The sequence below is a fragment of the Phocoena phocoena genome, chromosome 17, assembly GCF_963924675.1.
Source record: "Phocoena phocoena chromosome 17, mPhoPho1.1, whole genome shotgun sequence".
Lineage (NCBI taxonomy): Eukaryota > Metazoa > Chordata > Mammalia > Artiodactyla > Phocoenidae > Phocoena > Phocoena phocoena.
In genome coordinates, this window is record NC_089235.1 from 75,632,835 (window position 1) to 75,777,013 (window position 144,179).

Sequence of the window (144,179 nt, forward strand, 5' to 3'; positions counted from 1 at the left end):
GTGGTTTTTGTTCCACAGGCTGCAGGATTGTAGTTCTTGCTTCTGCTGTCTGCCCTCTGGTGGATCAGGCTATCTAAGAGGTTTGTGCAAGTTTCCTGATGGGAGGGACTGGTGGTGGGTACAGCTCTGATCACTCAGTTTTGAAGATAAGGGAACTTAGGCCGAGGTAGGTTAAACAATCTGCCAAATTGCATATAGGTAATTAATAGTGGAGGAATTGTTTTCCAGAATCTATATTTGTAAAACTATGCCATACTGAATTGCTAGATATTATTTTTTATGATGCAAATGGCTCAAACTACTAGGTACTAAAGTGATTTTCATATTTAAAAACTCCTCCTATACCTAATATTCCCCCAGACTACTCCATACCCTCAAAAACAAAGCAGCCCTATTTTTATTACAAATTAAATCTCTTGGAATGTTATCTGGGACACTTCATTTAACAGCAATTACATTTTTCATAGGTTTGCATTAAATAATGTATTTATGAACAGTGTTATAAATGTTCTGTCATTATGTTCTGCAATTCAAATGTCCCCTAGAGGCTTGTGCTACTGATAATAACTAAATTACTGACACCTTTAGAATCACCGTGGCTTTCAAATACTGGGCCTGTTAAGGAAATTCAGTATGGTCAATATTAACTTCAGCTGTCACAAGATCAAAATTCCTCATGAATAAGCACTGTTCAACTCATTTCAAAATATATTCCAAACATCTGTTTCCAAATTAAAATAGAAATCTATTTTCAAAGGCAGCAGTAAAATGTGCAAGCATATTACTACATGGTAAACTTTATTTTCATCAGTTGATCTGCACCTGTAGCATTTATTACATTGGATTAGGACTGTAAAAACACAGTGGCCACTTTGGAATCTCTAATAAATTTGTTAATTACTGCCCTAAAATACCCCCTTGATATTGCTAACATGTCATTAAGATACATATATCTTTAACAATAATAGTAATATCTAAAATTTGTATAGTACTTTTCACCTTTGAAATCGCTTTCATATAAACTCTCAAATACATTTTAATATAGATTAACTTAATATCATTTTAGAAATTGAGAAATAGAGACTGAGAAATAATAAACTCAGAAGGCATTGTAGAGGTGATACACAGAAAGTTCTTTTGACTCTAAGTGCTGCATTCTTGTCATTGCATGATAGAGGAAGGTACCTGCCAAAGACTTTCAAGGGCGGAATTACTCAGAGTCAAAGTTACATGGAGAAGGGAAGCATCCCAAAGAATGCCAGATGAGATCTGTGTGGCCTTTTAAGACCTTTACCACTATCAATACAGAGAAACCTCCACTGACCCAAATGCACATAAAACCTGCAAGTGGAAATATTTAAGCTAATTTTGGGATGGACTCTCTATTGGAGATGGAACCTGGATCCTGAAAGAGGAGATGTGGATTATTGATCAAGAGAGGGGAGTGGCATATAAAATGGTGTCGGGGATGCTCTAGTTACCTGCTATGCAACAAACCACCACATAACACAGTGGTTAAAGTCACAGCAGTCTTTTATTTAGATCATCCATCAGCAGTTAGGACAGATGGCTCCTTTCTGCTCCATGAGGTGTCATATGAGTGTCTGGAAGGTTGGGCTCAGAATCCTCTGAAGAACTCTGGCTGCCTGCTTGGTCCCTATCTAGGACCCTCAACAAGAACACATCTCCTCACAGCATGATAGCTGGGTTTTGAGAAGCAACCATCCCAAGGAATAGTGGTGAAAGCTGTGTGACCTTCTAAGACCTTGTAAGACTGTTAAGATCCAGCCTCAGAAGTGATGCAGTGTCACTTCCGCCATCTTCTATTTTTAGCCTCTGTGTGTTGAGTCTCTAAGCCTTGCCCATATTTCTGTGGAGAGTAATTAGACTCACTTTTGATCACAGGAGTAAATACATTGACAGATGTACTTTAAAACCATCACAAGCTTTTATATTTTTTAATTTTTAAAAAGCTTTTATTGGAGTATAGTTGATTTACAATGTTGTGTTCGTTTCAGGTGTACAGCAAAGTGAATCAGTTATACATATACATGTATCTACTCTTTTGTAGATTCTTTTCCCATATAGGCCATTACAGAGTATTGAGTGGAGTTCCCTGTGCTATACAACAGGTCCTTATTAGTTATCTATTTTATGTATAGTAGTGTGTCTGTGTCAATCTCAATATCCCAATTTATCCCTCCCCTCTTCTCCCCCTGGTAACTATAAGTTTGTTTTCTACATCTGTGACTCTATTTCTATTTTGTAAATAAGTCCATTTGTACCATTTTTTTAGATTCCACATATAAGTGATATCATATTATATTTGTTTTTCTCTGTCTGACTTACTTCACTCAGTATGGCAATCTCCATGTCCATCCATGTTGCTGCAAATGGCATTATTTTGTTCTTTTTATGGCTTAGTAATATTTCATTAAATATATGTATCTTCTTTATCCATTCCTCTGTCGTAAAGCCATTACAAGCTTTTTTTTTTTTTTTTTTTTTTTTTGCGGTGCGCGGGCCTCTCACTGTTGTGGCCTCTCCCATTGTGGAGCACAGGCTCCGGACGCGCAGGCTCAGCGGCCATGGCTCACGGGCCCAGCCGCTCCGCGGCATGTGGGATCCTCCCGGACCAGGGCACGAACCCATGTCCCCTGCATCGGCAGGCGGACTCTCAACCACTGCGCCACCAGGGAAGCCCCTATTACAAGCTTTTAAAGGACTAATTTGAAAATATCACAACATGAAATAGTGTAATAAAATCACGTACAGAAACTGTGTGCTTAATTTTCTCCCATTTATATGAAAGTGAGAGAAAATAATATATATGTATATTTACTTATTTCCCCAAACACATTACTTGGAGCTTAGTAAATATTTGTTTAATGAATGAATACTGAATGTGTCCAAATTAGACTCATCTCTGTCATTTATCCTTGCTGCTCTATCAAGGAGGAATAGGGAGTTAACAGCAAACAGTCTTTTATTCATGGAATCTCAGTGAGATGGACGTTGAGAGACAGGCCTTTTGAAGAGGGGACGGACATTTTTGAAGAGGTGTTTGGGGGAGGGTGTAGGATATATACACGTGTGGATGTCTTTATTCCCTCAGGTTTTGTAGTGGCGTCAGGTTCTAAGGGAAGGAAAAAGAAAAGTTGAGACATGAGTGAGTAAAAGGAGAGAGAAAAGTTGTAAAGGGTGTTGGGTGGGAGGGATTGATCACTGCCTGGTCTGTGATATAGAAGAGAGGAAAGCCATATGGCTGTTTTCTAAGAAGTAAAAGTAGTCAGATAAGTCAATTCAAGAGAAGTTCTTTCAGGCCCCACTGTGGCATGGTTTACATTTATTTTAGCATAAGATCAAGCCTGGCAACAAGCAGGGCCAGACTTGGTAAGATCAATGCCTGAAGCCGAGAGAGGTAAAGATCAATGCCTGAAGTGCTTTGAACATCAACCCTTCCCAGTGACTTGGGCAATAGTGCCCCAACTTAAGGTCATGCTGTTATCATGGGCTTGTGGAGCTTAAGGCTTCTTTTTATTTAACAAACACTTACATACAGTCATGTGTCAGACACAGTTCTGATGTCATTTAACAAACATCCATTCATTTAAACCTCATGACATTATGAGGAAGGTACCATTATTTTCACTCCCATTTTACAGATAAGGAAACTGAGGCACAGGGATCCTAGAGGCAGCACGAGGCAGAGCAGCGATTCAGTGCCAGAGTCCTCCCTCCCTTTGCAGACGACCTTGTTCATATAGGTTAGGTCCGAGTACTCTGAAGCCACCATTTGACCCCTATGCAATGCTCACTGTCATGCACTGAACTCACTCAAGGCTTCATTGAAATTATTATGAACCCTAAATTTCAGGAAGAATAATGAAAGGGGACCCCAGTAGTAATAACATCAGCACCTTCTGATACATCTCCTCTTCAAGAGAGAAGTCAAGAGGCTCTACATGACCATCTCGTTGATTAAAGGCAGATACCAGGCTAGAAGCCAATTTATTTATTAGGGTCCCTATTTTATTAAAGTTCCAACCATATTGACTTTATTTTCCCTTTCAACTGCCTATCTTTGTGAGAAAAGGATATAACAAGAAATCTGACTGTTCCCAATTTTGAACATTCCTCCGAACACTGGGGGAATTGAAATCTGGAATCAAGTCTGTCTCATTCCAGCTAGTAAGTTTATCACACCCTAGCATGGGAAGTGATTGTTAATTTGTCTCTCTTTTTGCCTTTATTGTAAGGAAGATACTTTTTTTCTTTCAGAGCGATTCACAGGGCTTGTAATTAGGAATGCTGATTAGGATATCTCTAACAGCATACAGAAGATTGCCTTCTGAACAAGAGATGAATGAAGGTGGCATCCCGCGGTTTCTTCTAGGAAGATGCAGAGGCAGAAACCCCCCACGGGGCTTTTTTAGGAAACGCCTCTCCTTGGAAATGGACCCCTACTCTCCTTTGAATTGGGTCCTTCCTCAAGCCAGAACAGACCCACCTAGTCACACAGCGTGACAGTTACTAGATATAAGGAAGAAAACAGCAGGAGTTGCAAGAATCCATTCCAAGATAAATAATTCTAACATGCTGGCGACTTACAATAAAGACTAACTGTTCTACCACTCACCTAAGGAAATATCTACCTGTTGGGAAGCCGTTCCTTTCCAATATATTAAGGATTAATTGCTTGCTTTGTGGTTGTTATTAGCCAGGATAAATATTCCACTTACAATACAGAGGTCCCCAGACACACTGAAAATACGGAATGGAATGCGGCAGAATGGACTGATAACAAATAAGGTATTTTTTCACTTGCTACTTTTTAAGATTCTAGGTGAAACACTCTCCTTGTAATTTTCCATGGTTCTTGCCCCTCTCCTTTGTGTCTTCCTATGCGTTGAGTCCTTCTGGCTCTTCGCTTCTACTCCACCCTTGTATGCTGTGTGATACGTGTATAATGCTAATATTTAGATATAGAGATATATAAAATAAGTCTCTTTTTGTTTTAATCTCTGGATCTTTGGCTCTCCCACTCCCATGATTCTAGCCCCATCTTATACAATCATTACTTCTAAATTTCTGTCTCCCGTATAAATCCTTCATCAGACATCATAGCTGCATGTGAGGTCACATCCATCTACCAGCATCCCAGGTAACAAAAACAATATAAGCCATATTCTCATAGTGTTATCATGCCGTTGCTTCTAAATTAGGCTTTTAAAGATCAAGTAACTTGGTAGCAAATAAATGACTAAGCGTGAACTTGAATCCAGATTCATCCGACACAAAGTCTTTGCATTGAACCACTCAACAAAACTACTTGTAACCCTGGATTATTGACTATCAGAACGAGTCTCTTTATCCACTTTGAGACCCTTGAGTATTTTCTATTCAATTATACTGTTATCATCTTGTAAGTCTCTCAGGCTATTGAGAGACTAAGTTTATATCTTAATAGACAAGCTATCTCCCGCTCCAGACTAAGCAGTATCCCTTTTGTGGGCTCATGCACAGCAAAAACACTAATCCTAGCCATCTGCTTCTTAAACCGAAGAGTTTGTTATTTTTTAAAACAAAGTGCTAATCACTATGACAGGACATCCACACACTCATGGAAATGGAGCCCCAGTTTGCCATTGTGGCACAAGTGTTAGTTGTCCAACATGTGTCATCTAAAATACAGCCAAGACAGTGAATTCAAAGGCTAACGTCCCAGTGGTAAAATTACGTACATATTTACGGCACCTGACCCCAGAAAATTTGATAGTATTTTGAGGTTTGTTTTGTGGTTTCTGCAGGACTTATGAGCTGTCATGCAAATGACACCTGCTCACTTACATGTCAGAATGGCCGAATAGGGTGTACAGATTCTCCATCCATACTAGCAAGGGTGGATTATTAGAGTCAGCTGTTGATAAGACTTCAGGCAATAAGGGATATCCAAACTTGTCCATTTCAACTACACTCGGACCTATGAGGTGAGATCTTAAATCTTAACTGTATCTTCCAAACAATTTATAAATATAGGAGGAATCCCTTTTCTTTCTCTTTTGTTGAGACATCTCAGCAATGGCTGGTTCCTTGTTAGAAAGGGTCATATTTACCAGCACTTAGTACAGAGTCTTCAAGACATACTGTCTAAAGCATCAAGTATGGCATATGCCAAGATTTTGGATGTGCTTGCAGGTAAGCAGTGAGCATCTGAAGTAGGCCTTAATCACTAAGAAAGTTATCTTTCTGTTACACCTCCATTTAACCTTGAACATGTTTTCCTTTGTACTAATCTCATTTTGCTGTTGGGTGTTTATGTGTCTAATTTATGAGACTATCTTATTGGGAAGGAAGAATTAGTATTATTCAACTTTGCAATCCCATAATAGGATAGAATGTTTCTGTAACTGCTAATATATTTACTCAAAAATTAAAGGCTTAAAACAATGCCAATATGTATTATACTCAGAGGTCTGCAAGTCAGGTAAGGCTTGGGGAGAACAGATCATCTCTGCGTATTTCAGCACCATCTAAGGTGACTCACATTCTGGAGTCCTGTGAAGGCTCACTCACTCACTCACATGTCTGCCAGGTGATGCTATTAGTTGAGACCTGAGATGGAACTGCATCTACTCTTGGCCTCTCCATGTGGTTTGGGCTTCCTCACAGTATGGTGTCTGAGTTTTAAGGGCTGTTGCCCTGAGAGAGAATGGGTCAGGCACAAGCTATATTAACTTTTATGACCTAATCTCAGAAGTGACACAGAGTCACTCCCATCACATAATATTCACGAGAACCTAGATGGAATGTTGTTCCATGCCCAAATTCGAGGGGAGGCGATACAGACCTCATCATTTAATGGAGGAGTGTCAACATCACTTTGTTGGAAGAACATTTGGGATGAAATCTATTGTCTAGGTCATCTTTGGATATTGCAGTCTGCCACACACAGTATCTGGTATATAGGAATGTTTTCTAAATGTCTGTTAGAAAGAATGAAAGAAGAAAGAAAAGGAGGGATGTGGAAAGAATAATCTACAGTTTATATCTGGCATTCACCTCCCACTCTCTTAATTTCCATACCAAATAACTAAGTCCTGTACATCCTTGTAACTCCTAAATATTTACCACAGCTATGCCCCAAACATGGACATCATCTTGATTATTAAATCTTTTCTGGACTATCCCAGCAGTACTCTCTTTTGTATTCCTTGCCTCCAGCTTTCACCCCTACTTTCCTCCTAAGCATAATCTATAATACCACTAGAAGATTTTTCTAAAATATAAAGTTGCTTATGGCAAATATTTAAATTTTCTTCAGTCTTGCACTGCTGTTCATGCAATAAACCCAAACATATATAGACTGTGATAAACTGATTTATGCTAAGTTTACTGCACCCTTTCCTTCCCTTGTAGGATGTTTTTGACATTGCAGTTATGCCACATTTACTTCAATTAAATTCAGGGATCTGGTGAAAGGGGGTTAGCATTGCTTACGTCCATCCTTTCCTGTAGTTGAAAGACCATCCTTAGAACATGACCTTGTACCCAAGCACCTCCATATTGCTTTGCTTTCCCTTTCTTCTTTTTCTTTCGATCTCACCAGTTCCTTCAGATGAAGGCACTAATTACCTGAAAAAGACTATTGCCGTGGCTCTGTCTCTTTAGGAAACAAGACATCAGTAAAGAAGGCAGGTGCATCCCAAGAATGGAGCGAAGGGCTTTGCTGGGAAGAGTCACTTACTAGCCTCTCCACGTGGCAAATCTAGTCATTGAAACAGGGTTCAGATGTGCTTCTTTGACTTTTTCTTCACATAAGATCACACCTTCCAGCATTTAGACAACGCTTGGCCCGCTTGCCCAGCCTTGGCTGGGGGAAGGCAGTGCCTGCTGACGAAACATTCATCGGCTCTGCGGGGGGCCACTGCCTGCACACTCGGAGCAGTTTCTGTGGAGCTGCATCTCCTCCCCATGCTGTGTGCTTCTTCATTCTGCTGTTGCCAGAAGTAACAAAAGCATTTATGAGATTGAAAATATCCAAGAAATTGTTTTTTGAGGAAAAGCTCTCTTCTCTCTCTCTCTTTTCGTATCAAAGTGCCCTGAGAGAAGAACAAAACCAACGCTCAATATGAGTTTGCAGAATCACTTTCCTGGAAATATTTGTTTTCAACATAATGTTTCCTATGAGTATTTGGCCTAAAGCCAAATCCTGTTGACAAATAAAAGTGCTTAGACACTGTGTGTTTTTTAGAAACACTCAGTATGAATTCAAACAGAGGGGCTTCACACTCATCTCAGAATCCTTGAAGATCAGAGGTGGAAGATACCTGAGTTTATCTATATGATGCCACAGCCCATTCTAAAAACTGAAGTAGGGACGCCCCATATAGGACAGTATGGGCGTGCGATGATCTCAGACCTGAAATCCAGACTTTTTTCAGTCCTCTGGTACTGCATTTGTCATGCATTCATTTGTTCATTCATTTATCCATTCAGCGTTCACTGACTGCCTGCTCTTTGCTGAGCGTTTTGAGATGACGTGATAGCTGTCTCCTACTGATTTGCTTGCCATGAGCCACGCTTATTTCTAAGTGTGTAAAGTTCACTCAGTCTCTACAACAGCCTTATAAGCTCAATGCAAATATCTGCCTCCCTTTTGCAGATCAAGGAAATGGAGTTCAGATAGCTTCAGTAACTTGCCGAAGACCACATGGTGGGTGAATTGTGTATCTAGAAGCAGTCCCAGACGTGTGACTCCATGGCTAAAACACAGGACATGACTGCCCTGTCAAAATTGCTCACGTTTTGGTAGAGAAAACATACAAACAATACAACAAGAAGTCATATGAGGGCGGGAATATCATGGAGAATGACAAATACAATTTATTTTTCCTCATTTTAAGAGTGAGCGATTTAAAAGTTAAAAGAGTGAGCCAATATAGCTGCTTTCAACCTACCAATTTAATGTTGAAAGTGTGCACAGAACTTCTTATTTATTCTGAGGCATGGTCTAGTTATGTTTTCCCTGTGTATATACATTTCTGCAATCATTTTAGTACCTTTTTTATAACTAAAATATATGTTATAAATGTTCAAAAAACCTTATCCAAACCAATCTTCTCTCAGGAAACATAAGTATGTACTAAGTTAGACACAGAGAGAGTTATAGCGGTAAGACGTTACTTGTAGATTGTGTACACAGACCTAGTATAAGCTTAGCAGCTCTGCACTGAGCAGTGACCGTGCATTAGGCTCTTCATCTATGTTCTCTGCTTTGGCATGACATTATAAGACAGGTGATTTGACCTCCTTTTAACTAAAAGAGATCAGAGATTCAGAAATATTGTTCAACGAGCCTAATGGATGTAGAAACTCCAGAATTTCAATCCAGTTTCCTGGCCCCTAATCCAGCTTTTTTTTCCAACTATGCCCTGCTGCCTCATTTAAAAAAAACAAAAAAAGTCTGAGGCATTTGTTATCTGTTCAAATCGTGTTGCCTCCCATGCCTTTATCCACCTACTTCAGAATAGCCTCATACAGAGTAAATAACGAAATCCGCTTTAGGATCCCAACACATTTAAATGAGATAAGTCCTCATATAATCAGATCAAGGCATATGTATACAAAGTTCACATTTTTAAATCATATTTTGTCTTTAAAAGTCATAGTGATAATTTAATTGGCTTATGTTCTCTGAGCTGTCAGAATGCTTTAAGTATCTTCATCTTCCTGAATAGCACAGATCTGTGGTAGAGAACTGACTTTATTGCAGTCCTAAAATTCATCAAGCACTCCGCTTGACACTAACTTGAAGTGTGTCATCACATGTTTTAAATGTATGGATTTTCATCCTAATTTTAGAGATGGGAGAGCTGAGACACACAAGAAAACAAGGTCACATCCCAGGGCCACGTGATGATGAAGCACAGATCCATCTGACCCCAGGATTTTTTTGTTTTGAAGTATAGTTGGTTTACAATATTGTGTTAGTTTCGGGTATACAGCAAAGTGATTCAGTTCTACATGTATATTTTTTTCTGATTCTTTTCCAGTATAGGTTATATATTGAATATAGTTCCCTGTGCTATACAGTAAATCCTTCTTGCTCATCTATTTTATATACAGTGGTGTGTATCTGTTAATCCCGTACTCCTAATTTATCCCTCCACCCATCAGACCCCACAGTTGTGGATGCTACTAATAGTTGTGTGATTCTCTTCTAAAAGAAATCCTAAATTCCCATGTGTTTGCATCTGTGTGCACACGTATGTGTGTATGATGGGGTGGGTGGCTGGGTGTTTAAGCTATTGAACGGTTTTAGGGGACACAGAAGGATAAAGGGTGAACAACAGTCCCTCTATGAAGTGTTTGCTATTTTTTAAACTTTTATTTATTTGCTTAAAGCTTTTACTGTGGCAAATGTAGGGAGCATTTAAATAACTGTGGCTACAACGTGAACTATATGCTACAGTCACAGCCATAAGCTTCAGAAAACTTGATGAGGGCAGCTGAGAAGGTGTGAGCATCCCACTAATGTTAGCTGATATTTCTACTTCGGCTTTTGACAGACACCCCCTAGATTCAGTGTACAAATTCGTTATTTAGTGAACATTCACTCATTTTCAGCATCCCGTAAAGTGAGGGCACCCTTCTTTCCATCACACCAAGTCTTCAGTAGAGTTCTAACGCTGCTCTTCTACTTGTTTTCTAGGCCCAGGAAAGAAAAACAAAAGTTTAAGGAACTGGAGAGGAACCCCAGCACTTGCTTAGCATCAAAGCCATGGCCAACACAGCAGCGAAGAAAAGTCCGTGCTTGTACCCGTCTATTCACCCTGGCTGATGACAGCGTTGGAGCTGGGAAGGAGGTAAGAGGAAACATGTGGGTAGCTGGAAGGGGAGCCTGAGACTCGAGAGAAGAGTGATGTCTCATCAGGGTACATAGTCAGGGCCTGACAGGTCTGTGCAGTGAAAAAGTGTTTACCGAGCATTTGCGCCAGGTAGCAGCTCATGGTGCATTTGCTGCGTGTGCATTTTGGCTATTTGAGGGATGTCCGTTTTTCCACCACACTTCAGGCTCCTTGAGGGTAGAGATCAATTGCTTTTTTTTGCTCATATTATATCATCAGTGACTATCACATAGCCTGGTGCATAATGAGTGCCCAGTATGTTTGCAATAACTAAATGCATGAATGGATGAATAGATGGATGGATGGACAGATAAATGGATGCGTGGACTACAGGTTGCTTTCCCTGATGAAGGAGTCTGGGTAGTCACTTGCTACAGTTTTTGTGGACAGGATTTTCTACTTATGGTGACTTTGACTTTGAGGTAGGGATGGTCTCTGTGTCTCAGTTTACTTATCTGTCAGTGTTGAGTAATAAAATATCTTATGTCCTTTTTATAATTCATTTTGTCAAACGCTAAAATAACTCTGCATTTAATATTACATCGGGAGGCATATGGTAGAGATGATGTTCCTCAGGTGACCTCTATGATATAGATGACAATACAAATATAAATGAAGAGATTGCCACTGAGTGCAAGGCACTCACAGTCTAGTTGGTGGGTAGAGAAACAGGAGTTCAAGTAAATAATGATGTAAAAAAAACAAACTAAGATGTATTCAGGGCTGTATGGTTTGGAGGTGAGATTTGGACATGCTGACATGTAGTTTTAATTGATGCTGTATCTCTGCTCCCTTGCTCTGGGGTGAAGCCACTGTGACTGGCTTTCTTGGTTATATAAACATATGAGGTAATTCATATAAACTGTGGTTCTTAGATAGTAAAATTGGAGGTCAGAGCTCTCCCCCCATCTTGAAAGAGAAATTCGTACTCCCACTAATTTTCATTTTCTTTGGATACCAAGTCTTCTCACTCTGATCCAGTGGGACTGGCCGCATCCCTTTATTTCCATGGCTTCTAGGAGAAGCATGGGAAAGAAAATGAATCTTAGCCGTGGATGTTCAGAGTTGTAAAGCTCTGATTGAAAAACATAGGCTGAGAAAGACCAATGAAAAGCAGAGTGTCAGGAGAGAAAAGAGCACTGGAAGTGCGTTAGAGTCTAGGCACAGAGGGCCACGGTTGGAGGGCCTGAAGGGAGAGGAGATCAGGAGCAGGGAGTGTGGCCAGACATTAACCTACCTGAGCCTAACCCCAGTCCATCTCGTTTAATCCTCTGCATGCCATGGGCTCTATCCCAAAGGACCCTGGGGTGACTTATTTAACATGTTTGGTAAATTGGTAAAATTCTTAATATATGCAGCCCTGCTCTACTACAGCACCTACACCTTGGCCCTTCTCCCACACATCTGCATGAGAGGATGGGAGGAAAACAGAGACACCTGCCTACCGAAGAGGAGATAGGTGTAGGTGGACCCAGGAGGACAGAGCAGACCGTGGTTATGTCACTGAAAGGATTAATTGACTTGCAGGGGCATTGGCATGGGAGTAGGCAGAGGGGAAATTGGTGGGTTGGGCATAGTACGACTATACATGCAGTGTTCTAGTAGAAGTGGCAGCAAGCTGAGTCAGCGGGAGGAGGTTGAACAAGCAGGAAATTGGGAGCAACCGCAGTAGAGCTGCAGCCAGCTGTAACGTTCAAGTTGTATACGAAACAATTTCTCCCATGAACTCAGGGTCCCTGGGTAGGGAACAATTTTAAATTATTCTCATCAGCATCCACAAATTGGTGTTACTGAGGAGGCGTGAGGATCGCATGTCTAATACTGTGCTGTGACAGGTGCTAAAGTGCACGAAGTGGGCACCAAGTGTCCTGCCAGCCCTTCGTGCTGCTCCCAGTAGGGGAGGAGATGACATTTGAGTTGGCCTTGAAGGACACGCGCAGGATGTATCCTCTGATTCCATAGCCTCTGCTCATCCCAGAGACCTCTGAACTCGTCAGCCTCGTACAAAACGTTAATGATGGTTGGCTAGTTTGAGCAAAGCAGTTCTCTGCGCAAATCAAATTGACTCAAGTCGTCCTCATTTTGCTGGGGAGCGTTCAGGCACTGTGGAGTATCGGCTATCCATCTGCATCAAGTGTTGCATTACCAAAGAAAATCATTTCTTCAGCTGGACACAGGAAGTTCAAGGCTGATTGCAGACAGGATCTATCTGTGAATACAGCTTCCCTTTGCTTGCCCTGGTGATTGAATAGTACATGAAACTCCACGATATGTGGAATCCAGGATGCATCTTTCATGCTGAAACCTCAAAAAAAGAAAAATAATGATAATACTGCCTTTGTGTCATATCCCTTTCCATGAGTTTCCCCAGTAATTTGTTTTGGGAAATGGTCTTTTGTTGTGAAATTACCCATACCACCCCACACAGAAATCAGAAATTCATCCAATAGCAATGTCATTCAAATCACTTTCACTACTGTCCTTTGTAGTGCAACCTAGGCAGGGTCACCTAGTCATTAAGCGTGCTCATCTTGGAGCCAGAGACTCTCAGGGTTCAAATTCCAGCTTCTCTGCTTATCAACTGAATGCTCCCTGGTAAATTACTTAACCCCTCTACACCTCAGTTTCCTCCCCAATAAAAAGGGGATCATAGTAGCATCCATCTCATATGATTGTTTTGAGGATTAATTGCAAAATATTTCTAAAGCTCAACAAATGTTAGCTGTAGCAGATTCATTTCTGAGCTACTAGATGCTCTGTAGAATTCCTGGTTGACGCAACCTCAAATCTTTTATCTTCTCTGAAATATTCCCTTACCCTGACCTATTCCTAAATCAGTCATATTAGAAAATGGATCACACTAATACTTCACTATGCCAAAGAATATGTGTATTAAAGCTCTTAAAACCACAATGATTAAGATGATTCTACTAACGACATTACAACAAAAGCGGGCTGGAAATTCTGTATAAAACAGTCACATCTAACTTTCTTGGGTGATTATATGCTCTGTGCTAATTGCTTTACCTACATCATATGTAGTCCTTCCCCAAATTCTATACAATGGGAGTTAATGATTATTCACATTTTATGAAAATAAAAAGTAAGGACCATAGATAGCAGTTAGGTAACTGACTGCACATCTCACCCCCGGTAAGTGCCAGGACCTGAATGTGAATTAGCTTGGTGGACTCTGGTACCTCTGATCTTAATCTAATTACTCCAGACCCTCATCTGTCACCCTGTACTGCACTCATTAATTTGAAATGCTGTGTCTCCCTGTAGATTGTGCATGGAAGCTGCATCGTTTCTCATTTCTCCTGTACCCTTGTGCAAAACCCAGCTCTTTTTAACATTGTTACAATGTTGACAATGTCCTTTACAACTACTTATGGCTAACATTCCTTGACTTGCTCCAAGTTGCCTAGTCGTTGAATTACTAAATGTCATTTGGCGTTTCATTCTACTCTTTGTCTTCATCCTAACCCTTCCCTTTAACTCAAATCTGGTCATATCAAGGCTCTGCTGAAAATTCAATGGCTCCTCATTTTTCTTGAGGTACAGGCCAAATTCTTACCTTGGCTTGCAAGCGGTGCAAGATCCAGCCCTGCTGAGCCTCCGTAGCATGTGACGTGATGTTCTCTATTCTTCACACTTCACCCACCTTGATATTTTTTTTCTTTCTAAAACGAGCCTTGATGTGTCAAATTATAAAGACACTAATGTAAGACTCCTCTGCCTGAGTTTTCCTTCCTTCCCTGTTTACACAGGTTATCCAGGTATTCCTAAAGGTCTAAAGCCTTTCTGGAACTCCATGATTAGATCAACCACTGCTTTGTATATCTTCATGATGCCCTACACCTCACCTTCGTAACACCCGTCACAATTTGTCTGTCCCATCAGGCTTAAAGCACTCTGAGGGCAAGGACCAGCTCTTTTAATATCTAATCACCATAATAGAACATGAAAATGATTCATTTTGACTAAAAATATTAATGTGCATAAAAGGCCTTCAGTTCACTATCATTAAAAATCAACTATATCTTCACTGTAATAGAGAAGATAGGATTTCATGATTTCACACACACACACACCTACTAGGGTATTTCCAAAATAATAGAGATTTTTCTAACTGATTTCTCTTTCTAAGCAGTTTTCAGTCAACCAAATACAAAATTGAAGTCAGGAAGATAATGGGACCCCTTGGGGCATCAGTGTCCTCAGGTATCCTCGGGGGGTGCATCTTTTGTTCTTCACCATCTCCTACTGTATGAGCCCACTGCGTCTACTGAACCTCATCACAGTTGTGCTTTCAACCGTTAGAAAGCAGCCCACCCCGCTCTGCTCTGACATGCTTGGCTCGTGTACTGCTCACCCGCACGCCCAGATCCCGCGCTTACCTGGGCTTTGCTCGTTCCATTCCCCGCCTCATTGTCCGCCCTTCCATCCTAGTTATCCCTTTAAGGGTGCCATTTAAAGAGCACAGATTTAGAGTCAGACAGTGCTCAGATGGGAATGTCACTGCTGGTTCTGGAAGGATGCTGAAGGATTGGAGATGAGAACTGGTTATAACAGGCACTGAGTAAATATTACTCCTCCACCGTACTCCACCATTCAGGAACTAGATAAGACCAGCTTCTCCAGGAGACATTTTTGATCGTACCCATCCAGATGGACTCTCCACTTCCATATTCCACCACTACTGGCTGTCTACCCTGTGCAATCTTAGTCTCATTCCCTAGGATGGTTCTACAACTATTTCACATGTATATGTCTGGTCCTTCAAATCGATTGTTCATACCCAAGGGCAGAAAACTTGTCTCATGTTAACTTCTTTATTCTCATCCACAGAGCCTATTAATATGTTAAGTGAATATTATAGCAGCTTAACTTGTACAGAATGAAACCTATATCATCCGGCATATATCAGCTGCCCAGTATTGTGTGAGGGTATTAAGTATACCATTTCATTAATCTCTGTGATAAAGATATTAGCTTCTGTGGAAAACTGACTTCAGCTTACTAACTGAGCACACAGTGGTTTTGGTAATAAACAACTTTGGCTTAAAGGAAGTATCCGTATGGGGGAAAAGGTTCAGTTAATGTATTCATGTTAATCCTATCATGGCATGATTACATTAACACCCCTAAATCATTTTATTACTGACTTACGCATGCAGGCGTAAACATATTTGACAAAATTTTTAATGATGGGAAAATACCAAGATATAATATTAATTGAAAATAGGAGGATAAAATATGTACTGTGATGTCAGTTCTGTATAATGTGAAATTATAAATTATATACTACGAGGGAAGTCATTAAATATTAACAGAGACTGACTCTAAATGTGATTTTCAATTTTATTTTTAAATATTTTTACATTTATTAGCATCATTTTCAATCCATATAATAAATGCCTATTACTTTTATAATCAGAAGATTTCAGAATTTTTTATTATATAGAAGTGAGACCAAGATGTTATAAACTTATAAGTTCTTACTAAAATACAATAGTCTCTATGTAAATTAGAAATATATTCATTTATTACTTAACTTTTTTTAATTAAAAGTTTTTACTGAGTATTTGTTATGTATTAGTGGTGCATAGTACAGTTTAATAGGTATGGAGAAAATGATGGTAAAAATTCACCATGTATCTGCCCTTAGACTAGTGGCTAAAAAAGACAAGTGTAAGTCTGAAAATATATGAAAATTGAATCAATACAGGCTATTAGTCAGAGGTCTCCAGAGAAAGGGAACCAATAGCATATATCTATAAAGAGATCTATTATAGGGTACTGGCTCACATGATCATGGAGGCTGAGAAGATATACCATCTGCTCTTTGCAAGCTGGAGACCCAGGAAAGTCAGTGGAGTTTGTAGTCTTGAGAGCCAGAGAGATGATGGTGTAGATTCTGAAAGTCTGAGAACCAGGACTGTTTTGGACAAATGAGGATGGATGTCAAGTCAAGTAGAGAAGGAGAGAGTCCTTCCCTCCACCTTTTTGTTCCATTCATACCCTCAGCAGATTGGGTGACGCCCCCCACACTGGGGAGGGCCATCTGTTCTACTCAGTGTCACCCATTCATATGCTTATCTCATCAAAACACCCTCGTTTACACACCCAGACTTAATGTTTAACCAAATATCTGGGCATCCATAGCCCACTCAAGTTGACTCATAAAATTAACTGTTGCATATAGTAAACACAAGTTGATAATGGGAGTCAGAAAATCTTTCCAAGAATATGATGAGTGAAATGAGATGTAAAGGATCATACATGTTATGTGAGTAAAGAAGAAGAGAAAGAGTGTGAGTATGTGTGTGTGCTGGTGTGGCGGGTGGTATACACGTTGGGGGTCTATGTATGTAATGTGTGTTGGTGTGTGCTTGTATTGGCACGTGTGTGGAGGAGGTTGGCAGGGATTCAGCTGTAACTGTAGTCATAGACAGGACAATTCAGGGAGGTAGATCCGGAGGGGAACTGAACTCAGAACTTTGGAAATCAGCTTGCCACTAAGAGTTAAACCACACATTTTTTCACTCTGATCACAGCAGAGATAGTTAAGGTCACCGACATACACACATGCACACATGTGTATGCATATGCATACACATACATGCAATGATTCTGAGATAAGCAAGATTTGACTACTTCCCTTTTTTATTAATTTCTTAAAAATAAAATAGAGGAGTCATGCAAACACCATCCATGGAGAAGGCTTCTCAGACTCAAGGATGTGTCATTTGCTCTGTCAGATTTAACATTGTAACAAAATAACAGTGAAAACTATCATTGTTTTAGTATTATAAATGCACACTTATTGTACTTATTTCTTTATACATACATTATCTCATTTATTTTCACACAAACCTCTGGGGTATATACTATGCTTATCCTGCTTCTAAGTAATGGAATGGAAGCTTAATCTAGAGTTTTGTCACCTTAGCCCTAGACACACGTTAGCCTCCCTTAATTCAGCTTGTCTTGCTCGCACTTCATTGAATATCTTGTTTCATTCTTTGTGCTTTATCATCCCAGCAAGGCTCTAGGAAATATGGTCATTGATCCCCCATACACATAATGTTCTACTGTTGCATGTCTGTTACCAGTCAGGATTCTACTGAGGGAAAAATTATACAATAAAAAGAGTAAAGGGCTTGACTTAAGAAGTCTTTGTTTCAAGGCCCTATTCTATCACCTACTGACTGTGAGCTCTTAAGCAAGTGGCAAAGTTCTCTAAACTTTGCTCCCATCAGACTCAAATGGGTTTGGAAAATAACTTGCATATCAGTGGTAAAACATATTTGAGAATTATTATTAAACAAATATTCCCTCCTTCCACTCCCATCTCCAGGACCCTCTACGTTAGCCTTCCAAGGCTGCCATAGGAAATACCACAGACTGGGTGACTTACACAACATAAATTTATCTTCTCATGCATCTGGAGTCTAGAGGGCCAAGATCAAGGTTCTGGCAGGTTCTCTTCTTGTGAGATCACCCTCCTTGGCTAGCAGATACCTGCCTTCTCCCTATGTCCTCACATGACTTTTTCCTCTGTAAGAGCACACCCCTGGGTTCTCTTCTGCTTTTTATAAGGACATCGATCTTATTGGATTAGGGCTCACCCTTAGGACTTTATTTAGCTTTAGTTACCTCTTTAACGGCCCTGTTTCCAAACACAGTCACACTGGGGAGAAGGGCTTCAACATACAGATTTGAAGAGAACACAGTTCAGCCCATTCAAACCTACCTCCCAACTCAGGTCAGACATGGCACTCACAGTGGCCTCATGGCAGGCAGAACATACTTCCTTATCTCTCGATTTGGGGCTCAGCTATGTGAGCTGCTTTAAATGGCATATTAACAATGTGATGTAAGCAGAGACTTAAGAGTTGCTCATACATTAGACTTGTTCTTCTGAGGTTCTGCCATAGCACGAGAAGGACCTTCCCTGGGTATCTTTCTTGATCCAGCAGAATGAATAACCATAGGACAGAGAAACCTCACCTGGCCCACGGTCCTCAGCCAGGTGTAGGGTACCCTAATTGGCCTGCAGAACTGTGAGTGTGGTGATACGTGCTTTGTGCTGACGTTGACCATGCAGTTGACCATGCGGTGTCCTAACCTGTACGGCATCCACTCCCTTACTCCCTCATTCATTAATTCAGCAACAACCTAAAATGCTGCCATATTCCACTTAGGCCAACAGTGTCAGGTTCAGAAAACTGGCCAAGTTCAGCCAGCTAGTAGATTATGGAAACATATTTGAGAGACTAACCCTTGCTAGAGAAATCACCTCACTGGAGCAGCTGCTCTCAACTCACTGAAAAAGAAAGAGATGTACTGCTGCAGGATCTGTTAAAAATGACAATTTATTCATTGAAAAAACACTTATTAAGTACAAATAATTATTTGGGTAATGTGAAGAGCCTCTGATGGCAACCAGGCATTCTAACCTTTAGATGCAGTGATGTTACTATTCCTGAGGGTCTGTAAAGATCCTGAATTTATTCACTCATGATAAAAATGGGTAGGACAAACAGGGACCACTTTGTATTGAGAATTCTGTGCCCCATGATTTTAAGTCAGTCTCAATATAAAAAAAATGGGGTCAGACACTACATAATGATCAAGGGATCAATCCAAGTAGAAGATAAAACAATTGTAAATATTTATGCATCCAACATGGGAGCACCTCAATACATAAGGCAAATACTAACAGCCATAAAATGGGAAATCGACAGTAACACAGTCATAGTAGGGGACTTTAACACCCCACTTTCACCAATGGCAAGATCAACCAAAATGAAAATAAGTAAGAAAACACAAGCTTTAAATGATACATTAAACAAGATGGACTTAATTGATATTTATAGGACAGTCCATCCAAAAACAACAGAATACACTTTTTTCTCAAGTGCTCATGGAACATTCTCCAGGATAGATCATATCTTGGGTCACAAATCAAGCCTTGATAAATTTAAGAAAATTAAAATCATATCAAGTATCTTTTCTGACCACAATGCTGTGAGACCAGATATCAATTAAAGGAAAAAAAATCTGTAAAAAATACAAACACATGGAGGCTAAACAATACACTACTAAATAAACGAGAGATCACTGAGGAACTCAAAGAAGAAATCAAAAAATACCTAGAAAAAAATGACAATGAAAACACGACGACACAAAACCTATGGGATGCAGTCAAAGCTGTTATAAGAGGGAAGTTTATAGCAAAACAATCCTACCTCAAGAAACAACTCATATAAACAATCTAACCTTACACCTTAAGCAATTAGGGAAAGAAGAACAAAAATACCCCAAAGTTAGCAGAAAGAAAAAAATCATAAAGATCAGATCAGAAATAAATGAAAAAGAAATTAAGGAAACAATAGCAAAGATCAATAAAACTAAAAGATGGTTCTTTGAGGACATAAACAAAATTGATAAACCATTAGCCAGACTCATCAAGAAAAAAAGGGAGAAGACTCAAATCAACAGAATTAGAAATGAAAAAAGAGAAATAACAACCGACACTGTAGAAATACAAAGGATCATGAGAGATTACTACAAGCAACTATATGCCAATAAAATGGACAATCTGGAAGAAATGGACAAATTCTTTGGAAAGCAAAACCTTCTGAGACTGAACCAGGAAGAAATAGAAAATATAAATAGACCAGTCACAAGCACTCAAATTAAGACTGTGAATAAAAACCTTCCAACAAACAAAAGCCCAGGACCAGATGGCTTCACAGGCGAATTCTATGAAACATTTAGAGAAGAGCTAACACCTATCCTTCTCAAACTCTTCCAAAATATAGCAGTTGGAGGAACACTCCCAAACTCATTCTACAAGGCCACCATCACCCTGATACCAAAACCAGACAAAGGTGTCACAAAGAAAGAAAACTACAGACCAATATCATTGATGAACATAGATGCAAAAATCCTCAACAAAATACTAGCAAACAGAATCCAACAGCCATTAAAAAGATCTTATACCATGATCAAGTGGGGTTTATCCCAGGAATGCAAGGATTCTTCAATATACGCAAATCAACCAGTGTGATACTAGTTAATACTAGTATTGAAGGAAAAAAACCGTATGATCATCTCAGTAGATGCAGAAAAAGCTTTTAACAAAATTCAACACCCATTTATGATAAAAACCCTCCAGAAAGTAGGCATAGAGGGAACTTACCTCAACACAATAAGGGCCATATATGACAAACCCACAGCCAACATCATTCTCAGTGGTGAAAAACTGAAATCATTACCTCTAAGATCAGGAACAAGACAAGGCTGCCCACTCTCACCACTATCATTCAACATAGTTTTGGAAGTTTTAGCCACAGCAATCAGAAAAGAAAAAGAAATAAAAGGAATGCAAATTGAAAAGAAGAAGTAAAGTGTCACTGTTTGCAGATGACATGATACTATACATAGAGAATCCTAAAGACGCTACCAGAAAACTACTAGAGCTAATCAATGAATGTGGTAAAGTAGCAGGATACAAAATTAATGCACAGAAATCTCTTGCATTCCTATACACTAATGATGAAAAATCTGAAAGAGAAATTAAGGAAATACTCCCATTTACCATTGCAACAAAAGGAATAAAATACCTAGGAATAAACCTACCTAAAGAGACAAAAGACCTGTATGCAGAAAACTATAAGACACTGATGAATGAAATTAAAGATGATGCAAACAGATGGAGAAATATACCATGTTCTTGGATTGGTAGAATCAACATTGTGAAAATGCCTGTACTACTCAAAGCAATCTACAGATTCAATGCAATCCCCATCAAACTACCAATGGCATTTTTCACAGAACTAGAAAAAAAATTGCACAATTTGTATGGAAACACAAAAGACCCTAATAGCCAAAGCAATCTTGAGAAAGAAAAATGGAGCTCGAGGAATCAGGCTCACAGACTTCAGCCTATACTACAAAGCTACAAAAGTAATAAGACAGTATGGTACTGGCACAGAAACAGAAATATAGATCGATGGAACAGCATAGAAAGCCCAGAGATAAACCCACACACATATGGTCACCTTATTTTTGATAAAGGAGGTAAGAATACACAATGGAGAAAAGAGCCTGTTCAATAAGTGGTGCTGGGAAAGCTGCACAGCTACATGTAAAAGAATGAAATTAGAACATTCCCTAACACCATACACAAAAATAAACTCAAAACGGATTAAAGACCTAAATGGAAGGCCAGACACTATAAAACTCTTAGAGGAAAACATAGGCAGAACACTATGACATAAATCACAGCAAGATCCTTTTGACCCACCTCCTAGAGAAATGGAAATAAAAATAAACAAATGGGACCTAATGAAACTTAAAAGCTTTTGCACAGCAAAGGAAACCATAAACAAGGTGAAGAGACAACCCTCAGAATGGGAGAAAATACTTGCAAACTAAGCAACTGACAAATGTTTAATCTCCAAAATATACAAGCAGCTCATGTAGCTCAATATCAAAAAAACAGACAACCCGTCCAAAAATGGGCAGAAGACCTAAATAGACATTTCTCCAAAGAAGATATACAGGTTGCCAACAAACACATGAAAGAATGCTCAACATCACTAATCATTAGAGAAATGCAAATCAAAACTACAATGAGGTATATCACCTCACACCAGTCAGAATGGCCATCATCAAAAAGTCTACAAACAATAAATGCTGGAGAGAGTGTGGAGAAAAGTGAACCCACTTGCACTGTTGGTGGGAATGTAGATTGATATGGCCACTATGGAAAACATTATGGAGATTCCTTAAAAAACTCAAAACAGAGCTACCATATGACCCAGTAATCCCACTACTGGGCATATACCCTGAGAATACCATAATTCAGAAAGGGTCATGTACCACAATGCTCATTGCAGCTCTATTTACAATGGCCAGGACATGGAAGCAACCTAAGTGTCCACTGACAGATGAATGGATAAAAAAGATGTGGCACATATATACAATGGAGTATTACTCAGCCATAAAAGGAAACAAAATTGAGTTATTTGTAGTGAGGTGGATGGACCTAGAATGTGTCATACAGAGTGAAGTAAGTCAGAAAGAGAAAAACAAATACCATATGCTAACACATATATGTGGAATCTAAAAAAAAAAAAAAAAAAAAAATGTTCTGAAGAATCTAGGGGCAGGACAGGAATAAAGATGCAGACATAAAGAATGGACTTGAGGACACGGGGAGGGGGAAGTGTAAGCTGGGATGAAGTGAGAGAGTGGAATGGACTTATATACACTACCAAATGTAAAATAGATAGCTAGTGGGAAGCAGATGCCTAGCACAGGGAGATCTGCTTTGTGACCACCTAGAGGGGTGGAATAGAGAGTGTGGGAGGGAGACAGAAGAGGAAGGAGATATGGGGATATATGTATATGTACAGCTGATTCACTTTGTTATAAAGCAGAAACTAACACCATTTTAAAGCAATTATACTCCAATAATGATGTTAAATTTAAAAAAACGGGGGTAAGACTAAATGATCTCTAAAGGCTCTTTAGCTCTAAAATTCTAAACTTTGATGGCTATGGCAGGTCTCTATTGCTGAGTTAATCACCCTAGACTGTATCCTTTAGGTATCTGTTATTCATCAACATCTTGATAATCACAGGGAACGAAAGGGGGAAGAAAGGAGTTAATTGAGTGTTTCCATTTATAAATAACTTTGTAATATGCTATGGTGAGAGGGTTAGGTGCATTCTGAAAGTAGGTGACCTCTGTTCTAAAAGCTCGCTAGTAATTGTGATTTTTAAAATGTCTGCCCTTGAGTTCAGACAATAGCTCTCTAGCTTCAAGGTGGGTGGGTGTCTGTGGTTGCCTCCCAGGGTCCCATTCTTCATTCTTCTGCTGCAGATCAGACGTTCCTTAGGGGAGTCTCTCCCAGTTAGTTGCAGCTGCACAGCTGGATGGAGCTCACCTGCATCACCAGCTCTAGTGGCAAGACCACTGTTGTCAGCTATCTGGTGACCACAGTGACGAGTCAACCTTAGGGTAAGGCAAACTCCATGGGAGACAGCAGGAAGAGAAGGAAAGAAATCATAATGCGTTTTTAAATGCGTTTTTTGGTCTGCTAAATTAATCTCAAACCAAGATCAACTCTAATTCTGGACTTTACAGTAAATAGGTCAGTGAATTTAGGAACTAACGTCTACTGTTTAAGCCGGTTGGAGGTGGGCTATGTCTTACACCTGGATTCACTCTACCTAAAATAGAGTGTAACTTGGATACATAAAATTGGGAAACTGGGCTTCGTGGAGTCAAACGCAGAGTCCCATCCGGAGGTCACGTCCCACCGCTCCTGCCACCATCATCTTCCCCAGTCCATATCTCCACGTCAGGACCTGTGTGGGCAATTCGTCTTACCTCACCCGTCCTTCCTCTTCAATTTTTGGTTTGTCTCTGGAACGGATGAGGACCTGCAGCTCTAATTCCTGGGTGTTTGTGGCTTCCACTTCATTCATCCCCATTCCCATCCTCCAGGTTACATTCCAAAACACTGACGTCTATTTTGCCATCCATTTTCTCTTCTTTCTACCCATTACTAGCGCCCCAGGTTCATATTCAATTAACATAATAATATGTTAATAGTTAATTAGAACCCGAATTTCCTTAAAAGGAGAAATGCAAAGTTAACGAGTCTTGAATAAGTGTTTCAACGACTATTATGACTAGTAAGAGAGTCAGATTCTGAAAAGGGCTTCTGACCATCCAATTTCCAACACTGTTTTCTTCTTTGCTCAGTCTTCTGAGAATGTTAAAGAGATTTCTAGGTTTAAGCCTTGCTTTGATTTATTTGTTTTCTGCCCATTAAAATATGTAAATAAATAATAATAAAAAAGCATAACAACTTGCTTGTCTTATAAAGACATCCAATCCTTTCTAACTTAAGCAGGAACACATCTATGCTTTTTGCATTAGTTGTCCTCTTTAAAATTGTTCTCATATTTATTATTCTTTGAATTAAAATGTCTGTTTTTAAAAATCTCATATTTATTCCTCTGGATCTTATCACTGTCTGTTCCTGACTGCCTGATTTTCCATGGTGACTTAACTAATTTATTTCCATCTCCTCACAGCAAATGAAATTTCCTTAACCTTTCTCTGAGACATTACAAAGGATATTACTCACGGTGCTTAATTCCTTCCCACCTTTCTGGCAATTATATGCTCAGTGAGTTCTTGTCAAAGGCTACAGAGAATTCTCCAGGTGATACATAAACCCAACTTCATCCAGGAGAAGTAGAGCCCCCTGTGGTTTGCCTTATTTTCAGAATTATATCTATTGCAATATTTATTTTATCGACTGTATGAGACAAAACCACACTTGTGGTTTTACTCTCTTTTAAATCTTCTCCATTTTGATCTCCATCCCTGACTACTAATAGTAGGGGGTATATGGATATAGACTATTTTAGTCTTTCTTTGAAGCCCATAGAAATATGAACTCCATGTTTATTGAATTTCTATTATCAACTAAGCACCATATTGGTTATTTGGCACAATTATCATTATTTATTAATAAAACTAATTGTGAATTATGTCTCCAGGTTAGACTCTGCTCTGAACTCTAGGTTTATATATCCTGCTGCCTGCTTGGTCTCTCCATTTTGATGGCCAGTGGTATCTCAAAATTATCATGTCCAAATTAAACTTGATCTCTCAGTCCTGCTTTTACCACAGGTTTCCCTGTATTCATTTTTCCCAGTGCATATTAACTCCATCTCCAAGTCTTGTTATATCTTTCATAGAAGTATGTCTAGAATCTCATGCATTCTCACCACTGCCACCCCTTATCGAAGGCACCATGATATCTGTCCTCAACCAAAGCTTTGACCCCCAAACAGAATCCCATCTTTCCCCATGTCTGGAAATCACTGGGTAATGATGAGACTACTTGTTTCACAAGTTTTTAGAACCCCATCTTACCTAAAAGGAGACTGTTTGTGCATTCAACAAATATGTAGATGTTGAGGGTCTCCATCCTTGGTATTAACCACTTTATCAGGCAAGATTCCAGCAGAAAACAGGGTGCCCGCATGTAGTTCAAATGAAATTGTTCACATGGAATCATTCTTAGTACCCTTTGTAGAAGAATGAATTCTGTCTTCCCAATCTGAGTAAACTAGACGTCCCTTTTATTAAAAATATTTTAGAGACTTCACCTGGAAGGTGCTTCATAAAGGAATGCCTACCCTCCTTAAGATTCTCCCTCGACACAGTCTATTTTTTCCTTCAGACCCATAATGAAAGTAAAATTTCAGTATGTCCAAGGAAATTGCAAAGTTTACCCTGGGTGGAGGCAAAATATACATAAAGGAATTAAAAATCTTGTGAACTTTTATCCTCAGGAAATTGGGAAGCATGCAGAGGAATAGATCCTAATTATGAAAAATATCAAAAGGGACAAAATCTAAGATTATACAAGATAAAATTTTTATTTTTATGGGTCTGCTCAACAACAATTTAGGTTCTAATGTGTTAGCTTGAAGGGCAGGAAGTATTTGTAATAAACTGTTTGGTGGATTAATAGGAGCCTACATTAAATGGTAGTCTCTAATCGAAAAGGTTGGCATGCCAGAACTCGGCTGGCATGCTGTAGAGGAAGAACTCATCGGAAGTGAACATTGAAGTGAATGCTGGATGGGATCTAGTCTGTGATAAACTCCGTCACATCCTAAACATAGCCCTGGGAAGACCCACAGGAAATTCACTTCTCTGAGCTATCTAAAAATTTTATTGTGGAGGAAAGCACCAGCATCTTGATAGGGGGAAATTCTACAATGGAATTGGGCTCTTTGATTTCAGTGAGACTAACAGGGTCTTTAAGTAACAGGGTACAGATGCTGGTGGCATTTAACCCCCTGACAGAAGGTCTTCACATTACCATAAAAGACTTCAAGGGTGGAGTAACTGTCAGTGTTTTGACCCTTAGGAATCTGTGTGGTGACTAATTGATCCTGTATCCAAAGGAATAGCATAAATGTCCAGCCCACTAAGAGGCTACTTGAGCCGTATAAATTACGTGACTGATGAGCACAAACCTGATGTGAGAAACTAAAGTGAGAATTTATGGCCTGAAATGTTATTCCCACAGTTAATTGTCACTGGGCCAGGGGCCCTTGAATTAAGAGGATGTTAGATACATTTGAAGATGTATGTTCATAGCAGTTGTATGTAATCCTGCCTTAAATGTGTATGGTGAGTCTTTCTCTGTGCTTTTCCCAAAAGTACCTAAAGCCGTTTAACAAAGTTACTGTATAATGGAGAAAGGGGTACACCCAGATCTTCTGGGGTTCTGAGTTAGCACAAGTCAATCAGAACCGAAAGTGTCTGTATGTTAAGAGTGAGAGCTTATGACGGTCAGGCAATGAATGGAACGCGGCCTGAGTTAGTCACACAGTGGGTCAGAGTACCCAGGAACCCATTCTGTGGTTATATCCTTAGTTCCTCAATGTGCAGTTGGAATGGAAGTCCGTAACCACTAGCAGCATCTCTATCTTGATTCCTTAGCATGTTGTGTTAAAAGCCAAGATTGATACTGAAGGATGATGGTGGGTCATAGTAAACTTTACCAGGTGTTAGCACTAATTGCAGAATGTGTTCCAGATTTGGCCTCTTTATGCAAACAAGTCAAACAGCTCTGGGCTTCCCTGGTGGCACAGTGGTTAAGAATCCGCCTGCTAATGCAGGGGACACGGGTTCGAGCCCTAGTCCGGGAAGATCCCCTATGCCACGGAGCAGCTAAGCCCGTGCACCACGACTACTGAGCCTGCGCTCTAGAGCCCATGAGCCACAACTACTGAGCCCACGTGCCACAACTACTGAAGCCCGTGTGCCTAGATCCCATGCTCCACAGCAAGAGAAGCCACCGCAATGAGAAGCCCACGCACCGCGACGTAGAGTAGCCCCCACTCGCCACAGCTAGAGAAAAGCCTGCGTGCAGCAACGAAGACCCAATGCAGCCAAAAATAAATAAAATTGGAAAAAAAAAACGGCTCTGGCAATATATATGCAGCTACTAATTGATCAAATAATTGGTTTCTCGGTCCCAATTAATATATTCAATTGGGAGCAGTTTCAACTGGCAACGACAGCACTTGCCCTGCACTGTTATTTTAGAATTATGTCAATTTAATGTGCTCTTTTTAGCATAATATGCTAAATTTAACTCATATTAATTTCTCCTAGTACATCATACTGTTACATAACATAAATGACTTTTTTTGTTGGATAGGAGAACCTAGGAAAACCCTAGATGCTTTATTTAATATTTCAGTGATATTTATACATTATGCCAGAAATGTTTCAGTGATATTTATACATTAACGAAGTTTCTAGGGGCCTAATGGTCTGGATCAGGTTTGGATATAGCCGCTAAAGTATATTCCCTGTACCATCCATCATGGGAAAAAATAAATTATAAATCTTTGTTGGGAATATTTGCATTTTAGAGACAACATATAACACATGTATATGCTGCTCTGGTACATTTAGAGAATAACCCTTAAATCTCACAATTTTTTAATGTTAATATATTTTATTTACTTAAAGTTTGTTTTAGAAAAACTGAGAATAAAGTACAGGAAGTTCCCATATACTTCCTTTTCCCTCACACAGTTACCTCTATTATTAACATCTTGCATTATATATGGTACAATTCTTACAAATGATTAATATGATACATTATTTTTACCTAAAATCCATAGTTTACATTAGGATTCATTCTTTGCATTGTAATGTTCTATAAGTTTTGACAAGTGCAGGTATCCACCCTTACATCATTCAGAGCAGTTTCATTGCCCTAAAAATCTCCCATGTTCTACCTACTCATCCCTCTCTCCATCCTTCTAGCCCTTGGCAACCACTAATCATTTAAAAAAATGTAATTTGTGGTAAAATGCACATAAAACTTATCTTCTTAACCATTTTTAAGTGTAGAGTTAAGCGGCATTAAGAACATTTATATTGTGCAATCAGTCTCCAGATTTGTTCTCATCTTGCAAAACTGAAACTATACTCATTAAAAAACAGCTCCACAGTCCTCCCTTCTCCCAGCATCTCACAACCACCATTCTGCTTGCAGTTTCTGTGAATCTGACTCTACTCTAAGTACCTCATGTAAGTGAAATAATACAGTATTTGTCATTTTGTGACCAGCTTATTTCGCAAAGCATAATATCCTCAGGTTCATCCATATTGTAGCATATGTCAAAATGTCCTTCTTTATTAAGACTGAATAATGTTTTATTACATGTATATATCATATTTTTTAACCCATTCATCCGTCAATATGCACTTGGGTTGCTTCCACTTTTTGGCTATTGTAAATAGTGTGACTATGGACATAAGTGTACAAATGTCTCTTTAAGACCCTGCTTTCAATTCTTTTGTGTTTATACCCAGACGTGGATTATCTGGATAAAAGGTAATCCTAGTCTTAATTTTTTGAAGAACCACCATACTGTTTTCCATAGAATTATCCATAAGTCTGACAGTTTAGAGGGCTATGATACAGGTTCATTATTTGATGCAGCTGCCCTGACACATGGGCCTTATAATCCAGTAGATTCGATGGTACTTTTAAGTGATGTATCAGATATGGATGCTCTAGAGTGCCACCATAAGCCTAAAATAGTAATCACAGCCTAGACTCCTATTGTTTGGGAGTAAAGACTATGTTATACGGTACAGACAGTTGTCTCCCATTGAGAAGGAGCTCCTGATGTGCTGCGAGGCTCTGGTGGAGATAGAATGCCTGACCACGGGGCAGCAAGAGATGATGCTTGCTGAGCTTCCCAGCATGAACTGGGTGTTAATCTAATTTAAAAAATCATAACGTTGGGTAAACACAATAGCATTTCATCCATAAATGGAAAGGATTTGTTTGAGGTCAGGCCTGAGCAGATCTAGAAATCATAAAGTAAATTGCATAAGAAGAGGACTCACATTCCCATAGGCCTTCATCTTGCTGTTGCCCTGCTCTCCTTCAGCCCACAGCTGTGAGATCCTCAGGAGTCTTCCTTTAAAGATGGGCATTTAGGGCTTCCCTGGTGGCGCAGTGGTTGAGAGTCCGACTGCCGATGCAGGGGACACAGGTTCGTGCCCCAGTCCGGGAAGATCCCACATCCTGCGGAGTGGCTGGGCCCGTGAGCCATGGCCGCTGAGCCTGCGTGTCTGCAGTCTGTGCTCCGCAACGGGAGAGGCCACAACAGTGAGAGGCCTGCGTGCCGCACACACACACACACACAAAAAGTAAATACTGCAGCACTAATTGAATCTGAACATGTTGAGGAACCATGAAAAAAGAGGGCCTACTTTAAGTTAAACATGGATTAACTCTTGTGTTGTTCAGGGTCAACTGTAATCGGCAAACAAACTCCTGGGACTAATAAGTGATTATCACACGATACAAAGTTAATGTATAAAAGTCAATTGCTCTCCCATATACCAGCAATGAACAAGTGAAATTTGAAATTAAAACCACACTACCATTTATATTAGCACCCCACAAAGTGAAATGCTTGGATATAAATCTAACAAAATATGTACAAGATGTATATGAGGAAAACTATAAAACTCTGATGGACAAAATCGAATAAGAACTAAATTAATGGATGTATATTCCATATTCCTGGGTAGGAAGAGTCAAGATTTCCAAGATTTCATTTCCTTCCAAACTGATCTATTGATTCAGTGTGATGCTCATCAAAATCCCAGGAAGTTATTTTGTGGATATCAGCAAATTGATTCTAAAGTTTATAGCAAAAGACCCAGAATAGCCAACAAAATATTGAAGGGGAAAAACAAAGTTGGAGGCTTGATACTACCAGATCTAAAAATTTACTAAAAATATACAGTAATCAAGACAGTATGGTATTGGTGAAAGAACAGACAAATAGATCCAAGCAATAGAACTGAGAGCCCAGAAGTAGACTCACATAAATATAGTCAACTGATGTTTGATAAAGAACCAAAAAGAATATAATGGTACAAAAATAATATTTTCAACAAATAGTGCTGGAAAACCTAGACATCTACATGCAACTGAATTATCTGTTCTAAATCTCTGAGGATTTCAATTACTATCAAGATAAACTCCCAAAGTCCAAATTCCCAGGAGGGCACCTTATCAGAGGTCCTACACCACCTGCACCTGCTATTGTCTAGTCTATGTCTTTGATCCATATCCAAACGTGAGTGTTCTCCACTTATGCTATGCTCGTGCTGATCCGTCCTTCTTTTAGCATTTCATTCCGTAACATCTCTGCACGGTTTCGTCCTCACTCACCTCTAATAATCAAACCACGTATGGAGTTACGCTGGATTTTCCCAGAAATAAGACTATGTAGCATATTGCATAATAATGGTTCCTAGATGTTTGTTTGTGGCACACATTAAGATTGTACAATTTTAGGTAACACTTTTGAAGTAACTAGAGGAATCAAATTAACATTATTTAAAGTGTAATTACTGAGTTCATATATTAGTTCTAACAGGTTATTTTGTTGAGTCTTTAGGGTTTTCTACATCTATTATCATGTCATCTGTAAACAGAGTAATTTTACTGCTTCCTTTCAGATTTGAATTTTTTTATTTGTTTTTCTTGTATAATTGCTCTGGCTAGAACTTCCAGCGCTATGTCAGAAAACAAAAGTGATGAGAGTGTGCATGCCTGCTTTGAACCAAATCTTAGAATAAATGCTCTCTGTTTGTTTGTTTGTTTTTCTCATTAATTATGGCTTTAGCTGTGGGCTTTCGTATATGACCTCTATTGTATTGAAGTAGGTTTTTTATATACTTATTTTGTTGAGAGTTTTTAACCATGAATGAACGCTGTACTTTCTCACATGAGTTTTCTGCTGCTATTGAGATGGTCAAGTCGTTTTTATCTTTAATCTGAGCAGATTGTGGCGTATCGCATTGACTTATCTGTGTACGTTGAGCCAAAATTGTATCCTTGGATTAAATCTCACTTACTTATGGTGTGTAATCCTTGTCTGTGCTGTTGAATTTGGCTTGCCAGCATTTCATTGGAGACTTTTTCATCTCTGTCCATTATGGATATTGGCATGCAGTTTACTTGTGATAACTTTGCAGGGCTTTGGTATCAGGGTGATGTTGGCCTCATGAAATGACTTTGAACATGTTCCCTCTTCTATTTTATGGAAGGTTTTAAGTTGTATTTAGTATTAAGTCTTCATTGAATACTTGGCAGAATCCACTTGTGAAACCAGCTGGTTCCAGCCTTTCCTTGGTTGGGCAGATTTTGGTAATGATTCATCTCCTTATTTGTGATTGGTCTGCTCAGGCTTTCTATTTCTTCTTGATTCCGTTTTGGTAAGTTGTATGTTTCTAGGAATTTGTGCATTTCTTGTAGGTTATCCAATTTGTTGGCATATAGTTGTCCATGATAGTTCCTTACGATCCTTTTTATTTCTGAGGTAGTTGTTGTAATGTCTCTTTATTTCTCTTTATTTCTGAATTATTTATAATGTCTCTTTATTTCTCTTTATTTCTGAATAATCTCTTTGAATCGTCTCTCTCTTTTTTTCTTAGTCTAGCTAAGGGTTTGTCAATGTTGCTTACCACTTCAAAAAAACAGTTAGTTTTGTGATTTACCTATTGTATTTCTATTCTCTATTTGTTTTATTTCTGCTCTAATCTTTCAGTGGTGTTTCTATACACTAACAATGATTTATCCAAAAAGAAAATTAAGAAAACAATCCCATTTAGAATAGCATCAAAAATAATAAAATACTTAGGAAAAAACTTGAAGAGGCAAAAAGACATATATTGAAAACTGTAAAACTTTGATGAAGGAAATTAAAGAAGACAGATAAATGCAAAGACATCCTGAGTTCATGGGTTGGAAGAATTAATATTATTAAAATATCTATACTACATAAAGTATTCTACAGATTCAATGTTATCTCTATCGAAAGCTCAAAACAGTATGGAGGTTCCTCAAAAATATAAAAACAGAATTACCATATGATCCAGCAATCCCACTTCTGGGTATATATCCAAAGGAAATTAAAATATGCATCTTGAAGAGTTATCTGCACTCCTGTGTTAACCGTGGCATTATTCACAATAGACAAAATATGGAAAAAATTTGAATGTCCATCAACAGATGACTGGATAAAAAACTCATATATATATATATATATATATATATATATATGATATATGTATATTTGACATATATATATGTGTATATATATATATACACACACATATATGTATGTGTGAGATTCATCCTTAAAAAAGGAAGGAAATGCTGTCGTTTACAAAAACATGGATGAAACTGGAGGACATCCATGCTAAGCTAAGTGAAATAGACCAAAGAAAGAAAGACAAATACTGCACGATCTCACTTAGATGTGAAATCTAAAAGTCAAACTCATGGTAGCCAAGAGTAGATTGGCAGTTTCCAGGGATAGTGATGGGAGAGAAGGAACTGAGGAAATGTTGGTCAAAGGGTTCAAAGTTTCACTTATACAAGATGCGTGAGTTCTGGACATCTAATGTACAGCATGATCACAATAGTTAACATCGCTGAGTTGTATCTTTGAAATGTGTTTAAGAGGATCGATCTTAAATTGAATTTGCTAAACACACACACACACACACACACACACCACACAACTGGTAACTATGTAGAGGTGTTGAATATGTTACTGAGCTAGACTCTGGTGCTCTTTTCACAATGTATACATATATCAAAACATGAAGTTGTACACTTCGAATATATAAAACTTTTATATGCCAAAGATATCTCAGTAAAGTTGTTAAAATGTAATTACTACCTAAGTACAAAAATGTCTCCCGGTACCTATCGTTCTCTCATGCACAGAGACGCACACACTGTTGGATGGTTAACTCCTTAGTGTTGGTTTGATCTTTCAGCAGACCTCTTTACTGCCTTGATAGTGCTCCCTTTTATGACACAAATCATTCTCTGGCTTTGGTTACACTAAACCTCTTACCTCTAACAGCACGCTGTCACCATCTCTACCACATAGCACTTTAAAACAAAGTAACCTCCACAAGTCATCTGATTTTGTTTTGCACAGCATTAAAATTGCCTACCTTTAGACACAAAGAAGATTAAGTTACACATTTGTCAAGTTTTGTGATAGAGTTGAGAAAAATTCAAGTTAATGTTTGCCTTAGTACATAGGTAGAAATCACTGCTTTAAGAAATATATTCCACACTTTATTACAGTTATTTTTCTGGGTTTTTTTATTCATAATCTAAACTCCTTGAGGATGTAAATAAGCTTAGAAGCTAGAGTATACCTTTTGCGTAATCAAATCTAATATAACTTAAGTGGCAAATCTGTACCATATAAGTATCCTGGATTACAAGGAGAGACAGCTGGAATCAAGTCCCGCATTAGCTGTTTGATCTCCATGTACTCCATTAACGAGATCAGTCCTATTTCTTTACCTGTAAAATGAGATAAATAGACTGAATTAAATGGATCCTTCCAGCAGATCTAGAGGAAGTTGAGAACGCCATCTAAAGTGTGGCTTAACTAGCTTGGGTCAGGACTAGCTTGGGAGAGAGGTGGGGGGCAAATCACTTCATCGATATGGAAGGCTAGTCACAGGGTGAAGGGTGAAGCCCACAGCATTATGGTTCGACGTGTTAGGAATGGGGAGAGGACAAACATTCAATACTCAGCTATGAACAGTAACCACAACACCATATTTGATTATGGCTGCAGTTGTGTGGCTCTATAAAAGACAAAACTGGGCAGTTTCCACATTTCTATATAAGATTTACAATTCTATTTATAAAATTTCCCTTGAAAGCTGATATACATAGTTGATAAAAATAAAGAACAACCCCAGGTATGAGAACCTTGTTAGTAGTTTGCATGAATCACATCCATCTCATAAAATCATGACACAGTTGTTACGATACTAATGTAGAAATTCTTTAATTTCTGCGCCACTTAATTTGCATATCCAATTGACAGCTCATTAGAAATGATGAAAGCATAATTATGAAAACAAATCTAGAAGAAAGGACAAAGTCTTGACTGCTAAATTATTACTGAATGTATATTTTGTTTCATATTGTGGACTCGTTATTAGAGAAGTTAGTTAGTTTTTTTCCTCCAAGATCCCCACTCTAAGAAATCAGAAAATGAGATGCAAACACATACAAGAAAAACGCTACGCAGTATATTCATGGCCAAGTACAAAGTCAAAGCCTCAATTTCAATTTACCACCATGTTATCAATTCTAGGATATGGTAATGTTCTTATATTTGGCTAGAAAACCAGAATTCCAGTTCAACAATAATAAATTGTGTTGAATTTTATTGTAAAGATTAAAGATGTCTACTAACTCTAAAGGTCTAGTAACTGTCCTGTGAAACTAAGATATCTCTTTTAACTTAAAAATTTATATTATACGTTGGATCAATTTATTTACCCATGCATTCATTCTTTTAATTTATATTTGTTAAATGCCTGTGATTCAAAATCCTGAAACAAGTAAAAAGAAAAAAATAAGTTTGGTAAATTCAGGACTGCCTCACTAATAAATAAATAACTTCTACCACCATATAGAAAAGTGAACAACGTAGGAACAGATAGTTCACAGAAGAATAAATAAATTTCCTGTTGAACATAAAAAACTGTTTTTTTCTAATATTAAGAAAATGCAAATTAAAACCACATTGAGGTACAGGTTTTACATCTGGTAATGGTGAAGTATCTTGTAGTGGTTTAATTATCCTGCAGGTAACTATACACTCTTGAAACAGAAAGTAAGAGCTAATAATAACTAAAATAACAAACAATAACTCACTGGGGAATGACACAAATAAGCAGAAACTATAGGAGGACTTTAACTTGGGAAGGGGGCAGGTATTTTTATAACTTTGGACTGACAGTAGTCTATATTGAGGGCCTGAGAGCTACCTAGAACTTGGAGAGAAATTTAAAGTCTTTGTTTTTTTTTAAACACCAGAGGGCAGGGTTCCAGACAACTACACAGCTAGTATGTGGAAATATGGCAGAAATGAGAGTTAGACGGATAATGCTCTAAATTCCGCACACACAATCTCTGCCCAAATCTTTTGCTGACTCTTGCACTACTCATGAGTTTGACAGACTCCAAGCATCCCAGGTAAAGTTAAAATAAATATTTCAGCCACTGCTCACTGTAGTACTAGAGACATTGGAATTTGAGTTTAGCCTAATTAACTGTATGCTAAAGAAAGAAACAAAACAAAACAAAAATAAAAAGTAGTATCGTTGAGATGAAACTAAGGAAATCTCTAAAATACGTGTGTCATTCACAAAGTCCAGGATAAAATTTAAAATTATCCAAATTATTAGCTATATTTAAAAAACAGACAACAACAAAAACGCACGTGACATGGACATAAGTGACAAGATAAGAAATAAAGATCTTGTCATACAGAGTGAAGTAAGTCAGAAAGAGAAAAACAAATATTGTTTATTAACGCATATATGTGGAATCTAGAAAAATGGTACAGGTGAACCGGTTTGCAAGGCAGAAATAGAGACAGAAATGTAGGGAACAAACGTATGGAAACCAAGTGAGGAAAGTGGCGGGGGGGGTGGTGGGATGAATTGGGAGATTGGGATTGACATATATATATTAATATGTATAAAATAGATAAGTAATAAGAACATGCTGTATAAAAAATAAATAAATAAAATAAAATAAAATTTTAAAACACAAACAATAAAGATCAACTCTGAAGTGACTTGGATGATGGAACTTGCAGATGAAGATTTTAAAACAGCTATTATAACTATGCTCAAGAATAATAAAAAAATATGATGTGAATTAATAAGTAATATTAGCAGAAAAATGAAAACTATAAAGATAACTAACTGGGATTTTTTAAAATAAAAAATGCAATATCTGAAATTTTTTAAAAAATAGAAGAAAACATACATATTTGCATGGGGTTACCAGTAGATTGAAAATGAAAGCAGAAAGAATCAGCAAATTTGAAGATAGATCCACTCTTCAACTGGAGAAACTGAGAACAAATATAACATTTTTAAAAGTCTCAGTTATGCGTAGAACAATATGAAAAGTCTAACAGACATGTAATTGGAGCCCCAGAAAGAAAGGAGGTAAGAATGGGTAAGACAAAATATTTTTGAAGAACTAATGCTCTCAAATTTCCCCAAATTAGTAAAATATATAAAGATTCAAGCAGTTTAGTGAACACTAAGGAAGTTATATTCAAAGCTAGAATATCATAGCCATATTGTTAGAAACCAGAGTTACATTTTAAAAGAATCGAGAGAAAAGTGAATCATCTCATACAGAAGAACACCGATATGAAAGTTTGTCAACTTCTCACCCCAAGAAGATTAGAAGAGACTGAAAGCACAAGTCTAAATGACAAATAAAAAAATTATCTCGGGTTTCCCTGTGGACTCACAGTGGTTGAGAGTCCTCCTGCCGATGCAGGGGACACGGGTTCGTGCCCCAGTCCGGGAAGATCCCACATGCTGCGGAGCGGCTAGGCCCGTGAGCCATGGCCGCTGAGCCTGCGCATCCGGAGCCTGTGCTCCGCAACGGGAGAGGCCACAACAATGAGAGGACCGCGTACCGCAAAAAAAAAAAAAATCTCAATGAAAAAAATGTTGTGTCAGTATTCTTTTATAATAAAGACAAGATAAAGACATCACTGATAAGTGAAAAACAGGGAGTTTGCTACCAGCAAACCTACACTGTTTGAAATACTAAAGAAAGTTTTTCGGGCTGATGAAAGACGATGCCAGAGAGAATCTCAAATCGTCAGAAGGACTCCAGAGTCCTTGAAAGAGTAGATAGGTGGGTAGATATAAAAGTATTTTTTTCTGTCTTTAAAAATACATACAAAGTTGAAAACAAAAGAATAATATTGTCTTGTGAATTCCCATTGTACATCAGTGTAATTTATATACAACTTTAGTGTAAAGGAGAGAGAGGGTGGTAAATCAACCTTTTCACTGCCTGGTTCTTATATCCTGGTTCTTATATTTTATGTGTAGTGTTTAAATACTAGCTCTGATATTGTGTTCCCTTGGAAAACCACTAAAAGTGCAAAGAGTTATAGCCAAAAGGAGAACTAGTAAATTTTTAAAAAATTGTAAAATACTGAAACAACCAAAAACATTTTAAAGGAAAATACAGAAGCCTCCCTCTACCCCCCGAATATTTGGCAATTTAACATGTTTATAAATAAACCATGGATCAAAGAAGAAATAGCAATGGAAAAGTTAAAGTGTTTATAGTAATAATAAAACTAAAACATCAACATTTGTAGAAGTACGTAAATCAGTACTCGGTGGGGAAAGTATGGCTTTTAATGGCCATATGATGTGAAACCATATGATGTGAAACTGTATAAAAGCAGTGACTTAAGATTCCTCTTGAAGAGTCTAGATAAAGATGAGCAAAGTAAACACAAAGTAAGTGGAAGAAAGGAATTAATAATGACAGGATCAGAAAGAAGTGACGTAGAACATCAATAATGAAGAAATTTAAGAATGCTAAATTTTGAAAATTGATTTTTTTATTAAAAACCATCCCACACAAAAACCTCCAGGTCCGTGGTTTCACTAGTGATTACTTTCAAATACTAAGTTTAAAAAATGTACACAAACTTTTAGAAGATAATAGAGAGGAGAACACTTTGCATCTTGTTTTATGAGCAAGTATAAGCCTTTAACCAAAACTCAACAAAGAAATTACACACACACACATAAAATTATAGACCAATATCCTTCATGAATATATATGCAAAAATTCTTAAGATATTTGCAAGTCGAATCTTGCTCTGTATACTTACCATTGAAGATATAAAAGATTCTCCTTATTCAGAAAATTGGCAATTAAAGGGAAAACATTAAATATTTATCCTACTTTCCTTTGATAAATACATTTCAGTGAAATAACTCCAGTTAATGAGGGTTAGTTCTTTATACAACAATTGCAAGTAATAAAAACAGAAGGAAGTATAAACTTAGAAAAATGACCTTATTGCCTTTTTGCCTTCCAGACAACAGATACCAATGGATGAAACCACTAGATGAAATATTCATTTAAAAAAATGTATATCTTCTCAGTGGAGTCATCTGTCATTCACCCTCTGAGATCCTGAGACCACTAATGAATAATAACTAAAAGAGGGATAGCAAAATATTTTGTGATTGCTGTTTTTATATAGCATACAATATGAGGTATTCTTGCCAATAAAGAAAGTTAAACCAGAATCAAATCAACAATTAGTGCAAATTTTATTTTTTACAAGAAAAACAGAGAAGAGAGGGTAAATTAAACATCAGTTTGAAATAGTAAACATACCAATATAGAATATGGTACAGGGCATTAAACAAGATGTAGGTTTTCCTAAAAGCAATTCAGTGATTAAAAATAAATATATGAAAATTTGGGAGAGAAGTTGGTAATAAAAGAGGCCATATATATATTTTTTAATGTAATAAGTAGAACCTGTTTGAATCCTAATTGTATAAAAAACACATTTTAGACTATTGGGAAATTTTGAATATAGCTTGGATATCAGATAATAGAACATAATCAATGTTAATTTCTTAGGCATTATGTGAGAAAATATTCAGAAATCTTAGAGATTGTGATAAAATGCAAATGAGTAAAATCACATGATATCTATTTCTTTCTTTATAATACAACAGCATGTAAAATAAATAAATAAAGATAAGAAATTTCAGAAGCAAATGTACCAAATTCTTGATAATTTCTAGGTCTGTTGAAAGTTATAGTGAGGTGAATTAATACATTCCTCCCCAAATACGTTTGTTTGTAAATGCTTAAAACTATTCCCAATTAAAAAACATATTCTCTCTCACACACACACACACACACACACACACACACACTTGTGTAATTTACAGACTCTTTTATATGCATATCAAGTAAAAATTAATTTGACATTGATTTTCATATATTGGAAAAGTTGTCAGTTTTAATTTTCTCCACCAACAAAAATTAGGCAAAAATTGTTTAAAAGGTTTTAAAAATTTCTCAAGCTATATATTTTTGATTGTTTTTTTCATTAAATTGAGAAAATATTTCTCAAGCAAGTTTTTAGATTTATTTTGAATTGAAAGATGAACAGAATTAGAAAAAAAAGTAAAGGGCTCCTCTAAGTTTTGTTTTGATTCTGACTGTCCATATTAACAAGAGGACTTAGAAAAGTTATCAACTTCCAAGTGTCAGCTTTTCATCTGTCAAATGGGTTTCTAATTCTTTGCTATAATTATGATTAACAAAACATCTAACATGAATCAGAAGAGATGATGTAATTAAAATACTTCCCTAGACCATTCATCAAATCTTACAAGTGATTGTGCCTCCGCCCTCATTTAGATACCCTTCACTCCAGGCTTATGAAATTTATTTGTACCGTCTTCTGTGTCTCAGTGACACTTTTATTTACCCACCCCTCATCACTCACCTTCATGTTCAGAAGACAGCTCACAAATTCTGACTCCACCACATATTCTGCCATCTTTCTATCTTTGCTCAGAGCTATGGGTAAGAGGAAGGAGGAGAAAACAGCAACAACCAAAACATCCCACAGGAGATGCTAAGGCACTGAGGTAGGACAGAGCAGGAACTCATTGCTACTCGCTAGGGCTGAAGGATCAAAGGGAGGGATACTGTTACTGGAGCCCAGTGAGGACTGAGGTCAGGAGGGCCACCTGCCAGACGGACTCTCTGAAGAGAGTTGTCAAAGGACATCGCTGCTGGCAGAGAATGTGTGCCATGCCAGGGGGTACCTGAAATACCCCCAGCCTCCCAGTGACTCAACCCAAACAGAAACCAGAGAATAGAGAGTCCAAATATGGACGGGAAAGCAAACTAGGAATTACTGGAGCGCCTGCTTCCTCATGATTTTGACAGAATGAAACTCAGTCACCCTAAGATGATTGGACCTTCGTGTTCACAATCTCAGAAGAATATAGGCTTTTTTCTCTTTCTCCTTCTCCTTCTCCCTCTCTATCACTGTCTCTATCAATCCTATGGAACCAAACAAAAATTTCATTTACAGTAAATTCCGTACTTTAACTACATATGTCAAGATCACAGGGCGATCTTGCCTTCTTTACCGCTCTCTCCCTAATAATCAAAGGCATGTATGACTGGATTCATAAATATTTGCTGAATGATGAATGAATGGGTTAGATATTTTGCATATAAAACTTAAAGCCATTATTAGAGTGATATAACTAGAAAAATATTTTGAAAGAATTGTTGTCAAACTATTTAAAATGGTTTAAGAATCTTTTAATTAGATTTAGAAAATAAATACCATCACTTGCAAACTACACAATAACAGTATACAAGTAAGATTGTAAGTCGAGAAACCTGATTCTCTTGTCTGCTTTTTAAATAAAGAATGAAAAACAAAATTCTAGCCAATAACCAATTACATTTTTTAAAAAAACTACTTCAAATCAATGTTAATTACAAATAAAAGAGAGAGATGAACAGAGAGTTTAAAATTAACAATTGAATGTGGGTACCTGCGTGTAGACACTTTTGGAAAGGCAACAGAGATAATGTCAAACTCTAAGAAAAAGAGAATAAAAAGCCCAGATAATGAATAAGTCTAGGATTAATTTCCATAATGTTCTTTATTAGCTTTTTTTTTTTTGGTTATTGCCTCTAAACATTTTTAAAGTTTGTTACATCTCGACAGAACCATGGAATCTATTTGTCAAGTAAAAATAATGCTAGCTGCTCTAACAAATAATCCCCCAATATTACTGGCTACTTTTAGCATAACAAAGATTTATTATTACTGAGGCGGAGTCTGATGTAGATATATTTGGTTGGGCATATCTCTTCCATAGCTTTTGTCCAGGGAATAGTGATCAAGGCCCATTCTGACTTGTGGCTTGGACAATTCAGAATCTCCTGCAGCCCGCTGTGTGGACATAGGTGAAGGGGAGAGAAGACAGAAAATCTTGTGCAACAATTTAGGAGTTAGGCATGGAAGCAGCAAACACCTTCCCTTACATTTAATAGATAGAATGGGCCTAACCCATATATAAAAGAGGATTAGAAGTTGTGGTCTTTTTGTGTCTGTAAGTTAGAAAATAAAATAACTTGGTGAACACAGAGCAATGACTCTGCCACTGAAGGTAATATTGTCCAGTGATTCTACTGATCCCCTCTGTTAGGTGTTCTGCAAGTGTACAGCCATTTTGCTGTTTACACATCTCCCTAAAAGAGATGGGTGTTTATCTCTTTCACAAAGTCTCATACCATATTGAAATATATAATTAAAAAAAAAAAAAACCACCGCTTAGCACAGGGATATCAGCTCGGTGCTTTGTGACCGCCTGGAGGGGTGGGATAGGGAGGGTGGGAGGGAGGGAGGCGCAAGAGGGAAGAGATATGGGAACATATGTGTATGTATAACTGATTCACTTTGTTATAAAGCAGAAACTAACACACCATTGTAAAGCAATTATACCCCAATAAAGATGTTAAAAAAAAAAACAAAAACTTGTTCTCTGTCAAATCAACATGGATTTTATTCTAATTGTGCTCAGAGGATAGCTATCTTCTTCCCTGCCCTATTTTGTTAATATTTATACAAGGAGATTCATGTTATACAAGAGAATGTTTGCTAGAACACCCTGTTTATGTATGTTTCCAGATTTTTCTTTAACTTTTATTTTTACCTATCTGCCTAACTCGCTCTATTTTTGCTATTCTGTGTAAGGGTTGGTTTTAGCCTGATACCTGAATCATTCTCCGTAAGAATTTGAGTAAAATCCGATTGGATATTTTGGAGTTGTTTTTCAGTTAAAGATTTAAAAGCAATATGATTGCTTACTGCATACGTATCTCGAAAACTGCTGAACGTCCACTTTTTTTAGAAGTTGAAAACAGTTGAAAAATTGTGTTAAAGCACAGCATTAAATCAAGAGGAAATCTTGATTTACAACTGCATCTAAACTTGAGGGTTTCCACCATCAGTGTTATCATCAAGTTCATTTTAAGTTGGAGTAGCTATTTTTGACTGTCTATGGCTGTTTTCGGGATTATTTACCATCTTGTAGATCATTACATATTAGCAGTGGAATGGACATCAGGGACATACTAGCTTAGCCCTCTCAATACATGGGGAAGGGAGGGGCACCAGAGAAAGTAGACCAAGCCAGGCTTGCAATATACATCTCCACAACTCTGGGTTGGAAATAACCTTGACATTGCTGGAAGTCCAGACACTAAAACCATATTACCAAAGAAGTGGTGGAAACAAAAATGATGAAGATACGTACATCTTCCCACAGGCATTGTCTGCTCTGTTCTACTCATATCGGTTATCTTGAGATTCTCTGAACCTGTGGCGCTCATTTTCATCCCTTTGTTTATTTAGTATATGCTCTCTCTACTCCCTGAGGGCAATCACTATGTATATTCTGAACTTAACTCTCTCCTGAATCCAGCAGTAACCTGCATTGTGTTGTTTCTGCTCCGTACACCTTCAACTATTCTGATGTGTGCTCTCTCTCTCTCTCCCCTACTCTCCACAACCCAAATACACTCAGTGGAACAGTACTATATGTATATTACTATAATATTATATCATATCATAAAGGTCACCCTTTGACATTACAGGATACAGTCTAGTATATTAAGAGCTGAAGATTTTGAATTAGAAAGTCCCAGGTTTGATTTCTGACTCAGTTATTTAATTAACAGTTTACTTATTAGGCAAGTTTTAGAATGTCCTAGGGTTCAGTTTCTTAATATAAAGCAGAACAAATAATACCTAGTTCTCATGGTTATGGAGAGAATTAAATGAGATAATTCACCTAAAGTAGGGTTGCCAGGTTTAGCAAATAAAACTACAGGATGTCCAGTTAAGTTTGAATTTTAGATAAACAGCAATAATTTGTTTTAGTATCTGTATTGTTAGTTTCCTAGGGCTGCCGTAACCAACTACCACAAACTGGTGGCTTAAAACAACAGAAGGGCTTCCCTGGTGGCGCAGTGGTTGAGAGTCCGCCTGCCGATGCAGGGGACACGGGTTCGTGCCCCGGTCTGGGAAGATCCCACATGCCGCGGAGCGGCTGGGCCCGTGAGCCATGGCCGCTGAGCCTGCGCGTCCGGAGCCTGTCCTCCGCAACGGGAGAGGCCACAACAGTGAGAGGCCCGCGTAACGCATAAAAAAACAAAAAAAAAAAAACAAAAAAACAACAACAAAAAAAAAACAACAGAAATCTATTCTCTCACAGTTCATGGGACTAGAACTTTGAAATCGAGGTGTCTGTAGGGTTGGTTTTACAGGAGTCTCTGATGGAGAATCTATCCCATGCCTTCTTCCAGTTTCTGATGGTGGCTGGCAATCCTTGGCTTGTAGATGAATCACCTGATCTCTGCCTTCATGTTCACATCACCCTCTCCTCTATGGCTGTGTCCTCTCCATTTTTTTTTTGTTTGTTTTATACAAATTTGTTTGTATTTTTTTGTTTGTTTAATACATTGGCATTGGATTTAGAGCCCACCTTAAATCCAAGATGATCTCATTTCAAGACCCTTAATTACATCTGCAAAGAACCTTTTTCCCAATAAGGCCACCGTCACAAGTTCTCGGGGTTAGGACTTGACATATCCTTCCTTGGGGCCATTATTTAAGCCACTGCAGGTATGTATCAGATACAGCATATTGCATGAGACCTATGTATACTAAAACTTATTTGCTGCTTATCTGGAATTAAAATTTAACTGAGCTTCCTGTATTTTATCTGGTAACCCAAATGTTCTATAAATTAATACCTGACAAATAGCAATGGCTAAAATGAATGAATAATTAACTGTAGCTTTTACTTTCAATTTTTTTCTAGAGAATTTGTTTCAATAACTTCATAACTACATTGTATTCATATATACTAACTAAAATGAATGTTGTTGATATCACACTTTTCTGGCATTTGCATGTTAATCTTTTAGAAAACACTTAAATAAAATTTAACATTTGAATTAGTCATTGGTCATGCAATAAATATATCGCATTGCAACTTCTAACTGCTAGGTATTAACCCTCCTGCTTTAATATGGATAAGATTCAAAGCCCTTGCCTTTGAATATCTTATACTTTGGTGGGAAAATATGCAAATATCTTTCAAAGTACTTACAGTTCTGTTTAGCTAATTAATCATTCATCCTCACCTCCATGTAACAAATAATTGAAACTAATTAGACAAGTAATTCAGGCAAATAAAATAATTTGGGAATAGGGTAAGACATTATGTGTCTTTACAGAATACTTCCTAAACTGCTAATATTGTTATCTAAAATGAAAGAAAGAGATCACATAAGAGAGTGTGTGCTTTCTTGATGCTCTAAATATTTCCTATGTCTTAAAAAAATATTTCTATCTTCTTTCAGTTTTTCTCTTTGTAATGACCTTTGCTGAACCGTGACCGGGACACACACCTAGAGTAAAAAATATATTTTTTAAAAGAGATAAAAATAATAAACCAATATTGGACAACATGTAATCTTACATGATACACAATTTTTAAAAATAAATATAATTCATTATAAAATGAAAAGTAAAGTCCACAGAACAAATGCTAGACAACAAACAAGATGGTAGATTTAATTCATTCATATTGGTAATTACATTAAATATAGTGGTATAAAAACAACAATTAAAAGAAATGATTCTGGGCTTCCCTGCTGGTGCAGTGGTTGAGAGTCCGCCTGCCGATGCAGGGGACACGGGTTCATGCCCCGGTCCGGGAAGATCCCACATGCCGTGGAGCGGCTGGGCCCGTGAGCCATGGCCGCTGAGCCTGCGCGTCCGGAGCCTGTGCTCCGCATCGGGAAAGGCCACAACAGTGAGAGGCCTGTGTACCGCAAAAAACACAAAAAAGAAATAATTCTTAGACTGAATAAAATTTAAGAACCGAATACATGCTGTCCACAAAAAATCTTCTTCATGTAGAATGATACAGATAGTTTAAGAATGAGCAGAGGAAAAGCATATGGACCATCAAAACACTAGTCAAGAAAACGAAAAGCTGGGGTGAATACATTAATATAAGACAAAGTAGCATCCAGAGCAAGGATTGTTATTGTTAAATAATAACCTCACATAATGATACAAGAATCAAGTCCCCTAAAAGACAGAAATAATCCAACAATTCAAAATACACGAGGCAAAAACTGGTAGAACTGCAAGAAGAAACAGGCAAACCCATAATTATAGTTGGGATTTTGCCCCCCTCGCCACATAGTCTACAGAACAAGTACACAGAAAATCAGTAACGATATAGACTGTCTTAAGAGCTATCAACAAAATTATCCAAGTTGTCATTCATAGGACACTTCACCCAACAATAGAAGAATAAAATGATTTTCAAGTGCACTTGAAACCTTCACCAAGGAAGGACATATTCTGGACAATGAAGCAAACCTCAACTATTTTAATTAATTGGAATCATTCAATGTATGCTCAAAAGTAACAGATTAGTAAAGATAAACAACAGAAAGATTTATGGGAAAACGCCACATCTTTGAAAACCGAAGACCACACTTCTAAATAACCTGATGGGACAAAGGTGGAATTATTCAGGAAATTAGAATATATTTTGAATTTAAAAAGTGAAAGTGCCACATATCAAAATTTGTAGCATGTAGCTAATGTATTGTGTCAAGGAGTTTCAAAACATTAAATTCTTATATTAGGAAAGAAATAAATTCACAAATCAATCATTTAAGCTTCTACCTTAAGAAACAAAATGAAGTGTGAATTAAAAAAGCAAGCAGAAGGGATATAATAAAGATCAGAACAAAAATCCAGAAAATTGAATACAAGAAAAACAATAGAGAAAATCAATGAAATCAATCGATTGGTTTCCAAATCAACTGGTTTTTGGAAAAGATCAAATTGATAAACCATTAGCCAGACTGATCAAGAAAAATAGAAAGAGATAAGACCTATATTACCAATCTCAGGAATGAAAGAACTATAATAAAGAACTCTACAGACATTAACAGTGTAATAGAGAAATATTATGGAAACATTACACACATAATTTGGCAACTTATGAAATGGACAAATTTCTTGCAAGATAGTGCCACATCTCACGGAGAAAAGAACTAAGTAATTTGACTTGTGTTATATCTATTAAAGACACTGAATTTGTAGTTGAAACCTCTCCAACAGTGAAAGGTCCAGATCGTTTTTCTGGCAAATTCTACCATACAGTTAGTGGTTCTCAAACCCTGGAGCTTCCTGGGTGAAATCTGAAACTGGCCCCATAGACTGAAATCAGGGAGAGCCAGAAGAAAGGCAGATCACTTCAGATTGGTAGGTGGCAGGTTGAATAAGCAGGGAGCTTACATACAAGGCTTGTTTTTGTTGGCGAGGCAAATGGATCTCCGTACCCGCCAGCCAGAACCTTAAAAGTTTACAAGGTGACCTTAATGGGGTTTAGTCACATACACCATCCAGATGCTCTCTCACATTTGTGTCCCTGAAAACAGCTTCCACTATGGGAACAGTGGGCAGAGTACAAGTTCCAAGGACACAGGAAGGCGTGAGGAGCCTCCGATTGCCCGGGTCCTACTTTTGGGTCAGCAGACAGTCACGTCCTCTTGATGACTTCCTCCAGCAATATTTAAGGAAGAAATAGTACCATTTCTACGCAAAGTACTCAAAGCAGTACAAAGAGTTAGACATTTTAAAAATGTGGTGATATTTGATAACGAGAGAGAACATGTGTTATCATCGTCAAGTCTTTTTTGTAATTAAGACCACCCGTTTGCAAACATTTTGCAGTACCTTCATTTAAGTTTTGTATTTATAAATATATTTGTAAACTTTGAGAAATTTAACTTTAATTGCACTGGTAGATTCATTGGAGCCTGCTGAATACCATCATGGTTATCCACTATACAAGGAATTATTTGGTTGTGTAACACAGTCAATTTCAAGTATATATCTGCTCTGCTGATTTCTTAATTTAGTAAGAACATTGCTTTTACCACACAATGCGCTCCACCAAAATTGTTTTTGTATTTTCATGCTGGAATATTAAGTTATGTTGGAGTAGCAGAAATGACCCCTAAAGACCCAGCAGTTTGGGGGCATCAGGAGACCATAAGAGACCCTCATGATGGGCAGGGGCATCACGAGGTGTCTCCCAACAGATTTGCAGGCTTGGGATGTGGATGAGTGGGAGTCAGAGCAGGTAAGGGAGAACTGGGCCGTCTGGGATACGCCTAGTGGTTGTCACTGCCGACGAAATGGTTTATTTGACCTCTTGGTGTCTCTCAGAAATACCAAGGGGATTTTTATCTCAGATACCGCTGCTTTTGTGCCAGTGGACCCACACAGATGTCTGTTTCTCTGGAGAGGTTTTCTAGTTCACTCTGGATTTTATTACTTCTTCTGATCTCCTTCTACTTTCAATATAATTATCGTAGCAGGTCTTACAGGTCGTTGTCCTCTTTACTTCATGTCGGTGCCTCCAACCAGACTGAGTGCCTTAAAGCTATGAGCAGGCCTTTATTTACGTCTGTAACTCCAGGGCCTAGGACAATGCTTGACACGGAGTTAAGAACTCCATAAATATATATTGTGCAAAACCAAATTATAGCATAGATATGATTTTGCATTCTGCCTTTGTCACTCACTATTTTATTATAAGCATTTCAGTTTGCTTTATAGCCTTCATAATTATCACTTTAATGGCTGCATAAAAGTCTATCAAATTTGTGTGTCATAATTTGCTGTCTTATTTCCACTTTGTATATTGAAGTTATTGCTACAGTTTTACTATTCATTAAATATTTAATTAGATATTACTTTATCTGGTTTGAATTTTGAAAGCTTGAAGGCATGATTTGGATGACTCATGTCTCTTAAAAAGTCTTTATGATGGAATTTGATTACTTTTCCATAAACACATTTTCTTGTTGATCAAAGTAATATTTAATATTATAAGTCAGGATATGGGTATATGAACAAAGACTATATAATATATACAAATAAATATACAATGATATGTAAATATATAAAATATAAACCGTAGATAGGAATATTTTTTAAATTGAGGTATAATTGATGTGTAAGAAATATTTAACTATATGCATGAAAATAGGAGATGTTTGCCATTTAAATTGGGAAAAAAATATGAGAAAAGAAAGACCTTACACTCAAGTTGAAATAATTTAAAACAAAAAGTTCAGTCTGGCAGACCTCTGCAGAGGAAAACCTAGCATCAGACAGGAAAGATTTGGTGGGCTTTGGAACACAGGTCCCCAGTAATTATAAGCTGAACTCAAGGGGCCAGCTTAGAGAGCTATAATTTTCTAATTCTTTTCTAACCCATTTAATGCAAATATAATTGGTTAAAAATTTGAAATGATTATATATAACATGGATCAAATTTCAAAAATCATTACCAGTAATTTATTTTTAAATAATTTTATAAATATATAATTTATATACAACAAACCACACATGTATTGAAAATGTACAATCAGATAAGTTTTGACATATATATAAATTTTGAAATCATTTTCACGGTCAAGACTGTGAACGATCTCATCACCCCCCAAAATTTCCTCATCTCTTTGTTTTCTCTCCTTCTAACCCCTCCCTGTGTCCTCTCATAACCAGACCACCTGGTAACCAGACAGACCTGCTTACTGTCACTATAGATTAGTTTGCTTTTTCTAGAATTTCATATAAACAGAATCTTACAGTATGTATTCTTTTTGTCTGGTTGCCTGTGTGCCAGCAATTCTGGTAAACATTTTTATATGTGTAACCTATGTCATTGACTTTAAAGTGTCAAATTTTTAGATGACAAATGACAAGAGACAGCTTTGACATTCTGCCTTGAAAGAGAGAGTCTTACCTGAATTCTTGTCCTATTTCATGGCCCTCCTACCCTCAGACTATGGAGATGGTCTCTGAGAACAGGAAAAAGTCTGACCGTCTCCTGTTTGCACAGTAGTTATCCTAAAGCCTTGCATCTGATCCTACAAAGCAGATTTGTGTTGATTGGAGCCAAATTGAAATGAACTGAATTTAGAGGAGCAGACGGAGTGCTATTTAACGACTCCTGAATTCCCAGTTTAAGGAATGTTACACAAAAGAATAACTGCACATTGAGTGGTCGGTTTCCTACAAGGCTGGAAACAGAAACTCAAAAGTTGGTCCCCAAAGTATGTGACAGCACTTACTTATTTAAGTCATCATTCAAGTGATCCAGAATTTGTCCTAATAACATTTTTCTTAATATTTTATTTTTAAAAAACCATTGAAAATTAGAACTTTTGTGACCCTGAGAATATGTTCATATGTCCAGGTTTTGGAAATATTGGTGCAGAGAGGATCATCCTGAACAATGTCAAAATACAAGAGTTCAAGGCCCACTTCTAACATGTCTCTATGTAATCTCACCTGTTTTTTTCTGAATTCCAGTTGCCTCATTTGGTAAATATGGGTAATAGGAACCAATAGGGCTGTCGTGAAGACTGAATAAATGGGAAGTATGCATACTCATCAAGCGAGTGTTCTGTATGTTGTCTTTGACGAGTAAGTGTGAGTATAACCAACTGAGAATTACATGGGTTCTGGGCACTTAAATATGAAATCACTGGTGGGACACGGGGAGCCAGATTGCATTTGAAGCCTGGCTCTTTCGGTCAGTGCTTTTGACCTGTCTTTGGCAAATCTACATCACTGTGGACCTAGAAGCAAGGAGCCTATGTTCAAGTCACTGTTAATCAATGACTAGCTTTTCAGCCTTGGGCAGCCTATTCAGTCTTTCTCAATCTGAATGGACTTATTTGTAAAATGGTACTAATTGTACCTGTTTGTCTTGTCTCACAGAGTTGTTTTGAGGAAAAAGTATATTGCCAGGAAATTTTCAACGCATGGCTGTTTATTGAGCACTGGAGTAGTCATCTGGGTGGCTGGCTTTATTTACGTCCACCCTTTCTGAGCCAGGTACCTTTGGTTCCATTGAGAAGGGTTTCACAGCGTTTGATTGACTGTATCCATTCGTCATAAGGGTCATCCTGATACATCGCTTAACCTGAGGTCAGGCTGGAAACTGACATGAAGGGAAAGACTCTGGTTACTGACTGAGATGCCAGGGCAGCTCCAAGGCTTCCCACCCACCAGAAGGCTGTCATTTCAGACTGACATCCCTCCTGAGCTCCGTCTCCAGTGCTGCCGCTGCCCTGAGCAGAGGACCTTTTGTTCTTACTATGCAGCTGTCGAGGGTGCTGACAGGCAGCATCAGCTGAATGAAACAAACCAATGTCAGAACTTCCCAAAAAGATCTGTAAGTTTGCCGACAGCCATTTCATCTCATTACAAATGCCACAGCCCTCTGAGAGCCTTCTTTCAATGTGTCACACTCTTGAAGTCATTTTGCGATGATCTTCTCTGCCAGGGCCTCTTTCAAAAAAGCAGCATAGTCAGTCCTCACAGGGATGATCAAGCATGAGTCCTGTGCTCTATTCCTAGAACAAATTAATCAAATATGACTGGAAGGAAAGTCCTGCACTGAGTTATCCGGTAACATAGGCAGCAGAAAGCCTAGTACATCAGGATAATTTTACAAATATAAAATGAAGGAAACGAGGGGAACGAGGGGTTGTTTATTAACAAAGAGATATAAGTAAAGTAATACAGAATTTTAGTGATCGAAAGGACTTGATTTATGTTACTATTAAATACATAATTTTTTAAAAAATATTTTCTAATGACTACAAAAGCAAGTGTCTAGCTCTCTGTTTTTTTGAGTGGCGAGCAGAACAGAAAGGGCCCTTGCTCCCTTGACACTGATATCCTAGTAAAGAAGCTACATGTAAGTAAATAACATATGCAAGTAAATGTAGATAATGAGTGAGTAACTTTTCGATGGAGTCATGACCTCCCACCCAAATCACTAAAAAATGCATAAATAAATTCTCCAAACAAGAAAAACAAATCCCTAACTTGAGCTAAATAGTGATTTATGGTCAAATTTAAGAACAGAGTCTAGAGCTATAATTATTTTCTACTTTCTCACTAACCTTCCTATGGAAGAAATCATCCTGTTTTGTCCTAAGAGCCTGAGAAGAGGCACACTGTAGACAAGAGTCCCAGAGTTCTTTTGATTATTGTAAATTCCAAAAGCAACTTTAAAAGGTCAGAGACTATAAGATATGACTAGGCATCCAGTAGGAGAAGGAGGCTGGGCAGGGGTGGGATTTAGAGCTACTGGCGTTTGTGTGTGTGAAAGAGGGTAGGAAGAGTTGGAGGTGATGGGATCAGGCTCCTACAAATCCTTCCGGACTTTTCTTTCTTTCTTTTTTTTATTATCTTTATTGGAGTATAATTGCTTTACAGTGGTGTGTTAGTTTCTGCTTTATAACAAAGTGAATCAGTTATACATATACATATACCCCCATATCTCTTCCCTCTTGCGTCTCCCTCCCTCCCCCCATCCCTATCCCACCCCTCTAGGTGGTCACAAAGCACCGAGCTGATCTCCCTGTGCTATGTGGCTGCTTCCCACTAGCTATCTATTTTACGTTTGGTAGTGTATATATGTCCATGCCACTCTCTCGCTTTGTCACAGCTTACCCTTCCCCCTCCCCATATCCTCAAGTCCGTTCTCTAGTAGGTCTGTGTCTTTGTTCTCGTCTTACCCCTAGGTTCTTCATGACTTTTTTTTTTCTCTTAGATTCCATATATATGTGTTAGCATACGGTATTTGTTTTTCTCTTTCTGACTTACTTCACTCTGTATGACAGACTCTAGGTCCATCCACCTGACTTTTCTTTAAGATATAGCCAGCTACATCAACCTCTAACATGTCCAGCCTCCCCTCCACTATCCACATCACTGATGTGTTTCCTGGATTCCCAGGTAGAATCAGGGTGCAAACTGCAGTGGGACATTAGATTTAGGCATCTCCTGCTGTATTCTTCCAGACAGAAAACAATTGCATCCCAAGGCTGTGGATACTCAGAATGTCTAGGAATAGACAAGTGAGTACAACAGCTCAGGCAAAAACATCAGGATACAACTTGCATCTTTTTCCGTCTCTCGCTATGATTTCTTCTGGGTTCACTTCATGTTAAGGCGAGTCCTTGGGGCAGACTTCAAAGATTAATTTGGTTAAAACATAAAACTAAGTAAAAGAGGAGAAATAGAGAGAAAGAGACATAGAGACACAGAGAGAGGAGATGAGAGACAGAGACAAAGAGACATAGAGACACTCTTGAGTCCAGAACACTAGGCAACCTGTCTGTCGTAAATCAGCCAGTAAATTGATAAATTTAAAGTATGAATAAATCAATACCGTTAATACCATTGCGAGGTGGTTACATGACCAGAATGAAGGCATGCATGGAAAATTCTCTAGTATTGTTAGTGCCAGCATATAACAGATGCTCAGTGAATGTTGGGTAGCTGAATCGAAATTCAATGAATGCCTGTTCAGGAATCAAAATACTTTTATTCATAGTCCAGTACTCTTCTCTATGCTACCGAACGCAAGTGTGTGTGCCTGACTCACAGTCAGGCCAAACAAGACTAAAATATCAGAGCTTGGAGCAGAAAAAGGTTTGTTGAAGTCCCATGCGAGGAGACCAGGTGGCTCATGCCCAGAAAAACCCCGGGCTCCCCTAAGGGTTCCAGCAAAGCATTTTTAAGGGCGAGGGTGAGGAAGGAGCGTGGTAGGTTGTTGGAAACTTCTTGGTGTTGGAATCCTTTGTTCTTGCAGCCTTCTACATAGGTCAGGTCATGATGTTCCTGTAAATCTCCAACAAGACAAATGTTATTCTCTGTTGCAACTTTTTATCTCTATATGAATGGAAAAGTGCCATACCCTTAAAGGTCAGAGCCTTGAGAACCATCCTGTATATTTCAGGCTATAGACAATATTCTTAACTCAAAGCAAAAGCAATAGAATACAAAGGTTAAAGTAAAAGAAACAGATCTGATGTGGAGGCAAATTTGTTCTTCCCTATTACAAGTAGATTTTCAGGATCGAGTAAGGCAGAAAGCTATGTGAACTAAGCCTGTGTAGCTTCTAGCTCCCTGTTGTACTAATACAAATTAGACTCACTCTAGCTCCTTTTTCTATCAATATATGTTTAAATTGTTTTGTGCTGAAAATTTTTAAGTGGAATAGAATAACCATCATCAAATTGAGAATCATATATTCCTAGTGTTAATCCTGGGTCACTTATTTCCTGCCTTTGTGACTTTAAACAAATTACTAACTCTTCTGAGTAGATGTATTTAATCAGTACAATGAGGACAATATTACTTACTTCGCTAGTTCATCGGGAGGACTAATTTTAACAGTACAGCACAGTGACTGGCATATAGCAGTTTCTATATAAAAAGATGTTATATATAAATCTAAATGGCAAGGACGCATAGAGCCCGTCTCTGTAATTTTCTCACTTACTTTGATTCAGTTAATTTGCATGATCTTATGATGCTACATTCCCAAGGCTGATTAAGAAATTTTAAGTCTGGCTTCCCTGGTGGCGCAGTGGTTGAGAGTCCGCCTGCCGATGCAGCGGACACGGGTTCGTGCCCCGGTCCGGGAGGATCCCGCGTGCCGCGGAGCGGCTGGGCCCGTGAGCCATGGCCGCTGAGCCTGCGCGTCCGGAGCCTGTGCTCCGCAACGGGAGAGGCCACGACAGTGAGAGGCCCGCGTACCGCAAAAAAAAAAAAAAAAAAAAAAAAAAAAAAGAAATTTTAAGTCTCTATACCTTCCGTTAACATTTGCCAAACAATTGTTAATGATGTCATTTTAAATGAGCCTGCATTTCATAAATTATGATCCAATTCAGAATGATACAGCATAAGGCTGATAAAAACACTTTCTTTGGTGGGAATTAAATTCTGACTTTAATGAAGAGACACATTAAGGTGAGTTGATTCCTGACCCCCATCCCTGGGCTTATTGTTATATACTTATTTTTAAATTCTAATGAAGTCAGTTTATCACAGATTGGGAGGCCCTTGAGTGTAGTGATCATGAGAAGGGATCCTGAAATTAGCCTTCCCGCATTCACATTCCAGCATCACTACGTAATGTTTCTGTAATCTTGGGCAAGTTAAACAAAATGTTCTTCTAAATAAACTACCCTGGTCCTCCCCTCCCCCAGTTTGTTAGATGCCATACTTGTGTACTCTTCTCCTTCTCTATAAATACTTTTGCAAGTAACATTGTGCTTTGTGTAGGAAACAGGATTTTATTTTTGTTTCTCTAGTAGGCAGGAAGGTCCCAAAAGGGATGACCTACATCTTCTAGTTTGGCACAGAGAAGGTACTTGGTAAATAATTATTGAATGAATGAACTTACCTTACACTTGAAAACAGTAACGATTAACAAAGCAGTGATTGTAGTTATAGTAATATAAATCATAGTGGGAATGATAACTGAAACAATTAACATTTAATTAATGTTAAACACTTGAAATTTGCCAGACACTGTTCTAAGGGCTTCATGTTTATTTAAACATGTCCCCATTACAAAGTTCTATGAGATATTTATATTTTCTTCATTTTATAGATAAGGAATCTGGAACAAAGGAAACTTTATAATCTGCCTGGGATCACACAGCAAGTGAGTGGTGAAGCTGGGATCAAATTCAGATGGTCCCCGACTTAGAATAGTTTGACTTATGATTTTTCGACCTTACGATGGTGTGAAAGCCATACACATTCAGTAGTAACTATACTTCAAATTCTGAATTTTGATCTTTTCCCAGGCTAGTGACATGTGGCCAGACGCTCTTGTGAAGGTGGGCAGCAGGCCCGTCAGTCACCGGTCACCAGGGTAAACAGCCGATACACTGCCAACCATCCTGTAACCAGATGACCATTCTGTTTTTCACTTCCAGCAAAATGTGCGATAAATTACACGAGATATTCAATATTTTATTAGAAAACAGGCTTTGTGTTAGGTGATTTTGCCCAACTGTCAGCTAACGTTAGCATTCTGAGCACATTTAAGGCAAGGTAGGCCAAGCTGTGATGTTCAGTCACTTAGGGGTATTAAATGCATTTTCAGCTTCTACACTATTTTCAACTTACGATGGATTTCTTGAAGCATAACCCTGTCGTAAGTTGAGGAAGACTTACATCCTAACCTCTGTTCTCTGAGGATCCCAATTGCCCAAGGGCATAAGTAGTGCTAGGTGTGTATGTCTGCATTTCTTGGCCTCCGTTTTCTCCATTGAGGGGGTTGGACTCTATCATCTCTAAGAGACAGTCTGACTCCAATTCTATGATTCTGTCCTTTATTCCTTATCTGTGACTCAGTTGCCCTCTGGGCCACCCCACCCCATCCCCTGCCTTCTTTCCCACAGTCGCGTTTGCCATCTTGGTCTCTGGTCGCCTTGGGTTCAGACTCCTGTGCGGTTCAATCTCCTTCTGCACACTGCTTATTCCCCTTCTTGAGGGGAAGTCAACTGTAGTCAAGGTAATAATCAGCCGCTGATTACTGCTGATCTATTAATTGGGAAATGCCATAGGCCCTATTTAGACTGATATGACTGATGAAACCACAGTATCTTTAATCAAGGATTCAGTAGTGCTTCTAGCTGGAGGATTGAAATGGGATGTATTTCCTGGTGAAAATACTCCTCCCTCTCCACCAAGATGTTTGGTGGATGACGCTTCCCATTCAGACTCCTGAGCCCTCAGCCTATGGCAATTTCTTGTAGGTTCGCTTAATGGTTAGTGTTACAAGGTGTAAAATATTCTGTGTATTTTATCTTTGAGTCCCCGGGTTCTACTCCTGTAGACATAGGACATTTTCCATGGACACAACCATAGCAACACTCTTTCTTATTAAGTCTTATTAGGGTGAGGCATCCACATGCTTGTTCTAGAAGTGTCCCCACCTGCTAGAGAGTTCACATCCAAAGTATCATAAAAGCCACAAGCAGTAAGTTCTATAGTCATCAGAATTATAATTCTAGTAGTCAAATAATCTTTTGTCCAGTTGAAAACTGGATAGCAATCCCATTTTGGTGGACGCCTTTGTCTTTTTGATGTTAATAAAATAATCAGGAAAACAGTAAATGTTTTTAATTTATTCTTTCCCCTTTTATTTTTTTCCCTTTAATATACAGTCCTGTAAAAGTTCATCAGATCAAAATGTGACCAGTAATTGACAAAAATAAAATGACTCACCTTATTCTTGGCTCTCCAACTTAACAATCACTCTGTGATGGAGAGGGAGATGTATTAATCTCTAAAATTGCACAATCCCATTGCAGATCTTCTCTGCAATCCTCTTCTCTCCCTGTGTAGCCTGTTCCCTGGCAACAAATCCTCAGGTAAAAGATATTGGAAGAAAAAGCACCTTTTCCCAAAAATGCTAGTCAGATTCAGTGAAAGTAAAATCTTTTGTTACCAAAAGGATATCTTGTAATTTTTAAAATTCATTTGTCGTCCTAAATGGTTATAGGAGATTAACGGATAGCTTTGTCTTTATACTTTCAACGTAGTTGTTCGTTTTTCTCTGATTTTCTCTAGAAAAATTGTCTATTTGTGATTCCCCTAAGATCTGATCTTGTTACCCTGATGTAATAAAACTCTTAGTCTATAGAACCATTGTTCAAATCAAATTGGTTGTCCAGGTTCATGGAAGCAGGATGTGGATGAGGGCAGAGGGTGGCTGATATGGACAGCGGTTGCTTCCCTTTGGCAGGTCAAGAATGGATGCACAGATAGCTTACAGAATTGCCCGCTGTTGCACAGATATTTACTGAAGGAATCAAGCATCGTAAGGCCGTGTTTTAAAGAAGGAGGAAGGGAGAGAGGGAGAGAGAGAGCGAGAGTGAGAACAAGCTGAATTGGGGTGAAAGAACAAGTAGTTTAGTTTAAAAAATGTTTTTCCATGACTATATTCAGACGTTTTGTTTTTTAACATCAGTCCGTTACACCTGGAGGTACAAGATGGGTTTGGGCCAGAGGCGCTGGGGTTTGTTCAGAGTGCTTGGTTAAGCTTATTTACGATCTTGCTTTCAAACTGCTTCTGATATCTTTGCATCACCCTCTTATCAACAGGCCAACAAATAATTGCTTTAAAAATGTTGAAAAAGTATTCCTTTTGGAGAATGCGCTAGAGAATAACTGCTCCTGTGACAGACGTTCTCCTAGCCCAGTGCGGCTGAATATTCGGGCTTCGTGAACTTGCAAGCGGTGTTTTGTTTTCTTCCCTAAATTAATGCCAAAAGCAACAATTCTTTTATTCTCAACTATTGACAGCTGACACATCTGCTTCTCATACCCTCTTTGGCCTCTGGAAAGTTCTATCTGGGTTGAATTTCTTGGAAAACGAAGGTATAGATTCTGCCCTAAAGTTCTTTCTGGATGTAGGACGGAAGCTAGGACGGGGTTGTATTCTGGCAAAATGCCCAGGAGCAGGGTGTGGAGGCCACACTGGGGAGGGGGACCCTGTCCTGGTGAGCAGGCCAGGAGTCTCAGGGCACTGACACTGGGGCTTTATAACATGTGATAATACATATATATTTAATATTCAATGGCTCTGCCTTCCTCATTCTGTTGTATTGCTGTCCAAGTGAATAATCACCCCTTCCCTGAATACCATGAAATTGAAGTGTAATCTCTAACAGAAACTATGGGTTCTTGACAAAGCAATTCCAATGTACCACTCTAGGGGGACGATGGGAGGGACAGGGGAAAACCGTGGAAGGGAGATAATGAAACATTTTCTCAGTCCTAGGAATTTCAGAGTTTGAAAGTGAAAATCAGCAGGCATTTAAAGACTCACTTCATTAAAAAGAAAGCACTGCAGGGACTGGTTCCATTCTTCGTATCTTATAATCTCCTTTTAAGAAAGTGACAGTTGCAAGTTCTCTTTGGCACTAATTCCCTTTCTCTGATCAAGCTCTCCCATCTCTAACCCTGACAGTCTGTCTACGGTCAAGTTTTTATCTGTATCTGTGTTCCACAGGTCTGACAAAAGCTCGTCTGTGTTGAGTGGTTAAGTTTGTCTCTGAGAGGAGTGAATATCTTGCCATAGCATCTGTGTTTTGAATCATTTTTTCTTCAGAAAGGTGGATCCCTAATTGTTGTATATTAGACTGCATTCATGAGAGATTCTATGCTCTCTTTGTAATAGATATGATAATACTTTATGAAAAAAATATAAGACATTGTTATGAAAATAATGAAGGACACTATAGGATATGTGTTGGCATCAAATGAGAATTTGTAAGCAGCCTGGTGAGAATGAGTTTTCACGCTTGCCCCTAATCAGTCAGACAGTCTTGGGTTTGAATCTCAACTTGCTGTTTAATTACGCAAATTAACCTTCTTGTTTTTATAGCACCCTGTTTTTCCTTTCATCTTGCCATGCTGCCTTTTAGTTGTGGGCTGTGTCTGCCTTGCCCACTAGACTATGAGCTTTCCAAGGAGAGGGACGGCGTCCTATTCACTTTGTAACTATCACCCAGCACAAAGCCTGCCTGAGAATATCCACAAGATATATGTTTCGTAAATGAACAAATCTGTCATATCATGTTCCTCCCATTCAGTTTCAAATATATTAGGAAGTTATTGATCCAATTCCTCAATATTACTGAATATGTTCTGCTTCCCTCTCCCCACTCCAGCACCCTCAGGAAATACTGCTTTGCACATTCTTTCATGGGTCTTCCAAAAGAGAAGAATTTCATCTAACTCCCAACAGTATTTATCAAGTAAAGGGTGAAATATGGTTAGACATATGTAGCATTCTCATCTCAATCAGGGGGAAAAAAAAGTAGGTAAGGAAGTTGTTCTGCTCTTGTGAAATTTGAGACAACAGCACAATTTAGAGTTAGTCGTGAACATAGACGTGGGTTTGTCAAGTAGTAGTACTAATGGGGTCGATTTTTCAACACTGTGGTGATTTGGCTCCTGAAATGTACAGCCCTTATTTTTTAATATGGAAGAGAGATGATCTGCTTACCCTTCACAGTGTTTATCATCAACTTCAATTTTTATTTCCGGCAAAGTCTGGGTACTTCATCTTAATTGCTAATGATGAAGCAAATGATAGAAGGGGGCTAGCTTGATTTTTGCATCACCAATTGCCTCTGTCCAAATTTTAAAACTCTCATTTTGGCAATTACGAAATGTTTAATTAGGAGCCACAGAAGAGAGATACATATTTGAAAATATGTAATCTTTCATTTAACTATCAGGAAGAGTATCTATTAAATGTTGGACAGACTGCTACTCTGAAGATTCCAAGATCAAGAAGATACAGCTTCTGATTTAGAGGAGCTTACATGCTAATTGGGAAGTCATATGTTTAAAACAATAATTGCAAAGAAATGTGAATAAAAGCCTTGGTTGCTGACTGTATAAGACCCAGGGATCACACAAAAGCATTGATCAACTGTGCTCAGGGGACAGTAAAGCTTCACAGAGAAGCAGCGGCTGAGACTTTAGAATCAGGAGATGGTTTTTCAAGCTGTACAAGGAGTCTAGGACATTTCAGGAAGAGAAATGAATGTTTGCCACTCCAAGGATAAGAAAATTGTGTGTTTTAGAAGTTTCGACAAGTGGAGTGACTACAGTATAGGGGACATGCAGACAAGGAGATTTCATTGTGGAGGCAGATAGGGTACAGATCGTAAAGGGATTCAGACAACACACAGAAGAGTTATAATTGTATACAGATTAGGAATAGTTGTGCCTGTTTTCTGCTTCCACGTGAAAGAATGAATCTCCTGTCCTTCTAAGTACAACTAATAAAAACATACAAGTTTCTGAATATAGAGTTTCTGGTCAGTGAAGACTTTCATATAAGTGTGGTCAGTTAGCTTTACCAAATCCCTTACCTGACCCGGTTTGAACTTAGCTGACTGGACAACCATAATGTGGCCATGGACAGTGAGAATATATTGAACACATTACTAATCACTGAGAGACCAGAGTCTAGTTTCATGACCTCGGGCTTCACGATGCACTCCGCTACTATTTGAAAGTAAAAACTTGAATAAATCACTCCACACAGAGTTTGCGATATTGCAATAAAGGGATCAACTTTGCATTAGCTGTACAGTGTAAAAAAATCACTTCCCAGCACTTAAAAAATGGGAGATTTAACACGAACAACCTGAGAGTAAGCCTCTCTTGGAAAAAGTCATAGTGAGATGGAAGGAGATGCTCTCAAGGCAGCAGCGGGAAGGGACTGAGATGGTGCAGCCAGTGTAGATGGAGCATGGGTGCTCCAGTTTGCCAGAACTCCCTCCACTTCCTGCTGAAAACTCCATGCTCAAGCCAAGTGTCAAGCATCACTTGTCATCGCTGATGCATTGTTGATTTTCTTAAGTTAGAGTTACACGTCAAGAGAAGTACTTGCTGAATTCAACCCTCCATTAAATGTGGGGAGATGAGGAGAAAGTTCTGGATACGCTTGATATTGAAAAAAAATAGCATCCTGTAAATACATATCTTTGTTAAAGTGAGAAATATTTCTCAGATTTAAGCATATGAACCAAGTGTTCATCTGCCCGTGGAATAAACATGAGATAAAGCCCTGCCCCGGTTCATTCTTTTTCCATCCTCATTTACTATTACAACTGCTCTGATTGATTGAAACTCTCTGGATGTCTTCTTGAACAGACTCCAAGTTCAGGCTCACTTCCCTATTCCCTGTTTTGTCTGTGGAGTGCAGTGGGCACAGTTCTATCCCCACAGAGTTCTAAACCAGAATTCTAACAGAAAGGAGCAAGCAGCTGTCAGGGCTGACCTCCAGCAAGTCGGTAAAACTTTCTTGTCTTTGATTTTTCTGTCTTTAAGATACAAGCAGAAATCCTACTTCATGCATTCCATGAGATAACTTTTAAACACCTAGAATGTTGATAAGCAAGCAGGATTTTTAAAAAGAATTATATATAATGATATATGATATATATCATACATATCTATATATCTATCTGTATCTATATATGGCCTTATACTGTAGTTAAAACAATATATCTCAGTGTCCTTGGGTTTCAGTGATCAAATAATGGCTACTGTTTATTGGAATATTTTATTAACAAGGTCAGAACTGCTAAGTATTCTATATAGACTTTATTGTATTTAATTTATCAAAATAAATTCATGGTTCTATTTTTTTCTTAGTTTTATAGATGAGGAAACTGAGAACCAAAAGTCAATAGGTAACTTAAAATTCTACATCAGTTTTATCGTAAACTCTGTGGTCTTTTATTTACTTCAAAAGTATCCTTGACACAAAGCTAGTAAATAGTGGGTCAGGATTCAGAATCAAGTATCAATCCAAAACTCACAGTGTTAGCCATCAATCCAGAACCTGATTTTATATTTCTTTGGGCCTAGAATTTCCATTAAATACCAGAATCTAATATATGAATAAAGAATGATTTAATGAGTACAGGGATGGACTACATATATAAAACATAAAAATATGCACATACTATGCACAAATACATGTTTGTAAATACACGGATGATAATTTTTGGCAAATATTGTAGACTCTAGCACAGGTAGGGAAACATTTCCATTTTATGTATTATGTCAATGAACTATCTAAATAGCTTATTTGTTCATGTAATTTTGAGTAGAAAATACAATTTCAAAGTCACTTAAGGATTATAACAAAAATAACCTCACATTAACAAACTACAGTAGCCACCATTCGCTTAGACAGCATAGAAATCATCCGTGGCATGGGATAATTTGTATGCCTTGTTTCTGTTCATATTCGCAGTTTTCCTATGAAGTTACCTTATGAAGCAGGTCTGTTCTATTTTATAAAAAGGAAACTGAGGTTCAGAAAACTTGACCCATTTACTCAACTCTCATAGTTTAAAACTTTTAGAATTTTATCTTTAACTCCAAAGACATTCTGCTTCCACTTCAGTGCGCTCGTTGCCCGCATCAGTTCTGCTCGTCTCCTCAGGAATGCGAACGTCCGCTCTGTGATGTAGATTTGTTGTTTGTAATGTCCAAGTGCCACTTGGAGACCAGTCTATTTATAAACGATCTTGATCAAGCTGGTCCCAAGGAAAGATATGACTATAGAAATAGAGATTTTTCTAGCGTGGCTTTAAAATTGTTTTCTGTATGTAATCTATTCTCTCGACCCACTTTCCAGCTCATAAGCTCTCGGATTATCAGAACAGAGGAATGTTGTAATAATAAATCCTGATATATCTGTCTGATCTGGGCTAGAGCAATGAAGCAAGCAGACATTAAATTCCCCTTCTTTCTGCCTTCTATCTTCCCATTCCCCTTCAGCTGAAAATTCCCAGCTCAATTTCACTGAAGGCTGCACTGGGAGACTGAAGGTCAGGGCATGGGTAGCTCAATGCCTGATATGCGTGATGGCAGATCTTTGATGAACTGAACAGATGAAACACTTCACTCTTTGAGGGAGCTCCTCAGAGAGGAGTCCACACTTGCAGAGCAGTTGTAGGAGGGATGGCTTTAGCTCATCCCCGGCCTGCTGAAGCTTCAGCAACTCCGTGTAGTGATGAAAGAGGAAAAGGCTCTGAGATTAGCCAGAGGAGTTTCAGAACCACAGCTATGAGATCAGCGTTGCCTGCTACACAGCTGTGCAGCCTTACACGTGACGTCTCCCAGTCAATGCTTTCCTACGATTCAGCTTCCTCCTCGGCCCAGTGAAGACTGAAGTATCTGCCTCTGAGAATCACTGGGATAAGATGAAAGAATTGTGTTAAAATGTCCAGTTTAATAAACAAAATGTAGTAGATAAAATGATAGTAGATACAAATGGTAAATAACATTTCTGTTATATTAGGGAATCCATATTTGCATTGTATAATGTCCCATGATGGTAGCAACCACAAAGTGCCAATTCAGGTTGATTTAGACAAGACCAGGTACCAAGTCTAAAGTGGTGGGTGATAGTATACCAACAAAGCCGTGCAGCAAGGAAAACAGAGGAGAATCGCGTGGTGGGTGAGCGCTAGGACTCCTGGGTCAGCCAGATCTTTTTTTTTTTTGCCATTTAACAGCTAAACAATTTCAGTCAAGCTATTTAAGTTTTAAGCCTCGGTTTCTCTGTCTTTGAACTGGCCACAATAATAGTTTTTATTTCATAGATTTTACGCAAGGATATACATTTTTAAAATCGGTGTCATTTTTTACAAATGTCTGTGTAAGTCACTTAATTCAAAGTCTGACACACATTGGACTTCACTCAATATTAGATATTACCATCATTATTATTTATTAAGTACCACATAATGACACTTGCTCACAATATCTAACCTAACTCTTTGCATTGCCTACATCTCTAAAACCACGTGTTTTTCTCTGAGTCAGGATAGTTTACTTTGTTACATGGTGTCTGGGTTCCTCCAGATTGAGTATTGCACGAGAAATACTCACTGGGAGTAAACTACAAGGCTTCTTATGATCCAGCTTGGAAAGTTCCAGAACATCACCTCTCTTGCATTCCATCGGCCAAACAAGTCACTAAGGCAAGCTCAGGCTCAAGAGGATGGAAACTATACTCCAACTTTCAGTGGGAGTTGTGGCTAATGATTTGTGACTATCTTTAACCTATTAGAAGGAATAAACACAGTGAAAAGCTGTGTTAGCCACCAGCTCAGGCTGCCGTAAAAAACCCTACCATAGCCTGCATGACTTAAACAGGAGAAATTTTTTTTTTTATAGTTCTGGTGCCTGGAGATCTGAATTCAGGGAACCAGCATGGTCAGGTTCTAGTGAGAACTCTCTTCCTGGTTCGCATGCAGATGGCTACCTCCCCTTTGTGTCCTCACGTGGCCTTTCCTTGGTATGTGTGCATGGCCAGAGAATGAGAGGGAATTCCCTGGCAGTCCAGTGGTTAGGACTCCGAGCTTCCGCTGCAGGGAGTATGGGTTCAATCCCTGGTTGGGGAATTAAGATCCTGCAAGCCACGTGGTATGACCAAAAAAAAAAAAAAAAGAGAGAGAAGGAGAGAGCTGTCTTCCTCTTCTTAGAAGAACACCAATTTTATCAGATTAGGACCCAAGCCTTATGGCCTCATTTAACCTTAATTACCTCCTGAACTCAAAATCCAGTCCCAGTGGGAGTTAGGGCTTTAACATGTGAATTTTGAAAGGGCATGATTCAGTCCATAGCAAAGACAGAGAGAATGAGTAAGATCCATATAGCATCTATTGAACACCTAGACCAGTCATGCCGGAAACTAAGTCTACTTAGTCACTCCTCAATAATGAGAATAAATAAATTACATTTGCTTCATATAAGACAGTTTTCATCAGATCTTCTTCGGTTTGTTACAGTAAATGCCCTGGCTGATGTAACTGACCTAATAATGACCACATTATAAGGTCACTAAAGGCAAGAATGGGATTTGTAAGAAGGACTTTGAGTCCTGAAAGAGAAGTACAAACAGGAAATGATGGCATCAATGAGTCTGCAGGACCTGAGCGCTTAAGGTGTAACATGATAATTCCCACCGAGCCTTACTAGCTTGGGGTTATCTTTAGAAAACTAGATATAAACTGTTTAATTTACCGTAGAGAATCTTAAAGTCCTCATTCAGCACCTCAGAAACAACAGCAAAAACAAGCCTCAGTCGAATCAAAACACCTTCCGGAATGTAAAGCAGATGTCACATCCTTGCGTTTGGTTAGAAAAGCGTATATTCACATGAGTGATTATTTCAGTTCCCTCTCTTTGTGGAAGAGAAAACCAAAGACCTGAGAGAGCAATGCTTGCATCAGGGAGTACAAAAACACCAGCTTTCACAATAAAGACCTTGGGACTTCCCTGGTGGTCCAGTGGTTAAGACTCCACGTTTCCACTGCAAGGGGGCGCAGGTTCGATCCCTGATTGGGGAACTGAGATCCCACAGGCTGCACGGCGCGGCCGAAAAACAAAACAAAACACAATAAAGACCTTGACTCATATTTAACACGAGCATGATGTTTCCTGCCTTTCAGAAAGCAGCAACTCCGTATTTATCATAACTCCATCCTCCCTCTGACTGTTCACTTCGAAGGACGGACAGTGAGAGTGAATAAATGGCTTCAAAGGCAAAAACGGGTGTTGTCAAGGGCAGAGAAGGGAATCTGGGAGTGTCTCCAAACAGCAAAGGTGACCTCAGGTTTAGTAAAGGATGATGCCAAGAATAGATGCCCATTAATCCCTGTCCCAGGGGTCACAGACACCTCTGTCAACCAAAATGTGTGGCTGCCTACCTACCTAACAGTGTGCGTTCAGCCAGGAAGTTACTGCTGTTACTGCCGGACAGCAATACGTCTCCTGGCAGCCCCTCCTGCCCTTTCTGAATGTATTAGGTCAGCATCCCACTTTGATTGCAGAGGGGAAAATGATACTTGCTCTATAGCAACCTGGGAAAGAGATGAAAGTAGATGTCCACAGATGAGGAAAGAGATTATTTTGTATGATGTGTTAAAGAAGAGACTAAATTTGGCAGGTGAATGCTCTGGAAGCTTCAATTAATTTACCAAAAGCTAAAATAATTTTCGTGCCCATATGTCAGAAGTTTTCTCTTTGAAGGATACTTTTAGCTACTTCACTGCCGGTACTTGGAGATCACTTCTTTTCATAAAATCACTGATTATGTTGCATAGGATCTGTTGATTAACTTAGTCCCCTCGTCCTGCAACCTCACTTCCCATTTCAATAGGCAATAATTTGTCTTTATAGAAGGGATTGTTTCCTTTAAAGGCATATGCGTCTCAGGACAGACACTAAACTATCTGTGCATTTCATTATAGAAGGTAAGGGAGTCAAGTAAAGCCCAAAGCAGGAGTCCTTTATGACCGCATCATGATTGCTGGCTTGATTGGTGGCACTGCCCCTCCCTGTTCCAACACACACACACACACGCATGGAATGTATGCAAGTGTTCTGGCAGCAAGGGTCTGTCAAATCCCACTTTGGTTTTTGCAGTGAAAAAGAGAGTGTAGGCATGAACTGCTACATGCATGAAGGGACAGATGAACGGAATAAGTAAAATAAACAAAGGGCTTAAAGATTCGATTGTATATTTTGACCTCGCCAGCTGGTACTCCCTGACTAGAATAGCTATAAGGTTCCTTTAGGCACTTCAATTATGACTGTTTTCCCAAGTGTCCTCAGCTTCTTCACCCTCAGATAGCTCATCTTAAAAATTAAAAATAAAAAAAAATTGTTTCTCACCTTAGAGGAGTATTAATATATTTTTTTAAATGGAAATAATATATGTGAAATAAGGGCGAATGAAATTAAGAAGTACATGTACAAATATGCAACGTTAAACTGACCCTATCCTCCTTTCTTTTATTTTTTAAAATATTTACTTATTTATTTATTTGGCTGCACTGGGTCTTAGTTGCAGCCCACTGGATCTTCAGTCTTTGTTGTGGACTCTTAGTTACGGCATGGGGGATCCAGTTCCCAGACCAGAGATCAAACCCAGGCCCCCGGCTTTGGGAATGCAGAGTCCTAGCCACTGGACCACCATGGAAGTTCCCTCCCCCGCAACTTTATTTTTGCCCTGTATTATTTCTTTCTGTTAAAACCCTGATTCAAAAGTTGCCAAAATTTCTACAGTTTAAAAGACTTTGGCTGTGAACAAAAAGAAAAGATGGGATTGAAATGGCTGGAGGGGGTGGAAGAGAGTCTGCACATTTGAATAAGAGCTTGAATTTACTGGAATGTTGGGGAATTGGGACTCTGGAGAGTTGGATTTTCTGTGGGTGAACATTTGTATTTCAGCTCTTATCAAAATGATTGCAAATATTTAAGTCCCCAGACTTCCTTCATCAATCTAACATGATTGCATCTTTGCTTAATGACTCTGAGTTCTTCCAGATCTTGGGCTCATCATATGTGGAATTTGATGTTAATATAAATGTTTTAGGAGGTTGAGTCTGTTCTCTTCTGAGTTTAGAATGCAAATACCCATGAACCTATACGGTTTTGGTAGAATCCCAACATACTTACAAAATAGCTCAGGTATCAGAAAATATAGGAGAAATGTGATGATATGATGTGTGCTATTATTATTGTTTAATATAGACCAGGCATTGTAATATGCATTCAACTTTCATAAGCACATTTATTGCTGAAAACCACCATGGGAGGTTGACGCTGTGAGTCCCTTATACAGATGATGAACTGCTGGGTTGGAGCAGACCCACTTAAACACTGATAGGCCTACAAATCACCTGGAGGTCTTATTAAAATGCCAGTTCTGATTTACATGCCTGTGGTAAAACCTGAGATTCAGCATTTCCAACAGGCTTCTAGGTAATGCCAACGATAAACACTTTGAGTAGCAAGGACTTTGAGAAATCCGGGCCCCCTAGTTAGTTAACAGTCTAGGTTGGCATTGGAGGCTCCAGATCACATTCCCTTTGACTACCATTATGCTCAGCAAACACCACGCAGAAGGCTGTCAGGATTCCTTTCCTGTTTATGGTAGACACTAACATAGCACCTGGCATTCTTTTCTGTCCAGCCTGGGCATGCATGCACGTTTCTTCTCAATACAGAGCTTCAGAAACTTCACTGGCAATCAGTCCATTGGGTTTGGTGTGTGACATGAAGCTTATGCTGTCACGGTGCTATGGTTTCTATTTTGACCAAAAGACACATATCAGTCTTCCTTCAAAAACACTAAATTCAATTGTTCTAAAATGATTATTTTAAAATGAATTCCATGAGAAGCAGAAATTATATTGGTAGTACATAAAAAAGGAAGCATATATAATCTCACTACATAGAGGCAAAGACTTTGTACATATGTCCTGTCAATCTTTATTTCGATCATGACCTTATCTTTTTTTTGGCATAAATTTGATTAGGTAATACAGAAACTTCTGTGTTCCGATAAATTACATTATTTGTCTTTTTTAAATGAGTGCATACTACTTAATAAAGCAGATACAGGTTACTTAAACATTTTCTAAGTGAGCTTTCCCCTCCAAATTTTACTATTACTTACTATTTTACTCTTAATTTTTACTCTTAATCCTGGAAACAACACACTTGTGCTAGGCCTTTTTGTGTGTGCACATCAGTATTTTTCCAGGTTATTGATTTGAAAATTCTAAAGTCATTCACTCTTTTCTTGTAGTATTGGCTCCCTTGGGGACATGCATTCGATATAAATATAAAATCTTGTGTATTTCCATTGATCAGATGCATACACAGTCTACACTTCCTGCTTCCCGATTCACATTTGGTTGCTGTTATATCTAAATACATGTCCTATCTCAGAACTTGTTCTTTAACACAAAAACTCCTGTTTGAAGAGAACTCCAGGTAACAGAAGTAAAATAATCGAAATAATTATCCTTTTCCAACCTTTAGTTTAAAAAAAAATTTACCTCGAAATGAATTCTCTGCTTGAGTCATACTTCACCATCTTTCCCTGCTGCCCACAGCTTGATTAAAACACAAGAATGTAATTATCTGCTAATTTGTAGTCTCAACTGATTAAAATAGAAAGAACTTGCACAGGTCAGAGGTTATCATGGCACATAATTAATTGTCCAACATCATCTTAATCAACATCCCTTCAGTTGGAGCATTCTGCATTTCTTGGACAGGAAGGAGGAGACATGCGCGGTTTAATCAACTCTGCCTGAGTTGTCAGAAATGGGTTTGGGGAGGCTGCATCCGCCAGTTATTAGAGAAGGAGCTGAGGTGTTTCGGCCTTCAGTTATCGGTCGTGCATTACCAGGTTCGTAAGATACAAAGTGTGTTAATCAACACGGGGCTTCTAGTGTGTGGCTCACTGCAGCTTGATTAATAAATTGCAGTATTAGATCTGAGAAGGAAAGGTGTGCACTTATGAATGTCAGCTAACATGACATGAGCGACTAGCCACAAAAAGCCATCGATTTTTACCAGTGCTACATTGGTTGTACTATAACCGATGTGTGCTAAAATACAGACTCTGTCCTTTTATAAAAACATCACAATAATGTGACTTGTCACATCTTCACAGAGATGCAGTAGAGGCCAAGCCACGTAGCAGATATGTTCAAGCCAGGTCTGGGCTTATCCACTCAGAGAATAGTATTGACTCCTACGTCACGCTCTAAAATAGAGCGTGGGATATCCACTGATTTTCAGCACTGGGATAGGAAATCAATACGGATTTTTATCTTATTTAATCAGCATAACAGTGCGATAAGATAGAGATTATTGTTTCCAAGTTACAGATGAGAAAACTGAGATTCAGAGCAATTCACTGTCTCTCTTGGTGACTTTGAGCTAGAAAGTGGCCGAGAGACAAACTGCTCCTGGTTCAAAGCCAGTAGGTGAAAGCCCGAAGCTCAAGCCAAGCTTTTCAAGTACAAGGAAGGAATTTGGATTATGTTTTAAACGTGTAGTGTTTATGTCCATTAAAGTTCACCCTGTCAGCACAAGTGGAGGATGGACTGTCGGGGCCCAAGGGGAGAATTAGTCTGTATATTGTTCATTGCTGTAGCCATTATGGTCAGTGTAGTGCCTAGCTGAAAACAAATGCTCAGTAAATACTTGCTAAACGAAAGGACTTGATAAATTCATCTCAGGAAGTTCATCTACTGTCATTGCAGGTCACTCACACTCATAAAACTTACGCTTTTGCTTCTTATCTCAGTATTTTTGGCAAAAAATAGACATCAGAATATATTCAGAATCACAGAATACTTTGTGAAAGTTTCCCTCACCTTTCTCATTCAGAATTCCAGTCGTCCTTAAAACTTGACAGCACCGCTTTTTCCCGCTATAAAAATTTCTCTCATTCATTTATTAAAGTATCTTATAATAAAGCACTGCAGAATAGCTGCCGCCATACACGCAATTTGGCCGTAACAGGACCTGCAGTATTATTCTTCTCCTATTTTTGTTTAATAAAATGCTCTGAATACAGATTAATTTTATTCCTCCAGTGTTTGTTACTGTTTTACCTGCCTACAAACACAAACTGAAGGTTCTTTGATAAGTGGTGATAAAACTCACTGGGTTTCAACTTACTGTGGGCAACTTCCTCTGTTTTCTCACCCAGAACACAATTTTATAGTCTTCTTCAGCAGTACAGCTCCACAGCTCTCAGCTAATCCCTATATCTATGAGTTTCTCCGCAAGTTGACTCTCTCTGGGCCTCCATCCTGCTGATCTGGTTGCCCTGACATAACAGGGACTTTTTCAGGTGACACGTGCTCTCGGCCCTGGGCACCAGTAAGGACCAGGAGTGGGAGAACAGATCTGAGTCCAGAATCTGCTCCTTGCACAGACTTCTCCAAGGGGAATGGTACCCGGGCATGTACTAAGCTCTAGGAGGACGTAGTTGACTTGCTAATGTTCACGTCTTTCATTTCCTTATTGGTCATTTGCCTGTTTGTTCTACCCACCATTGAAAAGCAGGGTATTGAAATAAACAGCCATTATTGTTGGACTGTGCGTTTATCCCTTCAGTTCTGTCAGTTTTGTTTCATGTATTTGGGGGCTCAATTGTAGTTGCAGAGAATGAGGTTTTGTGGAGTATGACCATTTTCTTACGGAGCTGCCAGTTTCTCCAGTAAAAAACCCTCCTTGAGACTAGAAATTCTGTAAATCCTTAAACATGGTACAAGGTTACAAAATTTTAATCCATTGCAACTACTTCTTCTTTCACGAAATGTTTAGTAATTAAAAATCTGAGGCTTCCGTCAAATTAACTGATGGTTTTTGAATTAGGTCTCCTGTAAATCCACATTTCTGTTTTCTTTTAGTGTATAATTATTGACTTAGTCTATGGAATGGGAATCTGAAAAACAGACACTGTGTTCTGGATTTCCATGTGCATCTGGGCAGTTTATATAAGATTGCTTAAGCCTCAGGTTCTGACTTCAAAAAAGAAATGAAGATTATTATTTCTTCTCAAGTTTCTATATACCACCAGGGTCCTAAGGGCCCTATCATTTAGCAAACAAAAGAATGCTATTCTCTGAGTGTAACTAAAAAAATGTATCCCTACCAGTGAGAACGTCTGTTCTGCTTGAATAAGTGTGCTACTAAACCATGTCGATCTAATTCCATTCCAAAAAATAGAATAATTACATATTTGAGTCACCTGTTCAGAATAAATTTGGTAAGTTAAATAGCAGAAAATTAAGTTATTAGATCTGAAGTACGATGTTTTGTTTTTAATTCTTACTCTGTGGCTGTGTGACCTTTGGCCTGTCCTTGTCATCCCTGGCCTCAGTTTACTTAGCTGAATGAGCAGTGTTCTGAAAACGCCTACTTCATAAAGCTGGTGTAAAAATTAAGTGAGAAAAATAGGTAAAGAGCTGGTAATAGTGGCAGGCAAAAAGAAAGCACTATGTCAATTAGTTATTATTATTATCATTATTGCTATTGTTTTTAAAACTATCTTAAGTAATACAAATTGTATTTTTCTATTATTTATTTATTTATATGGCTGTGTTGGGTCTTCGTTGCTGCACGCGGGCTTTCTCTAGCTGTGGCGAGCGGGGGCCACTCTTCGTTGCGGTGCGCGGGCTTCTCATTGCGGTGGCTTCTCTTGTTGCCGAGCACGGGCTCTAGGCGCGTGGGCTTCAGTAGTTGTGGCATATGGGCTCAGTGGTTGTGGCTCGCGGGCTCTAGAGCACAGGCTCAGTAGTTGCGGCACACGGGCTCAGTTGCTCCGCGGCATGTGGGGTCTTCCTGGACCAGGGCTTGAACCCGTGTCCCCCTGCACGGGCAGGTGGACTCCCAACCACTGCATCACCAGGGAAGCCCCTATATTTTTCTGTTTTTATGACCGCTGGAATCTAAGGACCCAGATTATGTACCGTTAGACCAATTTGACAGTAAAATTGCTACCAGTTCTCTCAGATTCTATGACTTGAGTTGTGAAGCCCTGAACCAGTCAAAGAATCTGAGAGAGCTACTAGAAATATTACAGTCGAACTGGCTCCAGAAGAGGCTTACCCAGAAGGCTAGGCCCACGGTATTCTACTAGAAATTTTCTAAGATAGGAATATCTAAGAAGTTATCCAGGCCCTAGTCCTGGAAAAACAGTTGAGAATCAAACCCCAAAGTGGAGGAGCTGTATTAAGTAAATAGGGGATAGAGTCAAGATTTAGAATCTGGAAGAAACCAGAACATCACAAAATGTTACGTTTCTTCACGCCGTCTCTGGTACCGTAGTTCTTTACACACCTAAGATTAATAACATAATGATTTAAAATTATGTATTATGTGCATGTCTTTGGGAATAAATGATAAGTTAAATAAAGACACAAGCTGTAGTCATTCTGTCCATCTCTTTAGGGCCTAGCAGTGTCTGGCATATAATTGAATAAGTGAAGTAAGGAAGGACCTCAGTGATTCAGGAGAAACGGTATAGGGTATCTAAGTTTTCTCCAAATGAGCTAGTATTTACATGGTCCTTGTACTTGTTCTGTTGCTTAAAACAGTAAGATTAACATGTGCATCTATGAGCCATGGGCAGAAAAAGACTGAGAGTAGGATAGAGAGATTGCAGAGAAGGAGAAACATTTTATTATACTTAACACTAGATTAAGACTAGTTTGTCCTTTAAGAACAGCATTAGATTTCAAATTTATCTGCTATGGGAAATCCCAGTCTGACTTCAGAAGCTTAATCCACTCAGGTGTGTTGTGAGAATTAAATCTGACAGCGTATACAAAGCATTTAGTTGAACACTGAGCAACCAGCCACTTCAGAGGACTGGGAAGAAGCTACATGATTCTTTCACTTTTGTTTTTGTGCTTGTTTCCCATCTTTTTATTTCCAGAGCTTAGCCCAGCAAGTTCAAAATACTCATTTGGTAAATAAGTGAATCAGACAAAAATGAATGGACAGGTGGTTGGATGGCTAAGTAAGGGAAGGGAAAAGTGTCTGAATTAACTGAGGTTATTCTAGGATGATTACTTGTTTCCACGTTGCCGTGGGGTTGCGCGTAGCCTGAGAACCAGCATGTGACTTTCTCGCTGTAATTCTCTCTGGCTTTTCCCTACGCAGGCCTGGCGCTCACTCGGCCGGAGTCCAGGTTACACCTGTCCCCATTTTGCACCGAGCTGGTAACTGCCATCTCATGACTTCCCTGCTATTAAAAATCTCTTTCTGAAGCTCACAAATCGAGTGTAATCCAGATCAACAGGCTCAGACATGTGGTATGATTCCAGTGATTTCAATGCTAAGCCAAGAATATCACAACAACCCCTGTGCAGGTAGGAATCACAATTTCCTTGGGAGCCAATGTGACCTGGATGTCATCAGCCCTTCTCTGCTTGCTGTTCTTCTATCTGTAGTTGACTGCTGACCTTCCTCCATGAAGCCTTTTGAGGATCTCTCAAAAATTACGTTTCGCCCTCTCTCTGCTCTTTGCGAGTTTTTTTCCCTGACATTTGTCATACATTCAACAAATATTTACTAGCATGTGTTGTTTGCTGTGCCTGTGTTAACATCTTAGTTCAAAAAATTAAAATTTTGGTTCTCCACGTCCTCTTAGATAGGATGAAAGCAAGAGCTAAAAACAGATGTTACAAATATAGCATGATCATTAATACAAGAGAAGCATAATGAATGTTAATTCATTATTATGTCAATGTTTATTTCATATATTAAAAATAACTTCTATTTGCATATTATATTTTTCACCTTTGTAGAACATTATAATTAATTTTGGATGTGGGATCCTCACAATATAAAAGAACTATTATTATCCCCCTATTTTTTCACATGAGAATGTAGTTCCAGAGAAGTTCTCTGAATGACCCAAAGTAGTAACTAGTGAATGACAACTGTGTTCAAAACTATGTCTCTGACTCTAAGTGCGGTGATCTCTTCATGGTTCCTTATTCCTCTATGACTTTCTATTTTGAGGATTCTCCCCACCATTACTTGGCACTGTGCCTTTCAAGTATGTAATATATGGACCAATGTTGTGTGCTTCTATGAGGTCTGATTTGGAATCTGATGGGTCTAACCAGGAAGACATGTTCGTAAATGACCTGAGCTTCTGGTCCGTTACCTGCAAGATGCAGGTAAGACTGTACATCTCATTGTGTTCTGAGGATTAAATGCCCAAAGTAGACAAACACTTCAGCATACCTCTGGAGTTGATGGAGGGAACTCTGCAAACATCCACTTCCTTTATTTTCCTTGGTATCTTTTCCTTTCAAGTTGAGGGCAATGAGCTCTAAGCAGTCTCAGTGTTTTAAGTTCCATGATATTAATTTTGTTGTGTGTTGTCTCCCCAAGAAAGAATAGGAATGTGTGTAATTTGAAAGGCTCAAGGTCAGAGAGCTGGTTAATGCTGGAGCTGGAACTCGGCCTTCTCGTTGGGAGCACTCCAGACTCCCAGGCTACTGTGCTTTGTCCAAGAGAACACGGGAGGAATCTATTCATTCCAAAATGAGCCCAAACCTTTCCCCAGTTTGCTCCAAGCCTTATCGAAAAGCCGATGGTCCAGAGGTGATTAAGTGACTGATGGTGGCAAGTGCTTGACTCACAGCGCTTTATATTTCTTCCTATTTCTTTTTCTGCCAATAGTCTGTGCAACCTGATCGCAAGATTGCCAAGGCGGTGATGATTTTTCTTAGAAGCTATTTCTTGGGAACTTCAAACCTTTCTGTGCTGAATGACTTGGCCATCTCTGGGAAATGTGATAGCATTTTCCACCATTTGCCCATGTACGTTAACTTCTCCCTTTTATGTAAGATACTTTGCAGAGGTAAGGAGATTAAATCTCCCCCAGAGTTTATCATTTGCTAGGCACTGCCCCAGCATGGAGACACTGTGCACATTTCAGTGTTGAACATACAAATGCTGCATTCAAAATATAGCAGCCTCAGTCTGGCATCTTTCTATTTCTTTAAACAAATTTGATCATCTGTCTAATCAGTATATACTAAATAGCCCCCCTTGAGTGTTACCATCCACATTGATACCTGAGGTGGGAGCTAATTCAACCACTTGACGTGCTCTTGGGGTGATTAATAACAGGTATGGGACATCAGCTTAGTTTGTTGAGTAAGATGGTTTTCACTCCCCCTCCACACACACACACACACACACACACACACACACACACACACAGCATTTCTATGCTCACCCTCCTCCAGTGGCTTTGTCATTCACTAACACTCCCTGTAGCCCTGACTAGACTGACAGCGTTCTTTAGGATATTGTCTTATTTGTGTACACCCTGTCCATCCACTTATGCTCCTTCCCAGTAGTGCCCAACACCTGTCAAGTCTTGCCCAGTTCAAAGAATGCAAAAGATTCAATAAGAGAATACAGTCAGCCCTCTGTACCCCTAGGTTCCACATTCTCAGATTCAACCAACAGTGGGTCTGTACTCCGCCAGTGAAGGACCTGAGCATCCGCGGAGGGATGACTGTAAGTGGGAAAGACTTTTAAGTGACGACAGTGTCTCTTTCCTTTGCTTCACCCTCAGTTCCTCCTCCTTTCCCCTCTCCCTTTACGTCCTCCTCTCTACTTTCTCTGGTAAGTTACTAGTATTGTTACCATCAGCTGCAACAGCAGCAGTAGTAATAGAAAGCTTTGCTGTCAAGACTGTCCTCAGGTCAAATCTTATTCTACCACTGTTTGTTTATGTAAACTAGTGATTTACCTAAACCAATGTATTTTGATCTGAAAAACAAGAATGATGCATATCTCCAAGGGCTGTTGGGAAGAATAAGTAGAAACATAAATTCTTATTAGTATAATTGTGGCACATCACGATATTTCAATAAAAGGAAGCTGTTGCTATTCCTGACGTTGCCATTCTTATCTACTACTCAAGTATTCTCAGGAGAAACACTCCTGCAATTCTGAATCAAGTCAGCTTGAAGTGTGGCAGAAATCCTCTTGCTAATCAGTATTAGGAAACCTATCGACAACAAATTTGAAGGCTCAGTATTGAAACATTAAAGAATTGAGTTTGATTAAGACAGAACAATGGGGGAGAAAACCTTTATTTGTGCCATTGCTCCTAAAAGCAGCAGCAGATATACTACAGAAGAAAAGAAATTCTAGAAAATATTTGGAGACTTCAAAAGAGAATTAAGTTGAAGACCTTCGCACTATTCCACATTTTCTACTTTCCTTATTTTACCTTTTGCAGTTTTAATGCATTTTCATGAAACAACACCATAGTATACATTAACTAAATTTGGTGATGAACTCTAGAAAACCAAGTAATAAAACTAGGTTCTTATTTTCAGACTCTCTTTTATTTTTCTTGCAAAATTTTATTCATTTGGTCTAAAAACTATAAACTTTTGTTTAAGATCCCCTGTCCACTTCACTCTTACCACCCCACCCCCAGCAAGAAACTTAGGGCTTGGGGAATTGAATCTCTGATTTTGAATCTCATTCTAAGGTTTATCTTTTTTATGAACTTGGGCATGTCACTGCCATCATCTGTGCTGTGGGTGTTCTTCAGGTGTCAGTAGCGATCCTGCCAACAAATGGACCAACGAAATATAAACAGTCGGTATTTCTTAGAACCACTATTATTAGAGTTAAGACATTTATTTTAGCTCTTTTTGTCAATGAGTAATTGAATGGAAGCAAAAATGAGGACATAATAGCTATAATCTCTATGTACCTTAGGGAAAACAAAAAATAAAATTATTTCAGATACTGATCATAATACTAAAATCCTAACCCCTAAACATTTCAGTAGGAAGAATAGGATTGGCAGCATGAGGGACCTCTTTCCCTCCTCCAAGGGACATGAATCTCTGGGAATGAGCCTTCCCGGCACTGAGGAAGCCTATGCCCACAAAAGCCAAATAACCAAATGGTTGATCACCAATGCTTTCCGAAGAAAGATATTCATCAAAACGGGGAAATGTGAAAGAAAGATCAAAATGGAATTAGTATTGTTAAGAGAGCTCTCTGAAATAGAGCAGGGAGGCCATTGAGGTAGTGTGATTTATGTACAGTCTCAGCCTGGGTGGAATCTGACCTTTTGACCACTCATTGCATTGTCTTAATGAAGGCATCTAGAACATCTGCAGAAAACTCAAGACACTTATTGTACTTTTCTTCTAAAATGACTTGTGAATTCCTATCTACTTTTCGGGTCCATACCCTAAAACAACTCACGACAGCCATCCCTTGAGGACAGATTGTTCCTCGCTTGTGTCAGAGTACAGCCTCTTGGCTTTGCCTTTCTAAGCAAAGACGCTTTCTCTTCCCTGAACACTCTTCGGTTTTACCCAAATCTGTGTCTCTCAAGTTGCAATTCTTAAGACCCCAAATAAAACTCTTTGTTCTTTGCAACCTCAATATTCATTTTAGTTCAACAGGAGCAAGTTTAGAACACACATTAGGAGACAAACAAGAGAGATGATGGTAGCTACCTGTTAGGGTGGTAGCTTTGTAGATAATGGTAAACAGCAGGATCCAGGGCATGTTTTGAAGCTCCTGTCTATAGGATCTATCGATGTACAGGTCATGACAAGAAAAGGAGATAGCTTCCAGTCCATTTCTCTATTATCCTTCTTTTCGGTCATAGTTTTCTTGGATACCGATGGAGTGCTGCACTTGGTCTTGAAGGAGAAGGGCACCCATGCTTATCAAGTATTCCTCCAGGATCATTCTGCTTAACATGGCACAGTGTCTCCTAACCTCACTCTCATTCCCTGTCAATGGGAGCTGATGGAATACATGGAGACATAGAGTTATTCTGGTTTGGTTCTCATCTGCTAGGTGTTTCCTTTGGGGACCACCCCTACCACCACCCGGGGTGGAAAAAAAACCAATGCAGCATCGCTAATCTACACGATCCTGCCATACTCCTTTCTATGTAAAACACTCTTATTGAACGAGAGGTGAATCCTGTGGACTAATGAATAAGGTGGGCTCTCAGGTGAGGACACTGAGCCATGGACAAGAAAGTCCCCATTTGCAGTCATGTGACTTCTGTGACTTAGGTTAGAGTCAGAGACTGAGGAAAGTACGTATCTTTATTTACCGCCAGTGTTACAGGTTATCTCAGACACACACATACATACACATTTATATACATGCATTTAATTATTCTTGGTTCTGGCAATTTCTAATCTCTGAATTTCCTTTTTTAATGTTATATTATTTTATTTTTTAAAATTTCATGTATATATTTTATTGGGAAGATAAGAAATACTGAATCAAAGTCTGTTACTGAGCTTTCTGTGGGCAGATACTTTGTGGGTACTCAACTCTCAGTCTTCGTGAAGCACCAAAAATAAAGGCTAGCCTGGTACAGAACAAACACAGTGTAAAAATTATTTCCTTTAATAAGTTGTTTAGGGTCTGCTAAAATTACTATCTGCATTAATTAAGCATCAACATACTAGCCAAATATGGGAGAGGCAACACATTTTAAAAATACGTTACATTTCTTGATTTTTTTTAATTAAAGATAATTTTTCACTCACTGCAGAGACAAATACAAAACCTAATTTTAATTAAAACCAGTGCAAGCGCATTTGTGTAAAAGTAGACTCATTTTGAAAAGATGACTTTGAATTTTAAATAGAAAAACTAAATGAAACATGCTATTACTCTTCTGGTGATAAAATATATAAGCTTGCAGTCAGGAAACAAAGTTTTTAAATACCCCATTTTTAAAAAATCTCCACAGACATTTTGATTTGTAAGCAGTCTTACCACAAAGAATATTTGGTATCTGATATTCTCCTAGATTTTATTATACTTTTTTAGCTGATGCAATCTTTCTTTGTATATTATATTATCTGATTTCTATAACAGCCTGGTGAAGTAGATCAGAAAGTATCTTTGGCCTCATTTTACATGAAACTGGTTTATCCAAGGTTGACATGGCATGGAGGTGGCAGAGCCAGGACATTAATCTTATGATCCTATGGGTATTTTTCCCCCTCTAATTCCTTTATACTTTGGGTGATACCATAGCCAGTACCCTGGATTTTTCAGGACATTTATATGGTTTGTGTCACTGTTGCTACTTGAATTTTCTATACATATGCATACTTGAAGTTACATTTTTACATTAAGAGCTATGGTGACCATGATAAGCTACTGACGAGTAGCATTAATTTAATTAGTAACCTCCGTTTTTTTTCCTAAAATCATAGATTGAGCAATTACAAAGTTGCAAGCATCACAGATCAAAGGTAGAATTCCATTTCCAAAAAATAAAAATAGGGGAACTTATAAGCTACTGTCGTCCATCTCAGTTGATCTATTGGCTTTTCTTGTTTCACTCGGAGAAATGCTCTTTCTACATAGTTCTGAAGAAAAGACTAACAATTTAACTTACCAGCAACTGGATGAGATAAGCTGTAACCTTTGAGTAATCACCCCGCCACCTGGCTTCTCAATGCTCAAATGCTAGAAATATTAACAAAGATTTAATTTACACATTAAAATTCTTGTTTGAAATACTTTAATATTTTATTCTACCAATTTGAAAAGATTACCATTTACTATAATCTGCTTTATCTTGAAATCCAATACACTGTGTTCTGAGACTAGTGTAATTTAGTTGCATTTGACATGCTTGGAGAAGGACGCAGAGTAAATCCCTGATGTGTGGCATTAAACGTTATGAAAGTAGCTGATATTCCTGGGAGAGAAGAATACCCAGTTATGATTTGTTATTAAAAGAACAGTAATTTACAAATGCACTGCTATTGTCTGGGAAGACATAGAGAAAACACATAGGATGAGACATCAGCTGAATAATGATCTGCTGTGAAAGAGGACAGCCTTTAATACTCAGCCTTAGAAGGCCCTGATTCCTACTGCTTCACCGTCCTGTGGATGAGAGGGGCAGGGTGAGCAGTTTCAGAGTAGGGCCTCGTGAGTCTCTGCAGCAGGGGAGCAGTGAATGTCAAGGCTTCGACATCTGTCTCTCTTCCTCTGGGTGACAAGCACTCCTGTGAATATCTCCACCCTGCCTTCCCAGGATACCTTAGGATTGAGTTTCTGTGTGTTTCCTCCTCACTTAACTCCTTTTGGCATCTTAGAATAAGTGAACAATACCTGTGCATGTTTTAGGCACTCCAAGGAAACTCGTTGAACCAGTGAGATGTGAATGAGTGAACTAAAAGTTCTGAGATCCTTCTGAGACCTAGACTATTTTCATATCCATTTCATCTCTGTCACTGAACAGTGATACAACCTTCCTGAACTCTGGTTCTCTCAAATACCTATGGCAGGCTCTTGTTCTAATTACAAAACAAACCGACCAACCAGCCAACAGACAAAGCCCACCACAAATGAAAGTCACTAGACCACCCTTGACCGATATTTAAGACATGTAAAACATGTTAAATTCTCCTTTTTTTTTTCAAAAGACCACCAGAGCCAGTGTGGGCTTTGAGGGTCAGGGGGTTGAAGAGGACAGCAGACTCAAGCGGTGGGAAGGAGGGAGAGGGGAGAGAAGCCAGTGCTAAAGGCATCTTTACCAGCCTGCAGTTAAAAGCCGAATTGTCTGGAGACAGACCTCAGTTGTGCCATGGAGAATCAATGAAGAAACTGTTCTGAGTCAAAAATCTTTGCGTATAAAACTCAATTAATAATCTTGGCAAAAATCACTTAACCTCTCTAGGACTCAGTTTTGTTTCTCTTTAAGTTTTTGTTTTCTTTTGTTTTCTTCCTATGCTGGAAGAAGCAAGGATTGGCCTGAAATATATTTTCAAAATTCTTTCTAGATTAAATCATAAATTCTCTTTTTAATTCAACAACTTGTGATGTGATTCTTTTTAATCTGCCTTATATTACAATAGCAAACATGCATTAAAAATGTATTAGAAGGCTATGGTAGTCAACAGGAGGTAAGGGACGTGTAAAGAATTAGCATCATGCAAACAGTGGTGCTGTGACAGAAGGACCTGCAGCATACCTGCGAACGAGTCTGCAGCCCTTCCTCGCAGCCCAAGTTGCCTCTTGCAAATGGTGCCCTGGGCAAGGCTGCACAGAGGAGGTGATGATGTCAGAGGTTGGGCCTCGCTGGGGACATCACTGGCAAATGTAGAGTGGTTCAAAGTACAAGAATGTTTTCTCATTTACTTGCCATCTGTTAAGTGTCTACTATATACATGTCGGCCTCGAGGCATGTGCCTGAAGTTCAGAAAATTACAATTAACCTCTGGACACCTGGTGGTCCATGGTAAATAGTGTGATAAAACAAGATTGGAAAAATACATTGATCCCACATCTTGAAGGGCCTTGGATGAATGATACAATTTCTGGACTTTTTCTGGGGAATAAATAATAGGGAACCAATGATATTTCTAATGAAGGTAGTGAAATAACTTATAATATCAAAATATGATTCTTGTTTCAGTATAGAGGCATAAAGTAGTGGTTGGAAAGATTAGAGTCAGGGAGTCCAGGGATGAAGATGGTTTAAAATATCTTAACCTCTGAAATCAAATCTCTGCCCTGATATATGCCCAGCACCCCTCTTCTCTCGGCCATGATTTTGATTTGTAATTTAGCTTAACTTGGAAACAACCTATTCATAATGCGTGTCACTTCCTCAAAATTTTTGGTGTATCTTCTAAAGGTGTTTCTTGGACAGTTACCATAAATCTCTTGTAGTTCTTTCACCATTATTTTTTCTGGTAACTGTTACCTTTCTTTGCCCATTGAGTTCACTTTTTTCATAAATTATTGTTTAAAGTATTATTTATTGAGTACTTTCTATGCATTGAATATAATACTCAACATTTTGCATGTATTACGACATCCATCCTCCCAACAAACCCCTGGGCATTTCTTCCATGTTAGAGACAGGGAAATCAAGACGTAATGCTTTGCATAACTTGGTCAAGGTCAAACACTCTACTAGCCAGTGGCTGAAGTCTAAAGCCCACATTCTGTCCAGAGAAAACATTGGTGATCTCTTCCTCCTCCGAGTCTGACCCACTACAGACAAAGGAAACAAATACAGGAAATCACAATTGGAGTCAAAATATTCAAACTGGATTATCTCTTCCTCTCTCTCTCTCCTCTCTCTCTCTCTCACACACACACACAGTTTTCTATCTGAGACTGTATACCTAAACCTCTAGCATTCTTATATATTAAACAAAGCTAATAGTATTTAGCTAATTGACTTAGGTTGAATTTTGTATAAAGTATCAGTTGTAGAACAACTGGCACAAACACTGAATCTCCAAAATGGCCAATTCCTCCCCCCAACTTGTGTTCTTCTGAAGCCTTTCATACCTTCCTTTGCATTCATGTTTCCGTTGTCTGCTAGCAGGTCTTCTCTGGTCTGGCCAACTGTGAAAATTGATATGGCAAGTAACTTTCCTCATTAATTGTTGTGCCCCCAGTCCTAATTCAGTGCCGGAACTTAGGAACTTAGTATACGATCAGCACACGTTTACTGAGTGAGTATTCAGAGGTATGAATGGAATACCCTGTTTCAGTCACTTCTCTTAAATTCTTTTGGGTGTAACAAGGCATCCTGGGTGGAGGTGTTAGGGAGAATGTGTGTGCGTGCGTGTGTGTGTGGTGTGGTGTCAGAGGGAGGACAGGAAAGTAACTGGCATGCTCTCATAGGATATACAAACAAAGTGAGTACAAACAGAATTCAGAACTATGGGAAACAAGAAGAATGAAATATGACAACGAAGAGCACTGGTTGAGCGCCAATTTAGTCTCTACACTCCCTGGTTACCATGGCAAAGAGTAAGACACAGTAAGCTACATAATTCTGATTATCAGGAAGGAAGACATCGACCTAACATTTTTCCTGGCACCCAGTTATAAAGATATGTCATAATATCTTTATCTTTAGATAATCTTTATCTAAAGGGGCTGTCAGATGCGAGACTCAGAGGAACATATCTTTAGTGAGCTAGAGGCTCAAAGGAGATCCCATCACAGCACGTCTATGAGAATCACAGTGCATCCCCTGTCTGACCCGCAAATGAGCCTTCGCCTTGACCTAAGGAACATTGCCCACCTCACCCTTTACTCTCATTTATTGGCACTTGATCCACTTAGAATTTTCTCTCCCCTGCACTAACCTGGTAAGGGGCTCATCATCCAAGTACTCACCATTGCTCTCCTTTCAGATTCTCCCAGCATTCTTCTCTCTTCTGACCCAGGTATCTGACTTCCTTCTTCTACCTGAGAAGATAGACCCTCCTTCACACGTTGCAAATACTTGCTGAGTTTGTGTCCATAGCCACCTCGTCTGTAAGACTACAGAAGGCACCACTCATTTTCATATTCGGTACTATATCCCTAAAACCCAGCACAGCACCTGTCACAGAGCAGGTGCTCAGGAAATGTAGAGAAGGGCAATTGGGGGGGTCTAGCCTTGTTAAATGGCGAAATAGCACAGGACCTCATAGACGGGACATAGTCCTATTTAATGTACAGTATTCTCCGGAACGAGTCATGATTGGCTGCCAAAGAATGAACACAAACTCAGACACTAAGAAGCACTTAGGACCCAGGTTGAGAGAGGAAACTGTTCTTCATTCTGCTAAAGAATAAACTTCAGGCTTCTTAGCCCGATGTTCACATCCCTGCGTAACACCCCAAAATATCCGTTTAGTCTCCTTTCACACTGCTTCTGTTCCAGCACCCAAGACTCTAGACGTAACAGACTGATTGCCAAGAAATTTGTATTTCTCTCTGCTTTTTATGCCATCTGTTCACACAGCCTTGAAAGATCTTCCTTTTTTATTGTCCAGTATCTTCAAGACATTTAAATGACACGTATGTGAAGATGTCCTTCATCTTTTGTTAGAATTAATTTCAGACTCTTATTTTGCTTTACACTTATGTGATTATCGTATTTCAATATGCCTTATCTGAGTTTGTCCTACTAGGTTTAATAATCTCAACCACAAATGCCAAGCGGTAAAAAAACAAAACAAAACAAAAACAGAAATGTCTCCTGGCTTCCTCTCACGGCTCAGCGGCACCAGTCTTGGGTATTTGCACAAGGTAAAATCTCCATAAGTATTTTCTAAACTAATGGCTTTTCAGAGCATGTTTGTGGTAGTCAGCTTTTTCCTGCACAATTATTTGATTTATTTTGTGTGCATTCACTGATATAAGTGAGGCATTTGGACTAAAGCTTCGCTGGGAGAATTGGTGTGGTGAGAGATGGGGCAGGGAGAGACTGGCTTATTGGCCTTTCCAGCAGTTGACACAACTGAAGGTTTTCCTCTCCTCTTGCTTTTCTTCTAAGTCTCCTGTTCCCAGCCCCCTCTTTCTTGATGTATAAAAAGCTGTACATAATGTATATGACTTGATGAGTTTGGAGATAAGAAAACACCCATGAAACCATCACCACTGTCTATGCCATAAACATATCCATCCCCTGTGAAAGTTTCCTCCTGCCCTCTTTATCTATTATTATTATTGTTATTATTTTGTGATAAGACACTTAACGTAAGATACAGCCTTTTAGCACATTTTGAAGTGTGAAATACAGTATTGTTTACTGTCGGCACAGTCCATAGAGTAGATCTCTAGGACTCTGCTCACTTCCGTCCAGCCTTCCTGGCAGCATCTTTGTCTCTACTTGGCCCTTGATGTCGGTGCAGCGTGGGCACCCCGGGTACCTCGAGACTCCCATACTCGCTCCTCCCCTGACATACACCTTCTGGATGATCATTTTTATTCCTCTACTATTAGTCCTTTCTCTGGTTGCAAAGGAATGTGAGACATCTTAGTTCCCTGAATGAAAAAAAGGAGAGGGAAGAGAAGGGAAGGGAAGGGGAGGGGAGGGAGGGGGAGGGGGAGGAGAGGGTGGGAAGGAGCAACAATAAAACTTAGGCTTAGGAGAATTCATCATTCAAGACAGAAAGTCAGCTGGTACTCAGGAAGGACCTGGAACCAGGAATTGGCTTCATGTTGGAAGTCTAATCCTATATCATTCTCTCTCCATTTCTTTTCTCTGTTTCTCTTTTTACATATGATATATCCTCTTTCACTGATCACAGTTCATACAGAAGAAATTGGCATTCACGTTTCCTTAGTTTATCATTTTTACACATCTAGCCACACTGAAAGTCTGATTTCTCTTTGCATCTGCTTGTCATTCTTTTTTTTTTTTTTAAGATGATGTTGGGGGTAGGAGTTTATTAATTAATTTATTTATTTTTGCTGTGTTGCGTCTTTGTTTCTGTGCGAGGGCTTTCTCTAGTTGTGGCAAGCGGGGGCCACTCTTCATCGCAGTGCGCGGGCCTCTCTTGTTGCGGAGCACAGGCTCCAGACGCGCAGGCTCAGTAGTTGTGGCTCACGGGCCTAGTTGCTCCGCGGCATGTGGGATCCTCCCAGACCAGGGCTCGAACCCATGTCCCCTGCATTAGCAGGCAGATTCTCAACCACTGCGCCACCAGGGAAGCCCTGCTTGTCGTTCTTAAGGGAAGAGACCTGTGGTGTGGGTCAGCTGCCCCGCTGTCATCCAGTCAGTCCTGGCCAGGCTCTTAGGTTCACCCTACACACAGGCTTCTGGGAACCACTCCTGTGGATGGGAGATGTTTAAGAAGTTCTAATGAGCCAGGAAGACACCCCCAAATCATTATGACCCCAACAGTTTCTGTTGTCATCCATAGGCTGTTATCTCTCATCACTAGGTTGTTAGCAAAACTCACCAACTCATCATTTCAACCTCCTGGATATACTGAGATATCTTATAGCACATAAGCCCAAATGTTTAAAACCAACCTCAATTTTTTCCTCTAACTTGTTCTCTTTCTCTGATCTAACCAAGATATCTGGAGATTATCTTTAAGTTCTTACTATTTTTTTAAAAAATTCAAACGTCTACTCAATTACAAGTTTCTTTAAAATATATATGTCTTTCGTTGATTTATTTCTTTGAGTCCCCGGTATTAGGCCACCATCATTTCTAGCTTAAATTCAATAGTGAAACACATTCTCCTTTCCCCCAATCTCTTTGTTCTGATGTATTTTAAAATATATACGCTTTAGAGCGAGTTTTTAAAGCTAAAGATATTTGCAGCTGAAAACTACCAGGTGTTTTCTCATCATCTTATTTGCTATTTACAACAATTCTTTGAAGAAGGTAGGAAAGAAACTCCATTTTATAGAGAAGAGAACAGTCTCGGAGACATGAATTTCCTGGTGTCATATGGCCAGTAGAAAGGTGAGCATGGGTGCAAACAATGTGTGAAGATATAAAATGTCAAAAACGTAGCTGGCTTAGGTGTAGAAATTCTGGAGGGGAGTAGTTGGGGGGAAGTAGGAGATTTATTATCAATAAAATAATGCAGCTTCCCACAGGATACATATTCAACCGTTGTTAAATTTCAGTCTCCAGTAAAGCCTGATCTATGTTTAAACGACTGGTGAAGATATTTTCCACTATTAATTTTTATAAGACTTAAGTTAAAGGCCCTGAGATTTTTATTATTTATTTGTTTGTTGATTTATTTATGGCTGCGTTGGGTCTTCGTTGCTGCACGCGGGCTTTCTCTAGTTGCTGCGAGCGGGGGCTGCTCTTCGTTGCGGCGCGCGGGCTTCTCATTGCGGTGGCTTCCTTGTTGCAGAGCACGGGTGCTAGGTGCGAGGGCTTCAGTAGTTGTGGCACACGGGATCAGTAGTTGTGGCTCGCGGCCTCTAGAGCGCAGGCTCAGTAGTTGTGGTGCACGGGCTTAGTTGCTCCACGGCATGTGGGATCTTCCCAGACCAGGGCTCAACCCATGTCACCTACATTGGCAGGTGGATTCCTTACTACTGCGCCACGAGGGAAGTCCTGCCCTGAATTTTTTTTAAAATTACAAAGAAGTTCTCTTTTTCTCACATTCATCGTGGGAAGCAGTTGGCTTAAACGAAGAATGATTTGAGTCTAGTCTGATGTACTCTACTGACCTTATGCGTTACCTTAGGTAGATTACCTGAACTTTCTAGAACTGAGTTTCCTAGTTTGTTAAAAATGAAGGAGCTGCCCTTACACTGGCTGCCCCCTCTCAGCTTGTACGGTTCCGTTATTGCATCCAGCTAATGAAGTAGAGGTGTTCGCTGAGAGGGGACTTCTTTTTCTTCAGAATGACTCATTTTCCACAGTAAATGATTTATCCAATCTAGTTCCTAAAAAAAGTGTTCATTTCAGTCTGATGGCTTACTGTATGCGTTTTACCAGTAATATGCGTTTCAATAGTTAATGCGCGATGGCTGTTTCTAAGAGTGATACATCTTCATCTTTTTACAGCTTCAATGAGAGCACCTTGCCATAATTTAACTTACCTTAAAAATGAGGCTGTCCACCCCTTCTCATTTAAAGCAGAGTTTCTTGAGCCTCAAATTCTAACAGAAACTGGCTCAAAATTAGGGATATTTGTAATTGTGTGTGTCACTTTCAACTCACAAAGCTGATTCCAGTGTGAAACTGAAATCATCAAACCTCATTCCTACTTATGATAAATGATGTGAAGCACCGTATGTCCCAAACCCTGGACCTTTAACTCAGATCAGTGCGCACACATTTTGTAGGAGCAACTGATACATTAGGGTAGTGGGTGGCCTACAGGACCCCAGTTCAGGACAGAACATGGAATGAATAATCTTTCCTCAGTCTGCCTTTTTGACCTGTTCCTTCTTCCCGTTATCTGTTTGTCTCTCTCATGACCTCTATTTCCAGACAATATATTCATTCTTTGGACCAATGACATCTTCGGCTTTTCTGGAATGATCATATGTTCTTTGTCCTGTGCCTAGTTGTGTTTTCCTAATCACCCCAGGAAATTACTCTGACTGACTCCTTAACCCTTGTAATAGAAAGCGCCCCTGGCACTGGCCTGCTTGGCTAGCCTCATGCCAGGTATTACATGACCGTATTAAAGAGGATTTGGTGACTACAGCACTGAGGGAGCTGATCCAAATTGTCTGCATCCATGAGATAACGGTTCTGAGAACACTTGTAAACTATAGAGAGTTAGTCAAATATTATTTGATGTATAAAACCATCTCTGACTTTACTAAAGATATGTATATGAGTATGTGGGTGCATACATGCATGTGCATATGGATGGGCATATATCTCTGCATGTGTGCATATGTATGTACTTGTGTATATGCGTGACTAGGTGTATATGTGCATTTGTATATGTTTGTATACATGCATGTGGGAATGTCATGTGCATATTTGTATGTTCTGTATGTATATCTATATGTGCATATGTTTATATTTGTGTTTGTAGGTCTGTGAATGCCACAAATTTGACTGAATTTTTTGGACCTTTCCTTGCTGAAAAATAATTACTTGTCCATTTGACCTCACCCTGGATCCACATTAGAGCATGTCTGCTCATTTCTTAGCTTCCTGTCTCTGCATATTTTTTCTCACCAGAGATGCAACTACGTGATCCTGCATTGAGACACAGCCCTGCCCCAGTTTCCAAGATAAGTCCTGGTGAAGGGCATGAGGATTTTCAAAGTGCTGTGCTCTAAAACAGAGCATTTGGTATTACAGAAAACACTTGAGTAATTCCACACCCCATTTAGAGTACTTGACTTTCTGCCTTGTCACCACATATTTCTAAAACTTTAATTCACTTCTGGCTAACATCAGAATTTTCCCTCTTGTCGGGCCACCCCCTCCTGCCTGTGGGTGGAGTCTGGTCCTTGCCTGAGAAATACACACCCACCAGTGGCCTTTATAAGTGTATATTAGCAGCTCAGGGTTTCCCAAGGATTTCCACCTGTCCGTTGGAACACTTCAGTGTGACATTAAATGTGCTTGATGCTGACAGTAATCTGTTACTAAACCCTTTGGATAGCAATGATCAAAAATATAACTGTTGGTTTGCCTGCAGTGAATAAATTTTAAGGTGTTTGAAAATAGCAAATGATAGAAAGAGGGGTGACGTTGTTGTTTGGTGTGATTTGCTCTGACCCACAACACACCTAGCTGAGTAGTTATCACTTTTTAGATCACTGTCATTCTTGCGTTAATAATCGAAAAGGGGAGGGAGTTCCCTGGTGGTCTAGTGGTAAGGATTCAGAGCTTTCACTGCTGTAGCCTGGGTTCAATCCCTGGTTGGGGCACTGAGATCCCGCAAGCCAGGCAGCACGGCCAAAAAAAAAAAAAAATCAAAAGGCAGAAAGGATGAAAAAAATAGGTAGGATTCAGAGATGGAGACTGCCTGAAGGATGGGTTGAAGGTATTGAGTACATAATTACTTGGCCATTTAAATAATGATGCAAATGTAATGATTTGGCATTTCCTTTGTTCCAGAAATGTCTGTACTGTATCTCACAGATTCCTTCAGACACCTTATTCTGCTTCAAGGGCTTCCTCCCAGCCTTACCCACAAAAGCCAACCACACTGCAGTGGGTTGCCTTGCTTCAGAAAATCTGACCAGATGCTGAAATGTGACTGTTTCGTTTTCCTTTCAACAGTCTAGATGTGTTGCTGGTGATTAGTGCAAGTGATAGCCAAGCCACGTTTACTGAATCTGAAATTCCCCTGGGCTCTTTAGTACAATCAGAAAATAAAATGAATTAACAGTAACAGAAACAAGGTAAGAAACACTAAGACTCTGCATTGAAATGAAAGTTTTACAAAATAATTAAAAATGTTTTCAAAACCAAGCATATAATTTCAGTCGAGTGGTACTGTGAAAGGATTTGAAGGGGGGGCTTCTCCTTCACATATGTACCATCTGTCTAACGTAAGGCAATCCATAGAGCCTCTCCAAACTCCACTTCCCTCATCTATAGTTTTGGAATAATCATAAAATCCTTTTTTTCCCCCCAACTGGGACTGTATCAGACAATTATTTTTATGCTTTAGAGTATCGATCATGTAATTCCTCCCTAATTCCTCTGGTAAGAGGAAGAAGCTGAAATAGAAAGACAATGTTTCTTTTCTACGGAAAGCGAATCCAGCTCTGATGCACACATGATTTTCATGGCCACAACCTAGGCAAGCTTAGCCGTAAGGTATGTTGGAATCCAGCCATGCTCACCAGAAGAGGAAAATAACTACGGGAAGCACAGAGCAGAGCCTTTCTCTAGTCCTCATTCAGACTGTGTCTCTTCTCTCATTTACTCTCTTGGTACCACTCACCCCCTCCCAGCCCACCCACACCCACACTTTATCCTTCATTCTTAGTTCCCTGAATGGGAAGTTTCTTGCTGGCTAACGTCTACACATCTCTTGCGTTAGTTACCTTCTCTACATGGTCTCATAACAATGTGTGTTTATGTCCACATGTCCCTTAACCCGTCGATTGTATGTCCCTCGTGTTTGGTCCTGTCTCCACCGCTAAAATGTAAGCTGCTGATGGGCACAGAGCACATTCTACTCATGACTTGCAGTGTGTTACAAAGTAATATACACACAACATACTTTAAAAATTTTTTGGATTGAATCAGTGAACACGCATATAATTACCATTTTAAGTAATAAAATTAAGTACTTAATATAATACGTTTATATTATAAAGTAATATATACACATGTATTAAAAACCATTGTTGATTGAATTAATGAACACATGCGTATAAATATAAATATTATTCTCATACAATATATATAGAAGTTATAGCCAGGGTTAACTTGAATTTCTTCACTGATAGAAAAATCATGACCTCATAATGAATCACCCTCATTTATGAATAACTATAACCATTACAACTTTTCTTTTTTTGCTGGGACAAACTGTGCCTCCCAGTAGCACTCAAAAACGATCGTATTTCTAGTATCTGGGGTCATATGCAATGGCCATGTCTTATTAAACAAGATAAAAATTAGCAACTACATTACCCTTTATAATTTAGGAAACATTTTTTCCCAGATATTATCATTTAATTACCACGACAACTTTATGCGATAGATTTTATTCATGTCCCTATTATCAGTCAGGCTCCAGTTAGGAGAGAGAAAACATGCCAGTTATTTTAAAAGAGAAAAATTAATATAATTGTTAAGTAGGTTTTGAAGACCTGGAAAGACAAAACTGGAACCAAGAGAAAAGTTGGAGTTATTAACACTGAGAAGTTCAGAGGAGGGACCCTGCAGAGCTCGGCACACTGGCTCAGCGAGGATATCTCTAGGGACAGGTAGGGAGGTTGATCCTGTGGGTGTTGGAAGCACTGCAAATGGGAGTAAACTGCTTACTTCTGGGTGAAGAACCACCGCTTCAGTGAAGCTTATAAACACCAGAGGCAAAAACAGAAATAGCGGATAAACAGGAAGGAATACACTCCTGCCTCCCCGCCAGCCTTCCGGCCTTCCTCTGGCACTCCATATTGACAGATGATAAATGAAGTCAGTTTCCACAACAGAAATTTTGTTGGCCGAGTCATAGCCCAGCACCACAAAGCTGAGTAGAAAGGGGTGGGTTTGCTGCCTAGAAACAAGAGCGTGACAACTGGCTCATTCATTTTGTGTTCCAGAACATTGAAGGTCCGAGAGGCTCATCAAGAATTTCCCCATAACACCCAGTTCATAGAGTGTGTAGCACACACCTGGATTTCTGTCTTTACTCTCCAGATGCAGGGCTAGATTATTAGACCGTTCCTCGTCCTCCATCCTCAGTGGCAAGGAAAGTGGTGTGTGTGTGTGTGTGTGTGTGTGTGTGTTTGGCAGTGGGTACAGTAATGGTATGGAAATTAGAAAACGAGGGTTTGTGTTGACAGTATCGAGTCCTGACTAACCAAACCATCTTTAGTGAGTTCCATTACCTTTCTGAGCCTTAGTTCCTGTACCTGCGTGTGCACATAATGGGTTTCCTATGTAACAAGATTAAATCATTGCAGTGAGGAAATATTGAGCAGCCATAATATACAGAACGCTGTGCTACACACTGGGAATGAAACGATAAAAAGGACAACCAAGGTCACCTTCTCCAGAGGTGAGAATCTAGTGGGGGAAACAGGCATTAATGAAACAACCACACAAAGTATATGGAATAAATACAACGTATATGATTGCAGTGGAGCTTATGGCTTTGGCAGAAAACCTCAGGCTCAAAAATCATATAGAGCAAAGGATCCTGACTTGGAATGGAGTCCGGGAAGACTTCCTGGAGGAAGTACAATTTGAACTAAAATATGGAGAGTGAAGAGGAGGTGCCTGAGTGAAGTGGTATGGGGAGAAACGTGGGTTGGGAGAGAAGTGGTGGGAACCTGGCTCATTCACGGAGCTGAAAGAGGGACCATGGGGCTGGGTTGATGCACGGAGAGCATGGGGGATGGAGAGATGGGCCTGGAGAGAGGCAGCAGCCAGAACCTTGAGTCGATGAAGGTGAGAGAGCTTTGTAAACTGCAAAGCGCTCATGAAATATATGTGCAGTTGTTGTTCCTGGGATTTAAAACAAAATACCAGGATTTTTACTCTCTGCCATTTAGAAAGTGAGTTATTGGAACCAGAAGGAAAGACTGCAACTGACAAGGAACTAGAATTATAAAAATTCACACAAAAAATGTGTATCCCTCCCAAGTCAAAGTTTCTTCCCCAACCCCTGCATTAACGAAGCTAAGACTTTGCAGAGGGAGAAGGATGCTAACGTCTTACTGTGTAAGTTCTTTCATCAGGTATTTAAAATGTAATAATAATGGGGCTTAAAAGGTTTGATTGCTTGATCACAGCAGCTTGTTAATTAAAGGTGCAAAGAAGGGAATGATTAGAGACGGGAAATTTGCCCCTGAGGGAGGAATAGGATTAGTTTGCCTGAGAAATCAGATCACTGTACCTGGCAGCAGGCCAGCTGCAGAGGAAGAGTACAGAACCTCTGGAGAAATAAAATGTGTATCTTTTCAAGTGCTCTGTGGGAGGAGAGGCCTCCCCTTCACATGTCCAAGGGCAGAGGAGGAACAAAGACACTCAGACTGCTCACCCCTGCCATCGACTTGCTTCCCTAATATTAAATGTGTGAGACTCTAATCGCTCTTGGTGGAGATAACTGTGTTTGGAATTCAACTGGCTGAGGCGTATGTGTGGTTGTGGAATCCCTGACACCACGTGATTAATGAGGAAGCCTGGTTTTCGCATCCTCTGTTGGGGAGGTTTGGGCCTCATCCCATCCCGAGGGCCCCTCTGGGTTTGGCTCCTGTCACAGTGGCCTGTGTTTCATTAAGTTGAGCGGCTCGCTTTCCGGAGGCGTGATTAGGAGAGAGATAAGGTGGAGCCGACTGGGAAGTCAGGGGCGCGGTGATGATAAAATCCAACATGTCCGCCACGTGGACACGGCTCAATGCAGTGAAAACGCAGGGGCTCGCCAGCCACACGGTCCTGGGCTAGACCCCTGTCTTCCACAGCTGGGAGTCCTGTGACCATGGGCACATTAGCTTGGTCTCCCTGAGCCTCAGATTACCTGTTGTAAAATGGGAAGCATGAAACCGTCTTGAGGGTGTTCTAGGGAATTTGTAGATGATGAAGCCCAGGGGTTTCTGGCATACTACTCATGTTCGCTAAGAAAAGGCTGTTGTTATTATTACAGCAAAATGTTTTCACACGTGTTCTTTCACATGACTGAGATGGGCCCAGATATCTCAGCCACCTAAGAATTGATAATTCTTATCTAAACACTGCATTTCACCTAACATGACCAATAGGGCTGCCCCCCAGGAGACAGTCTCAGTTTCAATTTTGATTTTTTTTCAATAATTAATTTACCCAGCCTTCATTTGGTGCCCTTCAGGCAAAGTCATCCTCCTAAGTCGATCCTCCCTGGCTACACTGGTGCACAGCTCACCTGCCAGGCATCACACATGCTCCTAGGTCCAGTAGGACCCTTAGGCATTTGCAGTGGGCACACATGCACCTTCTGAACCATTTCATCATGATCTTGTCCTTTTTCCTCCCAACATAGGATATTGACCCAAGAACACACCTTGCTCCCTTCCCTGTTATTGTACTTTGATATTCTTTTCTTGTAACTACCAGAAAATCGTATAAGGATCCTATGAAGAAGGCATAGCTGTCTTCATCATTGCCATTCATACTTCATTTTTAGAAAAAGCTGAGGCTCAGCTGTGACATCACATTTCTAAGGCCAAGGTACTTGTAAATTGTGACTGAGTGGTAATCTCAGTTCTTCAGCATCTGAATCCATCTTATTATTCTTATTCTAGGGTGCCTATACTATGGACTCCTAGAAGGTCCAGTGCCACTCTTCACACCTTCATTGATGTGGTATCATTCAGTTGCTCAGGCCAATAGCTTCTGGACTTCTTTCGTTCTCCTGTGCCCTACATCTGAACCACCAACCAGTCCAACCAGTCCTGCCACCTCGTCCTTCTCAGTTGTGTATCCCAGAGTCAATCCCTTTTAAGCACTTTTATCACTACCTCTGTGATCTTGGTCCCCATCATATGCCACCTGGACCACTTCCTTATGCAGCTAAGGGCCTCTCCTGCTCCAGTGCCCCCTTATTCTTCAGAGTATCCAAAATGACCCTTTATTAGAGAAATCTGGTCATGCCAAATCCTGCCCAGAAGCCTCAGTGGTTCCTTATGATAGTGGGAAGGAACCCCGTAGTTCCATATCACAGTCTATAGATGCCTCTATGATCTATTTCCCTACCCTTCCTTCCTTCCTTCTTCCGCACCCTTGCATGGCCTATAGCTCTACCCCAGCCTTACACTGGCCTCCTGGCTATGTTATAAGCATTTCATCTGTTTTATTCATTAATGTATCCCTACTACCTAGAACAAATCTATGACAATCTATGTTCAATATATGTTTAATGAATGGATACATTTATGAATTAATATGAAAACCTATAAAGTAAGATTCTTACCCACCCGCCTTAAAGGAACTCACAGTCAGGTTGGGTAACTGGTCTAAAATCAGAGTACAGCACAATACCATCTATAGAGGCCAGCAGATCATGGGCCCATGTTGGTCAAGGGAAAGCCTTGGAGTCAGATATGTTTGAGTCCCAGCTCCTATATTCACTATATCTTCAAGCTTTGGAAAGATACTAAACCTCCTGGTGAATCCATTTTATATTCTGAGGACAAACGTAATACTTTCCAGTAGCATTGTTGGGAGGATTAAATAAGTTAGTGAGGCACTAAGAGCAGTGACTGCCCCATGGTGAATACTTGATAGAATTATCTAGTAGTAGTAGTACCTGATTGTTATGCTCAAAGCCTGTGCCAGGGAGCAGGGTCTGATATTCACAGAGTAATGAGCTTAAGGGCTTTGACCATCACCCACATCGGATGTTCACATAGCCTGTGTCTGTCATCCATGCCAAGGTACGTGCCAAAGAAAGCTGGTGGAGGAGCTGCATATCCACACCCCGTTAAAAATCTGCCCCCCACATGGTGCTACTTCCTGACCCTTAGGCTGCAGGCTGGTTACCAGGGTTAGGACAGACCAGGGGGTCCGAGGGAATCGATTTAGGGCAAGGCCTGATAACTTAGGATAGAGGAAAAAGCCTCCTTTCCCCTTTCTGATCCACTTCCTCCCTCACCACTCACCCAGCACTCCTTGGACGAAAGAATGCAAACAGAAAGGGAATCAACAGAGTCACCTTCTTTACACTAATTAATGACATAGACTCTGCCTGACTGGCAGAATGATTATAAGGTTCTCAATAAACTCTGCTAGCTCTGTTTTTAAAGGGGGGCTAGGCTGCTGGAGGGAAGAACTTATGCCTGTTTTAACTGATTTTGTCCCTGATTTCTGGGAGGGAGACTAAATTCTTGGAATTTCTTGAGTAACAGGAGTTTTTTCTTGTGTATGTGCTCCAGAGACCACACCAGAGAGCCGTCACCAGAAAGGGTAACCGTGTCATGAGAGGGTGGGGACTTGAGCCAGTCCAACCTCCATGGAGGCTGAGTTAAACTGTGTAACAAATAATCCAGTGAATCATACTGACTTAATGAAACCCCAATAAAATCTCTAGAAAGGGAGGTTCAGTGGAGTGTTCTAGTGGGTGGGAACATTGATGACCCAGGAAGGTGAAGTGCCCTGATTCCACTGGGCGTGAACACAGGCGTTCTGCCTTCAGGAACCTCCCAGACCTCACCCTATGCATCTCTTTACTTGGCTGGTTCTGACTTGTGTCCTTTATAATAACACAATCAAAATAATTTTCTGGATTTTGTGAGTCATTCTAGAGAATTATTGAACGTGAGTGGCATTGTAGGAGCCTCCCGGATTTATATCCAATTGGTCTGAAGTGCAGGTGACCTGGGGACCCCATTTGTGGCTTGCTTCTCAGGCGGGGACAGTCTTGTTGGGAATCTTGCCCTAAATCTGTGGAACTGATGCTAACCTTGGGTAATGTCAGAATTGACTTGAAGTACACCAGTCTGTGTCAGAGTAAGTGGGAAGAACATCACGCTAAAAGTAGTCTGAACTGGCTAAAATGCTCCTATATGCTCCTTAGCTGTGTGGACTTAAAATTATTTATCCTCCCTAAATCTAGGTGTTACCACCTGACAGTCTGAGATAATGGTGACTGATGGTTGGGCTGTGGGCTGTAGGTGAGGATTCAAGGTAATATACATAAAGCGTCATACACGGTGCCTTGAATATAATCAATGCCTAAAAGATATTACTTTCACTTACGACCACTGATTCTATCACACTAGATTAACAAAGTTGTCATCACCGTGTTCCCCTTTTTGTAGCTACACGACACATCGATTGAAGGTCAAGATATTGGGCACCCCCCCGGCTGGCACAGAGCCGTCACCATGCTGCTGAGGAGGGTGGCCTAGAGGATGCCCAGGTGGATGGGCAGATGCAGAGTTGGACAGAAGCAGTGGAGCCACCTTTGGCCTTGGTGGTTTGTGTGTGGCAGAGTCAGCAGCATTTCGTCAGTATGTTCTAGGACAACTTAGTGTTTAAGATTGCTTGCTCCAGCGTTAGAAAAAAAATCAAAACAAATCGGACCCAAAAATGTCCTTTTTGTGCTCTGTGGTTTGAAGTAAATTACTTAAACTCCTTTTATCTTATTGTCTTCCCGTGAAATGTTGATGTAAAGACTTAAATAATATAGCGCAAAAGAGCTTAGACTGAAGTTGATGCCAAGTCAATGCCAGTTATTATTGTTGTGGATTAAGTGTAGACCTGTCTTCATCACACAGCCTGACGGTGAATAACCAGGTCAGAGGATGGTATGCTCTATGGGGTGTTAAAACCTAGTTGGTTTAAGCATACTATTCCCTGACCCTCTGCCTTTAGCACAGTTCCTGGCACATTGAAGGCACTGGATAAATAATTACCAATTAATATGTGATAATATATTTTCTTCTTAACCTTGCAAACGCATAGTTTAAATAGATTGCTTTAAAACTCCCAGTGATACCCTGAAGACAATGTACAATTTATTCTGATTTTAAAAACCTTGAGTGGTTTCATGTTAGCACTGACAATTATACTATTCATCACATTCATCTGTCACATTATGAGGCATTCACACTATTTCTTACAAGGAAATGAAAACTTCTGAAAATATGAATAAGCCCAAGTTGCGTTTTTTTCTGATTGGCAGCAGGAATTTTATGTCGGGTTCTGTTTATTCATCTGGGGCTTATGACTTTTTTTTTTTTCCATAAGGGAAAGGGACTTAAAAAAATATCAGATTCTCTCAATACTATACCTTCCTATGTTTCTTATGAACCTTGCAAGAAACTAACTAAAGAAATATATCTTATTGGAAAACAACTTAATATATAACTTTAATACTACTTAATGGAAAGAAAATATGTAAAACATTGCTCATTCAGTCTTCTCCCAAGTAATGTGGGCTGAGAGATAAGATCAAATACAGACTGATGTAATGCTGCTGCTGCTGCTGATGTATGAACAGGAGAACCGATGGGGACTTGTCCATCTTACGTGAAAAGGATGATGTAAAGAGCACAAGTTGCAGGAGTGGACAGAGAGGAGGACTTGGAAACTGAAACCCTAACTTGAAGACTTGGCTCTGGTGTTTTAACTCGTTAAGCCTATATTAAGTAATCTTTAGATTACTCGTGAAGCAATTTGTGTTACCACATCGCTAGCGGGTGGGGATGACTTCCTCCATGCTTAATGAGATTGTTATTTCTTTTTGTAGAACTGACTCCATTATCATTATATAGCACCCCTCTTTATTTTTGATCATTTTCCTTGTTCTGAAGTCTGTTTCGTTTGAGATGAATATAATTATTACAGATTTCTTTTGATTAGCGTTAGCCTGGTAAATCTTTATTCACCTCTCTACTTTTAATTGATCTGTGTCTTTATATTTAAAATGGATTTCTTGTAGACAACATATATTTGAGTCTTTGTTCCTTCATTTGTTTTAGCCACCCTGACAATCTCTGTTTTTACTTGGTACAATTTTCAATTAAAGTGATTCTTTGTATGGTTGAGTCAATACCTACCATGTTCGTACCTGTTTTATATTTACTGCATTTTTTCCCGGCCCCTCCCTTTTTTTCTGATTTCTCTGGTTTCACTTGAGCATTTTATATGATTTCATTTGATTCCCTCTCTAGTATATTAATGATAATTAGAGTTTAACCATTTTTAGATGTTGTCCTGGAGTTCTCAATATACATTTTAACCTAAGTTAAGTCGGCCATCAAATAACACTGTACCACTTCATGTTAGCGCAGGTAGCACAGAGCAGAGTATTTCCACTTCTTACCATCCCTATGTCATAGCTGCCGTTTATTTCACCCACCTTCATGCTATAATTACCAATTACATTATTATTATTACGTTAAACACACAGGTAGGTATCTTTTAGATCAACTAGGTGAAACCGTCTACCTTCATTTTTTTCCTTCTCTGACATTTTTTCTTTCTCTACGTAAATTTGAATTTCTGACCTGTATCATTTTCCTTCTCCCTAAAGAACATCTTGTAATCTTTCTTGCAGGTGATTTTTTGTTAGCAATAAATTCCCTTAGTTTTTGTTTGAGGAAGTCTTTATTTCTCATTCATTTTTCGAGAATAATTTCACTGAATATAAAATTAAAGATAGTGTTTTGTTTTGTTTTTCTTTTAACAGTTTAAATATTTCAATCCTCTGTCTTCCCGTTTGCATGGTTTGTGCCAGGAAGCCCTCTGTAATTCTGCTCCTTGCACCTCTTCAGGTAAGACATGCTTCCCCAACCTCTGGCTTATTTCAGGATGTTCTCTTTGCCTTTGCTTTCCTTCAATTTGCATATGAAATATCAGGTGTAGATCTTTCTGGTGTTTATCACAAAATAATAAATACTTCCTGGATTTATTAAGCTCAGATCCTGAGCCTCCTGGCTCTGTAGTTTCTTTTCAGTCGTTAATTTTAGAAAGATTTTGGATATTATGACTTCAAATTTTCCTTCTGTTACGTTATCTTTCTTTTCCTTCTAATATTCCAGTTAGACATGTTCCATCTTTGGAAATTTTCTCACAGATCTTGGATGTTCTGTTGTGTTCTTTGTATTTTGGTTTGAGTCTGCTTTTCAGTTCGGGAAGTTTCAAACAACCTGTCTTCAAGTTCACTAATTCTATCCCTGGTGGTATTCAGTCTACTGATGAACCCATCAAAGATGTTCTTTATTTATGTTATAATATGTTGTTGTTGTTTTTTAATTTTAACTTTCGCTCTTAATTTTTTTCTTTGCATTTCCATCTCCGCTTATATTACCCTTCTGTTCCTGCATGTTGTCTATCTTTTCCACTAAAGTCCTTAGCACATTAATATAGTTATTTTAAATCCCCTATTTGGTAATTCCGGTGTCTCAGTCGTATCTCAGTCTGATTCTGATGATTGCTTCATCACTTCAGATGCATTTTGTTCTTGCCTTTTGGCATGATGACTTGTAATTTTTTTGTTGAAAGCCAAACATGACATATTGGATATGAGGAACTGAAGTGCACATAGGCTTTTAGGGAGAGATTTTATGTTATTCTGGCTTGGAGTTGGACTGGATTTAATTTTGTTGTGATTGAAGTGTCAGAAGCATCAGATTCTTCTAGTGTTCTCATTTTTGTCTTCCCTGTTGAAGTTGGGTTTCCCTACATATTCCTCCTCAGAGAGAGTCTGTTTCTTGCAACTCTTTCAGCTGTTATCCCTGTGAATACCCTGAGGTCCTGTTGGTGTAGTGGTAAGGTCCAGGGGAGGGGAAGTGCCCTATCATGTTTTGATTACATCTTTTATTTTAGTAGGCCTGTCCCTGGGCTGTGACCTTTACATGTGTTTCCTAGTCTTTTTTTTTTTTTTTTTTTTCCTTTCCGTCCTTCCCTTGCATGAGACAGGAAACCTAGAAGGGAATAGAGTATTCCCTTCAGGGATAAGGTCCTGGGAAGGTCTTCCCCCACTCCCCGGAGAACAAGATTAGTTTTCCCCTCCTTCCGTTAGAGTCACGTGGGAATCTTTTTGGCATCATCATTATGACAGACCGGCAGGGTTCCTTTTGCTAAAACTCATGAAAGTATGGTGTCCCACCCCCCAAGAGAGGCCCCCAAGAGTTTCTCATTCTCACACTAGTCAAAACTCAGCCTCCAGCAATTTAAAAAATTTTCCATTTTAGTGTTTCTAACAGCTTATGGCTCCAGCGGCTTCTGCCCCAGGTAAGCAGATGTCAGCTGTGACTCTGGATTCACTTGTCTTTGCAGCCTGGAGAGGGCTAATTTGTCATGCCATCTCCATTCTCTGATAAATCCCAGAAAAGTTGTTCAATATCAGGTTTTCAGGGTTTTTTTGTTTTTTGTAAGAATCAGACTGATGTGTTCTAAACTTTACATGTTGGAATTGTGTGGTATATGAATTATATCTCAATAAAACAGTCAGTTAAAAAAAATAAGGACTAGAAAATAGTCTCAAACAGGGTTGATATTATTTCAAGTATAACAAAATGTCTTAAAAGAAAAGGTGGTTTTCATTGCCTTTATGTACTCTGATATTACAATTAAGTGCTTCATGGCAGGTCACGCTGATTTTCCAATTACGGGGGTAACATCAAGTTTGCACTTTTAATAAAAACATTTAACTAAGATGCAAATAAATAAGAAACACTGTAATTAAGGTGGTATCATAAGGACTGTGCATGGATTGAATTTGGGAAGCCCTCATCCATACCACACTAACCTGTCCCATTGGACAGATTTTGCAACATGACCTGTCTGGAATATTTCCCAGAATCCTGTCCACTTAGAACGGCTACTCCGGAACCAGGACAGGCTTAACTCAATCTTGATATCTAAAACCTGAGAAGGCAGTTCCATAATTCATCCTTTATTAAAGATAGTCCCATGCCTGCCAAAGTCCCCAGGGCCTCCTGTGGGAGCCGGGCCTGGAGGCAACTTCTGGGGGCGTGGAAGCATAAGGTTAAGAAGACTGAGGCTTCGTTTGCTTTCCCTGGTTAAAGTCTCCTGGTGTCTTGCCTGAAGGTCGAAGACATCAGCAGTGATACAATTTTCAGAGCTTGCCTTTAAAGTCCCAGCGCTAGACAGAAATGTCTTCCTAGTGCACTAAAATCTTACCTGTGACATCTCAGAAGAGCACATACCTGCTGGCATTTTGAATATCATATGATCTAGTATATGGAGTGGGAAACCATAGGGTACAGTAAGAGGTATGGAGTCCACCGAGCTGAGGAGATGCTTATGCAGAACTTTATACTTTGCTTGTTAACTAAGAAAGTAACATTAAATATCGGCAGTCTTTATTTTGAATTAATAAAACAATGAGGTACTTGCAAAACAAATTATATTAGGAACAGGACGCTGAAGGTATCATATTTCATAAGGGTGTGGTCCCAAGATAAAATAAGTACATTAAAGGGACTCTATATTTAGGAATTGAACAATGGCTGTTGTTAGGACTAGGTAAATGATTTCTCCTAGAATGCATCAACTCAAGGACAGAGAAATTGCACACTGAACCAAGATATGAGGAAATTTCGTTTTTAATAAATGTGCCAAATCTGAGGACTTGGGACAAATGGGATAAATTGTTCATTGAAAGAAGGTCAGTTTGGACCCAATGATATGTTGAAAGGATCTGTGTGTGGAGTAAGAGCTACAGAAAATAAAAAGCAGCGATAATGTCATGAGATAATTGCTAAAGCAGTTAGCAATTATGGGCTCTGGAAATACCAGCTTGGGAGTCAGGCAGGAAAGCGCAGGGTTTGCCTCTGGGTTCTGCTCTCCTGGAGTGCTCTGAAGTTGAACACATGCAGAAGGCGACACCAGCCCAGGGTTATCAGGGTCACTGAAAAGGCTGGGTTTCACTCCCAGCTCTGTCTCTACTAGACCTCTATTCACAGGCATGGCTTTCAGTATATCTAGGTGGTCCAATTTATGCTTGAGGGGTCCCAACCTGCTCATCGTTATTTCCTCCGTGCCTGTGTGCCTGTGGACTTCGAGCTGCAGGAGAAAAAAAAAACACCTGCAGAGACTATTAACCAGCTCCACAGTTGCATAAATCCAAATCCCTATAACAAATAAGAGCGTGTGTGTGTGTGTGTGTGTGTGTGTGTGTGTGTGTGTGTGTGTGTGTGGTGTATTGTTTCTGCTTCTCTGGTTGATCCCTTACAGATAGGGGTGATTAGCTTAAATATCAATGAAAGGAATTTGCAGCAGTGCCAAGCATTCATGGGAGAGGGAGATAATTCTGGAAGGTGAGCTATCAGGAGCCACAGAGAAATGAATTGATTCACTTCAGCACACTGAGCATCGTGGTCAGCCCTGGAGATAAAGCAGTGATACGACACGGTCCTGTCCTGGCATCAGTGCATGTGATGAACAGGAAGGACTGAGTTATCATAGGACATGCCAGGTAGCTATTGATAGAGCAAAGACTAGGGTCACAGAAGTAGGATCACAGAAGCAAAGGCTGAAAGATGATGATAAATTATAGAAAAATTACATAGAACTTTATTTTTCTTATAGTAAATTAAGGAGGAACCTGTGGGTATCATAGGAAATGCATGCCTCTAGTGTATATAAGACACTGAGACGCAAGAAAGACAAACCTTTTGTCTTTTCCAGCTACCTAACCCTGCCTTCATAGAAGGAGGGACCCTGGGCTGTTAAAGAACCTTCAGAGAACATTCAGAAAAGCAGTGTCCCGTGGGTAGAGGGTCATGAACATTAACTGGCACCTACTGTCGCTATGCTGCCCCTTGGCAGTGATGCTTGTATTTAGGGACTGTCTATAACCGCCTGAATTCAGTGGTTTAGGAGCTGGGCTTAGTGTAGTGTACTGCAACGGCGCCATATAACCTGTCACCACTAGATCTACATTAACAGGGCTTCTCTGTACCACACCTTTGCTTCTGCCTTACCATTTCAACTCTTTAAAGAACACTTGCCCTTTTGTGTCCCCAGATGTTTGTCTTTATTTATGGATGTTGGAAATACGGGTATCATCGTTAACCCTTCCTCTCATGCTGATTTCGTCTCCTTACTTTTACATAGGCTAACGTAAACTGTAGGATTTAATAAAGTGCTCATTAGGTATCAAGCACGATGTTAAAGTGAAGAAACTCGAGTTAGGTTCACATGCATCCCCATCACTTACAGAGCCTGAGCCCTCAAGTGTATCACAAACCCTGGGTTTCTGTTTATTGACGTGTAATTTAACATAGAGAATGACTCCCTAATAATAATGCAACGGCCACATTTGCATGTGACAGAGAACTGGGTACCTCTCTAAGCGGTACAAGGGACATCTAAGGACCATCAGTGTCCTAGACATTTGTTCGTCGTGAAAGCCACACAAATCACTAGACCCCTGGGAACAATGATAAATATAACAACACAATCACATTGACGATAATCCGTGTAATGCTGTCTTTTATTTTTACATTATTTCTCATCCACAGCTGGAATGTGGACTTTAGAGTCTAAAAATATCAGATTTGATTTCTACTTCTACCACTTCATTTCTAGGTGGATTTAGAAAACCTTGATTAACTTTTTGAGAATGATTTTCCTTACCCTTAAATCTAAAAATAAATACTGCCTGCTTCACAAGGTTGTGGTAAAGACTGAGTGATTTAGTGCATGCAAAGCACTTAGCACAGTACACACATACAGTAAGCCCGCAAGGAGTGAGAGCAATTATTAGTTTTATTTCACTAGTTGTCGTTATTACTATAAATTCCCACTCTACGGCCATGAGCTAGAGGCGATATTATTACTCCTCTTTCGGGAAAAGGACAAGAAATGAAGTAAGTTTCCGAGTCATAGCTAGAGAGAAGGTGGTGGGGTTGTGTTTTGAGCCCGTGCCTTCCATCTGCCGGCATGCCATGTGCTGATTCCACATGGTCCTATAAAGGACTTGAGATCTAAGTGAGATCAATGAATGGTAGTTCAGATTATCTTGAGGGTTAAGGTTTTGGGTAATAGAGGTCCAGGGTCTTGGCTTTCAACTTTTGGTAAAGTTGTTAATTTCTCAGGATTCTCTACCATCCAGCCCGGTGGTTTATTTTATTTTATTTTTTACACCACAACTCTTTAAGAGATAACCTGACTTCACAAGCCTGAATCCATAGCACCTTCTTACATTAACTGTTTTTCTGAACCCTGCAATTGCCCTCTTCTCGATGCTTTTTTAAGAGTACCTTTTATACAGAGTTTTTTGGCTTGACCTGACCCGGTTAAAAACTACCCTTCCCCCTCCACCTCTATTCACACGCTAGGAAATAAAGAAGCAGCAAAGTGTCTTTGATTGAATACTATACATTATAGGGGTTATCACTGTTATGGTTGATCCAGATGCCTGATTTAAAGGTACAAAAAAAATAGAAAAAAAAAAAAAAAAAAGTGCTGAGTAGCAGGATATCCTTAGGGTCTCGCGTGGCTCACCATGCTTGGAACATTTCTGTGTATGCCTCTTATCCTGGTATAATTTTTAAGAGTGCCCCTTTTCACTTTCAAAACTGTTCTGGTATGGTATTCAACTGAAGGGTATAGAACATATGTACGAAAGAGAGACAAAGACTATTTTATGGACCATTAAAATTTTCTTCAAAGAAAATGGAACAGAGAATTAACCAATCAATATACAATTGGAAATGAAAGGACTATTGGCAAGGTAATGACAAAGTGATTACCCTGGTTTGAACTCAAGGTCTAAACTTTTCTAATTTATTTTAATGAAACACTATGTTCTGCCTACGTAAATCATAGATTTCTATTAAAAGATTTGTTGTAAAATGTCTATTTAAATAGTTAAAAAGAATGTCTGGCAGCAAGAAGGTGCTGGTGGGGATAATTCTGGGTGCAGACTTACTATTTACATTAACAGAGGAAAAGGACCTGCAGCATTTTGATGAAAATTTGAAATGAAACTAAATTAGGTATTGAAATGAAGTGTAATTTCTCAAGCCAAGAATAGAAAAAATATATTGAGTGGAGCTCTTTATATCTTAGAGACATGAGAATAAAAGTTTAACCCAATTTAGCTATTCTTGATGTTTCTCTCTAGCTGGAGATATCATCTCCTTCTTATCCTAATTGAGTTTCCCTATCTCACTCCCATTAACAACTGTTAGCATGAGATATTGGTCAAGTGGAAAAATGACTATAAATGTTTTTTTGTTCTAGAGAAGATTAGGCACTTCCAATATATATGGGATGATGGTGATTATGACCCAGTTGAACTATTCCTAAACAGGAAGATGAATAGATTTTTTAAAAAAATAATTCTTTAAGTTTTGGATAAACATTCAGCTCGCTGAACAGCCCTTGATTAAACATTATTATGTTGAGATATTCTGCAAATGCAGAATTTAAAAAATCAGGGAAATAAATGTCAGGATAGAACAAAAATTTGTCTCTGCCTACCCACCTCAAAACACACAAACTAGTAAGAAAGACACGTAAAGCAAGAAAGAAATAATACAAATGCCATACGTTACATGATCTAGTAGGTTGTGTCACAAATGAGGGAATGACCAGCTTTTCCAAGGGGCTGAGGGAAGGTTTCAGGGAGGGTAGCATTGGAGCAGGTGTCTTACAGGGTGACCAAGCGTTTCAGCGGACAGAATAACGCACCAAAAGTATCTTCTGAGAATCCTCAGGGAATGTGCAGAGTGGGTAAAAAGCACGATAAGCCCTAGGCATGTTCAGGGAATCCGAGAGGCAGGGTAAATCTAGAAAAATGATGCAACAGTGTGGCCAGCACGATGCTGTAGGTTCATCACATACTGTGTCACTTTTTTGTGCTTGACCATACAGGCAACCACTCCCAGCTTCCTTTCAATTTGATGAGACCACACGACTGATTCTATCCAATAAAAAATGTTTTCTCTCTGAGCTGAGGATGAAAAGCCCCTTTCAATACATGATTCTCCAGGATATTTCTTCCCTGAGGCAATAAGCGTGGGAGCCATTGAAAGTAAGGTATCAAAGCTAAGGCAGGTCGGTTTGCTGAATCACCACACAGAGGACAACTGCATAGTCATCCAGCTGACAGCTGATTTCACATGAGCAGTGCTGGGTAGAGCTTTGCATTAAGCCACTGAGATTGGGGGATTGTTTGTTACGGCAACACAAGCTTATCCTCTCCTTACTAATACCAGAGACCATGGTGAGAGTTGGACCCAGAGAGTAAGGCAAATGGACTCAAAAGAGCTATGCTTTGAGTCCCTAATCAGAATTAATCATTCTTCTCCTTCTCCCCAAGAACCTAATGGGCTTCCTATCGAGCACTTATTTCACTCTGAAGGTCCTAGTTCATTCTTTGTCTATATTCCCCATTGTATTATACAAGAACATGGTCCACGTTATGCACGCTGTAGTAAAACTTATTTGGATAGCAAATACACTAAAATTTGAATATCCTTTCGCTAAGAATGTCTAAATGTAGAACATGATGAAACCCTTTGAGGATTAAAAAGGAGGAAGATGGAACAGAATAGAATTTTATGGTCTGTGTTATATGAGGAATTCAACCATAGCTTTTTGCTATTCAGTGAAAAGTCAGCTTCTTAGGCCAAGCTTTTCTTCCATGTATTGCATTTCTTTTTATAGCAGGCTTCAGAGACTCTGCACTGACCCTTTCGCTAGGACTAGGGGCTAGAGAAGAGCTAAAGCCACAACAGGGCTACCCTAGAGAAGCGGAAGCCTTAGCCCAAGGCAGGGCTTCTTAAGCATGTATGCAAGCTCTGCTATCTCCACAAGTAGTGTTTTAGCCTAGTGTGGATTAGAGTGAAACACAGCAGCCTGGTCCTGCAGTGTTTCAGATGATCTCCTCAGAGTTCCATGGATGGTGTCTAAGAGCCCCATAATGGCCAGCCATGCAAGCATTTGCTAAATTGGATGTTTATGTGTATAAGCATACATATAGGGAATTAGATTCAATCCAGAATCTGACCAATATTCAAGAAACCCCAACAAGAACCTACAAGTCTGTCTTAATCCTCTATACCATCCCTCACCTCCACCCCATCAAAAGCTGGGTTCTGAATCTTCTCTCTTCAAGGATGTGACAAATCAGCCATCTCCATCTACTTTACGATGGCCACAGCCCAGATCCAAGCCACCATTACCTCTCACCTGAACTGCCACAGCTGTCTCTTTGTTATTCTTCTCACATCCGTGCTTTAATATATCCATTCTCTGCAGACATGGAAAGAAACATGTTATTAAATGTCGATCTACTCCAATGGCACATGTCAAAGGACTTAGAATAGAATTGAAAGTAATGCCGTGACCTGCAAGGCTTGACCCAATCTTTACCCTGTCTGTATTCTCCCTAGATACATGTCATGGCAGACCTCACTATACGCAGTATACTTCTGTAATAGTGGTGTTTTCTGTGGTTTTTAAAATAGTTAAACATGTTCCAACCTTACAGCCCTTGTATTTAGGATTTATTCTCCCTGAAGTCTCTTCCTATAGAACATCCCATAGCTCACAGGTTTTTTAGTTCTCAGTTGACTACACCATTTAAATTACTTCTCAGATCACTCTATCTAAAGTGTTTCTGATTCCTCCTATCACCAGGAGGAATATTATTCTGTTCTTTTATAAACATTATTGCTATCTGAAAAGATTGTTTACTTCTTTCTACTTTTATTCATCGTCAACTAGAATTTAGATTTCATGCAAATACAGACCTTGTCTGACTTCTTCACTGCTGAATCACAAGACAGTAAATGCCCGTCCATGTTACAGCAGCAAAATAAGTATTGAATAACTGAATGAGTTAGGTTGAAAGGTAAAGGATGGGGTTGAGGGAAGAATTAAATGACTCTGGGAAGTCCTTTCTGATTTCAGCTCCTACAGATAGAGAGCGTGGTGTTCTTATAACAAGGGGAAAAAAAGCCGAGCCAAGTGAAAATGATTTTTCTTTGATCCATCGGAGAACTGAGGTTACAGGACAGACCATCACATCGAATCTGGAGAGACAGATGGATACACAGAATAACAGCCAAGATCAGAAGCTGCTGGAGCTACTAACTGGTAGGAATATGCAGGTGGCAATTTTGATGAATTTCTGGATCCTGAATGTGAACTTAGTTTGAGAATTAAAAACCCCTGGAGGCCCAGTCTTAGAGAGGTCCACACACTTTCATAGATTTTTTCCCACATAAGCCCTACCAGGTTTTCATGGGAAAGATCAGAGGAAAGTCCCCACCTGTCTTGGGAAAAGGGACCAAAAACAAGGAAAACAAACAAACAAAAACACAAGGAAACTAAAGGAAACTGAAGCTTTTGGCATCTATAGCTACAGCAAACATTAAACACCGCCCAACAGCTAGCCAGATTAACACAAAATTACACTAAAAAACTAACTATCTGAGTTTCTATTACCCAGTACATTGTGTTGGGCTTTCAATAAAATATCCCAAGGTTTGCTAAAGGGCAAAAAAAAGAAAATTGAGGAGACAGTACAAGCGACAGAATCAGACTCAGATATGGCATGTATGTGGGGGATTATCAGGTAAGGAACTTAAAATAACTACGACTAAGGTGCTAAGAACTCTAAAGGAAAAAGTATACAGCATGCACGAACAGATGGGTAGTGTGAGCAGAAATGGAAACTCTGAGACAGGGTCTAGAGGAAGTGCTAGAAATCAAAGACACTGCAATAGAAGTGAAGAATGCCTGTGACTGGACACCACCCAGGAAGGAGTCAGTGAGCTTGAAGACAGGTCGGTGGAAACTTCCCATACTGAAATGTGAACAGAAAAAAAGGGGGAAGGATAGAGGGAGAACAGAACATCAAAGAACTAAAGTACGATTTCAAAAGACAATTTAGCAGAGAAAAGAGAGTCTTTTCAATAAATGTTGTTGGAATAATTGGATATCAATATGCAGGAAAAAAATCTAGACACAGACTTTAAAACTTTCACAAAAAATAAACTCCAAATGGATCATAGATCTAAGTGCAAAACTATACAACTCCTAGAAGATAACATAGGAAAAAACCTAGATGACCTTGGGTTTAGAGATGAGTTTTTAGACACAACACCAAAAGCACACTATATCAAGAAAAAATAAAAAAGATTAGTAGGGCTTTATTAATATTATAAACTTCTGATTTGCAGAAGATACTGTTAATTAGTGAGAAGACAAGCTACAGCCTGCAAGAAAATATTTGTAAAACACATATTTGATAAAGGACTTATATCCAAAATATAAAAAGAACACTTCAAACTCAACAATAAGAAAACAACCCAATTTAAAAAATGGTCAAAAGATTTGAACAGAGCTCTCACTAAGTTGCATAGATGGCAACTAAGCGTATGAAAAAGTGTTCAACATTATTTCACATTAGGAAGTTGCAAAGTAAAGCAACAATAAGATACCATTAGGTACCTACTAAAATGGCTAAACTGGGCTTCCCTGGTGGCGCAGTGGTTGAGAATCCGCCTGCCAATTCAGGGGACACGGGTTTGAGCCCTGGTCCGGGAAGATCCCACAAGCTGTGGAGCAACTAAACCCGTGAGCCACAACTACTGAGCCTGCGCTCTAGAGCCCGCGAGCCACAGATGCTGAAGCCTGTACGTCTAGAGCCCGTTGCTCCACAACAGGGGAAACCACCGCAGTGAGAAGCCCGTGCACCCCAATGAAGAGTAGCCCCCGCTCACCGCAACTAGAGAAAGCCCGCACGCAGCAACGAAGACCCAACGCGGCCAAAAATAAATAAATTCATTTTTTAAAAAAAGGCTAAACTGACAGCACCATGTTGTGGTGAGGATGTGGAGCAACAGGAACTCTCGTTCATTGCTGATGTGAATGCAAAATGTTACAGCCACTTTGGAAAACTGTCTCGCAAGTTTCTTACAAAGCTAAACTTAATCTTACCCATTTGATCTACCAGTTATACTCCTAGACACTTACCCAATTGTGTTGAAAACATGTGTCCACACAAATAGCTGCACACAAATATTACAGCAGCTTTATTCATAATCACTAGAAACTGGAAGCAACCAAAGTGTCCTTCAGTACATGAATAAATGTACAAACCATGGTACATCCATTGAATAGAATATTATTCAAAGATAAAAAGAAATGAACTATCTAAACAGAAAAAGATATGAAGAAATCTTAACTGCATATCACTAAGTAAAAGAAGCCAGTCTGAAAAGAATACATACTATACAATTCCAACTACATGACATTCTGGAAAAGGTAAAACTATAGAAACAGGAAGAAAAGCAGTGGTTTAGGGAGAGGAAGGGAGGGATCATGATATGGGGCACAGAGGATTTTTAGGACAGGGAAACTATTCTATATGACACCATCATGGAGGATACGTACCATGATACACTTGTTTAAACCGCTGAACTTTACAACACAGTGGGAACCTTAATGTAGACTATATAATTCAGTTAATGATAATGTATCGACATTGGCCCACTAATTATAACAAATGTAGTACAGTAATGCAAGATGTTAATAATAGGTGAAATTATTTGTAGGGGGTTGTATATGACAACTGCACAATTCACTTAGTTTTTCTGTAAATTGAAAACTTCTAAAAAATAATGTCTCCTAACTAAAAAACAATAAAAGATGCCAAAGCTTTGAGTCTAAAAAACTAAGGGAAAATGGTAAAATGATTTTGCCATTTACAGAAAGAGTCAAAGAAGGAGGAAAAATTCATGCATCGTTTATAGTCCCTTTTTCTGAACTGGGTGCTCCAAGAATCGGAGCACAGGTCATTTTAGATACAACAGTTACATTGACAAGATGATGACGTGGTCTGATGCTTCCTTTTAAGATACTAATCCTGAAATGTCACATATTTTCATGCTTATAAATGCACTCACTCTCCATTTGGTTCAGATGTTGAAAACTTTTTCTGAAAACCTGACCAATGGAGAGCACAAGAGTTTTCCAATGGAACATGGTTAACAAAGGCTAAGAGGTTTTGTATCTTGAGTCGGACATGATCTGGGCAACTATAATGAGAAAAGCTGAATGTAGTTATTGAAAAGAGTCCTGGAAGAAGGACTAGGCCTGCTCAATCAAGTGATACAGCACTGTGAGATGGGGTCCACCAAGATGGGGCGGTGGGGCAGAGTGTGCCCCAAGCAGGAAGATGTTACGTTTTGATCACTATCATATGCAAAGAGTTGTAATTATCTCAGGCCACAGCTGCTTCCTCCCTCAGACTTTCAGGAGGCTGGGGGTTGGGATGGGGTGATCAATAGAAATCACGGCCCCTTTGTTGGCCTTTCTGACTCTATAGCAGACTCTGGCTATGAACAGCTACAGTGCAAGTGCTAGAGGAGATTGTAGTAAATGATTTCCTAGGAGTTGTGCATAATTTGCTCTGCCTCAGAAGACGTAAGCTAATTTTGAACAGATCCCCTTGCTGTCATCTAGTATAACACAGCCAATTTAGATAAGTCCTTGAACTGGGATTCCACATACGTAATATAGTCTCCTAAACAAAGAAAGACATACCCGGGACATTCATAGTATCCAAAAGGTTGCTTAGGTTTAATGCCAAGCTCCTTTTAAAAAGTCCAATTTTTAATCTCATCTGTGCAAACGAAGACTCAGTCAGAAGATTAAGTATGTTCAAGACACTCTTAACAGCACAAAAAGGGCCTGTATTTTCACCAGCAAGTGGTGCCTGTCCTTGCCTGTTTTGACCAGATGATCTGGCTACTAATTAGACACATATTAGAAGGAAAGATTCGTTTTAATGAGTTTTCCTTCAAAACACAGTGAGAAAATATACCTTTGCTAACTTTATTATCATGGCCCTGAAAGCATGGATAATGGGCCAATGGCTGCATCTTGAATCCATTTATGACCACGTATTTAGATTTAAATGAGACTGGGCTTCAGTCTTCCCAATGTATCCACAGAAATATCTCACAATCCAGTTCTTCTCAATCTGCTATATTATGCTAGTTAAGATCAGGGGGTTAGAATTATTATATTTCTTGATTCTGGTCCAGCTTGTCACTCTGGGCAAGTTATGTAATCCTCGTGAGCTGTAGTGTCCCATCTGAAATATGGAAATAACAGAACAATTTACTTCATAATGTAAGTGGAAGAACTGAATCAAATATGCACAGAAAAAGCTTTAGCACTGAACCCACACACATACGCATAGGAGCCTCTCAGTAAATGCCGGGCCTGATAAGGATGCTGATAATATGCTAATAATGGGAGCAACGTATTTAGAGGTCATGGTGCTAGAAGCTAGAAAGGCCCAGGAATAACCGTGCCTGGCTCCTTTCCCATTAAATACTATGACCTGCTATTCCCTATACTTCCTTTCCTGGCTCTTCTAATCATTGGTTCCTTCCTCAAACTTTTGATCTTTAGAAATAGAAGTATAATTGTTAAACATTTATTGAGTGCTTATGATGTGCGAGACCAAGTGCTGGTCATCGGGGGTATAGGGCTGAAGAAGAGAGATATTTGTGTTCCCCTGTGGGGCTTACAACTTGTTAACAGAAACAACAACCATGTCTTGATGTCAGAGCAGGCTGTGCTTTATTCTGAGAACCTTACATGCATTGTCATTTTCTACTCATTATCAGGTAGATATTGCTATCATCATCTTGTACTTGAAGAGACCGAAATGTGAGTAACTTGCTAGGCTGTAGGCGAAAGAGACTTAGACCTTCCTTGCTTTGATGCCTTATTAGTAAGTGTTTAGATTTTGACATGTTGAGTTTAGATGCCTATTGGACATACAGTTCAAAACGTCAAGTAAGTCGTTGGAAGTATTTAATTAGATCTCAGAAAAAAACCAAAAGAAATATGGATATGAGAACTATCATCTCAAAGTAGGAATTTGGAGAAGTGGGAATGAATGAACTCACCCAGGGCTATACCTTTGAGTCCCCTCAGGGGACTTACACAAAATATCAAGTGTCAGGCTCTGCCTCTAGAGATTTGTATTTAACTGGTTTTCAGTGGGACCTGAGCACAAGTCCTTTTAAGGTTTATGAAGTGATTTGAATACACGGCCAGGATTGAAAACCTAGACTGAAAAAAAACAGTGAAAAGATAAAAGAAAAGAAGACAGAACAGAGTCCAGAGCCTCGGCTCCAACATGAAAATTCATGCAAAGAGAAAAAAATGTAGGGGGCTTCCCTGGTGGCGCAGCGGTTAAGAATCGCCTGCCAATGCAGGGGACACGGGTTTGAGCCCTGGTCCGGGAAGATCCCACATGCCGTGGAGCAACTAAGCCCGTGTGCCACAACTACTGGGCCTGTGCTCTAGAGCCCATGAGCCACAACTACTGAGCCCTCACACCATAACTACTGAAGCCTGTGCACCTAGAGCCCGTGCTCCGTAACAAGAGAAGCCACTGCAACGAGAAGCCCGCACACCGCAACGAAGAGTAGCCCCCGCTTGCCGCAACTAGAGAAAGCCCGCGCGCAGCAACAAAGACCCAATGCAGCCAAAATTAAATAAATCAAACGAAAAAAAGTGTAGCTAAGGAGACAGATGGACAGTGGGAAGCAGACAAACATTCCAGCTGGGGATACTGGGGTGACAGCGGTGTAAGTGAGAATTTGAACAATAGCATTTGGAAATACAGAAATGGGACTGAGTGGGCATTTGGAGAGAAGAGGAAAAGATGCTCCCATAGGAATACACTCTGCTAACCTTTCCATGGGACTGAGAAGTCACAGGGAAGACCTTCCAGATCAATCAGCCGTTAGACATGTGGGTCACCGGCTGAGACAGACTCTGGCCCTTCTACTGGCCACATCTCCAGGTCACACTTGGTTCTCATCCATAATGCAGAATCAGGTGACAGTTAATTTAGGTCATCAGATATTGTCTGGGAACTTAGATCCATCTACTTTTTTCCATCATCAATTTATACAAACTGACATCACTGTAAATTTCTTGCAAAGAACTGCCACTGACCGAGCAGGCAGACACAAAAGAATTCTCCAGATTGATGACTGAAATAACTCAAGAGAAAGGTCTCACCCTGAATCCCTTTGGTGGACGTGCCAAGAAATAATTCTCATTTAGGACAAGGGTGATTCTTTGACCCTTCTGTTTACCTATTGCTCTACGTGACATTTTTTTTTTTCATATTTGAAGTCACAGTTTCATCTGGAAGGTAGACCCTCTTAAAATGGCAGTTACAGTTGGTTCATTATGTAGGGTAACATTCCTGGTATATGAATCCCTGTGATTTAATCCCAGTTTTATCACTTACTAGTTCTTTCATCTAGGACACATTACACCACACTCAAAGGCTCAGTTTCCAAGTGTGGAAAATAGTCGTAACACTAGAGAAAACGTTATAGGGTTTTCGAGAATTCCTGGCACATGCTTGGGATTCAGTAAATATCTCTATTCTTATAACACAGTCATTATTTGTGTTGTTTCTCTTTCACCTTTATCAGGAAATTATCAGGAAATTCATGATTAAATGTATTTTCTGCAACTTGCATAGCCTTGAGTTAGTGATAGAAATATGAAGTATAGAAATGAATACGAAATGTCCCTGCCCTTAAAGAATGTACATCCTGGTGGAATGTGCAAACACACAGAGAGATATTGTTTGGTGATCAGTACAACACAGAAGTGCCGTGCACTATGGGACCACGCATTCATTTGTTCATCACGTAAATAGCTTTCAGGGTTTCTCATGTGCTAGTGTCCAAAGTACCTGGCACATGTTAGGAACTCAATATGCACAATATATGCCAAATGAATAGATATATCAATACTTTAAATCATTAAGTTACAAATGAACATCCCAGATAGAATACTGCCTCCATGACCTATGTTACATTACATCTGAGAAATCCACATTGAAGGTCAACGTCAGAATAGAAAATTCCTCTGCCTGTTCCAGTTTTTATGAACACTTTCAGTTTCATGTGCATAACCCATCAGTCTGGTCATCGTAAAATAAAGCAGGGGGAATTGGCCTTAGAGTCAGCTTTAAATCCTCTTCATCAATGTATATTTTTTTGTCTTAGAATGAAAATAATACAGATAAATTAAACCAAAGGGGAGAAAAGACACCCTCTTATTTTTTTGTTCGAGTTCATTCTGATCCAGTGAGATAATGTCTTGTGCTGAGAAGAGGCACTTCTGTCTCTCAAAGGCACAGTGCCACTTGACTTTTATTTATTTATTTATGGCTGCCTTGGGTCTTCGTTGCTGTGCACGGGCTTTGTCTAGTTGTGGCGAGCCGGGGCTGCTCTTCGTTGCCGTGCGTGGGCTTCTCATTGCGGTGGCTTCTCTTTGTTGCGGGGCACGGGCTCTAGGCGCATTGGCTTCAGTAGTTGCAGCACCCAGGCTCAGTAGTTGTGGCGCACGGGCTTAGTTGCGGCATGCAGGATCCTCCCGGACCAGGGCTCGAACCCGTGTCCCCTGCATTGGCAGGCAGATTCCCAACCACTGCGCCACCAGGGAAGTCCACCTGACTTCTTTCCATCAGCTTCTCAGTGCTGTTTCCTTCGCCTTCCCAGACGAGCGAGATTTCCCCTGCTTTGTTTGATGATGCACTGGGTCAGCTTCTCCATGGCAGTGTGATGAGTGAAGGACCAAGAGGAGGGGCTTGAAATACAGGCTGAGTCTCAAAATGAAACTGATGACCTGCTTGGACACCTGCCCCAGAAATCCCCAGGATTTATGGACACGCCTCACATATGTGCACAGACATGACAGCTGACCCTGACTCTAGCTCCCTCTCCCATTTTGCTTGGCTTTGGTTTCCTGTGATCAAACGTAAGGAGGAAAACATAGTTACCATAGAATCTTGAGGGATGGGAAGGCGGATTGGTCCAGGGGTTGCCAAGAAACAGAACAGTGAGGGGAGGATGTTGGAGGACCCCAGCATCTCCCCCGCAGTGGAGTTGCATTAGAGCAGAGTTAAGTGGAGAATCACAAGAGCTCAACACCTCTCCCTTTGGTGTCTCCAAACATTTGGGAAACAGCAAATATCATTAAATATCAAATGTAACTCAATTTCTTGTGGGAAATCAGTGTGGGAGGTTATCAGTGAGCTTCTTTAATGTTTTCACCAACTTTGATCCCCAAGTTACTAGGAAAAAATAATTTTCTTTAGATTTCATGCATTTATTCACTCATACAACTAATCTGAGATCCTAGTATGTGCATTACTGTAGGTGCTTTGCTTATAGTGGTGAACGGAATGATGTCCCTGCTCACTTAGACGCCCCAGTTCCGTTTCTGGGAGACTGGGAAGTCATCAAGAATGCATTCTGAAAAGCGCACTGGGCTTCACGCTAGGTGCGTAGGATTTCACACCAGACTCCGAATTTAATTAGCCACATAAACTTCTTTTTTCCAATTAAATTTTTTTTCTGATTTTTTTTAACTTTTCTGGGGGAAAATAATTATAGATTCACAGGAAGTTAACAAGTAGTACAGAGAGGTCTTGTGCACCCTTCACCCAGCATCCCCAGTGGTAACTGTAGCATGTATCGAACCGGAGATTGACGTTGGTACAATCCACAGACTTTATTCCGATTTCACCGTTTCACACTGATTTCTCTTTAAACATTTTTTCTTAATTATTAATATGACCATATTACAGAAAACTCAGAAAATAGAGAGGAAAGAAACGTATGGTTCTGCTGTCCTGTGCGGCCACTATAATCATTTTGGTGTCCATTTCCTTCCAGTCTTTGTGAGCCACATAAACATTTTGGATCCCAGTTTCCTTAACTGTAAAATGGGATAAGAAGGGATAAAATTAGCTGCTCCGTGTATCTCACAGGGAGATGATGAGAATAAAATCAGACGTAGATCCGAACACATGCTATAATTTGGAGTATATAATATTCCAGATTGCTGCTGCTGCTGGACTGTGACACAGCTTATGAGTCTGGGTGTGGATTATCAGCGGTTTCTGTGCGCGTTTGGGAGGTATTAATTATGGTAAAAGTATTGTGGGGACCTGAGATCAGTTCAGCTCTGCAGGTAAGCAGTCAGAGTATCACCAGAGCAGCTCTAGACAAGAGGGGAGTCTTTTCTGGAATAGGCTTGGGTCCTCTCACCCCATAGGAGGGAGCGCCAATAATCAGGGTAATCAGCCTCTAATTACTGAGCCTTTACAGGGAGGTGGGCACTGTCCGAGGTCCATATTGTGTCTAAAACACGGGAATCCAACCTGGCCTTTTGACCCTCTGGGAAGTCCTCCTGTTCTCAAAGCTTTCACAGCCTGCCAGTGTAGGCCAGGGCCAGGGCGGAGCCAGAGGCCTGCAATTACCAGATAAATAATTGAGAACATTTCAAAGCTAAACACTATTACATTTGTTTACCAGGGTCCCACATTTACTCACAATACACTCAAATGTGCAAATAAACTTATTTTTTCTTTAACCTGATTTATTTCGAAAGCTTCATCCTGTGAGTAGTAAAGAAAACTCAAATTTTGTCCTTTTTGATAAACTCTATCAAAGTTAATCACTTAAGCATAACTTTAGTAATGATCTCTTGGAATTCCACCCCCATCTCCCTCTCATCCCCCTGATGGTGCTGTGTTCTAGTCTAATGGATCCAGGAAAAAACAAGTTTTCTCATTCACGATGCCTCGCTTGGATCCAGCTGCCATCTGATGTAAACAGCCGGGCTCGTCTTCTTCCTGTGCTGGAGGTAGAAGTGTTCCCTTGGCCCATGTGGTGATGCCTTAACGTCCAGGACTAGAGTCCATAACGCCAGCCATTTGCTGGTCTTAAAGTTCCTTTGCATTGCAGCCTCTGCACTTTGACCTTGGGCCTCTGCCAGCCATCGGCCTTCTGGTACCTCTAGTTCCTCCCGGTAGTGTGCAGGACCCTGATTTACATGCACACACTGGAGTCAGGCCAGACATCTAGCACACCGCTCCGGCTGGATTCCTGCAGTCATCCCCTCCATGCCCTTGTTCCCACACCGTGCCGGGCATGATGCCAGGTCACCGCGTAAAGGTGGAAGTGCTCCTAGAGGACATTAAGGGAAGCAGGCGGAGGGAAGGGGAGGAGGTGGAGGGCCTCGCTGCTGACCTTCTTGCTCTTTCCTGTCTGTTTTCTCAACCACTCCATCACCTGGAGTTGGGAAATAGCAATTTTTAAAAAAAATTATCTTCTCTTCCTTTCAAACCAAAACCTCTTCTAAATTCTGGAAAAAAATAAATTTAATCAAAGAGAGTTTGAAAAATTATATAATTTATAATTGTTATAATATTTGGGGGATGAATGAAGTCTCAGAAGAAATCGATAGTTTAATATTACCGGGGATAGTATTTTGGTGGAGTCAAGGCTTGTTATTTTGATGAAAAGGCTAAGTTGTGGATCGGTGGTGGTTTGAAGGCTCTACGTGGCCCCAGAGGAGAGTACACGGGGCCAGCAACAGGAGAAAAGGAGCTGGGATCAGGGGAAGGACTGGCACGGAGTACGGTATGCTCAGTACGCTTCAGGGGAGTGGTATAGTGGATATCAGAAGGATCTACGTGAAACCAGGCGCCTTACCTCTCTGAGCTGAGTGACTTTGAGTGAGTTCTTAACCTCTCTGAGCTTCACTCTAACACTTTGCTGTCATACCCATCCCTTAGGATTGTTGAGAGAATTGCATAAAGTCCTTAGCACAAGTCCTGGACAGCAGGTTGTTTTCTCTTCTTTTTGCCTTTCTTAGAAATGAATGGAAAATGCTAGAGATGGATAAGGGAATGATTATGAGAAACCACAAACAAGAGCTATCTGCTTACCCCCTCTTGTAACATTTACAAAATTAACACTGCCTTTTTGCAAGTACCTGGTCTGGCATAGAAATCAGGGGCTTAAGGAAGCCGGCAATTTCCATGCAGGGTTATCGTCAGCTTCCTTGTGCGTAGCGAGTGCGCTTCTGAAAATTACTCCAGTGGACATCTTTTCTGTGTTCAAGTTTCTAACTGTGAGCTTATCCTGAAAAACAAGTGAAGGGCATTTGTTCATCATATCTCAACTGCATCAGAACACTGACAGCGTGTGCCAAATCAGTTAGAAAGTTCTGTTGGAAACGCTTTGCCTGGGGAGGATACTATGGCTTTCGGGAAAGAGCGTGTGACTTGAATTAAGTGCATTCTGACCCTATCATGGGCACTGACTTCTGGACTTTCACTTCCTGGTCTGTACACTATGGACATGCTTCCCATCCCTCTCTATTTTCTGATGTTGCAAATATTAAATGAGAAAATTACTGGGACTTTCCTAGCGGTCCAGTGGTTAAGACTTCCCCTTCCAATGCAGGGGGTGCTTGTTCGATCCCTGGTCGGGGAGCTAAGATCCCGCATGCCCTGTGGCCAAAAAAACCAAAACATAAAACAGAAGCAGTATTGTAACAAATTCAATAAAGACTTTAAAAGTGGTCCACATCCAAAAAAAATCTTTAAGAAAAGATAAATGAGAAAATTACATGAACCTAATTTGTGAAGTTTACAAATTTCTATATAAATATTGGAGGTACTTAACGCATACCTTATGCATTCTCCAGAAAAGGTCCTTCTGATACTAAACATATTACCTAAAATTTATTAGATATTTTTTGTCAACCATAATAATATTTGCATTTTTAAAAACAATGACTCTGATTCCTTTGTAAAAAGGGAAGGTGATGTGACAGGACTAGAAATATATTGGTGTCTTTAAAAGGGGTGGGATAGCAGAGATGTGAAGGGGGGGGCATAGGTGCTAAAAGGGTTCGAAGAGGGGAGAGTAATTAAAGGGGTGTTCAGTGCATCCTATTTTGTGAGCAAAAGCTAAGAGGGAAGTAGATGCACAGTGGGCTCTGGGCTTAATGAGGCCTGCCTTCCTTAAGCAGTCACTTTCCAGGGATGGAAAATGGAGAATTGCAAGACTGAGGGTAGTCAGAGAGGAGCCCAAAAAATCCCAACTAGAGGCCTTAGTCTTTACACTGAGCACGTTAGGGACTACAGAGCAATGAGGAGACGTTGGTAGCTGTTCCATGAGGTAGTGATGTTATGAAACTGAGCACTGGGGTGATAGAGCAGAGGGGATATTGGAGTCAAAATACCTGGGTGTGATGCTCAGCTGTGCCCCTACAGCCTGGCCAGGTTGATAGACAGAGAAATCTTCCAGCAGCTGCACTCAGACAGCGGTTGACCACGATGGCAGGAGCACCAACAACATGGAAGAGAGTCATCCAAGCCCAACTCAGGGTCAGGTTGTGTTTCCAGAAGTGGCAAGGAAAGCAGGATTTCAAAACACAGAGAGGAATTGTTTGGGTAAAGAAAGGTAGGGGTTCAATTCCAGTGGCATTTTTGGGGGCATAAATGCTAGAGGTCCAAGTCAGGAAACTGTATGAAGTGTCAAGAAACAAGGAGGAAGTTGTTACAGAGAGGGGTGCAGCAGGTGGAGAAGGCTTTATATGAAATGAAATGAGGCCTGAAGATTTGTCCTCAACGGTGTGCCCACTTGGACCCCCATATCACACTCAACATCTCTGACTTTGTTCTAAGTTTTCAAGTCAGGAAATCCATCAGCGACTCTTTAAAGCCTGATGCAATTTTGCTTTCTGCCCCTCCTGCCTGAACTGTCACAAACCCAGTAGGAAACCTGATTTGTTATATTCACAGCATTTTTTTCTTAGGGCAATACTGACTGCTCAAGAAACGTAATGACTAAAAAGCACCTGCTCTCCAAATTCTCTTGTCAATAGAAGAGGAAAAAAAATGTAGAAGAAGAGAAAAAATACCTGCCTAGCATAGGTATTGTAAATGGAGCCGTCAAAACCCCCTCTGGGTTTTTATGATAAATACACACACAAGGCCGGTATTTTGGTAAGAAACTATTTCTATTTTAATGCAAGAAAGACAGACCAATACATCAGCCTCCTGCCTCTTAATTCTCATAATGTGTTGCCTCGTTTTGCCCACCCTGCTCTTTGCTGTAGAAAAAACTCTCTAAATGTGTTAGTGAAGTGAACTTGGTTCAGAACCTCCAAACTGTCTTCCCTAAGTCTCTTGTTGAGAAATCCCAAGGAGCAAAGTCTTAACATAACTATTCTTCGTGGAATTTCTAGGGTTTCCTGAGTTTGAATTCATAACTGACTAATAATTTATTTCCTGAAAAAGACAAATTACACCAGAGTTAGTGGGAGATCTGTGATAGACAAAGCAGAAGCAAATGATTACTTTAGAAGGTAAGGTGCTTTCTACTGGGCACTTCATTTAGTCTAAGTACAAAACTGGAGGGAAAGAAGGGAAAGGGAAATTGCATATGACCTCTTCTTGTCCTCTCCCACCCTTTGTTTTATGGCAGGATGGACATCCATAGGTGGCAGGGCATTTGGTCTCTTGGAAAAGATGAACAAATGGTTACGTGCCCTTCAGAAATTACAAACGGGCTAGATTCTAGAAGGATATTTCATCTTGGAGTAACTTACTCAGTTTTTCATGCACTCAGCAGGGTGTTTCTTTGACTAATGATGGAATTGCTAGAAGCTGGACCATTCTTTCCAGCTGTTGGACCTTCAGCTCAGACCAAGACACTGAGCTCTCCCTACATAGCTTCTTTTAGTCCTCTGGGACCCCTGCCTTGACAGATGGTCCCTAAATTCTATATTATTGATAACTTTCCATAGGGATAGTCACAGTTCCAAATTATACTTAATGCTTTTAGCTATTCTCCATTAACAGCTTATTCACATATGTGAATGTACCTATTACCTTAGTCCTTTTGGGCTCCTATCACAAAATACCAGAGACTGAGTAGCTTATAAACAACAGAGATAGAAATTTATTTCTCACAGTTCTGGATGCTAGAGGTCCAAGATCAAGTCCAGCAGCTTCAATGTCTGGTGAGGGCCCACTTTCTGGTTCAAAGATGAAATTTTGTCACTGTGTCCTCACTTGGTGGAAGGTAAGACAGAGCTCTCTGGGGTCTCTTCTGGAAGAGCACTAATCCCTTTCATGGGGGCTCTACTCTCATGTCCTAAGAACTTTCTAAAGTCCATACTTCCTAATACCATCACATGGGCATTAGGTTTTGACTTACGAATTTGGGGGGGTACACATTCATGCCAAAGCACATATCCTATATGGATGCATACACGTTGGATCAACAGGGAACATACACACGTGCTGACACGTATATTTGTGTATACATATATGGTTGAATAGTTAGATAGGTAGGTACATCTATCTATCTGTCTATCTATCTATCTACCTATCTATGTACAGACAGAAAGAGGAAGGGGAAAAGGAGGTGTGTAACGACGAGGAGAAAAGATGCTATTCTTATAAGGTCAACATTCATGAAAACAGACAAAGGCTGTGGATTTAAGAAATATATAGCAATAATATACTAGAATTTGTTGAGTGATTAAATGTAGGGAATGAAAGGGGAAAGTTTTTACCACCAGTTGAAATAGAGTATGAGAAGAGGTACATACCTGGTAATATGTACAAAATAAATTCATATTTTGATATTTTGAACTTTAAAGGGCTTATTGGGAAGGAAATGTTCAGATAGAGCTGTCCAGAAGGCTGTTAAATACATGACTCTGAATTATAGGGAGGAGGTCTCAACTGGAAATAGTGATTTTAGAGTTAACATAGTATAACTCAGTAGTTGAAAATAGTATAAGAAGCGGTTAAAGTTCTTTCAGTGAACATAATGACCCATGTGTGCAACTCTGAGAAAGGGAAGAAGAAGAAGACAGTTAAAGGAGATAAAAACAAGAGGGCAATTAGGCAGGAGAAATACACAACACACCAAGAAGGAAGAGAGTGCTAATAATTTGGGGAAAATCTACAATGAACAGGAACTAGAGATATTCAGTACTGATCTTATCTGTATTGAAAATTTTGATATTTTGTTCCTCATGCATTTTTTCATTAATTTTGATTTCTTTAATATTACGTTAAAACACATGTGTCTTGACTACTGGGTGTTTTGGCATCCTCTTAGACGTTGAACCTGAGGCAAGAGCCTCACTCAGCTCACCGTCCTTCCTCCCTTGCCAGTAAACTCTGAGTCATTTTTGACTCTAGCAGGAGTATGTTCAGTAGAGAAGAGGGGACAAGAGAGTTTAGAGGCTTAGGTGTAAGTGGAAGGGAATGAGAAAATGAAGTCTTAAAGTACAGGTTACAATTCTGAGAGGCCCAGAAGTGCAAAGGAAAAGATGAGGCCATTGATGCCAAAAGAACCTGCAAGATTGACAGAAAACCAGACTGAGGAGCCACTTTCACAACCTGGCACAGTTCCTTCTGGGACTATCCTTGCACCCTAAGTTCTGCCACGCCAAGAAAAGTGGTAAAGCTTCTTTCTCACACATCTACTCCCACTGTTGGGCTGAACCAAGCACCTGCCTTTCCTTTTTGAGACAAGGGCAGAGCAGCGTCCCAGAAAATGCATAGCAATGGTCCCACAGATGTAGCACAGTGGGGGCCTTACTGAGACACACGTGCTCTTCTGAACAGCAGGGAGTCTCTCATCTTCAAAGCCCTGCAGATGCAGCACAAAGGCACTCTGCTGTCCAAAGACCCAGCATCCATTCCTCAGATGGCTTTTGAGGCAAACAGTCAACTCACACACCCCCATGTCTTCATGATTACCCTTGAGTTGATGATGTCTATATCAACCAGAACTCTCTCATGAAACTGAATTCGGCACCACTGAACACCTCATGGACATGTCCACTTCTGTGTCCCACAGACCATCACCCCGACCCCCTGGTCTCAGCATGGCCATGACGAAGGTATCACCTGTCTTTGCATAGAATTACGTACACTATCCCGTGTCGTATATGAACAGATAGGCTCATTGTTTACCAATTCCATTCTTCTTTCTTCCTGAACACACAACTCAACTACCACTGCCAAGCTCCCCTGGGGTTTGGTGTGGACATGGAATGTTTCTGGCTAGTGAAACGTGCATGGAAGTGATACATTCTGCTTCCATGCCTTGCTTATTAAAACTAGCAACAACAATAACAAAATCTGCACAATTCTATACCTTCTCTCTTAAACCAACTGTTGATCAAATGCAGGAGATTCAGAGGATCCAGAGGCCCCTGGGGATGATGGAGCCCCAAGGTGGAGTGAACCCGGTCCCTGAGTCACCATGTGGAACTCAGATCCTGATCCTTCCCAGTGCAGTGAGAAAAAAAATGAAGCTTAGATTTTGTAAAGTCACAAGATTTAAGGGTTCGTCATTACAGTAGTGAGCATACTTAGTACATAGTATTCTATGGAAACCGAGTGTCCAATTGAATGAATATATATTACTCCCAGATTCTGTGTTTTCTTAACCCTCCACATGAAATTAATTCACTTAACTCTGTAGCATCCACTCAACGTCTCTTTCCATTTTACTTATTATTTTATTTTATTACCATGTCCACGCTAGATTGTTGCAACAGTCTCCTAACGCATATCATCGCCCCCAGCAGCAGTGTCCCGTAGGAATGTAATGCAAGCCATGCAGATTATTTTAAATTTTGAAGTACTTATATTTTTTAAAGTAAAAAGTAACAGATAAATGTAAGTAATACATTTTATTTGGCTCCACATACTCAGAACATTACTTCAACTTGTAATCAATAGAAAGAGATTAATGAGACAATTTACATCTTTGTACTAAGTCTTTAAAATCCGGTGTATATTTTACATTTACGTTTACATCAATTCAGCAGAATAGACACATTTGAAGTGCTCAGTGACCACACATGACTAACGGCTGTCATAGTCATGGTGGACAGTGCAGGACTACACTCGTGTTTCCTTCTGGGTAACTGTGTACACTCTAGTCAGAAGGTCGAATTTAATAATTACACTTCTTGCTTCTAAGACTAAAAGGGCTTTGCCAACCAGGCCTCCATCAGATCTACCCCACACCATCTCAAACAGATTTATAAAAATATCAATGCACTTTCTAGCAAGTGTACATTCAACATGGACCTATAGTCATGCTTTTTAGAAGGGCTTGCATAGACGGTTATGATCCAGCAAATTCTATAACCTTAGTTTTTTCAGTCATTGCTTTCTCCTTATGGTCAATTCCTAGTGAATTTCTAACCCTTCTCATGTGCTAACCATCTTCTTTGCCTCCTGTCTACTGCAAATATAAATCCCCATCCCAGAAAATGTATCTCTTTCCCCACGCCCGTCACGTGGTATTACGTAGGCGTATTTTGTTGTTGTTGTTCAGGAAATAGAATACCTGACTTAACGTGGTTTAAATAATAGTGCATTTTTATCTCACATGTCAGAGATTTCTGAAATTTCAAGACTAGTAAACTCAACAGCTCAAGGATGACACCAGCACTCTAGATTAATTTCTTTGTTATCTCTTTTTCTTCCCCCTCATTGTCAAAGGGTGGTTGCCCAAGGTACCACATCCTCAGACAACAGCATCTAAGCCTAGGAAGTGATGACAAGGTTAATTTCCTTGCATTATTATTTTTACTGGGAGAAAAACATTCCCCCAGAACCACCCCTCAGATGTGTCCCCTAGTCCTGTGCCAGGATTGGGTCACAGGCCCATAAAGTAGCTGTAAGGGAGGCTAGTAATGCAAACACACAACATCTCAACTCTATGGTGGGAGGTGGGACCTGCAAGTGCGGTAGAATAGGGAGAAGACTGTAGAGCAATCAGCCAACAAGGCCAACTAACATATTCCTAAGCTTTGTTTGTCTCTCGAGGCTCTAATCAGGCATCACCCCGTTTGAGCCCTCTGTGAAATCTCGTTTCCCAAGTGGGATTAGTGCCACTCACCTTTGGTTCATTATGCCCTGTGCCCGTCATCCCTGTACCCCTCGTGACACTGTTCTGAAACTGCCTGGTTGGTGTCTGTCTCTCCTGATAAAAAGCAAGCTCTTTGAAGGAAATGAGTTTGTATGGCTCATTATTATATAATCACCGCCTGGTATATTGCTTGGAATATGATAGACATTAAAAAATAGTATTTAACTGATTATTTTATGATACATTTCACTTCTAATTTGACAGTATTTGGATTACACACTGAGGGATAATTTATCTATAAGTTTTGATTTTTCCAACCTGGCTTTTAAACAAAAATAATATGAAACTCAAGGGATAATTTGTTCCAGGTCCCTGCATTTAATCATTTCATTAATCTCACTAAAGAGATAAATTAACTGAGGTCTCAGAGAGAGACTTGCTCTAGCAGTTTGGGCTTGCTGCAGGAAACAAACCACTCTAAATATATTTTAAACAAAATGTGAATTAATGCAAAGAATGAAGTGTTTGTGGAATCTTGGAAGGACAGGAGGAACAAGAGTCGAGGACTTGCAACAGCCGAGACTAGAGTCCACTCCACCAGAGGGACTGGGGAGTCAGGAAGTGTTGACACAGCTGTCATTGCCATGCCTACAAGTGCGTCTTGGCGATCACATGGCTGTAACTTGAATGACCAACAGAAACAGTAAGGAAGGTCGCCTTCTCTTCACCCCTCTCTTCTAAATCACTTTTCTGCATGTAATTGACAAAACCAAATTTGCATCCAGAAACCTAGCTGCTGTTGCGCCAAGAAATGTTGGTGTTTGCTTTCCAGGCTTTGTGATACAGATAATCACAGAGGAAGACGGGAGAGTGGATGCTGAGTGTCAACTGGCCATATCCGATGCACTTACCTAGAGTTATTCAACTACAGATTAGTAGAGAAGGGACATAACTTCTAACCTACAGACATACGTAATATTGACAACACCTAACACCACACTCTGATAGCTCTCAATTATCCTGGCACAGCAGACAGATTTTTAGAGGAAAAAACAACTCACAGTAAAGCCAGTCTCAGGTCATCCACATAGAGATATCTTGGCCCAGAAACATTTGCATTTCTTTCTCCGGTTATTGGCTTCGCTTCTCAGATGAGGTAACCACAATGCATATGTACAGTCAGAAACTTTAAAGTTGAATGCTACAGTCTATTTATGACTACTAGACAAGGCGGGGAAACATGTAAAAAAAATCCAACTGACATTTTTGGATTTAAAAAGGCATTTATGTTAATGTAACATTCTGGAAATTAAAGCTTGAGGGGAAATGGAAAACATACCTTCTAAATGACAGTAAAACATATGAAATCCTGGGGTGATACAATCACCAGGCTTATATCATCTACTTAAATCTCCACCTGCAGGTGACACCCTGACTAGAGGAAGTTTCCACAGTAAGTTTTACCTTAGCTCTGCAGGCTTATCACCATGAGCTCTGGGCCACTAGGAGGGAGGGTAACGTTCAGGCACCTGATTTGTCAAGACTCTAAACTGATGTCATATTTGAAAACCCAGAGGTGACACCTCAGAGTGTTCTGGCATTCTGTCCATTGCCTTGAGTCATAAATCTGTCAGCAAGTCCTTCTGACTCTGCCTTCTCATGTATCTACCTTGTGACATGTCCAGGCTTGTACCTACTTAGTTCAATTGTTCATTCTTTCAGTTATCCATGAAAAATCTGATAGCTTAGGATAGAAAAAGAGATCTCTCTACTAGATAATCTATTCTCTATATCAGACAATCCATTCTGTCAATTCCAGATGTTTCTTCTTAAAGCTGATATCTAACATTTCAATATTTTATCTACTTATGTTGACCCACAAACTATGTCAGGGATGTAAGTTTAAAAAGCAAATAAAGCTCTTGCCATGAAAAAATTCACAGCCCGATCAGGAGACGCCATATAGTATTTAAACAGATGACTTCTTGCAAAAGAATATGGGTTCACAGATTAATCCTCTGCTGAGTAGTTGCGTGGCCGAAGTTACTTAACCATTGTCTACATCAGTTCTCCCATCTGTAAAATTAGGATAATAATAATAAGTGCCTACTGTTTTGTGTTTATAGAATTATGTAATTTAATGCATGTAAACTTGCTTGGAATCATGGCAGTCACAGGGAAATCAGCCAAAGTAAGTTGCCTGTAGGTAACCAAACAGTTATAACTCAGCTTGATGATTGCAGTGAGTAAAGAATATAAAACCGTACTAGAAGCATGATATCTAATCAGTTTGAAGTCCTCTAATATTTTTCCCTTAAACTGGAAAGTAAATGGTTTATTTTAATTAATGCGATTCATTTCAGTTCAACCAAAATTTGTTGGGTGCACATGCTATGTGCCTGGCATGGATGCACATGTTTTTGCACGTATTGCCTGTTCAATATTGTCCACACAAGAATATTATTTTATAAATAAAATTATCCCTTATCCTAAAGTTAGAAGACTAAATCTTAAGCTGTAAAAACTAGACAGATAGCAGTATAACTTAGTAGTTAAGATTATATTCTCTGCAAGTAAAAGGCAAACGTTAAAAGCTTAGCTCCAAAACTTGTCTCTATTACTGCAGACAAGACCTTAACTTCCTGTGCTCTAGTTACCTAACCCAACAAATCTCAATAAAAATAGGATATGACTCACAGAAGTGCTACAAGCATGACACGAGTAGGTTTACGCCATTTTTTAGAAGAGTTCTTGGTACTTAGTGAGAACGTTAATGTCAGGTGTTATTCTAGAACTTGTCTAAGGCCTCAAAGTTAAAATGTGACAGAGCTGGGATTTGAACCTGGGTCAGTATCTTTCTCGAGCTCATATTCTTTTTACAACATTGTACATACGCTTCTCCAACAGTGTTTTGTTGTTTGATAAGGAGGATAATTAGAAGACACCCAGACCAAATGTGCAGGCTGATGTGTGGCTTAAATGAACCAAACTGTCCCAAATTTGAGAAGATTAGAACTCGGAAGGTCTTGAGGAAGCAGGACCCGCCTACTAGATGCTGTCATTTGCTAGACTGTCTGCTAAATAGCTACAGGCACAGTGAATATTAATTAAAAATTAATTTTAAATGAGTGACTATAAAAACAAACTTTATAAATGTCTATCAAGCAAGCAAGTAAATCAGTATTGAGAGTATTGTCTGAATTATTTATGTCTAAAAATTCACTTTTCTTTTTTTTTAATTTATTTATTGTTTTTATTTATTTATTTATTTGGCTGCGTTGGGTCTTCATTGCTGCGCACGGGCTTCCCCTAGTTGCAGCAAGCGGGGGCTACACGGGCTTCTCATTGTGGTGGCCTCTCCCGTTGCGAAGCACAGACTCTAGGCGCGCAGGCTTCAGTAGTTGTGGCATGCGGGCTCAGTGGTTGTGGTTTGCAGGCTCTAGAGCACAGGCTCAGCAGTCGTGGCGCACGGGCTCAGTTGCTCCGCGGCATGTGGGATCTTCCCGGACCAGGGCTCGAACCCATGTCCCCTGCATTGGCAGGCGGACTCTTAACCACTGCACCACCAGGGGAGCCCCTAAAAATTCACTTTTCTTAATGAGTCGTTTGTTAATTCAGGATTTCAATTTTTTTCTTGAGTCAAATTTCTAATTTTTTGGAAAAATTTTATTCCATCTGAGTTATCAAATATATTGTCATGATGTTTTAATGGAAGCTTTTATTGGCTTAAATTTCAACTCTAAATAATTGTCTCCTTTCTAAATTTCTAATAGGCTTTGTTAAGGCCTATGTATATGTAAAATATACATACAGAAAACTGAAAGAAGTTTCAATGCAGAGCCCAAATCATAATTACAAAGTGAACACACCTGGTAACTAGCGTCCAGCTTAGAAAATAGAGCATTACCAACACCTAAGAAATTGTCTCGTGCTTTATCCCAGTCACTAACCTTTCTCTCCCCCTCAATATAACCATCATCTTAAATTTAACGCCAAAATTAGCATTGCCACTTCTTTTTAAATTTTTCAATTTTATTTTATTTATTTTTTATACAGCAGATTCTTATTAATCATCAGTTTTATACACATCAGTGTCTACATGTCAATCCCAATCTCCCAGTTCATCACACACACCCCAACACCCCCGTCGCTTTCCCCCCTTGGTGTCCATATGTTTGTTCTCTACATCTGTGTCTCAAGTTTTGCCTCGCAAACCAGTTAATCTGTACCATTTTTCTAGGTTCCACATATATGCATCAATATACGATATTTGTTTTTCTCTTTCTGACTTACTTCACTCTGTATGACAGTCTCTAGATCCATCCATGGCTCAACAAATGACCCAATTTCGTTTCTTTTTATGGCTGAGTAATATTCCATTGTATATATGTACCACATCTTCTTTATCCATTCGTCTGCCAATGGGCATTTAGGTTGCTTCCATGACCTGGCTATTGTAAATAGAGCTGCAGTGAACATTGGGGTGAATTATGGTTTTCTCTGGGTATATGCCCAGTAGTGGGATTGCTGGATTATATGATAATTCTATTTTTAGTTTTTTAAGGAACCTCCATACTGTTCTCCGTAGCGACTGTATCAATTTACATACCCACAAACAGTGCAGGAGGGTTCCCTTTTCTCCACAGCCTCTCCAGCATTTGTTGTTTGTAGATTTTCTGATGATGCCCATTCTGACTGGTGTGAGGTGATACCTCATTGTAGTTTTGCTTTGCATTTCTCTAATAATTAGTGATGTTGAGCAGCTTTTCATGTGCTTCTTGGCCATCTGTATATCTTCTTTGGAGAAATGTCTATTTAGGTCTTCTGCACATTTCTTGATTGGGTTGTTGGTTTTCTTAATATTGAGTTGCACGAGCTGTTTATATATTTTGGAGATTAATCCTTTGTCCTTGGATTCGTTTGCAAATATTTTCTCCCATTCTGCGGGTTGTCTTTTTGTCTTGTTTATGGTTTCCTTTGCTGTGCAAAAGCTTTGAAGTTTCCTTAGGTCCCATTTGTTTGTTTTTGTTTTTATTTCCATTACTCTAGGAGGTGGATCAAAAAAGATCTTGCTGTGATTTATGTCAAAGAGTGTTCTTCCTATGTTTTCCTCTTAGAGTTTTATAGTGTTCGGTCTACATTTAGGTCTCTAATCCACCTTAAGTTTATTTTTGTGCATGGTGTTAGGGAGTGTTCTAATTTCATTCTTTTACATGTAGCTGTCCAGTTTTCACAGCACCACTTATTGAAGAGACTGTCTTTTCTCCATTGTATATCCTTGCCTCCTTTGTCACAGATTAGTTGACCATAGGTGCATGGCTTTATCTCTGTGCTTTCTATCTTGTTCCATTGATCTTTGTTTCTGTTTTTGTGCCAGTACCATATTGTCTTGATTACTGTAGCTTTGTAGTGTAGTCTGAAATCAGGGAGTCTGATTCCTCCAGCTCCGTTTTTTTCACTCAAGACTGCTTTGGCTATTCAGGGTCTTTTGTGTCTCCATACAAATTTTAAGGTTTTTTGTTCTAGTTCCGTTAAAAATGCCACTGGTAAATTGATAGGGATTGCATTGAATCTGTAGATTGCTTTGGATAGTATGGTCATTTTCACAATATTGATTCTTCCAATCCAAGAACATGGTATACCTCTCCATCTGTTGGTATCATCTTTAATTTCTTTCATCAGTGTCTTATAGTTTTCTGCATAGAGGTCTTTTGTCTCCCTAGGTAGGTTTATTCCTAGGTATTTTATTCTTTTTGTTGCAGTGGTAAATGGGACTGTTTCCTTAATTTCTCATTCAGATTTTTCATCATTAATGTATAGGAATGCAAGAGATTTCTGTGCATTAATTTTGTATCCGGCAACTTTACCAAATTCATTGATTAGCTCTAGTAGTTTTCTGGTGGCATCTTTACGATTGTCTGTGTATAGTATCATGTCATCTGCAAACAGTGACAGTTTTACTTCTTCTTTTCCAGTTTGTATTCCTTTTATTTCTTTTTCTTCTCTGATTGACGTGGCTAGGACTTCCAAAACTATGTTGAATAATAGTGGTGAGAGTGGACATCCTTTTCTTGTTCCTGATCTTAGAAGAAATGCTTTCAGTTTTTCACCATTGAGAATGATGTTTGCTGTGGGTTTGTGGTATATGGCCTTTATTATGTTGAGGTAGGTTCCCTCTATGCCCACTTTCTGGAGAGTTTTTATCATAAACGGGTGTTGATTTTTGTCAAAAGCTTTTTCTGCATCTATTGAGGTGATCATATGGTTTTATTCTTCAACTTGTTAATATGGTATATCAAATTGATTGATTTGCGTATATTGAAGAATACTTCCATTCCTGGGATAAATCCCACTTGATCATGGTGTATGATCCTTTTAATGTGTTGTTGGATTCTGTTTGCTAATATCTTGTTGAGGATTTTTGCATCTATATTCATCAGTGATATTGGTCTGTAATTTTCTTTTTTTTTGTAGTATCTTTGTCTGTTTTGGGTATCAGGGTGATGGCGGCCTCTAGAATGAGTTTGAGAGTGTTCCTTCCTCTGCAATTTTTTGGAAGAGTTTGAGAACGATGGGTGTTAGCTCTTCTCTAAATGTTTGATAAAATTCACCTGTGAAGCCATCTGGTCCTGGACTTTTGTTTGTTGGAAGATTTTTAACCACAGTTTCAATTTCATTACTTGTGATTGGTCTGTTCATATTTTCGATTTCTTCCTGGTTCAAACTTGGGAGGTTACACCTTTCTAAGAATTTGTCCATTTCTTCCAGGTTGTCCATTTTATTGGCATAGAGTTGCTTGTAGTAGTCTCATAGGATGCTTTGTATTTCTGCAGTCTGTTGTAACTTCTCTTCTTACATTTCTAATTTTATTGATTTGCATACTCTCCCTCTTTTTCTTGATGAGTCTGGCTAATGGTTTTTCAATTTTGTTTATCTTCTCAAAGAACCAGCTTTTAGTTTTATTGGTCTTTGCTATTGTTTTCTTTGTTTCTATTTCATTTATTTCTGCTCTGATCCTTACGATTTCTTTCCTTCTGCTAACATTGGGTTTTGTTTATTCTTCTTTCTCTAGTTCCTTTAGGTGTAAGGTTAGATTGTTTATTTGAAATTTTTCTTGTTTCTTGAGGTAGGATTGTATTGCTATAAACTTCCCTCTTAGAACTGCTTTTGCTGCATCTCATAGGTTTTGGATCATCGTGTTTTCATTGTCTCTAGGTATTTTTTGATTTCCTCTTTGACATCTTCAGTGATCTCTTAGTTGTTTAGTAACGTATTGTTTAGCCTCCATGTGTTTGTGTTTTTTATGTTTTTTTCCTTGTAATTCATTTCTAATCTCATAGTATTGTGGTCAGAAAAGATGCTTGATATGATTTCAATTTTCTTAAACTTACTGAGGCTTGATTTGTGACCCAAGATATGATCTATCCTGGAGAGTGTTCTGTGCGCACTTGAGAAGAAAGTGTAATCTTCTGTTTTTGGATGGAATGTCCTATAAATAACAATTAAATCTATCTGGCCTATTTGGTCATTTAAAGCTTGTGTTTCCTTATTAATTTTCTGTTTGGATGATCTGTCCATTGGTGTAAGTGAGGTGTTAAAGTCCCCCACTATTGTGTTACTGTCAATTTCCTCTTTTATAGCTGTTAGTTGCCTTATGTATTGAGGTGCTCCTGTGTTGGGTGCATATATATTTATAATTGTTATATCTTCTTCTTGGATTGAACCCTTGATCATTATGTAGTGTCCTTCCTTGTCTCTTGTAACGTTCTTTATTTTAAAGTCTATTTTATCTGTTATGAGTATTGCTACTCCAGCTTTCTTTTGATTTCCATTTGCATGGAATATCTTTTTCCATCCCCTCACTTTCAGTCTGTATGTGTCCCTAGGTCTGAAGTGGGTCTCTTGTAGACAGCGTATATATGGGTCTTGTTTTTGTATCCATTCAGCAAGCCTGTGTCTTTTGGTTGGAGCATTTAATCCATTCACGTTTAAGGTGATTATTGGTATGTATGTTCCTATGACCGTTTTCTTAATTGTTTTGGGTTTGTTTTTGTAGGTCCTTTTCTTCTCTTGTGTTTTCCACTTAGAGAAGTTCCCTTAGCATTTGTTGTAGAGCTGGCTTTGTGGTGCTGAATTCTCTTAGCTTTTGCTTGTCTGTAAAGCTTTTGATTTCTCTGTCGAATCTGAATGAGATCCTTGCTGGTAGAGTAATCTTGGTTGTAGGTTCTTCCCTTTCATCACTTTAAGTATATCATGCCACTCCCTTCTGGCTTGTAGAGTTTCTGCTGAGAAATCAGCTGTTAACCTTATGGGAGTTCCCTTGTATGTTATTTGTCATTTTTCCCTTGCTGTTTTCAATAACTTTTCTGTCTTTAATTTTTGCCTGTTTGATTACTGTGTGTCTTGGTGTGTTTCTCCTTGGGTTTATCCTGTATGGGACTCTCTGTGCTTCCTGGACTTGGGTGGCTATTTCCTTTCCCATGTTAGGGAAGTTTTCAATTATAATCTCTTCAAATATTTTCTTGGGTCCTTTCTCTCTCTCTTCTCCTTCTGGGACCCCTATAAGGTGAATGTTGTTGCATTTAATGTTGTCCCAGAGGTCTCTTAGGCTGTCTTCATTTCTTTTCATTCTTTTTTCTTTATTCTGTTCTGCAGCAGTGAATTCCACCATTCTGTCTTCCAGGTCACTTATCCGTTCTTCTGCCTCAGTTATTCTGCTATTGATTCCTTCCAGTTAGTTTTTGTTTCAGTTATTGTATTGTTCATCTCTGTTTGTTTGTTCTTTAACTCTTCTAAGTCTTTGTTAAACATTTCTTACATCTTCTCAATCTTTACCTCCATTCTTTTTCCGAGGTCCTGGATCATCTTCACTATCATTATTCTGAATTCTTTTTCTGGAAGGTTGCCTATCTCTACTTCATTTAGTTGTTTTTCTGGGGTTTTATCTCATTCCTTTATTTGGTACATAGCCCTCTGCCTTTTCATCTTGTCTATCTTTCTGTGAATGTGGTTATTGTTCCACAGGCTGCAGAACTGTAGTTCTTCTTGCTTCTGCTGTCTGCCCTTTGGTGGATGAGGCTATCTAAGAGGCTTGTGCAAGTTTCCTGATGGCAGGGACTGGTGGTGGGTAGAGCTGACTGTTGCTCTGGTGGGCAGAGCTCAGTAAAACTTTAATCCACTTGACTGCTGATGAGTGGGACTGAGATCCCCCCCGTTGGCTGTTTGGCCTGAGCCGACCTAGCACTGGAGCGTACAGGCTCTTTGGTGGGGCTAATGGGGGACTCCGAGAGGGCTCACGCCAAAGAGTACTTCCTAGAACTTCTGCTGCCAGTGTCCTTGTCCCCACGGTGAGCCACAGCCACCCCCCGCCTCTGCAGGAGACCCTCTACCACTAGCAGGTAGGTCTGGTTCAGTCTCCTTTGGGGTCGCTGCTCCTTCCCCTGGGTCCCGATGTGCACCCTACTTTGTGTGTGCCCTCCACGAGTGGAGTCTCTGTTTCCCCCACTCCTGTCAAAGTCCTGCAAATCAAATCCCACTAGCCTTTGAAGTCTGATTCTCTAGGAATGCCTCCTCCCGTTGCCAGAACCCCAGGTTGGGAACCTGATGTGGGGCTCAGAACCTTCACTCCAGTGGGTGGACTTCTGCGGTATAAGTGTTCTCCCATCTGTGAGTCACCCACCCAGCAGTTATGGGATTTGATTTTACTGTGATTGCGCCCCTCCTACCCTCTCATTGTGGCTTCTCCTTTGTCTTTGCATGTGGGGTATCTTTTTGTTGAGTTCCTGTGTCTTCCTGTCAATGATTGTCCAGCAGCTAGTTGTGATTCTGGTGTTCTCACAAGAGAGAGTGAGAGCACGTCCTTCTACTCCGCCATCTTGGTTCCCACTTTCCCATTCAATACATTTTTATTGATTTCTTTCTATATCTCCAGTTTTTCTTCACGTGAGGATATTGAGAATCAGAGAGGTTGAGAGATTTGTCCAAGGTCAGACAGCCTAGAATCCTTGACAAATATCCATTTTAGATACTGGGAGTACTTGATAGACTTGAGAGCAAAGCAAGGCTGTGGCATGAGCCAGGAAGTCAGGAAGGGTGTGGGTTAATCTAGCATTGCCACTTTTGAAAATCTTTACATAGATGGAATCACACACCATTTAGTGTTGTCATTTTTTAAAAATTAGCTCTTCTGTGAGTGTTTCGTAGCAACAATTTGTGCTTTTAATTTACATTTCCTTGAATATGTGCTATTAATGGCTCTTTGGATATCCTCTTTTGATAAGATTTATGTCTTTACCCACTTCGTCTTTTTAAGTGCATTATAGGTCTTTTTCTTATTGATTTGTTGACATTCTTGGTGTGTGTTCTGGTTATGAGACTTTTGTTTGTTGTGGGTGTTTGTAAATATCTTCCCCCACTTTGTGGCTTTACTTTTCACTTCCTTAAGAAAATATTTTGATGACTAGACATTCTTAGTTTTAGCAGGGCCTGCTTTATTAATGTTTTTCTTGTGGTTAATAATTTTTTCCCCTGCTTAAAGAATCTTTCCTGATATTATTGTCTAAAAGATATGCTAGTTTAGTTTCACATTTAGATCTAGAATCAGGCTAAACTTTATGGTATTTTAGTATGAGGTAGGGTCTATTGTTATATTCTTCAGTGTCTACATCCAATTGTCTCTACAACATATATTGAAAACCTTTCCTTTCCCAGTGTTCTGCACTGCTGTCTTTGTCATAAATCACGTGTGCTTTACGAGTGAAACTAATTTTCAGTTGTCTCATCTGTTACTTTTATGTAATAATCTGTGCCCATGCTGATACCACACCATTCTACTTACTATAACTTTCTCATAAGTCTTCATACTGAGAAGAGTAAACATCATATTATGTCATTCTTCAGTTTAGAAGCAAAAGAAAGAATTCAGGTGAAGGCTGGGTGTGGCTGGTACGAGAGTGCAGAGATTCTGGGGACCGGAAATCTAGAGGCAGTTCGAGCCCTTTTTTTAGGTTTTTCTCCAAAAACTCCAATGGGTATTCACTGCACTGATTGCCACAAATTCTGAGAAAATGCCCCTGTGTACAGGTTTGGAGAAGGGGAACAGCAGCTACTGGGAGAGGGACACAGAGGCCTGATGAGATCATTCTTCTCTGCCTTCCCTGAGGAAGGGAGTCTTAAACTACAGCCCTCACCCAAAAATCAAGGTACTGACTTTTTCCAAATGACAGTGTTTTCTAGTGAGGAAAGGGGGGGAAATAAGATTAAAGTAGTTTATCAGATTCATTCATTCAGAAAGTGTTAACTGATCTTCCCAATCATATTAAAGACATTCCTCTGAAGGACTGTGTGTTTTAACAGACATATAGTTCTCATCTGTTCTCAGTGGAAAAGCCAGAAATATCTCTAAATGCTTAGGCAGGTATGTTAGTCAGGGTAACCAGAGAAACAGAAATAATATACAAAGAGATTTACTATGAGGAATCGGCTCACGGGATTCTGGAGGCTGAGAAGTCCCATGATGTGTGATCCACAGGCTGGAGACCCAGGAAAGCTAGTCCCAGTGTGAGCCCAGAAGCAGGACCACTGGTGGTATAAGTCCCAGTCTGAGGACAAGAGATGACAGATGTCCCAGCTCAAGAAGTGAGGCTGGGAGCAAATTCTCCCTTCCACTCCCTTATTTTCTCCTTGGCATTTACCATAGTTTTATATTTTGTATTTTGTTTGAGTGTTTGCCCCACATAGGCTGTAAGCTCTAGGGTGACAGGGAAGGCATGGTCCCTGCCCATAGGGATGGTACTTTCTTTCAAGGAAGATGCACAATTAAGCTGGCAATGAGGACGACCTGGTGGCTTTTATGACAGGAGAAGCGTGTGGTGTTAGCGGAACCCATAAAAAGGGCTGCTGGTTCAGACTTGCTTGAAAGGTAATGAAGTATCTTAGAATATTTACCATGATTCACTGTCTCTTAGGTGAGACACTGTATTTACGCTGAAGGGACAATCCAGTTAGAGGAGCCCAGGATCTGAGTTTAGAAGATAAGGGTTCGGCGTTTTGACCACTCACAACCAGTGTAATAGCAACTTGTTCAGGTTCCGGATCCAGTCAGATATGAGAACAGAATTTTCCTGAGGGCATGTCGTGAGCAGCAGGGAAGTGAATAACTGTGCCACAGCCTGCAAAGCACCGTATGCCATACAAATGACAATCACTGTTCCTGGATTCAAGGGTCTTTCTCCAGCAGCTGTGGTCATTTTCTGGTCCTGGGGTAACACTGGAAGGGCAACCACAAATGTAAATTGCATTAAAATATTCTCTTACTCTCAAGGAGCCAGTGGACTCCACAGGATAAACCAGGATAGAAAGTGAACTTTCAAAAGTTGATTGCACATACCCCTTTTTCAAAATGCAGACCAGTGATGAGACTGTTGATGTTTGTCTTTTTAGGACCCCATCTTCTGACATCCACTGTGTTTTTGTAGAGCTGCCATCCTTACTTTAGACAGTCCATAATTCCTTTGACTTTCTAGAATTCAGATAGGCGTTTTATTTTGTGAGATCACAGATAACCGATATGTGTAAACCAGGAGGATGGGCATTTCTATTGGAGAGTCATAAAATAAAAGGAGCATAGGTAGAGGGTCTGTAAATTTATTTTGAAACAAATATCCAGGAAATCGAAGAATTTGTTGCGGAGCGTCTTTTGCTGCTACCTGGCTCTGAGGCCATTCTGCCTGAAGACAACACGAAGTTCTTCTCTGGCAGTTAAAAGGGGAAGACGGTTATGCTGTGCAGATACTAGAATACTTGAACACTAAGCTTCTCTGACCTCAGTATGGGTTAACTACTAGAGTAGGCCTTCAGGGGAAATGGGTGTCAGTGGAGCGATTCCCTAGCTGCTTATCCACTGAGCACCAGGCTTTCCTGACATTACTTTCCCATCTATTCAACCTCTTCCCCACTCTGAAAGACGTCTGATATGAGGTGTTTTGCCTAAAATGTAGTGATTAACTCTTGATAATTATGAAAAAGCTTCAATTATTAAAATGCTATTAAAGCCGGCAAATGGTATCCTACGCCGAAAAGAGAAAAAGATTAATTACCCTGATTACAGATTATGAGGGAGTTTGATAAGGTATTTCTGCGCAGAGAACAAGCGGAGAGAGCCCACGACTTCCAAGAGCCCGTCTCTCTATTCCTGTGATGTCTCACTATCTCCCGTAGGTCACCAGAGCTCATGCACACACGTCCCTGGGAAGTGTAGAGGGGAACATGTGACACTGGATGCCCCTTCAAGTCTCTAGATGCCAATCTTTCTAAGAACCCCTCAGAATAAACCTGTTTTCAACATATGTACACTACCAAATGTAAACTAGATAGCCAGTGGGAAGCAGCCGCATGGCACAGGGAGATCAGCTCGGTGCTTTGTGACCACCTAGAGGGGTGGGATAGGGAGGGTGGGAGGGAGACCCAAGAAGGAAGAGATATGAGGATATATGCTTATGTATAGCTGATTCACTTTGTTATACAGGAGAAACTAACACACCATTGTAAAGCAATTCTACTCCAATAAAGATGTTAAAAAAAAAAAAAAAGAATAAACCTGTTTTCAGGATGTGTTTGTTGAATCGCTCATGGAAGATTCCCATTTGGGTAGAGAGGTGTCTGAGGCAATCACCCCTTCTGTAGACCCCAGTGATGAAGGCTACCCACCTGCAACAAAGGAGACTTTTGTTTCTATAGCTCCCTCCAAATCTCCCATTGCTGTAATTTTTAGGGTGTTTTGTCACTGCAGTTTTATTGAAAAGCCACCCCCCTCCTGCCGTGGGAGTCGTGACACAATGTGAGTTATTAATGCCTCTTCATGTGTCATCCCTCAGATGTAGTGTTTGATAAAGAAGCTTGAATTGAGCTGATTTGAGATAAATTATCCTTTCAATCTTAATTAGAGAAAAAATGTGTTTTAAGGTATGGAAGAAACAGCATGTCTTCCACTCTTGGTTAGGAGGAGGGATGTTGGTGAACCCTTCTTGGATCTGGAGAGCAGAGCCTGAGTTCCACGGGGCTTGCAGTTACCACCTGAGAACTGAGGACAAAAGCCCAGGAATAACAATGAAGGAATCCACACAGTTCTGGGCCTCTGGTCACCTTTCTATGTTTATTATGTTTCTAAGCTTCTCTTAGGCTGTGAAAGCAGTCAAATCCTTAAGGAAACAAACAAACAAAACCAAAGCATGCCATGGTACTTCTTGTTTTTGAAGAAGGGAGAGGGGCGTCACAAAAGACACGGCTTTCCCAGCTGGTCTTGGCCGTCAGCAGAGAGAGTCAGTGCAGAAGGCTGAGTGCGTCCTTGGAATCTAGAATGTGGGAGAGCAGATAACTCCCCGGGAGCAGGCCTGAGGTGGAGGGCCAGCCTTTATCATTAGGAAAAAATTCTCGGGGTATCAACTCAAGAAGGGATTCCAAACGTATCTCGTAAAAAGAAAAAGTATGCTTTATAAAGAAAATGATGAGAAATTTTAAAAATACAGAATATGGAACAGTTTAAAAAAAGAAAGACGAAAGACTGCTGTAACTAGAGAAAAGCACGTTTCTGCCTGTGCCTCTTCCTCTCCTGACTATGCACATATGCTCTCATTGCTGCTCTCTAGGATTATTTACTCATTTGCTCAATTGGAGGACATATAGGTTACTCCATCAAACATAGATTTTTTTTTTCCAAAAAGTGATTTAAACTATAAGCAAGTGCTTTGCAAACCATAAATGGTAACTTTTTTTCCCTTAATGTATAACCTAAGCATAATGAAAGCACAGTTTTGCTTTAAGTATTAAAAATAATAAATGTGAAAAACCTAGCAGAGTGCCTGAGACACATACATGCTTTCTGTTTTTCTTGCTATCATTGCCATTATTATGACTTATTATTGTTACTGTTTTGATTACTACTAAGCCCAGTGACTTCCCAAGCCCTTGGTGAAGGACTCCAGGTATTGAGAAGTAGACATTTATTAGGCGGTGGTGGTGAGCCTGTCCATTCTGATTGAAAACACCCCCCCACATTGTGCCCAGTTCAGTCTGAGGCCATGGCTGTGACAGAGTCTGTGGGCTTTGAGTTACCTCTGGGTGGTGAGCAATGTTGTTGGATGGATGGCTCTCTGAAAAGCCAGCTCTGCGTCACGCTTGGAGCTATGAAACCTGAAAGCTCATTACAACAATAATGACTGTTTTGATGTTTCCAACTGCCTTCAGTGCAGTGGTCACTGGAGGGACCTCAGTGAGGCGGCAAGCACTGGCCGTGCAGCAGGTACGAGGTCCTACTGGCCCCCTGGTTTTCGTAGATCTCACCTTCTAGGGATAATGCAGGTACAGCATGACGTGGCGCTCGGTGGCCTAATTCGGAGTCACCGCGTTCTTTCCACTGCTCACACTGTGAAGGCTTGTTCTCAGATTCCCAAAACCTCTTATACTACAGAGCACCACCATAGTGATTGCTATTATTTATATAACTCTCTATAGTTTAAAACACTCCGCCAAGCCCATTTTCTCATACAATCCTCAAAATAAGCCTCTAAGAACAGAACAGTTTATTATTTTTTTTTTTTTGCAATTTCTGTTTGGTCCTTTTTTTATAGTTTTCATTTCTCTGTTGAGATTTACACCTGTTTATGCATTACACCCATTTTCTGCTTTAAATGACAGAACGGCTCACATTTAACCACTACTATTGAAAGGATGTTTCTGAATCTCAAAAAGTTATGTGACTCATCACAGATAAGCCTCTAGGAAGAGGCTTCAGGAAGACGCATCCATGCCTGTGCTGGCTGCCCTGATACTTTATTTTGTCTTTGTGACCAATAAAGGGCCAAAAGGAAAGAGGCAGCTGAGAGAAACTGCCTAAGATTGGCCATGACAGGAAAGCTCAGAAAGGTGGAAATGAAAATGTCTGTATTTCTTCTTGGGATGCCTGTTCTCCTTTATCTCGGAAAGGTAGGGGAGGGCCTGAATTCGGACAGAACACCTTTAGGCTTCCGCACTCTCTGACTCTTGAGTTCTTGTACATAGAATTGCATAGGGAAGAAAACTTAAAAGTCAGTGGCAACTACTCTTATGCTTTGGGAAGGGTAGGATGGGTAAAAACTCCCTAAATGCTCATCATTGAGACTGTGCCACTTATTTCATGGTGAGAACACTGATCCTTAGGGTTGGGAAGTAAATGCGTTAAGCCACATAGAGGGTGGTGCTGGAAATGTGATTAGAATACTTTCCAACAAGTCCATAAACTCTTCTAAAAGTCTTCTAGAGAAAGGAACAGGATAATATTGAGTTGCATGATTAATGATTCCCATAAATGTACTGGCAGAGCTGGAGGAATCGGATCCCTGGTCTCCTAGTGCACTCCTCTTTGCATTATAGCGCATTGAATTGCTTCCAAGGCTTATGGAAGGATATAGGAAAACTGAAGTGCAGTCAGCCTCGGGTGATTAGGTAGGATGAGATAGGAAATAGGTAGCAGGACAAAGTGTAGAAGGAACTGGGGCTGCTCAGCCAGGGAAGAAAAGACTCTATGTATGGGGAAATACATGACTTGTCTTGAGAAAGGCTGAAGATACTTGGATGGAGGAGTTTCAAAGTTAATCAGTCCAGCTAGTGGTTATGATCATGGCTTATGCAGCCAAATTGACTGAGGTTGGAGACCAGCCCTTTCTTTCTCTTACTGCTTAATCATTTAATTTCTTGGAGTCTAGTTTTCCAGTCTATAATAGGGAGAATTAAAGTATCGATCTCATACTCTTGATGTAAGGATTGCATGAGTTTCTACCTGTAAAACATCTAGCACAGGGCTTGGTAAATAGAAACCAGTCCATGTTTAAAATATCATTACTATTACTTCCCTCAAGATGTAGAACCAGGACCAATGTGGGGAAAATGAAAGGAAACTGAATTCAGCTCCAGCTCAGAGCATGCTGAGAGTCAGAAGTATCAGGAGATAGAAGAGATTGACCCAGGAAGAGGGAATCTCTGAAACCGGACTTATGCAAGTAGAGAAATCCATTTAGCATTTAATGACATCAAAGCAATAGATTAGAATGAGTCAGAAATTCTTTTTGAAATGTGAGGACATGTGAAGATTCCACGGTGTGGAATCAACATTTCGAGGGGCCATTCCACATG